At 45.7% G+C, this 144,179-nt stretch overlaps 1 protein-coding gene across 1 annotated transcript; it reads right to left on the reverse strand.

Moving 5' to 3' along the window:
- Nucleotides 1-18,836: 18,836 nt before the first annotated feature.
- INSYN1 (inhibitory synaptic factor 1) lies at nt 18,837-71,282 on the reverse strand. Its single transcript, XM_081964677.1, has 4 exons — nt 70,295-71,282; nt 68,813-69,737; nt 19,650-20,984; nt 18,837-19,600 (listed from the first exon to the last, which is right to left on the reverse strand). The coding sequence occupies exons 2-3, from the start codon at nt 68,972-68,974 to the stop codon at nt 20,295-20,297; spliced, it is 852 nt and encodes a 283-aa protein (XP_081820803.1). The 5' UTR covers nt 68,975-69,737; nt 70,295-71,282; the 3' UTR covers nt 18,837-19,600; nt 19,650-20,294.
- Nucleotides 71,283-144,179: the final 72,897 nt, after the last annotated feature.

Here is a 144,179-nt window from a genome sequence, read left to right on the forward strand (position 1 = left end):
GGAAACTGCCAGGAAAACAGTTCAAGGAAAAGACAAAATTCAATTCGAATGGAGGCTACGGGAGGATGCATAGAAGGAGAGTGAAAATCTTACAGGCTCTCTACTTCCTTCGTATTAGAATTCCGAAGACCATCAACTAGAGCAGTGTTGGTAAACCTTTTCAGCACCGAGTGCTGAAATGGGAGGGCATGCACACATGCCGGAGCTCAGGAAACCGGAAAATCAGTTCCCTGGCATGCATGCATGCGCTGGGAAGCTGAGATTATGGTTTCTGGCCTACACATGCATGCTGGTCACCAGGACTTCTGGTGCACAAGCACATGCGAAGACCAGCTGGCCGGTGTGCATACGTGCCAAGAAGCTGCTCTTCCAGTTTCTGGCACTCCCACATGCGCAAGGACCAGCTGCCCGGCACGCATGTTTGCACTGGAACCCTGAAGAGCAAAGGGCAATGGCTGGCATGCCTGGAGAGATGGCTCTGCGTACCACTTCCGGCACATGTGCCAATAGGTCAGGAGTGGGTTCCTGCCAGTTCTAACCTCTTCTATAGAAGAAGGTTCCACAAATCTACTGTGCCGTTTAGAACCGGTTCCAGCTCCCTCACCCCTCCCGTCCGCACATCATCAAGATGATGAGTGAGAGGAGGAATTCTGGGAGTTGAAGTCCACAAGTCTTAAAGCTGTCAACTTTGAACACCCCTGGGTTTTTTTTTTCTAAAAGGTTAGGGGAGCAAGGGTCTTGTAACTTGACAGCTTTAAGACTTGCACGCTTCAAATGCCAGAGTGTCTGAGCCAACACTTTGTTTGCTAAGCAAGAGCGTTGTTAAGTGAGTTTCACCACATTTTACAAGTTGGCCACGCCCACCCAGTCACATGACTGCCAAGCCACTTCCACTCGGTTACATGGCCGGCAAGTCACTCCCACAAAGCAGGCCACACCTACAGATGAGGGTCTAAAAAAATTTGAAACCCACCACTGCTATAGGTTCACCATCATAGAATTAGAGCCTGGTGGAGAAGCTATAGATTTCAGAATGAATGTTTTCAGCGTGCGGGAATTTCATCTTGAGTTCCTAAGGTCACCAAGTAGAACTATTGCTGTGAATGTTAATAGAGCCAAGAAATTGGGACTTTAACAAACACAAGAGAGGCATGGATGAGAAGAGGATTAAATTCCCTGATTGGCTGAGCTCTTGTCTTCTCTCCTCTCCTCTCTTTTTCCCTTCTTTTCCCTTCCCTTCCCTCCTCTCCTCCTCTCCTCTGCTGTGAACTCTACATAGGCATCAGGAAGGGCATCCAGCCAGTAAATGCTCAACTCCACTTAGTCACCCCAACCCCACTTGGAAGAAAGGGATTGTGCAGGAGTGTAAAAGGGGAAAAAACATTGCTGTGTCACAGAATAAGGAGAAATCCATTTGACCTCCCCCTCTTCCTATGATTCCTGCCAAGAAAGCTTTCCAGGTGTCACATTGTCACACACCTGTACTGTCCTTTGCAAATTCAGATTTGCACTTTTCTCCAACCGAGCTGGTAAAAACCTACCTTCTGGTACATAATGAACGCATCAGTTCTATTTAACAGATAGGAGATCTTCCATGGCTAACAGCTAGAAACATCTTTATCCAGCTTAATTCTGGCGGATTTGTGTAATAGAAGGCACAGCTTTCTCCTGCCTGGTGCCACAGGTGTGCTTTCAGTGATTCTGTTCCACGCTGACATATTGTTCGCCATTCCTATTAAATATGATTTGGAAACAAACCCATCTGACGCTCGCCCGAGTTGCAAGAACATCGAATTGGTCAAGGTTTTCGACAAGCCACCTTGAAATTGCAAGATAATCTCAGTCAGGGTTAAACTTCTGAGATGCCGCTTGCATTCCAATAAATCCCTTGACTTCTCTGCGACTTTTCAAAGCCATCGGAGGGAGCGCGCCGTGGTCTTACCAAATGCTTAGCAAACAGCCGAAGGTAATGCTCCTATGTCAACAGACTAGCAAAGGCAGTTAAGGGGAGGCTTGCATAAAGCATTCGGCTTTGATTGACAAACTGCAGCAGCTGAGTTCGTGCACTCTGGAACGCTGCCAACGAGCAGGGTTTGGCATCTGGCAGAACCGGGCAATCTTTGCCACTGGATGATTCGGTTCTTCCTTTGCTAGGGCAAACACCAAGATTGCTTGAAGTGTTAGTACGCATTATAAGGCCTTAGTACGGGGGCTGGCAACCTGCAGCTCCGGAGCCGCATGTGGCTCTTTCATCCCTCCGCTGTGGCTCCCTGTTGCCAGTCGGCAGAGGAAAAAAGGATGCCGCACTAGGAAGAGACTCTATGGTGGGGGAATTGAACTTCTGGGAGAGAAGGGTATAAGATAGGAGTGGATCAATGGGGCCAACCTGAGGGAGAGAAGGGGATAAGATCGGAGAGGCCTCTGTGGGGCAAGCCTGAGGGAGAGAAGGGGGTAAGATTGGAGAGGCCTCTGTGGGGCAAGCCTGAGGGAGAGAAGGGAATAGGAGAGGATCAATGGGGCAAGCATGAGGGAGAAAAGAGAAGAGGAGAGGCCTCTTTGGGGCCAGCCTGAGGGAGAGAAGGGGATAGGAGAGGATCAATGGGGCAAGCATGAGGGAGAGAAGGGGAGAGAAGAGGAGAGGCTTCTGTGAGACAAGCCTGAGGGAGAGAAAGGGAGAGGAGAGGCCTCTTTGGGGCCAGCCTGAGGGAGAGAAGGGGATAGGAGAGGATCAATGGAGCAAGCATGAGGGAGAGAAGGGGAGAGAAGAGGAGAGGCTTCTGTGAGACAAGCCTGAGGGAGAGAAAGGGAGAGGAGAGGCCTCTGTGGGGCAGGCCTGAGGGAGAGAAGGGGATAGGAGAGGATCAATGGGGCAAGCATGAGGGAGAGAAGGGGAGAGGAGAGGCCTCTTTGGGGCCAGCCTGAGGGAGAGAAGGGGAGAGGGGAGGATCAGTGGGGCAAGCATGAGGGAGAGAAGGGGAGAGAAGAGGAGAGGCTTCTGTGAGACAAGCCTGAGGGAGAGAAGGGGAGAGGAGAGGCCGATGATAACTACTCATTCATTTTCAAGCGGTAAGTGCCAATTTATCAAGCCCGATCACATAGTTTCATAGCAGAGCACGGGAATCCAGCTAGTTGAATTATATAGGGAATGGAAAAGTGCAGGATGCCAAAAGGAAAGCAGATCTGATTTCAAACCCTCATCAGTTCTGCAAGAGCTGTCCGCCTGTGTTGTCCCTTGAGTCCCTCGGTCCCAGAAGGCCACCTTGGTGGAGGGTGGGTTAATGTCCTTGGATCTGCTGTGGCACACTGCCAATCAATAAAAGAAAGCCTCAACTATCATGGGCTTATGCCTTTCATTGTGCAGTCCCATTGATGTTTGTCGAGTCCCTACTGCCATGGCTGTAGCTCATGTTTCTCTTTTGTGTTGCTCCCCTGGGCTTCCTTGAAAAACGAGCTGTTTAATGATGGATTAGGAAGGGAGGGTGGGGTGAGGGCCCCTTCTCTTGGCTTGCCCTAATTATTTGTGTTCCCTTCAAACTAGTCCTTTCCAGATATGCAAATGCCTCCTTTGTGTTCCTTAATTCACATTCTTCGTTCTGCCTTTTTTTTCCAGGAGAAATAGATCAGGAAGGTGGGGAGGAGCTGGAGCAAGTAATGGGAGCTCAACCCATCATGCAGCACCCGGGTCTCGCACGCCGGACTGTTAGCTTTCAGGCTGGCAAGCTCAGCAGCTTTAACTGCTGAGACATCGCACCTCCTGCAACTAGATAAATAGGTATCACTTTTCCCAACCATACCTACAAACTGTTGTGGCCCGCCAGCGGCCAGCAGACCTCGCAGCAGATTCGGACAGTGAGGAGGTTGGGGAGGAACATGGGCTAGTCCTGGAGTCTGGGGGAGGCTCGGACGAGGGCTCTGCATCAGAGGCAGAGAGGGGTCCAAGGCCATCTGGTAGATATTTTCTGCCTCCAGAGCCTCCGGAGTCTGACATCAGCGAGGCAGAAGAACAGTGGGAGCCTGTTCCCAGTGTGCACATGCGCAGAGCTCCAGAAGGCAAGAACAATTAAGAAAACAGGGTTTACTCGGGAGTAAGGCTTGGAGATGATTGGCCCCTCCCATAAGACATAAAAGAGGAGCGAACGGGAGGGGAGCTTTTGCAAGAAGCAATTAATTCATCTGTTCGGTTCAAGCTTTGAAAAGTTCTGTTTAACTTTGGGCTAAGTTTGGTCTTGCTCTGCATTTGGCAGTTAGGTCTCTGGCAGGATTCCCAGGGAGATAGAGGTCGCTGTTTATCAACATTTCCCCAACATTTGTGTGCGTGTGTATTGTCTGTCTGTGTTTATTCAAAAATAAAAACAATTCTTTATAAAAAAAACAATTTCCCTGAAAGACTGCGGCAACTCGAGCAGACATCTGCCGGAATCTTCTCAGATTGTTGGTGAAGCCTTCCGGACTGTCAATAAGCATCATTCACAGCCGTATAAATAAAAGAGGGGTTTTGGGACGAAGATTGTGATTGATGCTTTCTCGGGAAGCCTAGGCCGAGTGCAACCACACGAGTTGCAAGCCAGGGGTGTGAACACCTTAATTGAAAGAGTAGTTCTGCTTATTAGATAGCTACAATTCTGTGAGGAGAGAGATGTGTGTATCAGGGGCAAACCCTGAATGATTTGTTATGATCGCACATTTACGGCTCGGCGGAAGAAGGTTTGTTGAGGCTTATAATCAGGCGGTTGGGATTCTAGCTGGATGAGCTTTCGTCCGTTTTCTGCTTCTGGCCTCAGGCGAGCAAAGAGCTTGCTGCAAAGTAGATTGAATTTCAGAACTATAAATCCCTTCCCTTGGACTGTCTTATCGGCGAAGGTGAGAATGGATGGCCTTTGGTTGTCCCGACTGCCTCATTCTGACCTCTCCACAAAGGTCCTTCCTTGCAGGGAGGAGGAGGAGGAGGAGGCCAGGTTCTTATGCTGGATTTCTACTCCTTCTTCTGCCCCCCAAGACGGAGTGGTGCCTTGAAGGATGAGGTTTTTAATTAAGCAGGACAGTGCCTTGCTCACCTCCTTGCGGAGGCTCGGATGCAATTTGCGGAGTGGATAAACTTACATCGCCGGAGGCCGAGTGCTTTATCACAATGAGGGGAAATTGGATTACGGTGGAGGAAGAGAGTGGCAAACAATATTATCTCTATTAGGGGACAAAGCTATTTGCACTCATCTTCTTAGTTCCCTCCTTCTGCCCGTAGATGCATTCGGGGGAGACAGAAAGCGCCCTGCTGTGGTTATCAGTGAGAAATTGCAGGTCCGATGCCCGGATTTTGCCCGAATCTGGGTTTAGTTGAGCCCAGAAGGGGATTTTTCTTCAGAGGGCAGTCTTGGAAGTAATAGAACCAACATGTCAGAGCAGAGCTGCTGTTACGTTTTGGTACTATTGTCTTTCCTTCCTTCCTTCCTTCCTTCCTTCCTTCCTTCCTTCCTTCCTTCCTTCCTTCCTTCCTTCCTTCCTTCCTTCCTTCCTTCCTTCCTTCCATGCTGCAACCATCATAAATATGAACCCATTGCCAAGCATCTGAATTTTGATGAATTTAGAAGGAAGGAAGGAAACAGAACATCAAACTCTCCGGACTCCATTGCTACTTCTCTGTCCCCTCCCATTCCAAACTTCAGGGTCCTCTCCTGGAAGACTGTTTCTTCCTTTCCACCTTGTTCTGAAAGTGCCTCTCCCTTCTTCCAATCCAGCCATCCTAACAGCACGCAACTCTGGCGACAGCTATCGAAGGGGGTAGGGAGAGAAAAAATTGCCAGCATGCTACATTTCCCTTTCATAATTCATAGGACTTTTAAAATGCAGCTGAGGAACAGCAGCAAAACAGCTGGGGATCCTGGAGGCAATTTTACATTTAAAAAAAAAACACTCAGCCTGAAGATTGTCCTCCCTGCTCATCGTAACAATTTTTCAGGATCCTTCGCAAATCACCAGACAAATAATGTACTGTAAATGTGGATTATGTGGGAACATGCAACTTATTTTATTTCCTTCTGAACCAAGTCAGGAATAAGGTGTCTTTTTTAAAATATATATTTTATTTAGCACCAATTTAATGCTGTTAGTTGACTAGATTCTTGTTGTGGGCATCAGCAATAAATCAGCTTAACTGGCATTTAACCTGTGGCCCTGACATTCTCTTCTATAAAAAGCTTTTTCTATGTCTGTCAGTAATGATATCTTTAGGCAAAGTCTGGCTTAATATTTATTCCGTATTCTTAATATTAACATCTGAGCTGCAGAATTTCCCATGACCACATGATGACAGCACATAGTTAGAAGGGGGGCATATAACTCTCTGCTGCCCACTAGTGATTATTCAATTGTTTTGCAGCTCCATAGGAAAAGTTGGTTGACTATCTATTTTTTACTCCCAATCTCTCCCAAAAGCAGTTTGAAACCATTTGATGCTTCGACTCAACAGAAGTGAAGTTAACTATACACACACAAACACAAACACAGACACACACCATGACAGAGTCTTATTTTCTTTTGACCCCCAAAATAAGCGCTTGGCCTTATTTTCGGGGAGGTCTTATTATTTTTGTGGTGCAGGAGGCGGCGAGCGTGGTCACCTCTTGGCTGCTGCTATGTTGCAATATTTTCAGGGAGGGCTTATTATCCGGGGAGGTCTTATTTTGGGGGAAACAGGTTAGGAGAGAGCGGGAGTAAAAAATAGAGATAGTCCTTTGGGCCTGCAAAACAATTGAATAATCACTAGTTGGCAGCAGAGAGGTATACGCCCCCCTTCTATCTATGCACTGCCATCATTTGGTCACTGGGAATTCTGCAGCTCAGATGTGTTTAGGAATATGGAATAAATATTAACCCAGACTTTGCCTAAAGATATAATTACTGACAGGCATAGAAAAAGCTTTTTATAGAAGAGAATGTCAGGGCCACAGGTTAAATTCCACAAGCTGATTTATTGCCGATGCCTACAGCAAGAATCTAGTCAACTAACAGCACTAAACTGGTTCTGGAGAAGAGTCGAAGGAATTCAAGAGAAGTTGGACTTTGATTGCTTGTGGGAACATAAGAATTCTAAGCTGATTTCTCTCTTCGCTCTGCCTTCAGGTGTTGCCTTTCCTTTTCCTACAGAAAAACAGATAAAGAATAATGATACAATCAAGAACAACAAGCCCAGCAATGAGCGGAGAAAGAAAAAAAATGGGGACTTAGTACCAGTAGAAGATAAGGAACAAATTCCGAAGAAGACCAGTTAGCAATTAGCACTAGAAGGGCATTCTTCTCAATAGTTTTCTTACAATCAAATGAAGTTGAAATCTTGGAGGAAATGAGCTGCAAATGTTGGTTATAATCTAAATGTGGTTATATGGGAAAAACTGTGGGGGGAACTGGTGTTAAATTTATCTTGGGTTACAGTTTAAGACAGATGTCTATTCTCAGTCATCCAGGTCACCGTTGTCCCAGAGGTGTTTATTTAGAAAAGGCAATTTAGACTGTCTTTGTTTCTGCTCGGAAGACATTTCGCTTCTCCTCTGAGAAGCTACTTTGGTTCTTGAACAAGGATATCTCTGGAGAACTGAAGAAGCTTCTTGGAGGAGAAGCGAAGCGCCTTCAGAGAAAGCCCAGTTGCCTTTTGCAAAAAGACCTTTGGGATTTAAGACAGATGTGCAGGCCTTATTCCCCATTCTTCATTAGGCGAGGAATGGCTTGGAAAGATAATATGAGATCTTGAGAAACAACATGCCTAACCAAGCAAAGCTGCAAGACGGTTTCTCTATTATTACATTCATAAATCCAAATAAAACCTGGTTGTATTCCTAGGAGCTTTTTTTTAGAAAAGCTTCTGACCATTTGGCCTGGATGTGTAAAGTTGCCCTCTGTATTAGAATTTTGAATTATTTATTGGGTTTATTTGGGATATGTATATGTACTGAGCTTGTCAATCAGAAAGGTCGGCAGTTCAACGGTTCGAATCCCTAGCGCCGCATAACAGAGTGAGCTCCTGTGGCTTGTCCCAGCTTCTGCCAACCTAGCAGTTCGAAAGCATGTTAAAAATGCGAGTAGAAAAATAGGAACCACCTTTGGTGGGAAGGGAACAGCGTTCTGTGCGCCTTCGGCGTTTAGTCATGCCGGCCACATGACCACGGAGATGTTTTCGGACAGCGCTGGCTCTTCGGCTTTGAAACGGAGATGAGCACCGCCCCCTAGAGTTGGGAACGACTAGCACGTATGTACGAGGGGAATTTTAACACACACACACACACACACACACAGGTTATATATTAGGATTTTGGATTATAAAGGCATTATTTCCCCCCACCTCTATGAATTTTCTTGTAACAGGAAAGAAAAGAGAGAGGGGAAAAATGTGAGTAAATGGGTTTCTTTTCTCTCTTCAAACAAAGCTGCATTTTGCTGATGAAGCAGGGAGGTTGATAAGGAAACACACAGGATAATAAAGCCAGAAAGCTAAAATTATTTAAAGTGGACCGTTATGTAGCGTTTCCACACACCGAGGATTTTTGCTCTTTTCATTTCTTCTTCCTTTAAAAACAAAACAAACCCCCCTCCCCCCAGCTTTTTGCTTTAAATTCCTCTCTTTGTTGGATGTTGAATGTTGGCCCTTTTTTTTTCTTTTTTGGGGAAATAGGTACGGATAACAGCACAGCCTGGGGAATTCAAGGACAAACGTGGCATAAAAGCGAAGGAAGGAGAGGAGAAAAAAAATGCAATAAATATTTAATCAACCCAACTGCTTTTCAAGGGCGGGAAATGGGGAGCCGGCGAGAGTTTGGGAAGAGCTTTTGCCTTTTTAATTTTATAAATACCTTTAAAACAACGGCAGGCACCATGGCAGGAGCGAAAGAAAAGAACATCTGTTGAAGGAGCTGCTATTGGCCACTTGGTGCAGTTTTATATCTCACGGCTGTCGTCGTTGCCAGCCAAATTCGGGCGGCAGGAGAGGAAACAGATGGGATTCAAGCTATAGTTTGGGAGCCAACCCTCTCTTGAAAAAAAAACACATCCTTCGCTGGGTTATTTTAGCACCGGCACAGTCAAGGACAACGTGTCCCTCTTTCATTCCTGGACCGGAGGATGAAATGAAAATAAGACCAAGGAGCTTATAGTGGACTACAGAAGGAATAGATGAGACATCCAGTCCTTGCTTATCAATGGAGACCGAGTGGAGCAAGTGGCCAGTTTTAAGTTCCTGGGTGTTATCATAAAGGAGGACTTGACCTGGGGCAATTCACACTGCAGCCCTGGTCAAATGGGTTATACTAGCTGAGACTTCTTGGGAAACAACAACTGAATGGAAAACTGCTGGCGACCTTCTATCGCTGCACCATGGAGAGTATTTTAACTTACTGCACCCGTGTCTGGTTTGCCAATTGCACCGTGGCAGATAGGACAACGTTCTAGAGGGTCAACGTCATGGCCCAGAGGATCAGTGGTTGCCCTCTCCCCTCTCTGGAAGAGCTTTATAGTTCTTGCTGCCTTAAGAAAGTTCAAAACATCCTTAAAGATCCATCTCATCCTGGGCAGCCTTTTTTTTTGAAATATTGGCCAAACAAGAATGATGTTACCCACTTTGTAGCATCATCACCAGGACAAATATGAAGCAACTGCCAATGGGTTTTGTAAGGTGCAAATGTAAATCATTGCCAGCCATGTATCATTAAAGCTGTGCTGGAGCAGTGGTTAGAATGCAGTATTGTAGACTGACTCTGCCAACTGCCAACAGTTCAATCCTGACCAGCTCAAGATTGACTCATCCTTCCAAAGTTGGTACCCGGATTGTTGGGGACAATATGTTGACTCTGTAAAATGCTTAGACAAAGCTGTAAAGCACTGTGAAGCAGTATATATGTCTAAGTGCTATTGATAGTGTCCTTCCTTCCTTCCTTCCTTCCTTCCTTCCTTCCTTCCTTCCTTCCTTCCTTCCTTCCTTCCTTGTGTGCGGAATGCAGTTTTGCAGGTTAACTCTGCTGGCTGCCAGCTGTTCAATTCTGACTAACTCAAGGTTGGCTCAGCCTTCCATCCTTCCGAAATTGGTAAAATGAGGAGCATTATATAAGTCTAAATTCTATTGATAGTGTCCTTCCTTCCTTCCTCCCTCCCTCCCTCCCTTTCTGTTAGAATTCAGTATAGCAGGTTAACTCTGCCCACTGCCAGCAGTTCGATCCTGACCGACTCAAGGTTGACTCAACCTTCCATCCTTCCGAGGTGGGTAAAAGGAGGGACGCGGATTGTTAGGGGCAAATAGGCTGACTCTGTCAACTGCTTAGAGAGGGCTGTAAAAGCACCGTGAAGCGGGATATAAGTCTTAAGTGTTATTGCTATAAGTCTAAAAGCCAGGATGAGGATTTTGCCCCTTTCCCTTGTTTTTCTTTCCACCTCACCTCTTTTCCCCATCTTCGCCTAAGAAGACACGCCTGTCTAACTCACAGCTCATCTGGCTAGCTTCTCTTTAATGTTAATGGCACTGAGATGTAAGCATTGAAGTAAGTCTATGCCCTCGAGACTTGGAGCCATTATCATCTCTAACTATAGCCATTCTTCACGGTTTTTTTTTTCATTCTTCATAGTTAATGATGCCATAACGTAACAGAATTCCAAAGATGAGCTACGGTGAATAATGTCTCGATATACCCGACTAACGGTCTTTAAAATCACAGATCTGGTTCCGTCTCCCAGACTCCAAAAATCAAAACTGCACCTAATTCAAGGAGAACCTTTGTTTGAAATGAGGGGCCCTTGGTGCTCTCTCAGCTCGGTGGTTTTCTTGCAGATGTTTCATGACACAACTAGGTAACATCATCAGTGCTAGAAGGGAGAAGGGTTTGTGGAGAGGAGGAGGAGGAGGAAGAGGACTGTGGAGTCCTTGGTGCTCTCTGAGCTTGGTTGTTTTCTTGCACATGTTTCATGACCTAACTAGGTAACATCATCAGAAGGGAGTGGGGTTTGTGGAGAGGAGGAGGAGAACCGTGGGCTCCTTGGTAGTCTCTGAGTTTGGTGGCTTTCTTACAGATGTTTCCTTTCCCAATTAGATATCATCAGTAGTAGAAGGGACTGAGATTGGAGGAGGAGGAGGAGGAGGAGGAGGAGGAGGAGGAGGAGGAGGAGGAGGAGGACAATGACTGTAGCATCCTTGGTGCTCTCTGAGCTCGGTGGCTTTTTTGAAGACATTCCATTACCCAACTAGGGAACAACATCAGAGCTAGAAAGGAGTGAGATTTGCAGAGAGGAGGAGGAGGAGGAAAATGGTGGGGTCCTTGGTGCTCTCTTAGCTTGATGGCTTTCTTGAAGACATTTCATTACCCAACTAGGGAACAACATCAGAGCTAGAAGGGAGTCAAGCCAAGTATTCAGATACTTCTGTTCAGCTTCATGCAGAATTCTGGAAAATCTGAATCATATATTACCATGCAGGAAATCTAGAGCTCACCTGGCCAAGTAGAGCAGGCTTGTTGAAGGCTATTAAGGGATCCGAATGGAATGAGGGGTGAAACTCCAGGTAAGGATGCTGTGATTTTCCTGGTACAGCTCACTCAGACAACCATTCAGCTGAAGCCATCCCAGAAGGGCCCTAAGATTTGTACGAAATGTTCCCAGTCCTACCTGCTTCTCCTAAACGGATCGGCATGTTTTCGAGTCTGATTTCCCTGTATTTAAAATTCAGTTGCCAAGCCGTGCAACTCCTGTGTGTACAATTAAAAATACATTGGAATGCAATACAGTACAATGATAGAACACATAAAATACCCGAGAAGACATAATAAAAGCCGAGCTATAACAACTATCAAACTTAGTCTGGCAGAACCATAATGGGCTCTCAAAGGCCAGGAATGCTCTCAGCATACCCAAACACGAGAGCGTGGTGAATCAACTCTTGTTTTACTTCAAGGGCAGGTCATTCAGGAGAAGGGATAACTTAAAAAAAAAACGCACCCAGCCCACCTTCTCTCTCTGGTTGGTGTCAAATGAAGATAGCAATAGCACTTAGACTTATATTCTGCTTCACGGTGCTTTTACAGCCCTCTCTAAGCGGTTTACAGAGTCAGCCTCTTGCCCTCCAACAATCTGGGTCCTTGTTTTACCCACCTCGGAAGGATGGGAGGCTGAGTCAACCTTGAGCCAGTGAGAATCGAGCTCATGGCAGTGGGTAGAGTTAGCCTGCAATACTGCATTCTAACCACAAGGAAGGAAGGAAGGAAGGAAGGAAGGAAGGAAGGAAGGAAGGAGGGAGGGAGGGAGGGAAAGAAGGAAAGTAGCAATAGCACTCAGACTTATATGCCGCTTCACAGTGCTTTCCAGCCCTCTCGAAGAGGTTTACAGAGTCAGCCCCCAACAATCTGGGTCCTCATTTTACCCACCTCGGAAGGACGGAAGGCTGAGTCAACCTCAATCCAGACAAGATCAAACTGCTAGCAGTGAGCTGAATTATCCTGCAATATTGCATTCTAACTACAGACGGACGGACGGACGGACAGACGGAAGGAAGGAAGGAAGGAAGGAAGGAAGGAAAAAAGGAAGAGCATTAGCAGTAGTAATTATATACCGCTTCACAATGCTTTACAGCCCTCTCTAAGCGGTTTACAGAGTCAGCCTCTTTGCCCCCAACAATCTGGGTCCTCATTTTACCCACCTCGGAAGGATGGAAGGCTGAGTCCACCCTGAGCCAGTGGGAATTGAACTCATGGCAGTCGGCAGAGTGAGCCTGCAATACTAGTGTGATGACCTGGGGCGTGGCACAAAGGCAACACAGTGAGAGACGGGCTCGAGCCCCTTTATTAACATCAACTGGGCCCCCCAACGTCCTTTTCACTCTCCCGCCTGGAGAAAAGCTCTGCCACAAACCTGCAACCTAGAACGAAGGAGGAATTTCCTGACAGTGAGAACGGGTTTGGGGGACCAAGATTGTGATTTATGCTTTCTCCGGAAGCCTAGAACAAAACAGGACCTCTTACTATGTTTGATCAAGATAGTGCTTTTCAAAGTTGGCCACTTTAAGATGCGTGGAATTCAACTTCAGTTCTGTGAGTAGAAGTCCACACATCTTAAAGTATCCAACTTAAAAAAAACACCACTGGTGCCTATGGAGATTCTCAATCATCCAAGCCACAGTTCTCCCAAAGAGGCTCTTTTTCTTCCAAAAAGGCAGCTGGATTTTCTTGGGAGGTTTTTTGGGGGGTTTTTTGGCAAACATTTTGCTTCTCATCCAAGTAGCTTCTTCCATTCTGGTCTAGATGTTTTATCCTCCTCTGGATATTCATCGTTCTTTTCATTTTTATATTGTTCCTTGCTGTTTTTAGTGTTATACATTAAGGGCCCGGCAGCTTTACATAAATGGGATAAATAATAAATGAATAATAAAATAAATATGGGTCTGCATGTCTGGGTATCGATGAATGATAGGCCATAAAGGGGAAAAGAAGAGCGAACCAGATGTTCACAGACATCTGTTGGATTTCAACGCCGTGCCTTCCGTAAACATAGCTTAGGAAAAAGTCCTTCAGAACTCGGAGGAAATAAACACGTTAGTTTGGTCGGATAGCACTCAAATTTAGGGGGAATATTTTTTTTAAAAAAAGAAAAAGATAGAGATAGCTATCTAGGATTGTACATTGCTTTGGATGAAAAAGCAGTGGAGGAGCTGATAAAAGTATTGATCTAAACAATGTCACTTAGATTCATTGCTCCGTGCGTGGAAACTGCTCTCGGCTGCAGAAGCGGTCCTTTCTAGGACTGTTCACAGCTTAATTCGGTGTAAAATTTTGGGCTAGGAGATGATATTCTCCCCCTGTTCCTTCCTCGCTCGTCCTTTCGGCTGGCGCAAATGTTTCATTTGCTCTTTCGAGATAAAAGCCATGCAAATTGCAAAGCCAGGCCGATAGATCAGGTTTATTGCCGGGTAGAACAGTAGTTATAAGACCAGATAATGGTTTCATTAATCCCCATAAGCAAATTTTTTTTTTTTAAAAAATGACAGTATGTCTCTGTCACAGATGGATGGATTCATACATCACAGGTAAAGGTGGCCACTGCAGTGTGTGTGAACGTGTTTTCTAGCTGAAGATGTAAGGCAGGTCCCCAATATGTATGTATGTATGTATGTGTGTGTGTGTGTGTGTGTGTGTGTGTGTGTGTGTTTGTGTGTATATAGATGGCAGGTGAGATCTTGCCAAAACGTTGCAAAGACAATCTCAATCTTACACGGGAAAAGATCCGAATACAACAAAACCAGCATATGTATGTATGTATGTATGTATGTATGTATGTATGTATGTATGTATGTATGTATTTATTTGTGTTACAATCCCTGGTATGCCCAAATATGGGAGGGAGCTCACTACTCCCCCTTTCTGTCCTTCGGCTCATTACAGAAAACTATCCAGGCAGAAAACCATATTTTTATTTTTAATGTTGCCTTTTTATATTTGTGTTGTATTTGTGCTGATAAATAAATAAAGGGAGACTAGTATAGATCTATTTCAAGCTCAGGTTCAAATCCCAGTAAGGGTATGGCTAGCTGATGAGAGCTAAATAGCTTGAAATAGATCTATACTAGTCTCCCTTTATTTATTTATCAGCACAAATACAACATAGGCAGTTTACAATATTTAGCAAAGCATGGTTGAATAAAACTACAGCCTAGCATCATGGATCAATGTATTTTGTGCCTTTGGAATGGCAACTGTTGAATGAAAAGACGCTTTTGTGCCAAAGTGAACTTAATTGTTTGGTTGTTATTCTGTTTACATTCCTGCCCCGTAGGAAATCGCTTTTGTTTTGGGACTTTTGCAAGGACTCCAAGTTGGGTCCAGAAGGCCGGACAAGAAACAATGGATGGAAACTTACTAAGGAGAGAAGCAACCTGGAAATGAGGAATTTTCTGACAGTGAGAACCATCAACCCATGGAACAGAAGTTGCCTTCAGAAGTTTTGGGAGCTTCACCCCTGGAGGCTTTCAAGAAGAGGCTGCACTGCCATTTGTCAGAAATGGTGTAGGGTCTCCTGCTTGAGCCAGTGGTTGGACTAGATGACCTCCAAGGTCCCTTCTAACTCTGTTATTCTATGTTCTATACACCACCATATGACCAGTTCCAGGAGTCTTGAAAACTGATTTTAAACACAAGGAGTTCTTTGTTTTTAAAAAACAAACAAACCAGCCAATGGAAAAAAAACAGACCCAGCTGTATCCAAACCATTCATTAAGATTTCATTAATAGCAACAGCAATAGCGGTTGGACTTATATACCACTTCACAGTCCTTTACAGCCCTCTCTAAGCAGTTTTCAGGGTCAGCCTCTTGCTCCCCAACAATCTGGGTCCTCATTTTACCCACCTTGGAAGGATGGGAGGCTGAGTCAACCTTGAGCCAGTCAGGATCAAACTCCAGGCCGTGGGCAGAGTTTACTTGCAATACTGCATTCTAAGCACTGGGAAGGAAAGAAGGAAGGAAAGAAGGAATAGACATAGACTTATATACCTCTCTGAGCTTGGTTGTTTTCTTGCAGACATCTCATCACCCAACTAGGTAACATCATCAATGCTAGAAGGGAGTGGGGTTTGATCTATGTTTAAGTACAAGTGGCTTGTCCCACTCACTTCTAGCACTGTTGATGTTACCTAGTTGGGTGATGAGATGTCTGCAAGAAAACAACCAAGCTCAGAGAGCACCAAGGACCGTTTCAACCCTGAGCTACAAATATTCTTTAAAGAAGGATGTCCTACTTAATTTGTTTTCCGAAGCAGACAAACACCGTTCTCAAAGCTTTTTTTTTCTAAGTGCGGGGAAGAGAAAATTCTCCCAGTTTATTTTTTGCTTTTGACATTCTAGCCTGCTAGAGATGGTGGTTTTGATATGTTGTTTGTTTGTTCTTAAAAAGCTGCAGCTCCATTTTTTCTCCATCGGCCTCTCCTTGTCAACACGGCTTTTATATATTAGATGCTTTTGAAATTCCTTCCAGGCAAAGAAGGATCGAGCCTTATGCGTTTCTTTCCAGATCTGGTGACTGCTTGAAGAGGAGATATTGCCTTGCTGTCAGTAAATAAGTGATTTCTGACCATTTAGATAAGCTGGATAAGAAAAGAAATAAGACTTTTGCAAGAAATCACCAGCCGTCAATAAAAAGTATAACATGTAAGGGATAAAAAGCCTGAGTGGCATTATTATTATTATTTTTTACCTTGAAACACAATATTGCTACTTGGTTAAGAAGGCTAAGGACTTAAAAAATAGGCACAGCAGGAAGTTAGGTTCTTATTAGATGAACATCTTTAAAAATCCATGAATGAGCAGGGTTGACATGGATTTCATCCCAAATACGGATTAAAGCCAGGGCCAGGGAAAATGTGAGAATGTTTGGCTTTAAACATCGAAATGAAAGGTAAGATTTAGGGTTGAGATAATAACCAAGAGATATTCAGTAACCAGAACCACGCTGAACTCACCAAATTCTAAAATATTATCCTTGTAATGCTGCCATCTTGATTACCACTGAAGCAATCAACCCTGGATGTTAGGAACTTCAAAAAATAATAATAATGACCATTTAGAAAAGTTACTTGAAGGATAGGATAGATAGGATAGGACAGGACAGAATGTAGAATAGAAAAGAATTTAGAATAGAATAGAATAGAATGTAGAATAGAATAGAATAGAATAAAATGTAGAATACAATAGAATATGGAAAGAATAGAATAGAATAGAACAGACTAGAATAGAATATGGAAAGTAGAGAATAGAATAGAATATGGAAAGAATAGAATAGAATGGAATTTAGAATAGAATAGAATATGGAAAGAATAATATAATTAATATAATATAATATATTATAGAAAGAATAGAATAGAAAAGAATAGAATAGAATAGAGTAGAATATGGAAAGAATAGAATAGAATAACAGAGTTGGAAGGGACCCTAGAGGTCTTCTAGTCCAACCCCCTGCTCAGGCAGGAAACCTTATACTATTTCAGAGAAATGGTTATTCACGTTTTTCTTTAAAACTTCCAAGAAATAATTACAGGCCTTTAAAAAAAGCTTCTCTTACGGTACACTAAGAGTATAGTAGTCCCCGACATACAGCAGTTCGTTTAGTGACCATTCAAGGTTGTAATGGCACTAAGAAAAGTGACTTATGACCGTCTTTCATGCCTACGACCATCAAGGCATCCCTATGGTCACGTGATCAGACTCTTGGGATTCCTATTTATGACAGTCACAGCATCTCGGGGTCATGTGATCACAACGATGAGACAAATCCATGGGGGAATGCAGCTTCTCTGAACAACCACGTGATGATCTTCACAATCGAAGCAATTCACTTAACAACAGGAGTGAGAAAGGTCATAAAATGGGGCAATGCCCCGAGCAAACATCTCCCTTAGCAATCAAAACGTTGGACTCCATTGCGGTCATAATTCAAGGACTACCTGTTAACAGCACTCTGTGTGTGTGTGTGTGTGTGTGTGTGTGTGTGTGTGTGTGTGTTTGTGTCTCAAAACAGTCAAAATGGCAGCAGAAGGATGTCATTCAGTGGTGGGATTCAATTTTTTTTTACTATCAGTTCTGTGGCTTGGTAGGCGTGGCAGAGGAAGGATACTGCGAAATCTCCATTCCCTCCTCACTCCAGGGGAAGGATATTGCGAAATCTCCATTCCCTCCTCACTCCAGGGGAAGGATACTGCGAAATCTCCATTTCCTCCTCACTCCAGGGGAAAGATACTGCGAAATCTCAATTTCCTCCTCACTCCAGGGGAAGGATACTGCAAAATCTCCATTCCCACCAATCCAGGGGAAGGATACTGCGAAATCTCCATTCCCACCACTCCAGGGGAAGGATACTGCAAAATCTCCATTTCCTCCTCACTCCAGGGGAAGGATACTGCAAAATCTCCATTCCCACCAATCCAGGGGAAGGATACTGCGAAATCTCCATTCCCACCACTCCAGGGGAAGGATACTGCAAAATCTCCATTTCCTCCTCACTCCAGGGGAAGGATACTGCGAAATCTCCATTCCCACCACTCCAGGGGAAGGATACTGCGAAATCTCCATTCCCACCACTCCAGGGGAAGGATACTGCGAAATCTCCATTCCCACTACTCCAGGGGAAGGATACTGTGAAATCTCCATTCTCTCCTCACTCCAGGGGAAGGATACTGCAAAATCCCCATTCCCTCCTCACTCCAGGGGAAGGATACTGCAAAATCTCCATTCCCACCACTCCAGGGGAAGGATACTGTGAAATCTCCATTCCCTCTTGATCATCTGGGACTCGGGAGGCAGAGAATAGATGGGGTGGGGCCAGTCAGAGATGGTATTTACTGGTTCTCCGAACCTGTCAGAACCGGCTGGATACCACCTCTGCATTGCACGAGTGCACGAGCAAAGCGAATGCTCAGCGATCCGGTTGCTCCACCGTTCGAATCCCACCACTGGCTGGGAAGCTGCTTAGAAAGCGGGAAGAAGTAAGAAAGGAGAGTTTTTTGAGGCTGCTGCAGAGGAATTGGATGGAAAGGAAATAAATAATAAACCAGACATCGGGAAATAAGTAATGCTAAGCAGATGCCAGGAGGCATCTCTCTGACTTTGAGGTTCCAGCCTTAAATAAACACAGTTCAGAAGAAAAGCTCTTTGGAGGGTGGAGGCAGCAAATAAGCCCAGGAGGTCTCGGTCGTGACAGTTTATCATTCTAGAATTCCCTTTTTAAATTTTTTTTGTGTGGTTGTGGTGGTCGAAAAAGTTCAAAGGAGGAAAAGTTGTCACTTACCGACCCAATTTGTGGCTTCCCTTTTAATTATCCTCCCTTTGCGTCTCTCAAACACCCCCCCCCCCAAACTTCGTAAGAAGTAAGAAGAACTTCAGAAAAGGAAACCGTTTGGTCCGGCAGAGTGTTGTAAGGAGAATATTTTTTTTTCTGCATTGGGGACTTTATTTCTACATGATCCTAGCCTGCTTTAAGCATCCACTTACTTTTAAAATAGATATGTGCACTGGATGTTCCTTTTCACCCCCATCTTAAAAATAAAGGGCTAGCTAACAAGGGTTTAGGGGGACTGTGACTTTGGATGGTGAATTCTGGGGCTGCAGAAGAGTGGGAAGACTTAGGAAGCCCCCCACCCCAAAAAAATCAAAATAGAAGCTATAATGGTGTGATCTAGGTTCCTTACTCCCTCTTCCTCCCTCTCCATCTGTTTGTCTCCATTCATCTCCATCCATAATCTACCTCTATTCATCTCTCTTTCTCTGTATCCATCCATCCATCTTCATCCGTAATCTACCTCTATCCATCTCTCTCTTTTCATCCATCCATCCATCCAAACATCCATCCATCTTCATTCATAATCTACCTCTATCCATCTCTCTCTCCATCCATCCATTCATCTCCATCCATAATCTATCTCTATTCATCTCTCTTTCTCTGTATCCATCCATCTTTATCCATAATCTACCTTTATCCATCCATCCATAATCTACCTCTATCCATCTCTCTTTCTCTGTATCCATCCATCCATCTTCATCCATAATCTACCTTTATCCATCTCTCCATCCATCCATCCTCCACCTCCATCCATAATCTACCTCTATCCATCTCTCTCTATCCATCCATCCATCTCTATCCATAATGTACCTCTATCCATCTCTCTCTATCCATCCATCCATCTCTATCCATAATGTACCTCTATCCATCTCTTTCTATCTATCTATTCATCCATCCATTCATCTTCATCCATAATTACCTCTATCCATCTCCCCATCCATCCATCCATCCATCCATCCATCCATCCATCTCTATCCATAATCTATCTCTGTCTCTCCCCACCCCATTAGTCAATTCCTCTATCTTAGTCGATATCACACAACCATTAACCAGCGGAGCAGGAGTGGGGGTGGAAAGATAGTTTGTCAAAACATGCTTATTCTGAAAAACCTGGGAGTTGTGGATCTTCCTCATCTTCAAGAGATCCCCACTCTGCTTTGCGACGCGAAACGGCGTCAGGCGTGTTTCCTTTTCTGTATAAATAGGCAATGCATGGACTGGGAGAAACACGACATTCGACAAACAAAGCAGTTTAAATTCCCTGAGTCTTTACATGATGGTTAGGTAGTCAGATGATATCCCGTTTCCACTTTTTTTTCATCATATCATGATTATTTATTGACTTAAATATAGAGAGAAATTTACCTATCTATCTATCGGTTTATAGATCTCTCTCGCTGCAGCTTCTCCTCCTCCTCCTTCTTCCGCCCAGCCCACCCTTCCCTCTGCTGGTCCTCAGTTCTTCTGATCGATTTTCTGCTTGTTCGAAATATAAGGGAGAATAGTCTGGGTGCTTTTGTCCGACACCGTTTGGGTGCTGCTATTGCGTGTCAGCTTCCGCAGTTGGCCGCTACCAAGGTGAGGGGACCGCCGCATTGCCGTCTTGACCACTAATGCCCCCTTCGGAGTTGCCTCGTTGGGCTCTTCCGGAGGGTCGTCCGGAAGGGGCCCGCTGTCCGCCTCCTCATCGTCATCGCAGCACAAAGCATGGTAGAGGACTTTGTCACTAAAACGCACCCGCTCCCTGGTGCCCGGCGTCCTCTGAGGGTGAGGTTTGTGACTTGGTATGGAGCTGAACGCTTCCTCACTGGAAGAGTCTGGGGTTTCAATCCGGGGTCCGTTGTAGAGCAACACCCCACCATTCATCAGCTGGTAGTCGGGTTGATGCCCCGGCGGCTGTTGGGGTTGTGACTGTTGCTGCTCGGAACCGTCTCCCGAATCGGAAGGGGTGGAGGCCTCGAGGAAGGAGCAGAATTCCCAGCTGTCAGAAAGGATGTCTGAGGTCATGAAATCCAGGTGCCCAAGGTCAAAGAGGCCTCCACCTTTCTCGCTGCTGGAGGTGCTGCTCACCGTGGTGGTCGTCCAATCGTCGGGCTCCAGCTCAAACTCGAAGTCTGCGGTCAGCTTGTCAATCTGGCTGACCACCTAGAGAGAGGGCAGAGAGAAAGGGGAGGTGGTTAAAGGCAGAATATCATGGGGTGACTCCATAGACAACGCTTTCACCTGCTCTAAGTCCGTTCCAACGCAGCCTCCATGTAGGGCAGGGGTTGGCAACTCGCGGCTCTGGAGCCGCATGTGGCTGTTTCATCCCTCTGCTGTGGCTCCCTGTCGCCGGTCGGGAAAAGGAAAAAAGTGCGCCATGTTAGGAGGAACTGGACTTCTGGTTGGTAGAGCAAAAAGGACACCATGCTAGGAAGAGACTCTATGGTGGGGGAACTGGACTTCTAGTCAGCAGAGGAAAAAGGACACCATGCTAGGAGGAGACTCTATGGTGGTGGGAACCAGACTTCCGGTTGGTGAAGGAAAAAGAATGACTCACTAGGAAGAGACTCTATGGTGGGGGAACTGGACTTCTGGTCAGCTCCAGAATTAACAGGGGGCTTCCAGCTAGGACCTTTGTGGTTCTTTGAGTGTTGAAGGTTGCCAATCCCTGGCGTAGGGTAACTCAACGGACAGATTCCTCACTGACCTTCTGCAAGGCTGGGACTTCAAATCAATTGAATGTCATCTATTCAATGTAGGGGGCCACATAATTCCAAACAACCACCAGAAACTTTGGACCTCCACTCTTCTTCTGCTCTGCCCAGCATCTGGCGACCACGGGAGATGCGAAGTCATGCAGAGCCGATTGCTTTTTAGAGCAGGAGCTAAGCTTTCGACAATCACTTTGAGCCTACCCAGACCAAATTCATTTTGACCGTGAAGAATTTCTTTTGGGGAAAATCTTGTACGCTTTCAAGAGGAGAGCAGAAAATATGCCTCCAACCTCAACATCGCGGCTTTGCTCTCTTCTTTAACAAAGTGAAAGGGGAAGGGGTGGCACCATGCTGGCACAAAGGAATGGCCATGGCAAAGGTTTTCAGTGAAAGGAGGGGAATAAAAGCAATATATTTTAGGCACCGGCTTATTAGGATGTGATGCTTTAAGAGGCAATGTCTCTTCATCAAGAATAGAATAGAATAAGGAATAGAATAGAATAAGGAATGGAATAGAATAGAATAGGGAATGGAATAGAATAGAATAGAATATGGAATAGAATAGAATAAGGAATAGAATAGAATAGGGAATGGAATGAAATGAAATAGAATAGAATGAGGAATAGAATAGAATAGAATAGGGAATGGAATAGAATAGAATATATTAGAAAAAAGAATAGAATAGAATAGAATAAGGTATAGAGTAGAGTAGAGTAGAATAGAATAGAATAGAATGATGGAAGGGAACTTGGAGGTCTTCTAGTCCAACCCCCTGCTTAGGCAGGAAACCCTACACCACTTCAGAAAAATGGTTATCCAACATCTTCTTAAAAACATTCACAACTTCTGGAGGCAAATCATTCCTCTGATTAATTGTTCTAACTGTCAGGACATTTCTCCTTAGTTCTAAGTTGCTTCTCTCCTTGATTAGTTTCCACCCATTGCTTCTTGTCCTGCCCTCTAGTGCTTTGGAGAATAGCTTGACTCCCTCTTCTTTGGGGCAGCCCCTGAGATACTGGAACACTGCTATCATGTCTCCCCTCGTCCTTCTTTTCATTACACTAGACATACCCAGTTCCTGCAACCGTTCTTCATATGTATTAGCCTTTATTTAGAAGAGAATCTTTTTTTAAAATGAAGGAGGGTGAGGGGGGAGATCAATCTTGATGTTAATAGTTGTCAACACAGAATGCCAAGCTTCCAATAACTGATTCCTTTTCTTCTTTCTATTTGTTTGTCTATTTTTAATAAAAAAGGTGCTGTGGGTTGCTACAAAATGAAAAAAAAAGAGAGAGATGAAAAGAAAAGTCACAGCTTATCACTTTCTGCTCCACCACGGAGAATATAGTTATGCAATTAACTGAACCATCAGAGAGAATTTAAATGATAGCTACACAAGTCAAGACAAGCTACGGGGGCCTAGTACAAAGAGATAGAATGCAGCTCTTCTCTAAGATGGAGCTGAAAGATTTTGTAAAGAGGGGATGACCTAATCATCCTAACCGTTGTTATTGGCAAGGAAACTTCATATAATACCAAAAGAAGAGAATTCTCTTCACATATTCATGCTCATATGTTAAGATAAATCTCAGTCATAACTTCAGGTTCAAATATTAAAGTAAATATGTTGAGATTCTGGAGAAAGTGCAGAGAAGAGCAACAAGGATGATTAGGGGACTGAAGGCTAAAACATAGAAGAACGGTTGCTGGAACAATTAATCAATGGAAAAACAACTTGCCTCCAGAAGTTGTAAGTGCTCCAACACTGGAGGTTTTAAAGAAGTTGTTGGATAACCATTTGTCTGAAATGGTGTGGGGTCTCCTGCCTGAGCAGGGGGTTGGACTAGAAGACCTCCAAGGTGCCTTCCAACTCTTTTATTCTGTTAAATCTGTCCCACAGACAGTCTCTATTTTACCCCACCCAAGTTGTGCTGTCTGTGGTCCTGAAACATAAATATGACTTCAGATTAAATTCTTGTGGATCAGAATAGCAAGTCAAATGTCTCCCTTACCCAACACCCAGAGAGCGGGAAGGTAAAAGAAAACACACACACACACACACATGTATAATTTGCAGCTGGATCTATGAGGTCCGTCAAAATCTAACCATGGACTCAACGGAGTCCTCTTGTGTCTACCCATAGAAATATCTACACCAAAATAAGTGATTAGAGGAGGAAGTCCATAAAAAAGGGCCATATTTCCGAATGTGGCATTCAAAAAGAGGTTTCTCTGGAAGGCCTTGCATTTTAATACCGCATACATTAAAGGAATTTATTTAAAGCAAGAAGTACCTTTTAACACGGCTGTTTAAAGGGAACCTTCTACCATAAGTAGCGGAAGCTAGGAAGTATTGGCTTAAAATAAAGGAATGGTTGGAAGAAATTGCAGAACAAAAGATCGAATTGAAACCGGAATTATTCTTACTGGGCATATTAGGTGGAAATATGTGTAAAAAATTTCAATATATAATACTACATAGACTAACGGCAACCAGAATCGTCTTTGCTTAATATTGGAAACAGAATAATATCCCCTCAGATGCAATGATAATAAGAAAGGTACTTGAGTGTGCAGAAGTGGATAGGTTGACCATCGAACTGAAAGACAGAGAAGAATCGGAGTACTATAAAGTTTGGAGTATATGGTATAAATGGCTAGAGGATAGACCCATGATGGCGAAGCTATGGCATGCATGCCAGAGGTGGCACACAGAGCCCTCTCTGTGGGCACATGCGCCATCGCCAGCTGCTCCTCTGGTTTCTGGAATGCACATGGACGCTGGCCAGCTGGTCTTCGTGAACGCCGGAGCGCCGAAAAATGGCCTGAAAACGTCCCGGAACTGGGCCATTTTCTGGAATGTTTTCAGGGTATTTTTCCAGGGCTCTGGCACCCCCGAAGACAAGCTTGCACCTGAAAAGACCATTACAAAAATGGCCAGGAAACAGGCCGAAAATGACCCAGAAAATGCCCCCCAAAACAGCCAAAAAACAGGCATGTTGCATGCTGGCCAGCAGTCTTCAGGTTTCTGGTGCATTTACATGCAAACACATATGCATGCATATTCCAGTTTGGGTATTCGGGGTTGAAAAGGTTCACTGTCACCGGGATAGATGTAAAACTACTGTATAAGAAGAAGGAGGTAATCTCTACAATAATACGACAATACTGTATCTATTTGTAAATATTATTACAATCTAAATGACTCTAACATGGAAGAGTGAACTACAGAAGTCGAACTTATGTAAATATGAACGATATGAACGATACCGATAGGGAAATGCTTCACCGAGTGGAAATTTGTGTTTTGTTTTTTAAAGTTTAAATACGTTGAATAAAACTTTTTTTGTTTTAAAAAAGAAGAAAGGCTGTTTAAAAGCGGTTCTCACAGGAATGCAGGCTGCCCACCAATAGATGCACTCCAATACGCCGTTCTGTCTATTAAAGAAGGAAGGTCAGAAATGACAGATTATTTTAATGAATCTTAAAAAAAACAATCCCAGGGAGAATTCATTCCGGAAAAGCCATGACCGTCAGCCCAAGTTAGAAGGAAGAAACAACCAGAGAAGCGATTTCAGGAGGGATTCATTCGCACTTCCATGTCAACGCAGGATGATATTCCCTGCACGGGATGGAGAGAGGGGGGGGGGGGGAAGAGAGAGGCTCATAATCTTTTGCTGGAATAAATCTCTTTTTAGTGCCGCAGTCATCTTGGTTTTTTCTGCAGCACTGAAACAGCAGATGGCAGATAAAAATTAACCAAATGTCAGTCTGTGAAAAGTATAGATCAACTCAAAGGCATGAGACAATTCGGCGGAAAAGGGTCTGAATAACAAAGGAAGGTCTTGAACGAAACCCTACAAGGAAATTGAAAATATCGGCAAAGGCAATAGGCTTGTTTTGAAGGCAAGGGTTGCCCATTAAGAATATTAAAAACAAAGAGTTCGGGCTACCTTTACAAAAGGTGACGGACGTCAGAAGGACACCACGTCCAACCCTTGGAGTTTATTCACACAGAACACTGGAGCAGGTCAGCGGAAACCTGGCAGCTTAACAATAGACCAAGCATGGTTACTGTTAATCTTGGGTTTTGTTGGCTGGGCTTTCCGGAACTTTTGGGGTGATCTGACAGTTGTGTACTGCATTTTTCGGAGTATTAAGATGCACTCCCTCCCCTAAAAGAGGGTGAAAATTTGGGTGCGTCTTATACACCGAAAGTAGTCCCACCCACTTGCTGGCCCCCATCTTTGGCCTCTTCCTCCCAGCAATTTGCCTCCTTGCAGCAAACAGCAAACAGCCAGTTTCAGCTTCAGCACAGCCTGATTAGCACAAGCAGCTGATTGTCGGTTGGATCGGCCTCCCAACCACCAGCTGCTTCAGGCTGCCGGGTTGCCATCATCTATTGCCGTCTCCGCAAGCCCTGTTTTCAGCCTCTGTGTGCCCCATTTTCTGCCCATTCTGATCCCCGGCACTTGGAATGGGCAGAAAATGGGGCACGCAGGGCTGAAAACGGGGCATGCGGAGGCTGAAAACGGGACGTGCGGAGGCAGCAATAGGCTATGGCAATCCCTGCAGTCTGAAACAGCTGATCGTTGGGAGGCTGATCCAACCAACAATCAGCTGCTTGTGCTAATCAGGTTGTGCTGAAATTGAAACTGAAACAGCTGTTTGCTGCAAGGAGATGAATTGATGGGAGGCAGAGGCAGTTCCCCCCCCCCCTTGTGCTAATCAGGCTAAACTGAAACTGAAACAGGTTGTTTGTTGGTTGCTACAAGGAGGCAAATTGCTGGGAGGCAGAGATAGATTTTTTAAAATTGTTTTCCTCCCCAAAGCTAGGTGCGTCTTATACTTTGGAGCATTTTATACTCCGAAAAATACAGTAATTCTGTTGAGGAAAGGTATGCAGTAAATGGGTTGATCCCTGGGTTGACAGTAAACGGGAATCCTCCATGTTCCTAAGCACACTACTACTGAATCAGATGTGGGTTTCACAACCTTTTTACCACTGGTTTGCCGCACACTGAAACTGGGAGCGCATGCGTCATAAGCATGCATGCCTCCCACCCATGTGCTTTGCTCATGCGCAGGGTTTGCATGCATGCACGTGACTTAGAAAACGTAGCTAAATAGGGTGGCATAGAGCCAGGGTGCAGGTCACCACTACTGGTTCATTGGAACCGCTTTGAACCGGCTGAATACCACTACTGTACTGAATAATATTTGCAGAGCAGAAAGCATTGCTTTTCTGCTCTGCTTCGTCTTTTGCCTTGACCTGGCAGGATTCTGTCCTCCGTTACTGCTGGCCTTCGCTGCTTTTACCACAAGCCAACTCAGGCCTCCAACCTCTGCCGCTTTTCTCAAAATCAGCCTTTGATCCACCGAACCTTCCGAGTCGTCTACGTATCTCCAAAGTTGTCCAGCTTTCCAACTCAGGTCCCTGAATACAAACACATTTAGCTGCCCTTGTCATGTTGAATAATGAATGCCTACTTATGTCCTTACACATTTGGTTGGGTTAATAAATATTCATGCGTTCCCTGCACGGTACTTCAAGCGTCGGGAGAGAAGGGACTCTTGAACGTTCGCAGGAGAGGAATGGTGGCTTGACCACGGAGCAGAGGGCAGGATCCTGCTTCCGGAAGGGAAATGAAATAGAAGGGGCTTCCCTTAGGAGGCAGAAGGATGTAAAAACTAAATAAAAGGGAATCTGGCTAGGGGGTAGCATCTAGATTGCTTTGCTGGTCTTCTGGAGATTTCCCACTCTCCGATCTCCCACTTTGAGAGATGCTGGCAAAGGAGTTAAACCCTGAAAAATGACTAACGGGGACTACCCAATGTTTTTAACAAGATAGCTTTCAATGGGGAATGTGCAAAAGAGAGAGAGAGGAGAGAGAAAATAGGATGAATTGGCAGCCGCAGGGGCCAGAAAAAAGATGGAAATAAATAAATAAAGGGAGACTAGTATGGATCCATTTCAAGCTATTTAGCTCTCATCAGCTAGCCATACCCTTACTGGGATTTGAACCTGGGATGTGTCACATATTAGGCAGATTTGTTAGCCACTACACCACAGGCTCTCCTCCTTTATCAGCTAAGCCAGGGAAATAGGTATGTATTTGTGTTACAACCCCTGGTATGCCCAAATATGGGAGGGAGCTCACTCCTCCCTCTTTCTGTCCTTCGGCTCATCACAGAAAACACAATATGTAACACAAATACATACATACATACATAATATAGGGGGCAACTTGATTTTTAATGTGGGCAATTTGAACCTTGTTTAAACCGCTTTAAACAATGGAGGGCAAAAGAAGAAGGGGAGGGCAGAGAAGGAGGTGGCTGGATGGAGTCACTGAAGCAGTCGGCGTGAGCTTCAATGGACTCCGGGGGATGGTAGAGGACAGGAAGGTCTGGAGGAACGTGGTCCTTGGGGCCGCGATGGGTTGGACATGACTTCGCAACTAACTACAACAACTACAATTCTCCAGCTTCCTCACTAGGGACCCCCCAAAACCTGGCATTTACATTCAGTGCCCCCTCCCCACCGAGCGTCTGTGGGAAATTCATTGCATCCAAAGGTGGCGTTGAATATTCATTTCTGCTCAAAGGCAAGATGAAACTCATTAGGGGTCTGAAAACAAGCCGGTTGAACTTGGAACTGAAAGAATGATTTCCTCGGGGAAATCGAACACGTTCATCTGCCTGGGGCTGTTTTAAAACTTGCAGTCAGGTGGTCGGTAATATGAAAAATCACCCACAGGACAATTACACATGTTCGACACATTTTTAGCCCTCGCTGATGAGCAGGAATGATGGGGAACCATTTTTGGAAATGCAAGGTAATTATTGATGTAGAGCACGGTGGCGGATTGACTCATGATAATGCCACAAGGATTTCAGAATCCGTGGCTGGAATTCTAGCCATGTAGGAGAAGAAGAGGCAGAGACTGCTGGTGGAGTCAAGAGAGGAATCAGCCTGGAATCATAATGTTCCCACAAGCGACTCAAGTCCAACCCTCTTGAATTCCATTAACTCTTCTCTAGCCCCAATTTAGTGCTGATGTCAACTCTGAAGTTGTCCGAACTGTGGCCATTTTCTTCTTGTAAAGTTAAAGGTTCCCCTTGCACATATGTGCTAGTTGTTCCTGACTCTAGGGGGCTCATCTCCGTTTCTAAGCCGATGAGCCAGTGCTGTCTGAAGACGTCTCCGTGGTCATGTGGCCGGCGTGACTAAATGCCGAAGGTGCACGGAACCCTGTTACCTTCCCACCAAAGGTGGTTCCTATTTTTCTACTTGCATTTTTTTACATGCTTTCGAACTGCTAGGTTGGCTGAAGCTGGGACAAGTAACGGGAGCTCACTCCATTACACGGAGCTAGGGATTCGAACCGCCGAACTGCCAACCTTTCTGATCGACAAGCTCAACATCTTAGCCACTGAGTCACCGCGTCCCGCATTCTTCTTGTAGCTTTCCTCTAAGGAGGTTTCTCTTCTCACTGCTGACACAGTCTGGAGTGAAGGGGCCAGGGAGGGGTGTGTGTAGAGATAGCGGGGGTGTTGTAGCCAAAATACAATTCTTTCCCCAGGGAATCAAGGACATAGGTTCAGGTCAGGGGTAGGTCCCAGCTGCCATTACTACCGGTCCGATAGTAAAACAAAATTGTGCGTGCACGCCCGAGGTACCCTCCACGCAGGTGTGCATTTTTATTTAAAATGATCTGTAAAGGCAGCAGCATTAAGAAACGAATAAAATGTACCTTTTTCAATGAAGATCGTTCTGCGCATGTGCAGAACAGAAAATCAAGATGGCACCACCAATCAGAACTGGTACATTCACGTGTCTGCCGGAGTTACTACCTATTGGGCTAAACCGGACCGAATAGGTAGGAACACACCTTTGGTGCAGGTGTTCGAAAGGTGGAGATTGTGGTCACCTGGCATGGACTGCATGCTGATTGGACCGTGTAACTGGAGACTTTGGGGGGGACGTGGCCAAAGTTTTACTTTTAATTGGGTGAAAAACCGCTGGGAACTTAGAGCTGGTTTCCCACCAAGTCTGTGCCAATTGGATACGTCCCAATAAAATGTTCTTTGAGGAATATGCCTGTCTCGGAGTTCTTATCGAAGGGGATGTATCACTTGGGATCTTGATAGCTGATGGTTGACTAGATTCTTGTGTTATAGGCATGAACATGAATTGAAACTCTTCTCACCTGACAACAGAGGGCTTTAGGGTGGAGACAAACGGGGAATATAAGGGTAGAGTCGTAGCCTTGAATGCAGGCGTTTCCTGCTCTTTCCAAACAGACCTAGGAAAAGCCAGAGGGCTGCTGTGACATAACTTCTTCCTTCTTGTCTTATTTAATTGCCAAACGTTTTGATCTGCTATGTCTGCTCTCCCACTCGGTGAGTGAGTCGCACGGTTTCAAAACCCCGGGTGGGTTTTTCTTCCTGAATTCAGAAAAGTATTTCGGCGGGGGCTTGACCTGACACGGGGGAGGTTTAAGTGGGATGTGCATACATGAATGTTGAGTTCCTTCCAGCTTCCATTTCCTCACTTGAGGGATGGAGAATGTCTCTGTTTGCATCTAAAAATTGCTACCTTGGGTAGGTGCCAGGAGCCAGGATGTCTGGGGGTAACACATTTTAAAAGTTGAACTGACATTGACAGTTTGGAAGCCTTTTGGGCCTTGGTTCCTGCTAATGGGAACGCACCTCCTAAGTTGCGGCCTTTGGAGAGGGATCGTGGCTCAGGAGAGCACCTGCATGGCTCTCCACAGATCCCAGATTCATCCCTGGTGGCTCCAGGGAAACCTGGATGGAGATCTTTGACTGCCTGAGTCTCTAAAGCTGTTCAGAGTAGACTGAAGTTGCAATATTTAATTCTACAGACTTTAATTTTTATTAGTACTTCAAGAGTCAATATCAATAGCACTTAGACTTATTTCGGGCTTCACGGGGCTTTTGCAGCCCTCTCTCAGCGGTTTACAGAGTCAGCCTCTTGCCCCACAACAATCTGGGTCCTCATTTTATTGATCTCAGAAAGGATGGAAGGCTGAGCCAACCTTGAGCCGGTCAGGATCGAACTGCTGGCAGTCAACAGAATTCGTCTGCAATTCAACCATGGTTTCCAACCCCTGCACCACCATTGTGCCAAATTTTAAGCTTGAGCCAGGATTCTCCCCACAACAAGAAAACTCTGTGATGTAGACTGGGCTGAGAGCAAAGGACTTCTCCAAAGTTATCGAGGGAATTCTAAGGTTAAGGATGGAGTTAAAGATGATTAGGGGACTGGAGGCTAAAAGATATGAAGAACAGCTTCAGGAATTGGGTAGGTCTCCTTTAATGAAAAGGACTAAAGTGAGATGATAGCAGTCTTCCAATATTGGAGGGGCTGCCACAAAGAAGAGTGAGTCAAGTTATTCTCCAAAGCACCTGAAGGCAGGACAAGAAGCAATGAATGGAAGCTAATCAAGGAGAGAAGCAACCTAGAATTAAAGGAGAAATTTCCTGCCAGTGAGACCAATTCATCAGTGGAACAACTTGCCTCCAGAAGGTGTGGATAGTCCAAGTGTTGGACTATCCTGGAGGCTTTCAAGAAACTCTTGGACAACTGTTTGTCTGAAATGGTATAAAGTTTCCTGCTTGAGCAAGGGGTTGGACTAGAAGACCTCCAAGGTCCCTTCCAACTCTGCAATTCTGTTAACCTTGGGTCTCTCAAACTCTAATCCAGAAATGTTAATCGCTCTATCACTTCAGCTTCTGTTCACAGGTAGCGTTGGTGCTATGGAGATCACGAAATATAATTCTGGACCAATGTAGAAGGCATCACCTCCAGCTGCCGGAGGCCTTTGGGCGCAGGGGAAATCTGGTTCAAAAATTGGCAGCCAAAGGAAGTTTGCAGCTGTGAGACCAGCTTGTAATTCTGGTTATTGTGTCCCCACACAAAAGGAGGCCCGTCCATTTATGCCATTATTGTAATTGTGTGCAATCTCAAAAATAGGGGAGGTCAGGCTGAAGGGTGGGTGAGTGGGCATGATGGACACCGGTTGGTCCGTGAAAGAAATCTACATACTGCCAGCCTGGGTTTCAGCTGCCAATCAGTTAAGCCGAAAGAGACCAGATCCAAGTCAGTGTCGCGAAATTGGTCTCTTTTGGGCCACTAAATTCTAGCTTGGTCCAATGTTGCAATGAAGGTTATTTTGGCCACAGAGCAGCCGAGAATTAATAACTCTGCCATTACCATATTTCTCAGAGTATAAGACGCACCAAGATGTTGAAATGATACATTTTAAAAAAAAGTTTTTGCACTCTGCACGCCTCCCAAACCCTCTGCACGCTTCGGTTTTTTTTTGTGTGAAAAATGGGGCATGCAGAGAGTTTGAGAGGCCTGCAAAATGCTCCTGGGGGTGGGAGAGGGGGAAATGAGCAAAAAATGGCCCGTTTTATGCGAAAACTGGGCTGTTTTTTCCCCAAAAAACAAGGCATGCATACGCTTTGGGAGTCTTGTAGAGTGTTCCTGGGGGCTGGGTGGGGGGCAAAAATGAGTGAAAAATGACCCATTTTTTACTCGCTTTTGCCCTTTCCAGTCCACAGGAGCACTTTGCAGGCCTCCCAAACCCTCTGCATGTCCATTTTTGCCAAGGGGTGGAGGGTTCAGTAGGCCAAAAATGCTGTATTCAGTGTATAAGACGCACCCAGATTTTCACCCTCTTTTTTTGGGGGGGGGAAAGGTGCGTCTTATACTCCAAAAAATCAGGTACTCTAAAATAGAAATACAAATAAAAGAGGCATCTCCATAGATTAAAAATACAGTAAAGATGAAATTATGAAGGTAAAATTACAGAGGGCAGGAATTAAAGCCGCAAAAGAATCCTATAAATGGAATTTTATAACGAATAACCGTAATGCTATAAATAACTAGCATCCCCCTCCTACTGTTTGGCCGCGTCCAATTATCGGAGGCTGCCTGGATAAGTTCCTGCAGTTTTCTTGGCAAGGGTTGTTCTTTTTTCAGGTGCCTGATGAGGAAGAGGAGGAACAGCTGGGTCCAATGCCTGACGTGGGGATGCGCAGAAGGCAGAGGAGAGGAGAGCAGTGGAAATCTATGGGCCCCACCCTAGCTCTGGGGATAATAGGCAGGGGGCGCTGTGTTTGGGGAGCTGGGTCCGAACACCATCCTTGCTGAAATCCGGCGAAGACGTGTTGGGATGAGGGTTAAAAGTCAACCAGCAAACGATCATCATGACCTAAAGTAGGCCAATCAATCCGACTGGAGTAAAAATCCAATTCCATCGTGGCTTCGAATGTGCGTTGCTTGTAGCCTGGCCAAAGAAGCAATCTTGAAGATAAAAAAGGCGATTGTGCGCACCGCGAAAACTTCTCGGAAAAAGCCTGCGGACATCTATTAAAGGAATGCAGAGGAAATAGAAGCCCTCCACTTCGAGCTGTTTCCATTCCAACTGACACAATAAAATACAAGTTCTTGTTGTGTAGCAGAATTGCATGTAGAGGCAGCCTAGAACTGTGTTGGCTTTTTTTTTGGCAGCTGCTCCACACTGTTCAATTTCATACTGGTTCATTCATGAGAATCTACCCATCCTTTCTGAATATGTGAGGTTTCAGTTTGTGACTCTCTGTGTGTGAAATGCTTGCACAGAATCTCATGTTTCAAATAGAGATTGTGGAACATTTTCGTTCACCCAATATGCATTTTTCCCCAAACGGCATTGATCTGACAGCCTAGGCAGGAATGGTAAATAGCAGAGTGCAGATCAAATTAAATCTGGCTCCAATAGAACGCCTTGTACATATTCATTTGTTGTTCTAGTCTATCACATTTCTTATGAGGCTAGAAGGAAGGAAGGAAGGAAGGAAGGAAGGAAGGAAGGAAGGAAGGAAGGAGGGAGGGAGGGAGGGAGGGAGGGAGGAGAAGGGAAGGAAGGAATGAGAAGGAAGGAGGGAGGGGGAAGGAAGGAGAAGAGAAAGAAGGAAGGAAGGAAGGAAAAGGAAGAAAAGAAGGAGGGAGGAGGGAAGAAGGAGGGAAGAAGGAAGGAAGAAGGGAAGGAAGGAACGAGAAGGAAGGAAGGAATGAGAAGGAAGGAGGGAGGGGGAAGGAAGGAGAAGGAAGGAAGGAAGGAAAAGGAAGGAAAGAAGGAGGGAGGGAGGAGGGAGGAAGGAGGGAGGGAGGAGGGAAGGAAGGAAGGAAGGAGAAGGAAGGAAGGAGGGAAGGAAGATCTGCATGCTTCATCAGAATAAATTCACTATGAAGCTGTTTTAAATACAAGTGGTCCAAATCATGTTTTAAAATTCAACTCTCTTTTATATGCTTATGATTATTTATAATATCCATTTCTTAAAAAGTCCCCCAAATGTTATTCCATATACAACATAGTTATTTTGGGAAATGCTTTTTAAAAAAAAGACACCTCCGTGTAAGAATGTCTTTTTTTTAAAAAAAAAGCTAAGGATGACATACGCTAGCTGTATCCTTGCACCAAAGTGTAACTTGTTATCAAGTATGGTATTCCCTTCCTTTCCTTTCTCCCTTCTGTTCCTGCCTCGGTACCAGCAACAAGCTTGCTTTTCATTCAGAAATAGACACATGAGAGAGAGAGGGGGGAGGGAAGGAGGAAGGGAGGGGGAGAGAGAGAGGGAGGGAGGGAGGAAAAGGGAGGGGGAGAGAGGGAGGGGGAGAAAGGGAGGGAGGGAGGAAGAGGGAAGGAGAGGGGGGAGAGAAGGAGGAAGGGAGGGAGGGGGGGAGAGAGGGAGGGAGGGAGGAAGAGGGAAGGAGAGTGAGAGAGGGAGGGAGTGGGAGAGAGTGAGGGGGAGGCAGGGAGAAAGAGGGAGGAGGAGGAGGGAGGGAAGGAGTGAGAGTGAGAGAGTGAGGGAGAGAGTGAGTGAGGGGGAGAGAGGGAGTGAGAGAGAGAGGGAGAGGGAGTGAGAGAGAGGGAGAGGCAGGGAGGGAGAGAGAAAGAGGGAGGGAGAAAGAAAGAGGAAGGGAGGGAAAGAGAAGGGGAGGGAGAGAGGCAAGGAGGGAGAGAGAGAGACGGAGGGAGGGAGAGAGAGAGGGAGAGAGAAGAGACAGAGAGAGAGAGAAAGAAAGAGAGAGAGAGTGGAGGGGGGGCAGGCAGGCATGTGCTGAGTTTAGCTCGTCCTGATATTTATACATCTGTGTGTTCTGAACAAGCCACAGACCGACCATCCGCCGATTGCCAGGAACTTCCAAGTTCTCTCGATTTTGGCTCCGTCCGCTCCGTGTCCCCTGGACATAATTATTCAACCAGTTTCTTGGGCCCCGGCTGTAGTCAGACATAAATGCCGATTGCCTGACCTTGCTTGCCATATGCCATGCGAAAAGAAAGAGCGGCACCAAGGATCTTCCCCAGCCCCACGCGTGTAAAGCCGGCCAGATGTGGGAGGGTGACCTGAATAGTTCCTGCTGGATTTGGCCACCCCCCACACCCCATCCTAACATCCTTCATGATCCTTCAAAACAGCTGTGGATTAGGAAGTCTTAAGAGGTCTCCCGGATCTGTTTTTTCCAATGGGGAGCCAGACTTTGATATCACAATTTCATAACAACAACAACAACAACCGCTTGCCAACCGGTTCATATTTATGACGGTCGCAGGGTCCCCAGGGTTACGTGATCCCGTTGCGACCTTTGGATAAGCAAAGCCAACGGGGAAGCCGGATTCATTTAACCACCAGGTTACTAACCGAACAATTGCAGTGATTTGCTTAACAACCGTGGCAAGAAAGGTCATAAAATGGCCATAAAAACTGTCTCGGGGAACAACGGAAATTTGGGGTTACTAACTCACCAACTGCAGGGGTTCACTTAACAACTGTGGCAAGGGAGGTAACAAAACTCACTTAGCAACATATTTTTTTCTGGTCGTAAGTCGAGGACTACCTGTATATCATTGCTTCTCTTCCATTTCAGCCTAGAGATACCTTTTAGTCCTCAACTTACAATCATTCACTTACTGACTTATAATGGCACTGAAAAAGTGACTCAGGACTGTTTTTTTTACACTCACAACCACAACTCACATTTATGACCGTCATAGTGTCCCAGGGTCACGTGATCCCCTTTTGCGACCTTCTGATGAGCAAAATCAATGGGGGGGGGGAAGCCAGATTCACTTAACAACCAATGTGTTAACCAATGGAACAATGGCAGTTATTTGGTTAACAACCAGGGCAAGGAAGGTCGTAAAATGGGGCACAGCCCACTACTAAACCACTTCCTCACTTAACAACAGAAATGTTAGGTTCCATTGAGGTCGTAAGTCGAGGACGACCCACATCCCATGCGATTAGCAGCCCGATTTTATTGCAGGACCGATCAAGTCTCGTCCAAAATGTTCTCTCGCCATATTGCATTAGGAAGCAAATGTAGCATAAATAAAAGCTTGCCCTCATCATCATTTAGATCTGGAAATGCCAGCCTCCCTCCTCCCTCCACTCAGTTCATCCCTAACAGCTTTTAATTTGGATGGGAACTGCCAGTCCTAAAGATGGTCCATGGGAGCAGCTTCCCAATCCTGCCGAAAAATTGCTGGGAAAAAAAATAAGGAGGATGAGATGATTAGAATAGAATAGAATCACATAGAATAGAATAAGGAGTAGGGTAGAGTAGGGTAGAGTAGAGTAGAATTTAATTAAATCGAATTGAGTAAGGTATAGAATAAGGAATAGGGTAGGGTAGGGTAGGGTAGAATAGAATAGAATAGAATAGAATAAGGAGTAGGGTAGAGTAGAGTAGAATTGAATTTAATCGAATCGAGTAAGGTATAGAATAAGGAGTAGGGTAGGGTAGGGTAGGGTAGAGTAGAATAGAATAGAATAGAATAGAATAGAATAAGGAGTAGGGTAGTGTAGAGTAGAATTGAATTTAATCAAATCGAGTAAGGTATAGAATAAGGAGTAGGGTAGGGTAGGGTAGGGTAGGGTAGGGTAGGGTAGAGTAGAATAGAATGGAATAGAATAGAATAGAATAGAATAGAATAGAATAAGGAGTAGGGTAGAGTAGAGTAGAATTGAATTTAATCGAATCGAGTAAGGTATAGGATAAGGAGTAGGGTAGGGTAGGGTAGGGTAGGGTAGGGTAGAGTAGAGTAGAGTAGAATAGAATAGAATAAGGAATAGAGTAGAGTAGAGTAGAGTAGAGTAGAGTAGAGTAGAGTAGAGTAGAGTAGAAGAGTTGGAAGGGACCTTTGAGGTTTTCTAGTTGAACCCCCTCCTCAGGCAGGAAACACTACACCATTGCAGACAAATGCTTGTCCAATCTCTTCTTTAAAATCTCCAACAATGGAGCACCTACAACTTCTAGAGGCAAGTGGTCCCACTGATCAATTGTTCCCACTGTCAGGAAATTTCTCCTTAGTTGCTTCTCTCCTTGATGAGTTTCCACCCATTGCTTCTTGTCCTACCCTCGGGTGCTTTGGAGAATAGCTTGACTCCCTCTTCTTTGGGGCAGCCCCTGAGATATGGGAAGACTGCTATCTTGTCTCCCCTGGTCCTTCTCTTCATCAAACTAGAGGATGCTTACGGGGAGAACTTCTTCTCCCCTGAAGCCAGATGTGGAGCTAAGGGCATCTTTTCACTGCAATTCTATGTGCTGTGCCTTTATCACTCCACGCTTTGACCATTGCTATGGACTCTTTTTGGGGGATGGGTGGGTGTTGTCCTTAGATGTCACAGAAGTTGCAATGGCTGCAAGGCACAGCTGCCCATTCCTGAATCGGTGTGAGTTGGTGTACACTTACAGAGCTGCACCAGGGCCATGCATCAGGCTTCCGGATCCTAATCAAAATGCTGGTTGCTACCTACAGAACGCTTTGTGGCCCAGCGTCTCCTTCTCTTCAGCGCCATCTGCTTTAGCTGGAAGCTTCCCATCCCATTTGCATTGGCCAAGAGGGCCCCTTCAGCAGGGCTCCGCTCTCCAAGGGAGACAGAGGACAGCAGCCTAAAAGCTTGGCCTTTCTTTTCCATGCATTTTTGTGCATCCAAAACCCCCAGGTTAGAATTGAGTTTGCTTGTGTGATTGATTGTTTGTTTCATTGGATTTAGGATTAGTTCAGGGTTTTCAACGCGAGAGAATGGTCCCTGCTGTTTAGGAAGGCCGTGAGGGTGCAACATGATTAGGAGCAATTGTTCAGGAGGGAATTATAGAGGGAAGGAGGGAGGGAGGGAGGGGAGGGAGGAGAAAAAAAGGGGGAGGGGGAGGCAGAAAGGCAAGGGAGGGAGAGAGAAAAGGAGGAGGGAAGGAAGGAAAAGATAGAAAGAAAGGCAGGCAGGATGGGAGAGAAAGAAGGTAACAAGGGAAAGAGAGGGACGGAAGAAGGGAGGGAGAAGAAAGAAAGGGGAAGGCAGGAAGGCAAGGCAGAGAGAGGAAAGAAGGAGAGAAGGAAGAAAAAGAGAAAGAAAGGCAGGCATGGTGGGAGGATGGGAGGGAAGGAGGGAATAAGGGGAAAGAGAGGGAGGGAGAGTTGGAGGGAGGGAAGGAGGGAGAGAGGATGGGGAGGGAATGAAGAAAAAGAGAAAGAAAGGTAGGCAGGGAGGGAGGATGGGAGGGAAAGAAGGAATCAGGGGAAAAGAGAGGGAGGGAGGGAGAGTTGAAGGGAGAAAGGGAAGGAGGGAGGATAGAAAGGGAGGAAGGAAAGAAGGAGGGAATGAAGAAAAAGAGAAAGAAAGGCAGGCATGGAGGGAGTATGGGAGGGAAGGAAGGAATCAGGGGAAAGACAGGGAGGGAAGGAAGAAGAGAGGAAGGGAAGCGAGGGAAGGGAGAAGGAGGGAAGGAAGAAAAAACAGAAAGAAAGAAAGCAGGGAGGATGGGAGGTAAAAAAAGGAAGGAAGAAATCAAGGGAAGAGGAGGAAGGAAGGAAGATGGAAAAGACAGAGACAGAAAGGAAAGACAGGGAAGGAAGGAAGGAAAGAAAGAAAGAAAGAAGGAAGGAAGGAAGGAAGGAAGGAAGGAAGGAAGGAAGGAAGGGCGAGGCTTATACTGCAGGGAGGCTGGCAAACAAGCCCACAGGAGCTGGTGAGGTCAGAAGTAATTAGAAAGGATTACAGGATTCCCAGGAGGCCTCGGTCTGATCTGCATTAACAGATGGCAGCAAATCATCTGCCTTGCAGAAATCTCCTTTGAAGAAGGAGTCCAGGCAATTCAGCACCGCCCCCGCTCAGCACCTGCAACAATCCCATCCCAACCAGGCGACGGCCAGAAAAGAACCCGGTCAGCTCCCAATGTTTTCAATGAAGGCTCCATTCAAGCATCCCCAGACTAGTCTCCCCTGTTGGGCCTTGAGCCACCGCCAAGTGCACCATCCTTTTTCCATGCTCTAATCTAACATGATACAATTATGGTTCAAAGCCAAGAGAGGAACCTAGCCAAGCCTGGGAGAGGCGCGATGTAACCAGGAATCTACAAGAGGAGGGCAAGGCAGGAAGGGGGCTGCCCCAAAAGAAGAGGGAGTCAAGCTGTTCTCCAAAGCGGAAGGACAAGAAGCAATGGGTGGAAGCTAATCAAGGAGAGAAGCAACTGAGAACTGAGTTAGAACAATTAATCAATCAAACAACTTGCTTCCAGAAGTAGTACATGCTCCAACATGGAAGTTTTTAAGATGTTGGATAACCATTTGTTTGAAGTGGTGTAGGGTTCGCTGCTGACTAGGGGGTTGGACTAGAAGACCTCCAAGGTCCCTTCCAACTCTGTTATTCTATTCTATTCTATTCTATTCTATTCTATTCTATTCTATTCTATTCTATTCTATTCTACTCTACTCCCTATTCTATTCTATTCTACTCTACTCTACTCTACTCTACTCTACTCTACTCTACTCTATTCCCTATTCTATTCTATTCTATTCTATTCTATTCTATTCTATTCTACTCTACTCTACTCTACTCTACTCTACTCTATTCCCTATTCTATTCTATTCTATTCTATTCTATTCTATTCTATTCTATTCTACTCTACTCTACTCTACTCTACTCTATTCCCTATTCTATTCTATTCTACTCTACTCTACTCTACTCTACTCTATTCTACTCTACTCTACTCTACTCTACTCTACTCTATTCCCTATTCTATTCTATTCTATTCTATTCTATTCTACTCTACTCTACTCTACTCTATTCCCTATTCTATTCTATTCTACTCTACTCTACTCTACTCTACTCTACTCTACTCTACTCTATTGTATATCTATCAGAATGGAGAATGAACGGAGATGTGAGCTGGAATATAACTTATCTTTTGGCGTCTGCCACACTTCAGTTTTGGCGATGTGGTTTTTTTTTAAAAATCACATATGCCTTTGGGGAAGCTGCATTAGAAATTTTGTCTGTTGGAGAATTGCAGGCCAATTGCACAGGCGAGGAGAATTCCTAGGCCCAATATTGATGGCCAACTTGGATCAAAATGGCACGGCTTCTCAGAATGGAGAGAGGCGTCCAACTTCATATTGTCCAGCCCAGAAATGGGGGAAAAATGTCAAATCAAATAGGAAAGAAGCCATGGAGGGATTAGAGCTCCCAGATTCAAATAAATGTGTCTAAATGTTGGCGATCCCCTCCATGCAAGCTTTGATTCCATCAGTGCGATCAATTTACAAAGGAACATGTTAGGCCGATGAAAAGGGAGAACGTCGATAAAATGGTTTCCAGTAAGGGAAAAAAAAGGAGACCAAAAACTATGCAGCTATTTTTAAAAGGCCACATCCGAATAGAAAACCTTGTTGAAACTCAAGGAACAGTGGGGTGGGGGAGAAACTGAAACATTTGCAGCCAGCCCTGTCAAAGAAGATATAAAAAGGAAGAAGAGAAGTGGAGGAGGAGAAGGAGGAGGAGGAGAAAGAGGCATATTTTGCAAAGAGGAAGCTGCAATTTTGCACGAGAAGGAAACAAAGGGATATTGGCACCCTCATTGTAACGCAAAGGGGGAGGATGAGGATTTTGTGGCACAGAGGGACTGGAGCAAAAAACAACAACAACCCCACACACATTAACAAAAGCCTGTGTAGGGGGTGTGAATCACTCATGCTAAGACTTAACACCAGAAAGAAATGCAGCCATGCATGGTGGCCTCACACACCCTTGCTTATTCTTTCTGCTTGGTTCAAATCCGAACACTGGAAGCAGAATTCAGGACCCTGGAGAGCTCCCGACGAACTAATAGCAATAGCCATGGCATGTAGACTTATCTACCGCTTCACAGTCCTTTCCAGACCTCTCTAAGTGGTTTACAGAGTCATCTTATAAACCCCAGCAATCTGGCTCCTCATTTTATCCACTTCAGAAGGATGGAAGGTCAAGTCAACCTTGAGCTGGTCAGGATTGAAGCCCTGGTTGCGGGCAGAGTTTGCCTGCAATACTGCATTCTAACCACTGGGAAGGAAGGAAGGAAGGAAGGAAGGAAGGAAGGAAGGAAGGAAGGAAGGAAGGGAGCGAGCAAGCAAGCAAGCAAGCAGCACTTAAACTTATATGGCGCTTCACAGCAAAAAAAAAAAAAAAATTGCACCGAACTGGCAGTACCCACCCCTGGTACAATCCCAAAATGACCAGAGCATCACTTGACCATCACTGTCATTGACACATTCACCATCAGTCAATTGCAAAAGGCAGCTTGGCTTTCCTCAGCTTACATCCTGCGACAAGACCTGTAACCCCATCAAACATCCACATCTGCCTATCCCTGGTCCTTGGAAAGGACTCGATAGGTAGAGAAGAATGCCAACTCCAATCTGAACATCTGGCCGACTGTGCGACGAACCAAAATAATAGCAATAAAAGAAACCCAGGGGTCTCATAAGGACTCGCAAGGTCTCCAGAGAGACTGTGAAGTGACACCAGATGCCTTCTTGACCTGAGCTGAAGGATCTGTTGAATGAAAGCTTGCTTTACAAAGAGGAACAAGGGAATTCGCTCCCCTTTTTCTGGACTGAGCCAGGTGGTTTTTTAAGATGCAGGAGATTCATCTAAATTTATAAGCGAGAGAAGCAGAGGAAGGAATTTCCTTCATGGGGAAATATAAAAGTGGCTTCCATTCATGTCTGTCTGAATGCAAATAGAAATCTCTATGCAGATTTGCAGATCTCTCTCTCTCTCTCTCTCTCTCTCTCTCTCTCTCTCTCTCTCTCTCTCATAAATTTGGTGTCTTTCAGCTTCCCATGGATTGGTTGTCATTCAGTTAAATCTCTGCATCATTCAGCAATGAAAAAAGAAATAGCAAGAAACATTCCTTCATGTATTTTTGTAGCAAACATATGCAATCGTATGCAATTTCCGAGCCAAAATAACAGTGCACCAATCGCTTGTAATTAATGGCTGTTGGTAGTCATATAAAATCTCTGTCCTGCTCTTCATAAAAAAAATATGGAAAAGCAGTGAGCAATAAAATGTAAAACAAAATTAAAAGCAACACTATATAAAAACCCGACAGAGCAGTCAGAAGGCGCTGAGAGAGAGAGACAGAGAGAGGGGGAGGGAGGGAGGGAGAGGGAGGAAAGAAAAGGAAAGAAAGAAGGAGGGCAGGAAGGAAGGAAAGGATGGAGGGAAGGAAGAAGAGAAAAACAGGAAGGGAGGGAGGGAGGGAGGGTGGGAGGAAGGAAATGAGAAGAAAGGAAAGAAAAGGAGGACGGGAAGAAGGGGAAAAGGAGAGAGGGAAGGAAGGAAGGAGAAAGGAGGGAAAAACAGGAAGGAAGGAAGGGATGGAGGGTAGGAGGAAGGAAATGGGAGGAAAGAGAGGGAGGGAAGGAAGGGAGGAAGGAAGGACAGTGGTAAAAAACTTAAATATCTGTTTTCATCTTTGACACTCAATAGGATGAGAAAAAATCTTTATGAAACCCTTATGAAGAATTGTCACTTTTCAATGCACCTCTACTAGGCCATAGGGACAAAAAGATCAATTTAGTACCAACATGCTTTGTAATAATGGCAATTAGGAACCTGTAAAGAAAAACCTGATTTAATTTCAATCGGATGAAAAAAGAGTAGGGTTTTGAGCATTATTTTCACGAGGAGACCTGCTTAACAACTGCCATAGCTTATGACCGGGCTCAGTTCCAGTTGTAAGTCGAGGACCCCCTGTCATCTTTTCCATCGTGAGTAGGGAGGCTGCAGAATGATAAGAAGAAAAAGTTCCACCAGCAAAGACAAGTGATAACACTGGTGAGATCCAATTTTCTATAGTAGTTTAAGGCATCAGGCTAGAAACCAGGAGCCAGGGAGTTCTAGTCCTGCCTTTAACCCAAAGTCAGCTGTTTGACAATGGCCCAATCACCAGGAGATGGTGAGTTCTAGTTCTGCCTTAGGCATGAAAGCCAGCTGGTTGACTCTGGGCCAATCACCAGGGGATTGGGAGTTCTAGTCCTGCTTTTAGCCCAAAGTCAGCTGTTTGACTTTCACCCAATTGTCAGGAGACTGGGAGTTCTAGTTGTGCCTTAGGCACGAAAGCCAATTGGTTGACTTTGGGCCAATCACCAGGTGACTGGGAGTTCTAGTTCCACCTTAGACATGAAAGCCAGCTGGTTGACTTTGGGCCAATCACCAGGAGACTGGGAGTTCTAGTTCTGCCTTAGGCACCTAGCAAGCTGGGTGACTTTGGGCCAGTCCCTCTCTCTCAACCCTAGGAAGAAATTCATTGTCAGAGAAAATTGCAAGAACTTCTCCAGAAATCAAGAATGACTTGAAGGCAGAAAATCGTAGTAGCATTAATAATGATAATTTTTTTTTAAAAAAATGCAGACATCTATAAATTCTCAAATCCCCCAAGAACAAGGCAAAAAAGAAAGAAAGAAAAATATCCCAGAAGCCTCTTTCTTAGAAAGATATTGATTATTAACCCCTAATGCCCTAGATCAGGGGTGTCCAAACTTGGCAACTCAAGTCTTAAAGTTGCCAAGTTTGGACACCCCTGCCCTAGATAGAGGGACGCGGTGGGCTCAGTAGCTAAGATGCTGAGCTTGTCGATCAGAAAGGTCAGCAGTTCGGTGGTTCGAATCCCTAGCGCCACATAATGGAGTGAGCTCCTGTGACTTGTCCCAGCTTCTGCCAACCTAGCAGTTTGAAAGCACATTAAAAAATGCAAGTAGAAAAATAGGAACCACCTTTGGTGGGAAGGGAACAGCCAGCCACATGACCACGGAGACATCTTCAGACAGCGCTGGCTCTTCAGCTTTGAAACAGAGATGAGCACCGCCCCCTAGAGTCGGGAACGACTAGCACCTATGTGCGAGGGGAACCTTTACCTAATGCCCTAGATAGCATCACATTATTTGCAGCATTGCTTGTCCGTGAGAAAAACCTCTCTTTTTTTAAAATAATTAGTTTGGACAGAGTTGGCACATTCCGGTCTCTTCCATTCATGGTTGTCATGTAGTGGGACTTTAAAAAAATCATTTTTCACGGCATGATGGGCAGCCGAATGTCAAGGCTAAGAGAAGTTATGTATGACAACCGGAGGGCCTTGAATGAAAACAGAAACTGGAGTCAAGCCACGGGGGAAATCTAAACTCGATTAGTACCATTAGACGAAAGAGAGTGTACCCTTCGTCTTGTATCTGGTGAGCTGGGCAAAGCCGGAGCAAGGACAAGAACGCAGTAATACGTAACCCCCGATTGTACGGAAGAGCCACTGTTGGCGAGTGTGTATCGGATGTGTGTTGCTAACGCAGCTTTAAAGCTAATTGCGCCGGGAAATTGTGCTAGAGGCAGCCGAGCGAAGGATTGATGCAAACAGGAGAACGGCGTGTCCAATGCACACATCCCACACACACACACACACACACACTGAGACACCCACAAGCCTAAAGGAGCCAAATCCGTACCAGGTGTAACAACATACAGAGCGGAGGAAACTTCTTGGATGGGAAGCGAAATGTCTTCAAGGAAAAACAAAGGAAGTCCAGTGGCCTCTTGAAAAAGGACCTCTGGGACAACTGAGGACAGAGATTAAGCCTCCAAGTGGCCTCAACGACTCTCCCAAAGGATGCAAATGACCAGCTGTCTGCAAGGAGTATCAATCCTTCCATTCCCCACCCTCCAGTCAGGGTTGAAGAAGCTTCTTGGATGATGAGCTGCCTTATGGGGTTAAGTCCAGGCTGTAGCCCTTAAGAACACCTCTTAAAATGTGAGAGCTAGGAACCAGTTTAGAATTCCTAAGTATAGATAGGACACCCCTGATCTATCCCCTCCTCCTCCTCCTCCCGTTCTTCTCCTTCTCCTTCTCCTTCTCCTTCTCCTTCTCCTTCTTCTTTCTTCTTCTTCTTTCTTCTTCTTCCTCCTCCTCCTTCCCCTCCTCCCCTTCCTCTTCCTCTCCTTCTTCCTCTCCTCCTTCTTCTTTCTCCTCCCCCTCCTCCCCCCTCCACTCACAAACCCAACTCCATTCTAGCACTGATGGTGTTGTCTCGTTGGGTCATGAAATGTCTGCAAGAAAACAAGCAAGCTCAGAGAGCACCAAGGACCCCTCAGTAGTAGTAGTAATAGTAGTAGTAGTTCTTCTACTACTACTACTACTTCTCCACCTCCTCCTCCCTCCCTCCCATATCCCATCAACTCAAGGTAGCCCTCATAATATCCCTTCCTCCTGTTTTCCCCACAACAACAACTGGCTCAGAGTCTCTCAGCTGCCTTCCATGCTGAAGGGAGGCCTACAACTCACCCCCTCCCGGTTTCCAGCCCAGTCCCTTCACCGCTACCATCAGATTGGCTCTAAACAGCTCCACGGACTAAAACAGTGGATTTGGGTCTCCCCCTGAGAGCTCTACTAATCAGAATGGTTCCTCTGGCCAACCTCTGAACTCTACCCCCCCTCCCTGTACGTATCTTGCCCTGTCCTATCCTCAAGGTGGCAATGCTGACAAAAGACTTGGCACCTGGGCAAGTTTTATTTTCTACTGGTTCCCAGGCACCGGAATGCCTTCCAGCCTTCTGCTCACCTGTCACTCAGCACAGCAAAACTGATCCTTCCCTGTGCATTTGGCAGGCTGGTCTTGGCAGGGAGGGGCACAGCTGCTGGGTCACTGATTTCTGAAGGAGGTTTGGGCATAGGGAGCTGGCACTTCCCCACATCCAGGTGCAAATGCAAAGAAGCAGCCATTGCCTCTCTATTTCTCTGTATCTGTATCTCTCTGTCTGTCACTCTCTCTGTCTGTCTGTCTTTCTCCCTGTGTGTGTGTGTGTGTGTGTGTGTCTTTGTCTGTCTGTCTGTCTCTCTCTGTCTCTGTCTCTCTCACTGTCTCTCTGTCTCGGTCTCTGTCTCTATCTCTATCTGTCTCCGTCTGTCTGTCTCTGTCTCTGTCTGACTGTCTCGCTCTCTGTCTCTATCTCTATCTGTCTCTGTCTGTCTGTCTCTGTCTGTCTGACTGTCTGTCTGTCTGTCTGTCTCTGTCTGTCTGTCTCTCTGTCTGTCTCCCCCTCTGTCTCTCCCTCTGTCTCTATCTCTATTTGTCTCTGTCTAATTTCCTTCCTTCCTTTCTTCCCTCCCCTTTCCTATCTCTCTCCCACTTTTCTTTCCTCCCTCCCTCCTTCCTTCCCATCCCATCTCCTCCCATCTCCCTTTCCTATCCCTCCCTCTTTTCCTCCCTCCCTCTCTCCCTTCATTCCTCTCTCCCTCTTTCATTTCCTTTCCCCCCTCCCTCCCTCCCTTCTATCTTCTTTTCTTTTCCCTTCCTTTCTTTTCTCTTCCTTTCTTGGAGGAGCTATTGGAGAGCTTTTCTTGATTTGGGCTCAAGGCCTTCTTATCTGACTGTTGCCTTGGTAACCGCTCTTAATCTTCTCCTTCAAGGCCGCTCCCTATTCCCTCTGGGGTGCTCAAGGTGTCAAGAGAAGAGAAAATACGTGGCTTCAGACGTGAACTGTGGAGTCTTTAGGGCCTCTCTGAGTTTGTTCAGGCAACTCCAAGGACTTCACAATCAAGGCATCTCACTTTTCCTGTGCTAACAAAGAACCAGAGGCATACACCGTGCAGGATACAATCTGCCCAGATCTGATGTCAGCAGAGCAAGGTTCAATATTATTAAACCAATGCAATACAAATCACCAAAATCCAGAAAAGCAGGCAGAAGAAAATGAAAAAGAAAAAACAACCCAGCCGTCATACAGTTGGCAAAGGCTTTCCTGGATCCTGTCAGCTTCACTGGAATTCAGAAACCATAACCACAAGGACACAGTAATATAAAAGGTAAACTCGTATGTGCTAGTCGTTCCCGACTCTAGGGGGCGGTGCTCATCTCCGTTTCAAAGCCGAAGAGCCAGCACTGTCCGAAGACGTCTCCATGGTCATGTGGCTGGCATGACTCAACGCCAAAGGCGCACGGATCGCTGTTCCCTTCCCACCAAAGGGGCTCCCTATTTTTCTACCTGCATTTTTTACGTGCTTTCGAACTGCTAGGTTAACAGAAGCTGGGACAAGTCACGGGGGCTCACTCCGTTAAACGGCGGTAGGGATTCGAACCGCCAAACTGCCAAAATGATTGTAAGTGTGAAAAATGGTCTAGTCATTTTTTTCAGTGCCATCGTAACTTTGGATGGTGACTAAATGAACTGTTTCAAGTCCACTACCTGTAGTGGATTGCATTAAAAGCCTTCAAAACAATACGGAAAAGCAAACGATTCCAGACAATCAAAAGTGGAGTAATACCCATTAACGGAAATGAGATATTTCCCCACATGCCTAGTCCAGAGAAAAAGAAGGACCAGGGGAGACGTGATAGCACTTTTCCAATATCTCAGGGGCTGCCAAAAAGAAGAGGGAGTCAAGCTATTCTCCAGAGCACCTGAGGGCAGGACAAGAAGCAATGGGTGGAAACTAATCAAGGAGGGAAGCAACTTAGAACTAAGGAGAAACTTCCTAACAGTGAGGACAATTAACCAGTGGAACAGCTTGCCACCAGAAGTTGTGAATGCTCCAACACTGAAGGTTTTTAAGAAGAGATTGGATAGCCACTTGTTCTGAAATGGTTTCGGGTCTCCTCCTTGAGCAGGGGGTTGGACTAGAAGACCTCCAAGGTCTCTTCCAGCTCTTTTCTGATTAAATATCTCAGCAGTTGCCACAAAGAAGAGGGAGTCAAACTATTCTCCAGGGCGGGTGAGTGTCGAACAAGAAGCAATGGGCGGAAACTAATCAATGAGAGAAGCAAATTAGAATGGAGGAGAAATTTCCTGACAGTCAGAATAATTAATCAGTGGGACAACTTGCCTCCAGAAGTTGTGAATGCCCCAACACTGGAAGTCTTTAAGGAGATGTTGGATATCCATTTGTCTGAAATGGTATAGGGTTTCCTGCCTAGGCAAGGGGTTGGACTAGAAGACCTCCAAGATCCCTTCCAACTCTGCTATTGTATATAAATGCGACAATCTTGGGTGTGTGACTCCAACTATGGCAAAGTCTAGTTCATTTTTTTCCTCTCCCCCAAAGCTTTGAAACAACATCATTTACTGGGGCCCTCCCATTAAGGCAGCTTTGCCCATATCCCCATACAGTAATGACTGCTTAAAAATAATTAGATAAGCAGTTGGTGTTTAGGGAAGTCGCTGTAATGTGTTAGTTAATAGCCATGGGTATTATTATTATTATCTGTTCACCACCATGTGAAGTCACAGCTGCCAGTTCTTTAACTGCTGTTGGTCTTCCTTGGCACGCCGTTCAGCCCGAGAACTTAGGATGCCACAATGCATAAGCGTAGTACCTTTGCAGATCCAAACTTTTTGCAGCTGGTGGATGGAAATCTCGTCAACATGTTGTGGTTTCTATTTATTGATTGAACTTATAGGCTGCCTGTGAAACTCTGGGGGGCTTAGAGTCTCCTAAAACCCATAAATGAGACTATTTGTAGCTTGGGGTTGAAATGAGGGGCTCTTAGTTGCCCTGGGAGCTTGGTTGTTTTCTTGCATTACCCAAACTAGGTGACATCATTGGGACTAGAAAGTTGGTTCTCTGTTTACATATAAATGGCTTGCAAACCTCACTACTTTCTAGCATTGATGACGTTCCCTAGTTGGGTCATGAAATGTCTTTTTTTTTTAAAACAAGCAAGCTCAAAGAGTACTAAGGACTCCACAGCCTTCCTCCTCTTCCTCAACCACAAATCTCAGTCCCTTCTAGCACCTAATTTGGTCATGAAACATCTGCAAGAAAACTACCAATCTCAGAGAGCAAGAACGACCACACAGTCTTCCTTCCTTCCATTCTTCCTTCTTTCCTTCCTTCCTTCCTCCCTCCCTTCCCTGATGATATTACCTAGTTGAGTCATAAAACATCTGCAAGAAAACCACCAAGCTCAGAGAGTACCAAGGACCGTCTTCCTCCTCCTCCTCCTCCTCTCCACAAACCTCTCTCCCTTCTAGCACTGATGATGTTACCTAGTTGGGTATTGAAACGTCTGCAAGAAACGAAGAGAAGGACTAAGGGTGACATAATAACTGTCTTCCAGTACTTGAGGGGCTCTCATGAAGAAGACTAATTCTCCAAAGCGCCTGAGGGCAAGACAAGAAGCGAAGGGTGGAAAATCCTCAGAGGTAGAGCCAACCTGGAACTAAGGAGGAATTTCCTAACAGTGAGAAGAATTAATACTTGGCTTCCTGAAGTTGTGGGTCATCCATCTCTGAAGGTTTTCAAGAAGAGATTGGACAACCCATTTGTCCAGGATGGTATGAGGACTTGGGTGGGGTTGGACTAGAAGACCTCCAAGGCCCCTTCCAACTCTTGTTATTCAGTTATCCCTTTCCTAGATCAGCATGGCTACAATATCCGTTGGATCTTAGTTGGTCTTTACTATATCCATAAGGCTTACATTATTTACTACACGCGTAAGATTTATTATACTTACTATTTATGCACAATGCTTTTGTATGTCTTTATTACATAAAGTAGATGACTGAATATTTGTTTTGGGGTTCTTAGAGTAATAACCTTGTCTCACAATTGCTCACAGAAATCCAGCTTGTACATCAAACAGCAGGCCAAACGGATCAGCAATTACCTCGACCTTTCAAGAACTCAATTAAATCGGATCTCGTCTTTGCTTATTTGCGTCTGTTTTTAATGTTATTGTCCTTCCGTTTTGGTTCTTCTTTCTTCTCTGGAGCGAGTTGGCCTTAAGCGGATCCTCTTTTTTAAAAAAATAATAATAATATTACGAACAGGTAGATCAGTGTTTCTCAAACTTGGCGACTTTAAGTCCTGTGGACTTCAACTCCCAGAATTCCCCAGCCAGCTATGCTGGCTGGGGGATTCTGGGAGTTGAAGTCCACAGGACTTAAAGTCGCCAAGTTTGAGAAACACTGAGGTAGATTGCTTGTCCCTGTTTTTTTATCCCTCAAATGTTCTTTTTCTTTTGAGCTACGGATAAATTAGTGTTATTTTACCTCAGCCAAACAGCCAGGGAAAGAATAAAGCCTGAAAAACGCAGCAGGGCCTCCCCAATATAAAAAAAAATAAAATCTAATAAAGCTACTGTAATTTTTTGGGAGATGTTGAGGGACCTCCATCTCCCATATTCCTCGCTCAGGATCCATGTTTGAGGTGTGTGTGTGGCTACTGGGGATTATAATTTCGAGAGGCTGAAGGCACCAGGTGCTACTACCTATATCTGACCTATTTAGCAAAACGGAGAAGCAGCCACAGTAACATGGAGACCTGCCAAAACCAGCTTCAGAGAGCAAGAGCAGCTGGTAATTGCAGGCAATCTCATATTAAGTTTGTTCTTCCTCCTGTTAATCTGCCCAATTAAACCCCCTTCAATGGATCCCATCAGCGAGGAGCTGCATCAAGCATCAGAAGGAAAGGCCAAGTTGGCCCCGGATGCATGCTGCAGGTTTCCAAGAATTAACAAGATCGCGGGTCGGGTCAGGAGTCCACAAATTGCCCATTTTTGCAGCTGGCATTTGTCAAAGGACAGATGTTAATTCTACATTTAGTTCTGCATTGAGGCAAGGAAAACCAAATGCACAGGTATGGTATATGTGGTACCTGCCTCAATAGTAGTAACTGTGAGAGGGATCTTGGAGTCCTAGTGGACAACCATTTAAATAGGAGCCAGCCGTGGGCAGCAGCTGCCAAAAAAGCCAAGACAGTTCTAGGCTGCATCAACAGAGGGATAGAATCAAGATCACGTGAATTGTTAATACCACTTTATAATGCCTTGGTAAGGCCACACTTGGAATACTGCATTCAGTTTTGGTTGCCACGATGTAAAAAAGATGTGGAGACTCTAGAAAGAGTGCAGAGAAGAGCAACAAAGATGATTAAGGGACTGGAGACTAAAACATATGAAGAACGGTATGTCTAGTTTAATGAAAAGAAGGACTAGGTGAGACATGATAGCAGTCTTCCAATATCTCAGGGGTTGCCACTAAGAAGAGGGAGTCAAGCTATTCTCCAAGGCACCTGAGGGTAGAACAAGAAGCAATGGGTGGAAACTAATCAAGGAGGGAAGCAACTTAGAACTAAGCAGAAATTTCCTGACAGTGAGAACAATCAGTGGAACAACTTGCTTCCAGAAATTGTGAATGCTCCAACACTGGAAGTTTTTAAGAAGATGTTGGATATCCATTTGTCTGAAGTAGTGTAGGGTTTCCTCGCGGTTGGACTACGAGACTTCCAAGGTCCCTCCCAACTCTGATTTTTCCAACCAAAAATCAAAATTTCCTGTCAACCATCGCAAGCACCAAACCCAGAAGCAATTTTCCAGATGAAACCAGATTGTGGACACGTCCTTTCCTAGCTGCCTTTCCTCCATAAACTGCGAAGGAATTTTAATCTTCCGTCCTCCGGAAGAGGCTCCCCCCATTCTCATAACTGATCATTTGCATCTCTGCTCGGGCCTCTTTATCCTTTCTTGGAAGGCTCGTCGCTGTTTACTGCACCATCTCTTTGGCATCCCGGTTCACTCCCCCCAAGAGACGTCCGTCTTTTGGATCCGGTGGGAGACATCAGCTGCCGTGCCACGTTTGAAGGGGCTTAGCTGCTCATCCTGTTGGCTTCTGCACTTGGGAGGGAAGGAAGACGGCAATTTCCTTTCCCTTCTTGATGCAAAAGTCCCCAGATCACCCTTAACAAAAAAGCTCATTTCCCCAGAATCAGAGTTTCCCAACAGGGCAATTTCCCAAGACAGCTTGGTAGTGATGATGGTGGTGGAATGATGTCCTTAAGGTATAGCTGCTTCAAGAGTCTCTCTCTAACTTGAATGAATGGGTTTCTAAAAGCAGGGACATTTTCCCCCCATGTAGCTAGCATTTCCTAGTAACAAATATCTAAAGGTGAGACTCCACCTTCATTTCACTGGCTCCAAATGTATCTTGAAGCATGGGCGAGAGGCAGGAAAGAGCCATCATTTCAAGAAATTTTGCAACGTTCTTAGACTCATCCTAAGAACCAACGAGAGGATCAAAATAACAGAATAACAGAGTTGGAAGGGACTTTGGAGGTCTTCTAATCCAGCGCTCGAGCAGGAGATCATATACCATGTCCAATCTCTTGAAAACCGCCAGTGTTGGAGACCTACAACTTCTGGAGGCAAGTCGTTCCACTAATTGTTCTAATTGTCAGGAAATTTCTCCCAGGTCGAATGTCTCCTTGATTAGTCTCCATCCATTGCTTTTTGTCCTGCCTTCAGGTTCTTTGGAGAATAGGTTGATCCCCTCACCTTAGGATCATCCAAGATACTCTGATTTCATTTATCTACTGGGGGTCTGGGAGGAAGCCCAGCTTCATCCGTCTTCCGCAAGAACTTAGTTAGCTACAAGAGAAGAGAAGAGCAGCATAACACAGTTGGGGAGCCCTTCATGAGTCATTCAAATGAGAGACATGTAAAATATTTTCCTAGTTTGGAGTTGCATTTCACTCAAAGGAGCTGTGCTTTCAACGAAAACTGGGATTATTTTGGATCAGTAGAGACCGTGAAATTCCCCTAATACCTACCTACCTACCTACCTTCCTTCCTTCCTTCCTTCCTTCCTTCCTCCCTCCCTCCCTCCCTCCCTCCCTTCCTTCCTTCCTCCCTGTCTTTCTGTCTTTCTGTCTTTCTGTCTTCCTTCCTATCTTCCTTCCTTCCTTCCTTATTTTCCTTCCTCTTTCCCTTCCTTCCTTCCTTCCTTCCTTCCTTCCTTCCTTCCTTCCTTCCTTCCTTCCTGTCTTCCTGTTTCTGCCTTTCTGCCTTTCTGCCTTTCTGTCTTTCTGTCTTCCTTCCTTCCTTCCTTCCTTCCTTCCTTCCTTCCTTCCTTCCTTCCTTCCTTCCTTCCTTCCTTCCTTTTTTGGTAGACTGGCATCACTTTTGCTAGCCCACAGCAGACAAAAATAGACAGCAAAGATGAGGGTGCATTTATTCAACACATTTTAAACAGGTGGGAAATAGGTTAATTTCCCGCCTTCGTTTCCCGCACAAACTTGGCAGGGTGGGGGGGTTGGCTTTGGAGTTGGGAGCAAACACTGAGCCTTCATTGTTGGAGATCAGTGGGCTCCCCTACACACAGCTCTACAGCACAATCCTTGAAACGTAGCTCGCACGGCGAGTTCCCTCTAACCTAATTATATACACAGAAGCACAGGCAGCCGAGGCGAAGAAGGCGGCTGCAGGGAAATCAGGAAGAACCTGGGGGAAAATTCCGCCAAGAATAAAAGAGGAAGTGATGAAAGAGCTTGGTTGGAAAGGGGGAAACATGTTGACCTTGGCTGGTTGGGATCCGAGAGGTAGGGCCTGTCCTTCAAGATCAATGAGAAGAAAAGAGGCCCAAAGAAACAGGACAGCCGCCTATCTAAAGGAGGGGTCTCCAACCTTGGCAACTTTAAGTCTGGAGGACTTCAACTCCCAGAATTCCCTAGCCATCTGGGAGCAATTCCACGTTAATCAATGGAACAACTCGCCTCCAGGCATTGTGGGTACTCTATCACGGGAGGTTTTAAAGAAGAGATTGGATAACCATTTGTCTGAAATGGTCTAGGGTCTCCTGCTTGAGCAGGGGGTTGGACTAGAAGACCTCCAAGGTCCCTTCCAACTCTCTAGCCCCTTGTGAAAGAGGAAGCTGAAAACCCACAGCGAGAGAAACGTGAAAGGTATTCTCAACCTCTCTGAGCATGAGGTAGAAAAACAGAAGCCTAATTCCCAGGGAAGCTGCCCTCTTGAGAAATTCAGCCGCCGATGTTGGCACGACATGATCTAAAATGCCAGCTGAGCCACCAAGACCATTAGTGGCCACGATTCCACCCCTTGGCGGTGAGTCACATTGTGCTTCTATTTATAAGGAGTAGCAACAGAGTTAATACACATCTATCCACAAAACAACACACACGGGTGTAATAAATTAGTCACTTCTTTCATTGTCAGCTTCAGGGCAATACTTAAAGGCCCCAATCGGATCCCTTTTCATAAAGGGGAAGAATTTCCCAGATTGGCACTTTATAACAAGAGGGATGGCACAGACTCCCTCTGCGTTGGGCATCTGCCGTGCACCCTATTTAGAATAAACCGAATTTGACGGCAAAACAGCATCTTTCATGCTCTGCTTTTGGGGGAAGGGAGGGGCATAAAAGAAGGGAGGAAGGAAAGAACGAGAAATAGGGGAGGGAGGAAAGAGGCGAGGAGGAAGAGAGGGAAGGAAGGAAAGAGAAATACAAGAAAGGAGGGGGGGAAAGGAAGGAAAAAAGGAAGAAGAGGAGAAAAGAGGAAAGGAAGGGAGGGAGGGAAGGAAAGAAATGGGAGGGAGAGAAGAAGGGAGGGAGGGAGGAGAAATAGGTGGGAATGGAGGGAGAGAGGGAGGAAAGAGGGAAGGAAGAGTGAAGGAAAGAGACATACAAGGAAGTAGGGAGGGAGGGAAGGAAGGAAGAAGGGGAGGAAAGAGGGAAGGGGGGGAAGGAAGGGAATTAGGGAGGAAGGGGGAAGGACAGGAAGGAAGGAGAAATGGGTGGGAATGGAGGGATGGAGGCAGGGAGGGAAGAAAGAGGGAAGGAAGGAAGGAGGAAGGGAGGGAAGGGAGGAAGGAAGAAGGGGAGGAAAGAGGGAAGGAAGGAAAAATAGGTGGGAATGGAGGGAGGGAGGGAGAAATAGAGGGAGGAAAGGGAGGGAGGGAGGCGCTTACCAGAATTCAAACACAGAAACCTTTGCCAAATTGGAAGCTTGATGTCTTTTTTTTAATTAATCTGACTTGACTTCAGAGGAAAGAGTCAATTAAGATCCTGTATTTAACACATCTGAGAAATACGGGGAATATAAATCATATGGTGGGGAAGAACGGATGTTTGCTTTAGGCTCCACGCCATGGTCACTGCAATCACTATGGCAACAGCTGGGAGAGAGGCCTGTCACCAAAGCAATGTCGGGGAGGGGGAAAGCGGCTGGGGGGGGGAACAGAGGGAGTGTAGGGGGACACACACACGAAGAGGCGGAGGGGGGGGGCAGAACTGGTACGCTTCCCACCGCCTCCAGCAGCGGGCGTGATGCTCCCTGGGAAGATCAAAGGGAGAACTGCTGGAGGGGACAGTTCAGAGCAAACCCTTGCCCTCTTCTTCTTTGCTTCACGCCGTCCCTCCCTTCTGCCGTCGTGGTTCCTTTAATGTCACTGCCTTTTTGCTGGGGACCTCCAGGCCTGAAGCCCCCAGGAGGGTGCAGGCAGCTTGGCAGAGGGATGATCTCGATCCGGGCACACAATGTTCCCTTTCCCTGGAGCATATTACTCAAGCAGGATGCTTCCATGGAGAACACCAAGGCACCAGGGCCAGGGGATGGGGGATGGGGGAGGAAGATAGGCCTTTGGGGTCCCTGGGCGTCTAAGCCAGAGAGGGGGAGGAAAGGAGGGGGGGCAGCTCTCTTGCGTTCGGGGGGACGGACGGAACGGGACACCCATCTCCCTTTCTGAAATTGGTCTTGCGTTCTGCAGCTAAATGCTTGGAAACAGATGGGTGTTGAAATCAGATAGCCTGCTTATGTTCTTATTGGCATTCTTGAGTGACCTATTTTTAGGAAGGGAGGGAGGAAGGAAGGAAGGAGCAGGGAGAGAGGGCAGAAGAGAAGGAAGGAAGGGAGAGAGGGCAGAAGAGAAGGAAGGAAGGAAGGGAGAGAGGGCAGAAGAGAGGGAGGAGAGAGAGCAGGACATTTGTAGGCTGGAGAGCTGCAAACAACTCTATACATTTTTTCCCCCACCAAGGTCCCTTCTGTTATTCTATATTCTATATGTCAATGAGGAATCCAGCCACCACCTGATGTTGCACTTAATGACTGCACACGATTCCTTAAACAACCACGACCGGAACTGTCATTGCACACTGAAGATCGCACTTAATTTCGTTGTGCAAGGTGCAATGACAATAAAAAGTAAACCACTCTAAACGCTTGCACTGTTCTCCAGCCATCCCGGGGACGATCGGCCAAGGGAAGAATGCGCTCTTCTTCTCTTTTCTTTTTTTGGTCTTCTCTTAATGACCCACATCTTTGACAGCTTGGCTGCAGGAGAATCGTCAGGCCAAAGAGCTGACAAATATTTTTTGAAATGTGGGGCATAAATTGCGACTCTCTCTCTCTCTCTCTCTCTCTCTTTTTCCCAGGTATGTCTGCTGTGATCAGCTTGTCACAATTTCTTCCCGGGTTTGCCAGGAGTTACTTTGGTTTCCTGAAAGAAGACATTTGTCAAAAGAGAGAGAGAGAGAGACATCCCCTTAGTTGTGTCAAAGAAAAATATACATCACACGGGGAAAAAGGCGGCTTGGGCTGTCATAAAATGTGAGATGTCCGCTGTGGATCTCCTGACTGGATAATTGTGACCACAGAAAGAGGACAAAAGGATGTAAACTCTTGCTCAATCACAACGACACCCAAAACAGAACTGGGTTCCTACTGCTTTGGACCAGTTTGGATGAGTAGGTAGTAACTCGTCCTGCCATGTCCCTGAACTGGTTCCATTGTCAGTGGTGCCATCTTGATTTTTGATTCTGCACATGCGCAGGATAATCTTCATTGACCAAATTTAAATTTCCCCCCCTTTTCTAATGTTCTGCGCATGCACAGACCTTTTGAGCTGGAAATGCGCATGGAGCACCAAACCGACGGTAAAGTCAGTAGCAACCCATCCCTGGGGGGAAAAGGATTTAGAAGAAGCTAGGATCTACTCAATGTTGTGACATGTTTATAGATATAGATATAACGGTGTTCCAATATCTCAGGGGCTGCCCCAAAGAAGAGGAAGGTCAACTTATTCTCCAAAGCACCTGAAGGCAGGACAAGAAGCAATGGGTGGAAACTAATCAAGGAGAGAAGCCACCTAGAACTAAGGAGAAATTTTTTGACAGTGAGAACAATTAATCAGTGGAACAGCTTGCCTCCAGAAGTTGTGAATGCCCCAACACTGGAAGTCTTTAAGACGATGTTGGACAACTATTTGTATGGAATGATACAGGGTCTCCTGCCTGAGCAGGGGGTTGGACTAGAAGACCTCTAAGGTCCCTTCCAACTCTGTTATTCTGTTTAAACCATATGATCTTTTTAAGACACACACAGATGGTAACCATCTTTTTTTTTAAAAAAAAAAAGTGTGTTGCTAGAATTGTTCAATACACCAAAATTATAAAAATTCAAGAAGAAAAGAAAATAAGGAAAAAAACAACCCAAAACATAGAATCACAACTTCCGCTCTTCATTCTATTCCCCAATTGTCATCTTGTTCTTTCCCCTTTCTCTTTTGCTCTTTTAAATCCCCAAATCAATTCTAACTTCCCTGCTTTCAATGAATAATCCATATACATTTTCTAGTCTTTTTTTTTAAAAAAAATGTTTTTATCGTTTTTTCCCCCCTCTGATAAAACTGGTCACCTCTGCCATTTCTGCGAGCTCCATCAATTTTATAATCCCATCTTTTGTGGCGGGTATTTCATTATCCTTCCATCTTGGTATGTATAATAACAATTTTGCCTCAAGAAGGTAACCATGTGTTACGGAGTTTATAATTTATTTACTTAGCGGGTGGCATAGGAGCCAGGGCCTAGCAATCTATATTAACGTTTTGCCTAGATTAGCAATAAAATAGAAGTGTTAAAAAGATCCAGGGTCTAAGCCATCTAACCACTGAAGTGCAGCCTCATTTATATTTTTTTAAAAAAATCAGAAACTGGACCTCAACTTACAGGCCAGTTACTGATAATGAAGAAGTTATTAAACATCTGAACTCATTGATAGCCTCACAATGCAACGAACAAGGACATACATTCAATTTTGCAGCTACTAAGATTGTCGGACGAGCAGGTTCAAAAACAGCCAGGGAAGGGATTGAAGCCTGGGAAACGGACCCCTCGGCCTCTCGTCAGTCAACAGGACTTCTGATTTACCACCAGCCTATCAAGTACGTAGGAGGCAAAGAGCTTGGCAGCACAAGGAAGCAACAGCCAGTAACTTAACAGCCAGTCATCAACACCCCAATCAACAACTAAAAAGCTATACACAGCTAAACACTATATAAATACCACACACAGAGTAACGCAAAGAGGAACGGTGCGGTGGCCTAGAAGTGGAGCTATTGCCTCACAATCAGGAGGCCGTGAGTTCGATCCTAGGTAGAGGCCAGTAGTGGGGTCCGGATCCAGCTGCTCGGCAGAGCGTCGCGCAGGTGCTGTACTCTCCGTGCATGCGCGAAAGCCCAGATCGGCTCAAATACAGGTAAGGAGGATGGGCAGGCAGGTGGGCCCTCCAGAGCACCATACCGGAACGGTATCTGGTGCTCCTAGCAAGCACAGGTACGCCCGTACTGGGGTGTACCGGTCATATCCCACCACTGGTAGAGGCCGATATTTCTCTCTCTCTGGGCACAATGAGAAAATGTATCATCTGAACAAAACTCCGCATTGGCGACAGGAAAGGCATCTGGCCAGTAGAATGCTCTGCTAGCTCCATTCACTTGCCCAGACTCCACCACGCAAGGGATTATGGGGTCGTTAAACGACAATGACGACACCGAGTAACCCAAAGCATGCACTCTGCTAGAGTGAAGCTCCCTGAAGATGGGCTCCAGCACAAGTAAGAGCTCTCGGAAGACTAAGCCTCTAGTCCCTGGTGACTGACCCAGATTGGATCCTGCAACATTATCCAGGGACACCTTCATTTATTCTTAGAAACCTGTTTGGGTGATTCCATCCTCTTTGAATGGTGTTGACTGGATGTTTATTAACCATGCTTTGGGCTGGGAAGATGATTTGGGTGGGGGAGATCATGTTTTTGGTGTTTTATTCTCCTAACAAGTATTTAGGAGCATAATAACACCCTGGTTAGGTGTACCTCTCGGTCAATAATCCATCTCCAGCTTCGTTGTTCGGCTGGCTTTTATCTCAACTGCCATAAAGTGATGAGGATGTGATAGAAGTTGTTTAGAAGTTATTAAGCGATGGAGACAAAGCTCTATCCTAATAAGTACAGAGGCTTTCTAAAATAGAAATTGATGGGGAGAGGGAAAGGGAGGGGGGGGAAACCCAGGCAAGGGCAGGAAATGGATCCTGGTGGCAAAGAGGATAAATTAATCACCAGAGGAACACAAGATTAATATTAATGAGCTTTCCGTTCTAAAGCTGAATGTCAGTATTGAAAGTGACCCTGTGCTAGAGGAGAATTGAAGGAGAAGAAGGGATAAGAAGAGATTAGATTGCAGACAGAAGCCCTTCGTAATGCAGGAAAAGCTGGGCTAGGGATGAAAAGCTATGGGGATGCTACAGTCCTTCCTCAAAGGGGCTGCCCCAATGAAGAGGAGACCAACTGATATGCCAAATTACCTGAAGTCTGGACAAGAAGCCATGGATGGAAGCTCATCAAGGAGAGAAACAACCTAAAACTAAGGGGAAATTTGCAATTGGGTATGTCTATAATGAAAAGAAGGAGTAGGGGAGACATGACAGCAGTGTTCCAATATCTCAGGGGCTGCCCCAAAGAAGAGGGAGTCAAGCTATTCTCCAAAGCACCTGAGGGCAGGAGAAGAAGCCATGGGTGGAAACTAATCAAGGAGAGAAGCAACCTAGAACTAAGGAGAAATTTCTTGATGGTGAGAACAATTAATCTGTGGAACAACTTGCCTCCAGAAGTTGGGAATGCTCCAACACTGGAGGTTTTTAAGAAGAGATTGGACAACCATTTGCCTGAAAGGGTACAGGGTTTCCTGCTTGAGCTTGAGGGTTGGACTAGAAGGCCTCCAAGGTCCCTTCCAACTTATTCTATTCTATTTTCCAAAGTACCTGAAGGTAGGATAAGAAGCAACATATGAAAACTAACCAAGGAGAGAAGCAATTTAACTAGGGAGAAATTTCCTGGCAGTCAGAACAATAAACCAGTGGAATGATTTGCCTCCAGAAGCTGGGAATGCCCCAACACTGGAGGTTTTTAAGAAGAGATTGGACAACCATTTGACTGGTTTCCTGCTTGAGCTTGAGGGTTGGACTAGAAGGCCTCCAAGGTCCCTTCCAACCCTGTTATTCTGAGTTCCAAGTAGAGATCCATGGGCTTTGGTTCCCATGAACTCGTATCTTGATCTTTCAGTTGAATCCAACCAAGTGGTTGTCTATCCATCTCAACAAAGATTTTTGCAGAAGAGCTACATATGTTAGTCTTTGGTATTCCAGACTCTGAAGGAATATGGCAACACCTCCAAAGAAAAAAATCTAATATTTTTCCTTTTCCATACAATGTGTTGCTCTGAAAAGGTGCTCTTGGACTCCCTCCATCCTCCTGAATCCAGGGTAGGAGGACAACTGCCCTTCTCCTCTGTTACACCCAGGATCCGAATTCCAAAATACATCGCATCTGAATCTGGAGACTTCGTTTATTTTCCCATGCTGCCATTGTTTCTCCTCCAAGCCCTTTGGCTGAAGGCAGGGGGCGGTTGCAGTGGTGGGTTGCAGATTGGTACTTCCTGGTATCCGCACACCGGTGCCTGCCAGAAGTGGCAGCCACCGTACCGGAATGGTGCTTTGGAGGGCCCCCCCGCCCTCCTTCCTTACCTATATTTGAAGGAAACGGATCATCTGGGCGGTTGCCTTCTCTTCTGTTGATGTGAATTGCTGAGAATAAGAAGCGAAAATTGCTGCCTCAAGCCAAGGCAGGTTTTGCAGCAGCAAAAATCCCCTTACTTTCACGCCGTAAAAAAATAATAATAAGTGGAATGTTAACAAAGCCAAGAGGAAAACAACAATAACAACAACAACAGCCCAGTGGACAGATGCTTTCCACAGCACTGTCTATTGCTGAAGGGAAGGAGGAAACTAACAATAGCTTTTTCAGTTTAACACCTGTTCCATTTCTCTGGGAGACTAAGAGGCAGCTGCAAAACCAGACAGTTAGCCCTTCCCGTACAGGGCCCGAAGGCTCGGAGGAGTTGGGAAAAGCATCTACGGCACCCTAAAAGGAAACCTAGTTTTGGAGATGTTTATGGAGAGGGACACAACGGCTCCGTGAATAAGATGCTTGTCGATCAGAAAGGTAAGCAGTTCGGCGGTTTGAATCCCTAAGGAAGTCCAGTGGCCTCTTGAAAAAGCACCTCTGGGACCAGCTAATCACAGGAGAAGCATCATAAACTAGTTCCTGACTCAGGGGAATGGCACCTCTGTTTTAAACTGGGACAGGTAATATGTGTTACGGGTTCCCCAGTTTCTACAGAGGTGAGCCAGGTGTGGCCCTCCTGTTTTGACTGCTCAGGATGGCCAGCATGTGGAGAACCTTGGCGTTATCGCCTGTCCCCTTGGAGAACTAAATTGTCCATCCCGTTCTGGATCGCCCACCGGAGGAGCTGTGGATCGTGTACTTCACAAGGCAGCCAAGATTCACGACTTCTTAATGGATAGTGAGTTTGCCCCTTGCTCTAAACTCTCTTCCGAGTTTGCATTTACACTCGGAGGCCAATGAACAAGCTGTCAGCAACCCCGGGAGGTAATTTACGAGCTGGGGTTGATCCTTACAGGCCCCATGGCCCCAGAGCGGCATAGTTGGGAATAAATATTGCAGCTCATTCCCACTTCCTTGCTGATACGTTTCACTCCGTTTCCTCCCAAGGAGACAGCGAGTGTCCTTTAATATCCTTCGGGTGGACATCTGTGTCCCATTTCCTTGGGGAACGGTTGAAAACCCCATAAGAAACCACGAGGGGGGGGGAAATGCATTTTTCCTTTCAAGGCCACCATCCCTTTGCAAGAAATGTACCGAGCTAGCTCTCCACACGGTGGCTCAGTAGCTAAGACGCTGAGTTTGCCGATCAGAAAGGTCGGCAGTTTGGTGGTTCGAATCCCTGGAGCCGTGTAACGGAGTGAGCTCCTGTGACTTGTCCTAGCTTCTGCCAACCTAGAAGTTTGAAAGCAAATAAAAAATGCAAGTAGAAAAATAGGGACCACCTTTGGTGGGAAGGGAACAGCGCTCCATGCGCCTTTGGCATTGAGTCATGGTGGCCACATGACCACGGAGACGTCTTCGGACAGCGCTGGCTCTTCGGCTTTGAAACGGAGATGAGCACTGCCCCCCTAGAGTCGGGAACGGGGAGCCTTTACCTTTAGCACAACCACAATTAAGCCCAGCATTTCTGTGGCTAAATGAGACAGCTCTTAAGTGACTTTCTCCCGTTTCACAACCTTTCTTGCCGCAGTGAATCCCTGCAGTTCTTAAGTGAGTCACAGGGTTGTTAAGCGAATCTGATGTCCCTGTTGACCCTTGCTGAAATTGGGGATCATGTGACTCCGGGACATTGCAACCGTCATAAAAAGAAGTCAGTTGACAAGTGTCTGAATTTTGATCTCGTGACCATGGGGAGGCTGCAATGGTCATAACCGCTTGTTAAATTATTTGAATCTCACCACTGCAGTGATCTCAACTAGGCCCCCAAAGCCGAACATCTACAGGGGAGCGAGAGAACGACTCCAAGGGAGATACGACCTGAGCAATACCTCAACCCGTTGCTCAAATTTAGCAGCAATTTTAGAGAAGGCACCTGGAATGCTCTAAATCCTTGCCAGAGGGGTTTACCACATGCTAGCTGCACAACTCTGCCTTCGATGAATAATTCGTGGGTTTAAGGGGAATATACGGGAACGGCAGCAACTTGATGTGGTGGGAATTCAGCTGGTCTGTTGATTATTCTTAAAGGGGTTCGAAAAGTGATTTTTAAATGCCTTTTAATGTACAGCAGGTGGAGGGAGGATAGCAGCCAATGGATGTAACGCAGAGCATCTGCAGAGGGAGACCTAAATATCCAGATGTTGGCTGCAATTGCGTGATCCTTGCAAGCAAATAAAAAGGGGGCCTGAGCTTCACTTGCACAGCTGAAGCCATCAACATGACATCCCTGCTTGCCATGTTTTCATTAACACGCGCATAATCAGCAAAGGGATCACAGAACGAGTCTTCGTTTTGGTGTGTGAGACTTCTGGAAAGCATCAGTTACATACACGGACTAACTGCTGTAGGATCGGTTCCTTTCCCCCTGAACTGGCAAGCCCGAAGCAGCAGCTACAAAGAGATCAGAAGCTCACATTGTGAAGATGCAAACCAGCTTCCTGAGCCAAAGTGCTGGATGGGTTGTCTCCTGCACAACAAGGTTTGAGTGAACCATGGTTTCTTGACAGAGGAGCCTGATTTCAGTCAGCTTGAGGATCAACCCCGACTTTGGAAGATTCATTGAAGACTGCACCCCAAAAGCAGGCAGTAAGGTAAAGGTAAAGGTTCCCCTCGCACATATGTGCTAGTCGTTCCCGACTTTAGGGGGCGGTGCTCATCTCCGTTTCAAAGCCGAAGAGCCAGTGCTGTCCGAAGACGTCTCCGTGGTCATGTGGCCAGCATGACTCAACGCCAAAGGCGCACGGAACTCTGTTCCCTTCCCACCAAAGGTGGTCCCTATTTTCCTACTTGCATTTTTTACGTGCTTTCGAACTGCCAGGTTGGCAGAAGCTGGGACAAGTAACGGGAGCTCACTCCGTTACGCGGCGCTAGGGATTCGAACCGCCGAACTGCCAACCTTTAAGCCTTCTAAAATCCCAGAATTCCCCAGCTATGATGGCTGGCTGAAGAATTCTGACCATTGAAGTCCACAAGTCTTCAAAATTGTGGTCCTAAAGTTGCCAAGGTTGGACACCCCTCGCATTAAACTGCCTCCGGGGCAAACAGGACCACCCTTTCTACCCTGTGAAGATGACGGTTGAGATCCTGGCAAGTTGAACCTGCGCGAGCCCAATTTCCGTAGAGCCCAGACATGAATTCTCAGCAAGGAAAGGATTTTCTCGTGTAACCAGGCAACCAACCCAACCAAACATCGATGCTGTCTACCTGCTTTTAACTTGTTGCTGCAGGAAGTCCTGGAAGAATTTTAATTGCTGAATCACCGGGAAGCTAAACTCAGCTTGTTTTGCTCGAGGCCTTCCCTCCTGTCACACTAGCGGCTTTTGGTGGCCAACAGAAGTAGCGAGAGGCCCGCTGTTCCTTTTGCAGGCTGGGATTGAAATGGTAAGATGGCTAAAGCCATTTCTCCCAACCCTTGTGAACTTGAAGACGTATGGACTCCAACTCCCAGAATTCCCCCGCCAGCCATGGAGTTGAAGACCACACATCCTCAAGTTCACAAGGTGGAGTAAAATTGCTCTAGCTGGTTACTCCTCTCATGCTAGCAATGTTCCAATACTCGAGGGGCTGCCACAATAGAAGGGGGGGGGGTTCAACCTATTCTCCAAAGTCCCTGAAGTCAGAACAAGGAGCAATGGATGGAAACTACCATATTTTTGGAGTATAAGACGCTCCAAAGTATAAGATGCACCTAGCTTTTGAGGATGAAAACAAGGGGGGGGAAATCTGCCTCTGTCTCCCAGCAATTTGCCTCCTTGCAGCAAATAGCAAACAGTACAGACAATATACACTGTTTGTAGCGTTACATTTCAGACTATACTTGTACAGATGCTGCTAAAATTGATGTGGGTTTCTGGAAGTATATAGGTTATTCTCTACTATTTAAAAGAATCCCTGCAGTTGGTAAGTTAGTCACCCGGTTGTTAAGTGAATCTGGCTTCCCCCTTAACTTGCTTGTCAGAAGGTCACAAAACATGACCTTGGGACACAGCAACGGTCATAAATAGGGAACAGTTGTCGAGCATCTGTATTTCGGTCACTATGGGTTAGGGTGTGTGTGTGTTGCAACTGTCGTAACTGTGAAAAGCGATCCAGAATCACATTTTTCAGTGTCGTCGTAACTTGGAATGGTCCCGAAATGAACTGCTGTAAGTCGAGAACTGCCTTTACCCCTGAACGACAGCAGTTCGTCTTAGGTAGTGCCATCTTTCAGTTTTGAGTTGCTTCTTCCGTCTTAATTCTGGCTGAAGTTCTTATGACCAGCCCTCCAGTGAATATTGTTCCTCTTAACAGTCGGATCTCCTATTGATTTTTTAAGTGTGTTGTAAAGTGATCTATACCCTGTCAGTTGGCAGGCAGTGGGGGACTTTGGCAGAAGGAGGACACGGAGGAGGAGGAGGAGGAGGAGGAGGAGGAGGAGGAGGAGGAGGAGAGGAGGAGAAAGAGTTGGACCTTGCCCGTACTTGCTACCAGTAGTACTAGTACTCACTTTGTGCAGTGGAACGGCTTGCCTCCAGAAGTTGTGAATGCCCCAACACTGGAAGTCTTTAAGAAGAGGTTGGATAGCCATTTGTCTGAACCGGTATAGGGTTTCCTGCCTAGGCAGGGGTTTGGACTAGAAGACCTCCAAGGTCCCTTCCAACTCTGCTATTGTATTGTATTATGTATACATCCCAACTAGACTGTGTTGTCCTATAATATATGTGGCAGTGGTGACATTCAAATTTCTTTACTACCGGTTCTGTTGGCGTGGCTTGGTGGACACGGCAGGGGAAGGATACTGTAAAATCCCCATTCTTTCCCCACTCCATGGGAAGGATATTGCAAAATCTCCACTCCCTCCCCACTCCATGGGAAGGATACTGCAAATTCTCCATTCCCTCCCCATTCCTGGGGGAAGGATATTGCAAAATACCCATTCCCACCCCACTCCATGGGAAGGATACTGTAAAATCTCCATTCCCTTGTGGGCCAGCCACAAGTGGTATTTGCTGGTTCTCCGAACTACTCAAAATTTCCGCTACTGATTCTTCAGAACCTGTCAGAACCTGTTGAATTTCACCCCTGATATGTGGGTATATGGATAATGTGGACTCCAGAGGATGGTAGAGGACAGGAAGGCCTGGAGGAATGTTACCCATGGGGTCACGATGGGTCAGACAGGACTTCGCAACTAACAACAACAATGCATAATTTTTGGGGGGTCATGTTTATGTGGGGTATAGTGGGGTGATGACCCTTTGAGAGCTAAAAGGCAACGGAATTTCATTTTAATGTATGCCGATTAGTGTACATTTAAAATGACTATAAAGTGACCCTTCCAGGAGACCCTATCGCCTAAAAACTAGGCGGAGAAGCTGAAAAGAGAAAGTCCCACTGGAGAAAGCAGCTGAGAATCCACTTTTAGGTTGTTGCTAGGAAAACAATATATTTTGGGAGTCATCTGAGATCAGATCTGACCCCAAGAAGTCTATGGTTTTGCTCTGAAAGGCGGGCCAGAAATCTATTTTATAGTGGTAACAAATGCAATATTAACTTGTACTGATTTGTATTTTAAAAAAAGATAAACCATGAGAAATAAGGAAAGAAGAAGGTGGGAAAATTCAGTAAGGAAGTGGTCGCATATTTTACAACTCGAAGGACCCAAATTAGAAAAAGAAAAGGGAAAATGTTTATCTGGAGCTAGAGACCATAGATAGATGAAGACTCTAGAAACTCATGTGGGCCCTAAGGGTAAAGGTAAAGCTTCCCCTCGCACACATGTGCTAGTCGTTCCCGACTCTAGGGGGCGGTGCTCATCTCCGTTTCAAAGCCAAAGAGCCAGCGCTGTCTGAAGACGTCTCCGTGGTCATATGACTGGCATGACTCAATGCCAAAGGCACACAGAACGCTGTTCCCTTCCCCCCAAAGGTGGTTCATATTTTTCTACTTGCATTTTTAACGTGCTTTCGAACTGCTAGGTTGGCAGAAGCTGGGACAAGTAATGGGAGCTCACTCTGTTATGCGGCGCTGGGGATTCGAACCGTCGAAACTGCCAGCCTTTCTGATTGACAAGCTCAGTGTCTTAGCCACTGAGCCACTGCATCCCTATGGGCCCTAAGAAGGACATTTATGTGACTCTCCAAAACCTGCTTCCAATTGAGATGTTTAACGTGAAAGAAGGAGAAATCCTGAGGTACAGAGGGAAAACATGAGGTCTCTGAACCATCAATCTACTTCTGGATTGGATGGGGGGAAAAAAACCATGGATCCAGTTTGATTCAATTCAGTTTGACCATCAAACTGGTTTAGGATCACATGATTTGCTAGGAGCCCGCCATTGAATTTAGTAGAGAAATTGAATTTTGTAGGTCAATGGAATCACCTTGCAATCAAATCTCCCAGCCCAAGATTCGCATAACCCTTGCCATTATAATCCATGACATCCATCAAATTATGATTTTGGGTTGGGTTGGTCCTGGCCTTGGCTCATTCCAGATGTTTATCCTCCCGGCCTCTCCTACTTTGAGGATTGCAATGCCAGGACACCAACTCAAAGAGTTAGAGTGACTTTTGAAGGGTTGTCAATCTCTGTACTATAAGGGAAGTATTCCTGGATTCTGACCTAAGCAATTTCTTCCATAAGATGTATAGAAACTTACTGTGAAATCATATTGATAACTACACATATATACTCTCTCTCTCTCTCTCTCTCCCTCCCTCCATCCCCCCCTCTCTCTTTCTCCCCCTCCTCTCTCTCTTCCACCCTTTGTCCCAAAGAGGACAAACAGACCACAATATGCCCCTCAATTCCTTCTAATAGTGAACTCCTATTGGAGTGAGTGGGAGGGAGAATAGGATGGAAATTTAAAAAATAAATAAATTAACCAGTCAGATATTAGCTGAGGCTGAAGGGGGTCTATGACAACTCACCATGGCCAACTTGACTCAGGACAAGTCTTCGTGGGACAAGAGTTACACTAACATTGAAGAAATAGTGGAATAGAATCATTAAAGAAACAATGCCAAAGGAGGCACAACATGAAATGAGAATGACCAGAATTATAATAATTTTTAAAATGATTTTAAATAATTGCATGGAATTATTGAGTTGATCTGCAGGGAGTTGGCCATGGCGAGTTGGCCATGTTGACTTGACCATGGCAAGTTGGCTACAGCAAGCAAAGGTCCTCTGTTGCTTTAGGGGCTGTAGAGGTGCTTTTGTATGTTTTGTTTTTATGACCTGGAGTCATAACTGATGAAATTCACATTAAACCCCCATCCGGTTTCAAGCAAGTTCTTCAAGAGACCCAATGCAGTTTGAAACTGGAAGGACTTTAGTTGGAGGCTACCCAATTGAGACAAGGTTAGAAGTTGAGCTGGTAGGGCATCTGCAAGGCCCATCAACCGATTAGCAGTTTGGGGACTGGATCTCTTTGGTTTGCTTCTTCCTGCGTAACGTATACTTTCTATCTCCAGAAAACAAGCTAAGGGAAAGAACTTATCTAGGACAATGGACATGTTGATCCCAGAGGGAAAAGCCAGAGAACATTTCTCAGGAGAAAGAGAATCCAATCATGTTGGGCAAGATGCCCAATCAACTTGGAACCTTCACGTATTGCCTTCTAGCCAAGATTTAAAAACCAACGTTTTTCTGATAAAGGATTTCACAAAAAGACTATATTCCAACCACGGTCAGTGTGACCATTTCTGGATACCACTCTACAAACACAGAAGGCCCACGACTGACCCTCATCTCACTCCCATCCATTCACAGGATATTGCCAATGGAACCAACAGTTACATTCTCTGTCTGGTCTATTTTTAAGCTAAACCATCTCTCGGCGTGCACAATGTTCAATGCACCCAAGAATCATCTCCAGAACTTCACATTTGGCCAAGAAACATTTTCACAACTTGAAGAACATGCCGACTATTACCCAGAACCACCAAAAGTGCATCAGGAAAACATTTCAGCGACTTTGGAAAGGACCACAACCATGAGGCATGGAACTTACATGCTCCCAAACAACCAAATCAGGGTGAAGAGCAAGATGGCGCTCAGCACAACTTTTCTTCTGGCATATTTCTGCCCAACCCACTTCCTGCAACTTCTCTGCCCCCCTAATCCTCTTTTCCCCACAACCATTTGACAAAAAAGCACCACCAGAGCCTCGTCCCCATTCATTTGGCACCACCCTAACTTTGGACGCGCATCAAGATCCACACTTACATCTCGAAGCTCCTTCGCCACCTCCTTGAGTTCTTGCAGAATGCCTTCCAGCTGCCCAATCACCATTTTCATGCGCCCTCGGATGCGCTCCTTCTCACCGGTGTTGGGGCCGTCGGTTGTGCTGTTAGTGGGCTTCCTATCCTGCGAATCCCGGTTGTTCATTCTTCACAGGGTGCCAGGGAGCTGGGGCAGAGTTGCGTTGCACATTCTGCTGTTGCCCGACCAGATTGTGCCTCCACAGAGCCTCTCTTGGTTGGGGAGATCTCCACATCTTAACGCTCCCCCCTGCCCAGAAAGTCCCAGGAGCGCATTCACTTCCTATCCTTTGTTCTCTCTAGGGTAACTGGAAGGGGCCAACAAAGCCAGAGAGAAGGGGATGGGATCAAGGGAATGATGAATCTAACACACATGATCTCCTCCAACTTGGCCACCAGCCCATCTAGGTAGCCAAAGTTTGGAATCACCATCAGTCCACCAACCGGTTTAGGGAGAGAATGCCACAGACCGCGAGCTTAGAAAATGTTAAGGTGTGTTATTTGTGCTCTGCTCTCCAGAGAGAAGCCAGTGATCCTTGCCAGTCTCTATGCCACGTTCTCCTTCCCGACAGAGAGCGCATCGCCTCCAGCTAGTTCATCACGGCTCTTGGGGAGAATCCCTGGGAGATCTCGGGTCTCGATTCCTTTCTCAGGGTCTTCTCCACCTCTGCTGCCCAGGAGTCTTCGGCATGGGTAGCTCGGTTCGACTGCCATCCGTACAGCTTGGGCAGGCTAAGAGGATCATGCAGCAATTCCAGCCCAGCCAGGCTTTGGAGGTGTCTCGTTGAGATCTTAGGAAGCTCCTTAAAAATGAGGAACATGGGGAGGTTTAGACTTCAGAGGGAGCATCGGGGAGTTGCTGGAAGCACGGAAGTATTGCACACCATTTCCTGCAGTGTGAGAGAAAGAGAGAGAGAGTAGGGAGGAAGGAAGGGGAAATTAGCATGATGAGGAACGGATATTGGGAGAACACCACCAGCCTTCCAAGTCACTGAACTTCAACTCAATTGGGTGTTCCCATGGTGACTCCTGGTTCTTCTTCCCAGAAGAATTACCTTCTGCTCACCCAAAAAAGCCACCCATGGGGAGGGGGAGGGCTTCAGCCCTGTGCTTTAAGGCAGAAAGACTCCTGCGTTGTGGGGGTCTCCTTCTTCGGGTCCTCCCTCCTGCAGGAAGTCCTCTTCCCTAAGAGCCTTCTCAAGGTGATCCACCTGGAATGGGAAACTCTGAGCTGCACGTGTGACAATCAGCCACCCCCAACCTGTGAGCGTGCCGATTTCTACACATCTTCCAACTGAAACTTTTAGACAACCCCCACATCTGTTCCCTTGGCCCCCCCCCCCGACCCAGCAGAGGTCCCGTGGAGCCAACCAATTTTTTTTTGAAGTCCAAGAAACAACCAGCTCGCCTTTTCCTCCACTAAGACAACTAAAAAGCGGCAACTTACAACCACAGCAGCTGGTGGGGAACGCACTTTCATACGACATGGATTTCTTGCTCGTCCTTCCAGCAGCACTTTGGGAGGCCAACTAGGTTCTCGGGTCCCATTCCTGTTCTCCAAGACCAAGCGACCGACTGTGGGCATTGGCGGTGAGGCATCCGATACATCCGATGAAACAAAACATTAGAAGATTTAAAGAAAAAAGAGAGAGCACACCACAACCCTCACCCACACAGTTTCCTCAGGTTAACCCTTTGGCTCTTGAAGACACCTCTGGATTATTGCTTTCTGATTTCCTTTAAGCCAGGAGGGGAGAGGTGAAGAAATCCACCCTGCCTCTTGCAACCAGCCGGAAAGAGTAAATCGAATCCCATTCAGAAACTCTTGCCATCTGCAGAGCAGAAGGGTGCGATGCCATCCTTTCAGCGGCCCCAGGCCTGGAGTCCACAGGTGACCATGGTTCCCAGCTTGGGGGCAGAGGGTCTCGGAGCCCGTTATGGTGTCCTTAAACGCATCGGATGCCAAGGGTCAGCCACCGGAAGCAACTTGGAAGGGCCGAGCGAGGGATGGAGGAACGGAGGAGACGGATGCTTCTGCTGGAGACCTCAATGGATGCTCTTGGAGACCACAGCTGGCGTCATGGTAAGAAGGAGAAGAAGGAGGGCTTTGGGCAAAGCTTTAGAGAGAGGCAGAGAGGGGGGCAGAGAAAGAGAGAGGGAGAGAAGGAGAGAGAGAGAGGGAACACACGTCTTCTTTAAAGCTCCCAGACTTTGAGTGACAGCAGGCAAGTCCCAGTGTCCAGGCTCCGATGCTCGGAGGGCCAGCTAGAAGGCAAAGAAGCAGACGCCGACCACTTTCGCCCCGGTCCTCTTCCCACTGGGGTCTCCTGAGATCCGCTGGAGCCTCTTGCATCGGCCGCAGCTGTCCGACACCCCTCCTCCTCCTCCTCCTCTTCCTCTTCCTCCTCCTCCTCCTCCTCTCCTGCTAGCGAGCAGTGGAAAAAACTGCACTGGAGGCTTCCCCCTCCCTCCTGACATCCTCACCGTCTGCCAGCTTGGAAGCGATTGCTCAGCTCCCAAATGCTAAGCTGGTGCTGTGTCAGAAAAAAAGAGGCAGGCCTTTGGTAGTACAGAGGGGGATTTAAAGGGCCAGAGAGCCTCCTGCATCCCAGCTGTTAGCTGCAAGCAGAGGAAACCTCCCCCCCTTTCCTTCCCCCAACCTTCCCTATTTTTTTTTAATTTAAAAGCCAATTACAAATGTAGCTAATAAAGGTACAGCTGGAATAGATCTCTGGCTAACGGTATGCATGCTAGTAGCATTGTAGAACTGCAGAAGCCAAGGGTAGGGAGGAGGGTCTTGGAGAGCATCTAGTCCAGCCCCCCTGCTCGGGGCCGGAGTCCACTTCTTGTAGCTTCTTCCTTAGAGCAGGGGTCCCCAACTGTTCACAATTATTGGCCTTTTTACACACACACACACACACACACACACACACCCTAAGAACTGTAGCCACACAGATAAACCATGAATAGGTGTTGGAAGAAATGTCCTTCTGGGAGGGAAGAAAAAGAAAGAAAGAAAGAAAGAAAGAAAGAAAGAAAGAAAGAAAGAAAGAAAGAAATGTCCTTCTGGGTTCAGTTTCCAAGTGGGTGGAAAGACACTGGAAACATGGAGGCTGCTTGGAAAGATGGTTTAATGGTGGACAGGACCACATGGCTTGAGCTCCTGAACAGAAAAGGGGGAATCCCATGCTTCCAGATGTTGGGTGAAGAAGAAAAAAGAGATACAGAGATGCTGAAAGTCCCTGGTTTTATACTCTCTGTTCGGCCCCACCTCTCTGTTTTCTGTTCCTGTGTAAGCAATGTATTCTGATTGGTTGTCAGACTCCCAGGGGCAGGGAGGGGGGGGGGGCTTAGCTAACTTTGTAGGTTGTGTGTCTTTTGAGTCCCAAGCTTGGTTGAGCCTTGCTTCTTCCCGGGGGCCCTGTAGTGAGATGGGTAAAGGGCTATAATACTATCATGCCTTCATCCCATCAACCTGGAGCTGAAAGGGGGATCTTTGTTATGTAGAATAGACCGGCTTGGGCATTTTAATGGCCCTTTAGAAAAGTGGGGGCTATTACGAGTGAGTCTGTTTCCTTCCTAACGACATGTTTCTCCATTTCTGAGCCAGGGAAATATGATATTCTGCCTTTTCCACAGCTAGGACCTTTGCCCCATCCATGTCACGTGATCAAAGTCCAGATGTCCGGCAACTGGTTCGTATTTACGATGGGTACAATGTTCCCCAGGTGACCTTCCGACCGGCAAAGTCAATATGGAAGCCAGATTCTCTTAGCGACTGGTTACTATCTTATCAACTGCAGTGATTCACTTAGCAACTGTGGCAAGAAAGGCCATAACATGGGCTCACTTGTGTTGGCAGGTCAAGGACTACCTGTGTAAAATTGCAGACTGCAAGGGTGGGGGTGGGGGAGGGACTTGGAGAGCATCTAGTCCAACCCCCTGCTCAGGGCAGAAATCCACTTTTTGGTAACTTCTTCCTTAGAGGACCATTCAGCTTCTTTGAAAACATCTCCAGCATCATTGAGTCCCCTTGTTCCACTGTCTTGTTCCTGTTCTTCAACCAAGACCAAAGTCCTTGCAAATTCAACCTCTTGCTTTTGCCTATTTTCTACGGGGGGTGGGGGGGTGGGGGGTTTCAAGTAGTTATTCAGTCTCCAGGAAGTCTTCTCTTCTCTTCTCTTCTCTTCTCTTCTCTTCTCTTCTCTTCTCTTCTCTTCTCTTCTCTTCTCTTCTCTTCTACTCTACTCTACTCTACTCTACTCTACTCTACTCTACTCTATATTCCATTCCATTCTATATGTCTTCTCTTCTCTTCTACTCTACTCCACTAGGAAGCTTGGAAGGCCTCACTTGAAGTCCCACCCCATCCCAGGTCCATCACGGTGGCTTGGTAAATGTCACATCAGAAGATTCAATCCCGAGTTCCGGTTCCGGCGGCAGCGGCGACGGGCAGCTCTTTGCCCGCTCCGGCTCTCCGGTGGGCTTCCCCACTCCTTGGGGGGCACAGGACACCCCTCAGAGGGGTCCTGCCGGAGGGGCGGCATCGCGGGGAGCTCCTGCATCGGCGGCGGCCGGCGGGAGGTCTCTCGCGCGCCCAAGGCACCGGGGAGCTAGATCGGAGGGCGCCTCGCGTTTCTGCGCTTCGCGCCTCGCTAAAGCCGTCGGGAGAATGAAGCAAGTGAAGGAAGCAGCTGCGGTGCGGTGAGGCTGCTTCTCTCTTCATGCCCTATTTTGCACAAAGAACTAGTTAGCTTTCTTTAAATAACTTTCGGAGTATTCTGGAGGCGCGGCTGGAGGGAGGGGGGTTTCCCCCCCCCTTGGATAAGCGGCGAGGAATAATCTTGCTCTCAGCCCCCGGGGAAGGAGGAGGGGGGAGAGCCAACGAATGAAGCCTCACCCAGGTTGGATGATTTTCTTTGCAATTTAATTTCACTATTTACTGAGATTTGAGGACCTTTGGAACTTTTTAAAACTTTGATATGCCTCTGTGCCCAAAACTGGCAGGGCAAGATGGCACACTTCCGTTGTCTTTATGAACTGTGAAACCTGACTCCACCTTTAAAATTCAGGCTTCCGGTCTTTGTCTCCGTGTCTCCCAGAGGAATCTCTTGTGGATTGGTCTTTTTGAACTTTCTAGGGGAAACCTTTCATCTATTGCCAGACTTATTAGAGAGATTCTCTTCTGCCTGGTTCTTCTGCTCCCGGACCTCACCTGGCTACCCTTCTTTTCTAACTGTTTATCTTATATATGGACTGAACTTCTAATGTTATAAAGGATGGCATCCAAAAGACCACCTCCTGGGAAATCTGGCTTTGCCACATCTGCTCCAACATCTGTAACATCCAGTCCAGCCACACAGTCCAAGATAACAGAACTGATGCAACCTAAGACTATAGAGATGGACTTTCAACAAATGCTTCAACAAATTTTACAGGGCCAGGAGGAAATCAAGAAACAGTTAAGGGAAATGAAAGATGAAATTAAAGAAAATCAAGCCCAAATTTATAAGAACTCACAGAGACTGGATCTTGTGGAAGGGGGGGTGGAGGAGGTGAGGGGGGGGGTGGAAGCTGTGCAGAAAGGGAACAAAGATCTTGACATCCAACAGATGAAATTAGAATTTGAGAGAATGTCCTATTATCTTAGATTTCAAAATGTTATAGAAGAAGATGGGGAAAATATAAGGGACATCATGACAAACATTCTGGCTGACTACACACACAAAGAAAAACAACAGATGGGGTGGGATATAGATCTGGTTTATAGAGTGAATTCAGCTTACGCTAGAACACACAATGTACCCAGGGAGGTTCATATTAAATTTCTTAGAAAAAGCACAAGAGATGAAATTCTGGGTGTACAAAGGGGGCAAGCATTGATATATCATGATATGGAGATAACCATTCTGAAGCAGATCCCTAAGAAGATTAGAGAAAAAAGAAAAAATTATTCGCAATTAGCGAATAAATTATACCAGAAAGGGGTGTGGTTTAGATGGTTGATGCCTGAAGGTATGCTGATATTCTGGGAGGAGACAAGAATTAGAATTAATTCACCCATAGAGGCGCAGGCCTTTATGGAAAAAAATAAAACATTCCTAGAGAAACCACCAGATACCACAACGGACACGCAGGACACGGGAGGGGCCAGAGCTCTGCCAGTGGAGGGAGATGGGGCAATAGCAAGAAGACTCAGATCACAAAAATAAACAAGAAAATCATATTATTATAAACTGACCGAAAGTGAAAATGGAATTATATTTGGATTTTATACTGTAATGTTTAATTTGATTGAATTTAATAATAGAACTAATATGCTGACTGTAATCAATTATATACTAATGCATTATATTAAATGTATACTATGGGTATGGAGGGAGGGGGGCCTCACACACTTTGCAACTGCCAAAATTTGTATACCTGTCCATTTACCCTTTTCCCTATAAATCTTGAAAAACCAATAAAATTTTATTATAAAAAAAAAAAAAAAAAAAAAAAAAAAAAAAAAAAAGAAGATTCAATCCCTACTTCTGAGCTTTCCTCTAGATCAGGGGTGTCAAACTCAGTTTCATTGAGGGATGCATCAGCGTTGTGTTTGACCTCGAGGGTGTGGCGTGGCCAGCTCGACCTCACTCTTGTCAGGGGCCCCTGTGGTGGCTCAAGTGCTCTGGCAGCGACAATGGGCTCCTGAGCTCCGTTTTCGGTTGCCACCGTTTCCTGCAACCCTTTGCCAGTGGAAACAGAGCTCGGGAGGGCCCTCCTGAGCTTCGTTTCCACTGCCAGAGAGTTGCAGGAGGCAGTGGCAGCCAAAAACGGAGCTTCGAAGCCAGTTTTCGCTGGCAGAAGCACCATGGGCCGGCCCTTCACTGTTTCCAGGCCGGCCCGCGGGCCTGATCTAAGTACCCCGTGGGCCAAATCTGGCCCCTGGGCCTTGTACTATTTACAATGTAACTGGAATCGAGCCATCATAATGTTGGGGCTGCAGAGAGTATAAGATATAAGAGCACATTTCAGTAATGCATGTTTAATGCTGATACGGGTGTCACAATATCTCTATTGCTCTTCTGTTCGGTGTCAGCATGACTATTTCATGTTCAGAGACTCGGCGTACTGGATGGAGAGCTTGTTAGAGGACTTTTTCAGAATCCTCACCCCGCGTCTCTGCTAAATGGAGTGGTAGATTAGATGGTTTTGTGTGGTCAATTTCACCGACTCTTCAATGCCCTTTTGTTTCTAAATGGCTGTGATCTTTATATTTTGTCTAATAAATAAACATCCATGCCAGAGCGGGGATGTTTTTAAATGTCAGTTTCTGGGCTTAGTTACCAAATTTGCGAAAGTTTGCGAAAGACTTAGATGGGGGGGGGGGGAAGGACGGAAGGAGAAAGGAAAGAAGAAAGGAAGGATGAAAGGAAGGAAGGAAGGGGGAGAGGAAGAATGAAGGAAGGAAGGAAGGAGAGAGGAAGGACTGTAAACTGCCTTTCGTTCCATTTCCATAACGAAAAATTTTGAGCAGCAAAAATTTCCAAAACGGAACATAAATCATCTCTGGGGGGGGGTGTTTGGATCAAAGCTGTTTGTTTAATTATCGCATTGTCGTTCGCAAAGGGGAGGACTCTTACGCCGCTCGTAATTCAAACGCATTGTTGCCGGAGAGCCGTTCTTGAGTTTCACCAGTTATAAAAAGGAAGTTGGCAATTAGCCCCCCTGAAACCTCAGTTAGTGTCCTTATTCTGTTGCTATTTATGGAGCCCCGGTGATGTTTTGATCACTGGGATACTATTAGCAAATGACTTTGCTTCAAAAATACAGAACAATTTGTAGCATTAATTGCAATAGCATTAATGCTCGCCTTCCTGCCTGAGTATGCATCTGTGTACATATATAGAAGTCAAGTAACACTATTCCAAATTTGTCCTGTCTAAGCATGCTAAAGAGCATGAATTTTGGATGGCTCGCATGGCCTGGTTCCCCTCTTCTCCCCCCACAGCTGGGCTGCCAAGCCGCAAAGGTTTATTTTATTTATTTGTTTGTTTATTTAGTTTGTCGCTCAACTACAAGATAACAGGGATAAGAATAAACATGAATAAGAACACAGGAAATGGATGCAAATAAATGGGGCCAGTAGGACAGGGGTGTTAGGCATGCTGGTGCGCTTATGCACGCCCCCTTTACGGACCTCTTAGGAATGGGGTGAGGTCCACGTTAGGCAGTTTAAGGCTAAAGTTAAGGGGGTTTGAGGATGTAACAACAGAGTCAGGTAGTGCATTCCAGGCGTTGACCACTCATAAGACCACAGGTGGATGATGAATGTCCCCTCCCAGAGGAAATAAAAGAGTAGCGAAAGGGGAGTGGAGTTTGCAGGAGACCATTAGTTCACTTCATTGGTTCGTGACTCTCAGAGACTCCTTGCCAAGTTTTGCAGAGATCGGCCTGTCAGCTCTCCAAGCCAGAGAAGGTCTGTGACTGTAAATCCTCCCTCGAAAGACTTTGCTGGAAGTGAATGAGCAGAATTCACAGGAAATTAACAAAAGGGTTTTTCGTTGGGACAAGGAGTTTGCTGCATGCTTTTGGGAAGCCTCGGTCAGAACAATGGGAGCTGGGTAACCACTGGAGAAGACAAACTAAAACACTCCTGAGGTCCCATTAAGCACCCCACAGTTGGTTGCTCCGTTGGTTGATGAGACATTGATTTAAACCAGTGAATTTGGCAACATGGCTGGCTGAGGAATTCTGGGAGCTGAAGTCCATAAGTCTTAAAGTTGCCAGGTTTGGAGACCCCTGATTTAGACCTTAGATCTCCAGCCATCAGAGGACACCAATTCAAAAGATCAGAAGGAATCCTCCTGATCTCCACAACAAAGAGTAAGAAATATATAGACACTTGAAGCTAGCAGTATCTCTAAGATGGATACTGGTGTACTTTTCCTCCTTCACAGCTGTCATTCCCTTTTCGTGGTGCTTGATGCATCACAGCGTAATCTTGTGCATATTCTTTTGCCACCTGTCACTAGAGTAGGCATGATTTCTAATTAAACACAATTATTTGTTGAGTGATATATTTCTTTGCTCTCTTTCTCTCTCCCTTTCGTCTTTTATATTTCAATGCCAGTCACTCTGTCATGAATTTGTCAAGTCTCCAGTCCCAGAAGATTATCTTTGAAAAAATGTGGAAGCGTAGACATACCTACTTCCATTTCAGCTTCGGGAGCACAACAGATTCCTGCAGCTGTGCTCTGAACATCTTAATTCCATGTGAATCCTGAGACGAATGGGCTTGTTCAGCAGTTCCTACATTGATGCAACAATCCCACACTTAGTGGTGTCTTTGGGTTGCTGGGTCAGAATGCAGTTCTACTTTATGGGACTGAGAAGCTTGCCATGGTACTGCCTTTTCCCATTGGCTGAATTCTCTTTTGAAGTTCTCCCATCCCAGAATTTATTAAAGTTCATTTTGGCAAAAATGCTTTTCAAATTCCATATGGAATGGAGGGAGCGAGGGAGGGAGGGAGGGTGCGAGAAAGGGGCGCAGTGACTCCGTGGCTAAGATGCTGAGCTTGTCGATCCGAAAGGTTGTGTGGGAGAAAGAGAATTAAGTTTGTGTGGAAAAAGAGGGTTACAACAGCTCCTGCCTTACAGTTCCCAGAGTCTATGCATAAAAGGAGTCTGCTCTAGCTTGGCAAGATTCTGTCTACAGTTGAGGAACAATAAAGAAATTGCTTAGAATTATCTCCACGTACCTTTTTTAGAGGGGACGCAGTGACTAAGATGCTGAGCTTGTCGATCAGAAAGGTCGGCAGTTCGAATCCCTAGCACTGCGTAATGGAGTGAGCTCCCGTTACTTGCCCCAGTTTCTGCCAACCTAGCAGTTCAAAAGCATGTAAAAAATGCAAGTAGAAAAATAGGAACCACCTTTGGTGGGAAGGGAACAGCGTTCTGTGCGCCTTGGGCATTTAATCATGCCGGCCACATGACCACAGAGATGTCTTTGGACAGCGCTGGCTCTTCAGCTTAGAATCTGAGATGACCCCGTAGAGTCGGGAACGACTAGTGCATATGTGAGAGGGGAACCTTTACCTTTACAGCTGCATGACTCTTCGCCCAAATTCTGGGAATGCTAATTTTACAAAATGCAAAAGGGAAGATATCCAAAATCAACACCCCTTTTTCTCCCACTTATTAATTCTTCACCGAGGGAAAAACACATAGAATTTGCATTGAACTATGAAATGAAGTGTGCAGGGAGGAAAGAGAGCAAATATTAAAAGCTCTTAATGGCCTTTTGTTTTAGCAAGAAGCTCTATTAATCACCCTGCTGCGTGAAGCTCAAATTCTCGCCAGAGATCTTGTTCAATGGAGTTTTGGTCAGTGCAAACTCTGAGCAGGGAGGGAAAAAAACAACAACAGGGATAACTGGGCCAACACCAGTTAGTTCCTAGCCGGAAGGCAATTTGAATTAAAATAAATAAATCAAACCCAATTTACATATCACTTTCAACCTCTGGGTCAGGCTGGCTTCACAATTTTATTTCTTGAAAGAAAATTCCCAGCTTCTCCATGGGAATCTTTTCATTTTTAAGTGAAACCAGACAACCAACAGCACATCGGGTCATCTCTTGTCAATATTTACTTACCTAAAGAGATAAACTGGAAAAAAAAACTCAGACACATCACTAGAAGCTAAAAGCATAAGGCTACGTCTGATTTACTTTGGCCGCGTCCTGCGTGTAAATTCACTGGAGAAGGCAACGGGAACTAGGAATGTCTATGGAGATTCTCAGTCATCCAAGGTCATGGTTGTCCCAAAGGTGCTTTCTTCCAGAAGGCACTGGACTTTCTTTGGTTTTTCCTTGAAGACGTTTCTCTTCTCCTCCAGGAAGCTTCTTCGGTTCACTTTTCTTCAGTCCAGCTTCTTGGATGAGAAGCGAAACGTCTTCAAGGAAAACCAAAGTCAAGTTGTGTTGGAAGAAATGTCCTTCTGGGTTCAGTTCCTTGGTTCACTTGGTTTGAGGTCCTGGGGAAAAGGGGGGATCACCTGCCTTGAAGATCTTGAAGAAAGAAAAGGAGAGAGATGCTGAGAGTCAGAATGTATTATGTGCATTGCGCAGGCGTAGGAGAAGGGGGGCCCACGGGTGGGTTTAAATGGTTTACATGGTGGAGGGAAATACAAAATTGCAGGCTTGACTTTATTTCACTCGTGTTTTGCATTGTGGGTTGGTTGGAAGCACCGGACAGGCTTATAAAGATTATACTCATGACAAACTGCCTGCTTAGTTATCTTGTCTGTTTTCTTTACCTGAATGGAACCTGACACCTGGATTTTATGCCCTCTCTTGGGCTTTGCCTTAGAGTTTCCTGTTCCTGTACAAGAAATGTGTCCCATTGGCTCTCAGATTCCTGGGGGGCGGGGGTCTTAGCTAATTTTTTAGGCTCTCTGTGTCCCAGACTTGGCTGACCATGAATGAGGGGTGGGGGAAACAGAAGAAGAGGATTTCCAACTTCCTGCTGACTTCCCTATTGACTTTGCTTGTGGGAAGTTGGCAAGGGGAGTTGGACATTTATAATGCCTTGGTAAGGCCACACTTGGAATACTGCATTCAGTTTTGGTCGACACGATGTACAAAAGATGTGGAGACTCTAGAAAGAGTGCAGAGAAGAGCAACCAAGATGATTAGGGGACGGGAGGTTAAAACATATGCAGGAACTGGGTAGGTCTAGTTTAATGACAAGAAGGACTAGGGGTGACATGATAGCAGTGTTCCAATATCTCAGGGCCTGCCCCAAAGAAAAGGGAGTCAAGCTATTCTCCAAAGCACCTGAGGGTAGGACAAGAAGCAATGGATGAAAACTAATCAAAGAGAGAAGCAATTTAGAACTAAGGAGAAATTTCCTGAAAGTGAGAACAAGTAATCAGTGGAACAGCTTGCCTCCAGAAGTTGTGAATGCCCCAACACTGGAAGTCTTTAAGAAGATGTTGGATAGCCATCTGCCTGAAATGGTATAGGGTTTCCTGCCTAGGCAGGGGGTTGGACTAGAAGACCTCCAAGGTCCCTTCCAACTCTGCTATTGTATTGAAATCATGACCGTGCAACCATGGTTAACCAAAGTGGTTTGGTGGCACTGCAGCGGTCATCCCTTTCCCTATAAAACTGGCCTGAAAAATCCTTGAAATTTCAATTCCACAGGAGCAATGGGCGCCGGAGCTTGTACACGTTCTTTAAATTAGACCACTTGAAGTCGCTTGATCCAAAAATTATTGTCCTGTGTGATGCTTCGTTTCAGCTAATTAAAGGTGACAAACAGACAGGAGCAGTTTTTTTTTTAACGGCATGTAAAAGCCAGATAGGCGGCAGAGGAAACCGATTTTCCTCGCCAGCTGCTGTGGAGGGCTGATGGCCGTGGAGGGGCCTGAACCTTCCCACGGCAGTTGGGCAAGGCTAGGAGTAATCCTACGACCTGCCGTTTGGATACGTTTCCAACGTCATTAAAATGAAAGATGGACAACGCGGGCAGCCGGAAGCTGGGCGGAGAGTCCTTTGGCCGCTTCTGCCTGGCTAAAAAATGTAGCGACTCTTGCGCGACTGAGAAGGGGATTTCTTGGGGCAGTTGCAAGCCTGGTTGGCCTTTCAGATAGTACAGGACACGCTGTCTACGCTCAAGAAAATCCCACATTGGCCTGCATGCAGAGGAGTGAATTGAGGTGTCTGAGCAGAGCAATCAGAAGTCAGTCTGGATAAAACCGTTTCTGGCCTCCCAGAGGCTCGAGGAAAGCTTCTGGAGCCTGGGGAGGGTGAAAACATCCCCTCCCGCCATAGTGCAGAAGAACGAGGAGGCCATGCCCTCCATGGCCAGTCCCACCCAGCCACCAATCAGAGAACCAGTTGCTAACGTTTTTCAATCCCACCCCTGCTTATAGGGCTCCCTGCCCCTTTTTTCCCCACTGTCCGCAAGGACAGCCAAAGACACGAGCAGAAGTTCAATTCAAGGACCATGCCGGTTAAACCTTAGATGCGGAAGGAAGAAGTCAATAACTTGTCTTTTGTAACAGGACCGGCATCTTGGTGCTCAACCTTGGCCTTCTCCTGCAGAAAGCTGGGCTGTTCCAACGTAAGGGAAGGGTGAAGGTATCCCGTTTAAAATAACCCTATTCACATTTAAATGGAAGGAAATCAAATTTAGATTCTCAGCTGTCCATACATTATTATTATTATTATTATTATTATTATTATTATTATTATTATTATTATTATTATTATTATGTGTGTGTGTGTTATGGTTGGTCTGGAGCACAGCCTCGATTCAAAGTCCATGAGTGGCTGTTGGCCTAGAAAATGTTGGCTTAAAATTAACTGCCTGGGATAGATGGGGAGGACGAATTTTAGCGGACACATCGGGTTACGATCCAGTAGGGTGTAGAGGTTGAACATGTTGGACCACGACCGAGGAGAACCAGTTTCAAGTCCACCTTCAGCCATGGAAGTTCACAGGGTGATTTGGGGCCAGGAAATGGTTGTCTCTGCAGGGTGGGGCGCTCCCTGCACCGCATTTTGGCTCCCCGGAGGCTTCAGGAAGGCTTGCTAGGCCCAAACCGGTCAGAACCAGCTTTAATACCACCTCTGCTTAGACATTCTGCGTAGAGAATCTGTCTTAACTCCCATCAGCCTTCCTCTGAGCGGTTTCCCCCAGGTTTTGCTGGTTCATTTTTTTTTTTTAAAAAAAACAAGTGTCTGGTATGATCTTTTCCTCCCCCACTACCTCTGTCCACTGGTGCCTAACATATTTATCATCATCATTCCCTCATTAGCTGGAACACATCAATAAACTCCAGCTCACGCTTGCTAATCACAGCTTTGCCCAGCCTTTGGTAGTGTGGGAGCTGTTTTGTCACAGTCGGAAGGCAGAGATAGTTGGTGCAAAGCAAGAGAGATACAGCCGACCCTTTGCGCATTATGCAGCGCAGGGATGGGGAAGGGCAGCAGAGAGTTGGCTTTGGGGCAGCATCCCTACATCGGCCAGTTTTTGAGGACAGGAGAAGACAATGTGGTCATCTCTACGTCATTCAACAGAATGTCATAGTAGCAGGGTAGGGGTGTTGTTGTCAGACACAAACAACTAAACCCACGGTCAACGTTCCGACTGATGGACCCAACCAAAGCAAGCATGGCCGAGACGATCCAATCTCTGAAACTTTTTTGAGTACATCCTTTTGGCATTGATGACAGCAAAACCAGATCTAGCTAATTCCTGCACAAATCCACATAATTGAAGTGTAGGATTCTCCCTCCTCCTATTAAAGCAGGTCATGTTGTCCAATTGAGCCTCATTGTATTGTTATGAGAAAAAGGCTTTGGCAAACACCTGCTGAAATGTCCTTGGCTCCCATGACTGTCTTACTGATGTCTGGAGTCTACATTCCATCTCTTCCTTCTCTCCCCACCCCCTGGTTCATTGGCAAGCTGAGAAGCGATAATGATTGCAACAGCTTAAGCATGCTTCGAATTTGATGCCCACAGGTCTAGAGTTTAGACTAGCTACTTCATTGTTTTATGCCAATTTCACAGGAATCTTCCCAGATTGGAAGATTTGCTTGGGAAAGACTAGATAAGACTCAAAAGAATTCAGAGGGAGTCAGGCCTTACCCAGTTAAGTTTACATAATGAGTCCATGCTAATTTCCTATTTAATCCCTCCACCTGATTGGGACAGTTGATCTCCAACAGTTGGTCATTAATATTACTGAAGATAACCTTATTTCTAGATTTATACCTGTCTGGTTGCATTTCAGGAAATACATACCCTGTTTTCCCGAAAATAAGACCTCCCCAGATAAGCCCTCCCCAAATATATTACAACACAGCAGCAGCCATGAGGTGACCACACTCGCTGCCTCCTGCACCTCAAAAATAATAAGACCTTCCCCAAAATAAGACCAAGTGCTTATTTTGGGAATCAAAAGAAGCTAAGACTGCCATATTTTGGGGAAAACATGGTAGATCTGGGAACAGAATCAATCATGATCACCTTGACGTGATCTCCTTCAGACAGGGGTCTTCAGTCAAAGGCTGGATGGTCATCTCTCAGAGAGGATTGGTTGGTCCTGCAAGTACAAGATTGAAGTAGATCCATGTTTCTCAACCTTGACAATTAAGAGAATTCTCAGAGTTGAAGTCCACATTTCTTAAAATTGAGAAGCAGAATAATGGAAGGGACCTTGGAGGTCTTCTCATTTAACCTATTGCTCAAGTAAAAGACCCTATACCATTTCAGACAAATGACTATTGTCAGGTACTGAGGATTCAATAGCTGCCAGCTGATGTAAGGTTGTAAGATGTAATCTATAAGCTGATGCAATGAGGGTGATGCAAAGAGGTGTATGTATACATATTTGGCCATACCAGGGGTTGTAACACAAATACATACATACATACATACATACATACATACATACATATGTGTGTGTGTGTGCGCGCGCACATGCGCGTGTGTGCCCATTAGATGGTGTCTTCTTCTCTCTTGTTGTGTATCACATTTCTCTCCTTGTGTCTGTGGCTGAGTGGTAAGGGATTTATCTACCATGTGTATATCTGTATATATAAACCACTATTAATTGTCTAAAGGCTCTGTGTGCTGTATGTTGTGTTTTGCACCTGGGTTTATCTCATAATATTAGTCACGCTGCCATAACTCTGATAATTGGCCAGTCTCTTCTTAAAAACCATCAATATTGGAGCACCCATAACTTCTGGAAACAAGCTGTTCCACTGGTTGATTGTTCTCACTGTCAGGAGATGCCTCTTAGTTCTAGGTTGTTTCTCTCCTTAATAAGCTTCCATCCGTTGCTTCTTGTCTTCAGGTGCTGTGGAGATGTTCTCTCCTCCTCCTGCATTTGTCTTCCAACTTGATAATACCATGATTCTCTTCTGCAGGAGGAAAGGGTCTCTATTAATCATGCTCGACGCTTCTGATGCCTCTGATATCTTTCAGCTGTTCAGTCAAAGCTGGAGACTTTATATTCTCCGCACAATGCTTGCTATAGTACATGGACACACTGTACAAATAATATCCCCGCAAAAGAAAGTTAAATTTAATTTAAATTTAATTACATTTCAGCTGCAGGCCTTTTTCCAGATTATCCCAGGAGTATGCATTAGCTGCCACAGTGGAAGCAGATTTTTGGATCACAGAAGCCATGAAAAATTATAGACGTGGCAAGTGAATCAAGAATAGCCCCAGACTATTCGTCTCCTCCTACCCCGTGCAAATGTTGAAAAATATCTTCTAAACAACGTCAAGCTAAATTTGGTGAGTTTTCAAAGCCATGACTATATCTGGGATCTACCCTGCCTCCCTGAAAATAAGACCTCCCTAGATAATAAGCCCAATTGGTGTCAGGCCTGCAAGCCCTGGCGAGGGAAACAGCTGAGGCGTAGCAATTTGCTCTGTCGCACCTATCAGCTGGGCTTCAAACAAAGGAAATATAGGTCAGTATAGCGCAGGGATGGGCCTACCTGATAGTCAGAGCAAACCGGTTCGCTCTCAGCTGGTTGTCGGGGCTACCGATTCGCCCGAACCGGTCACAACTAGTAGAATCCCACCCCTAGTTGTCCCCAAAGTGTCTTTTTTCCAAAGGCAACTGGACTTTGATTTTTTTTCCCCCTTGAAGACATTTTGCTTCTCATCCAAGGAGTTTCTTCAGTTCTGAAGAACTGCCTTTCCCTAGAACTGAAGAAGCTTCTGGGATGAGAAGCGAAACGTCTTCAAGGGGGAAAAAACAAAGTCCAGTTGCCTTTGGGGAAAAATATACTTTGGGGATCACAGCCACGAGCTGTGAAAAAGAGGTGGGCCCAAGGTCATGGATCCCCCAAATCATCTCTAGTTGGCGATTGGAATTTATATCATCTGTGTTTTAGTCTAGTGACTCACCCTGATTTTTGAAGAGGGCGATTCCTCTCTCTAATGGGAAGATTTCACAGTTACTTAGTTAGGAAAATGTCTCACGCAGACTTTAAATCTGGTGGGGCCTGTAATCGCCCTCTTGTTGAACATGGGCATCTTCAAGGATGATTTAAGCCCCTGGATATCAAATCCAGGATAATCACCTTTCTAAATGTAGAATATAGGTTGTCTGAAGTTTTTTTTTTTGAACATTTCTTTTTCTTTTCTTTCTTTCTTTCTTTTTTTTTGCCCTGCAAATCTTTCGTTTTATACGTATCAAGGTTGAAGGTAGGGGGGGGGGAAGGAATTTAAATGCCGATGTAAAATTTAGTAGTTGCTTTTTGGAGATAGAGGCAGTTTTGCATAAAATATTTTGCAGATGAATATGTTAGACAGGCTTGAGTAGGCTCTTAATGGGTTTTTTCACAGCCGCTGAAATTTAGGATAGTTTCCAAACTCCATGTTTGCGCTTTGAAGCTAGAGACCCACAGGCTAGAAGAAGTTGAGAAGATATTTCTAAGTCACAGCTTCTTTTGTAGTTCTCAACTTGGTTCCCCCTTGGGGGGGCGGTGTTTGTGTATCTAGAAGTGTGGTCTAAAAGAGCTTCTTTGTGACGGTGAACAATGGCTCCCGTTGGATTTCCTGATAAAGGTGGAATAGCAACAGCAATGCCATTTAGACTTACATATCACCCCCCTCTTATAGTCAAGGCAATGGTTTTCCCAGTTGCAATGTATGGCTGTGAAAGTTGGACCATAAGAAAGGCTGAGCGCCAAAGAATGGAGGCCTTTGAACTCTGGTGCTGGAGAAGACTCCTGTGAGTCCCTTGGACTGCAAGGTGATCAAACCGGTCAGTCCTAGAGAAGATCAACCGTGATTGCTCTTTAGAAGGCCAGATCCTGAAGAGGAAACTCAAAGACTTTGGCCACCTAATGAGAAGGAAGGACTCTCTGGAGAAGAGCCTCATGCTGGGAAAGATGGAGGGCAAAAGAAGAAGGAGAGGGCAGAGAATGAGGTGGCTGGATGGAGTTACTGAAGCAGTCGCCATGAGCTTAAATGGACTCCAGAGTTGGAAGGGACTTTGGAGTTGGAAGGGACCTTGGATGTCTTCTAGTGCAACCCCCTGCTTAGGCAGGAAACCCTACACCACTTCAGACAAATGGCTATCCAACATCTTCTTAAAGACTTCCAGTGTTGGAACATTCACAACTTCTGGAGGCAAGTTGTTCCACTGATTAATTGTTCTCACTGTCAGGAAATTTATCCTCAGTTCTAGGTTGCTTCTCTCCTTGATTAGTTTCCATCCTTTGCTTCTTGTTCTACACTCGGGTGCTTTGGAGAATAGCTTGACTCCCTCTTCTTTGTGGCAGCCCCTGAGAGATTGAAAGACTGCTATCATGTCTCCCCTAGTCCTTCTTTCTCTTAAGCTAAACATACCCAGTTCCTGCAACCGTTCTTCATATGTTTGAGCCTCCAGTCCCCTAATCCTCTTCGTTGCTCTTCTCTGTACTCTTTCTAGAGTCTCCACATCTTTTTGGACTCTGCAACTTCACACCCAATTTTGAGGGAGACCTGGGGACAACCCCAAGTGTAAGTGGGTTCTCTTCTGGCTGCAACCTCTGTGTGAGATCTTCCATGGTGATCCTCCTTGTCGTTCCCCTTAGTGCCCATGCCAACTGGGGTGTGAGGATGCTTAGTTATCAGCTGTCAAGGAGTGCAAAGTCAGGGGATATGAATTGTCTTGTTGTCCGGCAGCCAGAACAGTTTTTGTTCCAGGGACACTGGGAGGATGCCAGGTTTTTTTTTAAGTGACACGCAGACTGTCCCCCCCCCCATTCCAGCTTCCTCCAAAATAGACATATTTGAGTGAGACAAGGGTTTCTTGCGTGGAGCTTCGACCAGTTGACCCTTCCTTAGTCCACATTATCCATGTTTTTTTTTAAAAAATGATTCCTTTAAAACAGGGATCCTCCAACTTTTTAAACGGGGCCAATTCACACTTCCGCAGACTGTGTGTGTGTGTGGGGGCAGACCGTCTGGGTGGGTGTGGCTAAGTGGTCATGTGACTGGGTGGGCGTGGCTAATATAGTAGTCTATTAAACAATAGACACAAATTAAACTTTAATTTGTTATGCTCTTGGGGGTGGGAAGCAGATTAGTGAAGGGATGTGGCTTCTCTCTCTCTCTCTCTCTCCCTCCCTCCATCCCTTTCTCTTTCCCTCCCTCCATATCTCTCTCCCTCCCTCTCTCTCCTTCTCTCTCTCCCTCCCCCTCTCACTCTCCCCTCCTTCACTCCATATCTCTCTCCCTCTCTCCCTTTCTCCTTCTCTCCCTTCCTCCTTCTCCCTCCCTTCCTTCATTTCTCTCTCTCTGGAGGCTAGGGAGGCAAAAACAGGTGTGTTTTTGGCCTCCTGATGCCTTTGCACATCCTGTTTTTGGCCTCTTCGGCAGGTAGGTGGGGCATTGTGGGTGGGGCAGCCTTGTGGTCCCGCGTGGGCCGGATTAATGACTTCGCTGGGCCGTATCCAGCCCCCAGGTCTTAGTTTGAAGACTCCTGCTTTAAAAGAACCCCAATGAATTCTTGAATTTTTCCAAGGCTCGATTCCGATCCAAAGAAAACCAAAAGGGCATGAAAGGTCCCTTGGGAATATTATGCCAGCCTAGGCAAAAAACAAAACAAAAAAAAACAGAAATTGCTTCTAAAAATAGTCCTGGGTTTTGGAAAGCCAGGTGACCTGAAATGAATTGGGCTCTTCTTTGACAGATGCAGAAAGCGAGCAAAACTTTCCCCTTCTTGTGGCTCAGGGGAGGAGTCTTTTCTCAAGCAGGTCCTCTTCTTTTTCCCAACCAAGAGAAAGGGAGCTTCAGTCTACGTTCACTTGGAGGGACGCCGGGGAAGATTGCCTACTTAGGCCGTGCTTTGAAACATGACATGTGAATTAACTTCGGCTAAGTGTCCATAGATCGGTTCTTACCCCACTTCAACGACTTCCATAAAAAAGAAATAGGAGCATTTCCATTTTCCTTGCTGTTTGAGCATTTCTTTAGCTTTACTCGATTTCTCCACGTTGCCCCCCCCCACCGCCTCCCAAAAAGCTGGGGAATATTCCAAGCCATTTGCTGCACACCGTAATTATGGTATCATTTAACCTTCTCCATGATAAGTTTAAATCACAATATATTGGGCTTCGGGAGTTTCTTGCCGGCAAGAAACTGTTTTTTTTTTTCCTCCTCCAGGCTGTAGTTCAAAGTGTGTAAAACATGAAAAGCAGAATTGCTGGGTGGGTTTGTGAGGAGGGCTGAGAGGAATTTGAAAGCGGCATGAAGGCTTTGAGACCACGAAAGCAGGTGTAGAAAATGGCTTGTGAAATGACAAGAATCAGCTTCCCGGGTCAAGTAAGAGAGGGGGAGGGGAAAAATGAATGTCAATCAGGGTTTATAGCGCAGATCGCAAATATTTTAGCTTTTTTAAAAAAAGAAAAATGGGAAAGGAAGATTTGAGGGGTCCTTGGTGCTCTCTGAGTTTGGTTGTTTTCTTGGAGACGTTTCATGACCCAGCTAGGTAACCTCATCAGTGCTGGTCCTCACTCTAATCTAGCATAGTCATTAGCACTGATGAGGTTACCTAGTTTGGGTTATGAAACGTCTGCAAGAAAACAACCAAGCTCAGAGAGCACCAATGACCCCGCAGTCCTCCTCCTCCCGCTCTCCACAAACCCCACTCCCTACTAGCACTGATGATGTTTCCTAAATGGGTCATGAAACGTCTGCAAGAAATCAACCCAGCTCACAGGACACCAAGGGCCCCGCAGTCGTCCTGTCAACCCAGAGCTACAAATATTCTCCTTTAAAGGATGACTTGATGGGTAAAGCAACTGCAACCAATTCCTGACAACTGGTCCTTCCCCTTAACCCTTGTTGCAGCGTTCTCACATTCACGCCATCAAAACTTGGCTGCTAGACATGCCTGTACTTATGACCGCGGAATGGGGAAGGCAGATTCACTTAGCCACCGTGTTACTAACTCGAGAGCTGCAACGATTCGTTTAACGGCAGCGGCGAGAAAAAGGCCGTATACTGGACAATGCTCGCTTAACCAAGGTCCCCACTCAGCGACAGAAATGCTGGGCTCAATTATGGTTGTATGTTGAGGACTACCCGTCGTCAGAGTCCCTGCTCAACCTCAGCCAAATTTGCCGCATTGAGTTGTGATTCTCCAGGGACCAAACTCTCGCCTTGCACCGGCTCCGTTGTAATGCAAGAGAGAGACGTCGCGTCTGACTTTTCCAAAAGATCATTGCCAAGCTGGTCACATCCCTGGATCGGATCGATACTCTCCTCCGTTGCCCATCCGAGCCAAGGAAGGGGAAGACTGCAAGGCGCATTACTGATCTTCCAGGCCCCATTAAGCCCTCCATTTTCGTAGGGAAAATTGGCCACAATGCTGCTTCCCACCCCCGTAACTCAACACTGCATTCATGCCAGATTGTGCATCCTTAAGCAGTTTGCAGAGATTCACTATCCGCAATCAAAATCAGGGCTTTCAACTCGGGACTTGAAGGCAAGGAGAGAAGAAGAGGAAACTCTTGGGACACACATACACACACACACACACACACACACACCACACACACACACACAGCAGCCGGGAAGCACCGCTGCTGATTCACAAAAGCCTCTACCGGCATCACTCTTGGCATATCAATTTCAAACTCTGAGTAAGCAAACTTTCCGGGAAGGCCAAAGACATTTTGGGAAGGAAAGCACATTCCTGCATGGGCGTGAATGAAAAGCTCAGCTATTTGGGGCCCTTTGCACTCAAAGGGAGCTGCTCCTGGTTTTTCTCTTTCTGGGAATTCACTGGTACGTTTTGAAGGACTTCAACTCACAATGAACTTCTCTACCACCATGCCACCGAAGGAAGTCCGTATTTCGGCTCCCCAAGGAGAGTTCAGAAGGGCAGGTTGATGTTTATACCAATTCTTGAACTCTGTCCAAGCTCCAGGCTCTATCTGTGATTCTCTGGAGTAACTCTGAACATGGAACTCAACAATTCTTGGACGAGCGTCAGGATTCTCTTCACCCAGAAGTGTCACATTGCTTTCTTTTCAGTTTATAAAGGAGTCCCCCACCCCTCTTGCTACTAAGAGCTGTCATTTCCAACTGGCTAGTGTGAAATGGATGCCATCCCCAAGAAAATGAGAGGGAGCCTGCTTTGATTATTCCTCCCATTCTCCCAATTGATCCTCGACATCGGTAGCAAAGCGAAAGCATCATTATCATCTCATTCCCTTGGCTGAACAAAACAGGTCAATCAATCACCCAGGATTTCAAGGAGATGATATCATCGCTAGTGTTGAAGGAAGTGCCAATCTCTCTCTCCCTCTCCCTCTCCCTCTCCCCCTCTCTCTCTCTCTCCTTTAAGAGACTAAGAGCGAGGGAAAGAAACAAAAAGAACATTGTCCTGGAATACATTGGCGGCGCTCCAAAAACACGCTCAACGTGATCTGTTAAAGACCCAGAGCTTTTTCCCCCCCGCCACCTGTGAAACGGCAGGCAGCCCTCGGGGGAGGACTGAAATGCATCTTGCTAAGTGAAACATTTGTTAAGTGAGTCTGCTCCAGGGGTGAAATGCTTCCAGTTTGGGCTGGTTGGCCTGAACCAGTAATAAAAAATGCTACTGGTTTGCAGAACCGGTAGTAAAAAAATATTAAAAGGGGGCGGGGATCCAACCTGGTCAGTCCTAGAGGAGATCAACCCTGACTGCTCTTTAGAAGGCCAGATCCTGAAGAGGAAACTCAAAGACTTTGGCCACCTAAGGAGAAGGAAAAAGGACTCCCTGGAGAAGAGCCTCATGCTGGGAACGATGGAGGGCAAAAGCAGAAGGGGATGGCAGAGAAGGAGGTGGCTGGATGGAGTTACTGAAGCAGTCAACGTGAGCTTAAATGGACTCTGTGGGATGGTAGAGGACAGGAAGGCCTGGAGGAACGTTGTCCATGGGGTCACGGTGGGTCGGACACGACTTCGCAACTAACAACAAAAACCATTTTAGCAAGATAAAGAAGTAAGGCTTGAAGGCCTCTGAATTCAGCTGAGAACAGCCTGAAGGTATGTGACTCATAACAAGAGACCACCTAGTTGAGAATTCGGGTTATATTTGAATGCAAAGCAGGTTGTAGGAGATGATTAAATCATGTTCTGGGTAGATGGTGCTCTCCTCCTACTATTGAAATCTTTCCTTCTTTCCTCCTCTTCCTCCTCCTCCTCTAATTTTATAATTTTATTTTGAAATCACACTGTAATGCCCGAGAAGCTATAAATACTACAGTCAGTTGGATGAGTGTTTTCTGGCTAGATGAGAGATGCATTTTTTGGTCGGTGGTTTTCATTAATTCATGTGAGCAGAGCTGACAATTCACAGGGGCAGAAGGACCCCGATGAGCTTTGGGTATTGGCTGTTTGATAAACAGCAGGTTGCTTGGATTATCACGAGGATTATCACAAGGATTACCACAAGGATGTAGACAAAGCAGAAGTCAACTGAGGATCAAATCAGAATAACAGGGTTGGGAAGGACCTTGAAGGTCTTCTAATCCAAATCCCTTCTTAGGCAGGAAATCCTATACCATTTCAGACAAATGGTTGCCCAATCTCTTCTTACAAACTTCCAATGTTGGAGCATTCACAACCTCTGGAGGCAAGTCGTTCCACTGGTTAAATTGTTCTCACTGTCAGGAAATTTCTCCTTAATTCTAGCTTGCTTCTCTCCTTGGTTAATTTCCATCCATTGATTCTTCTCCTGCCTTCAGGTGCTTTGGAGACTAGGTTGACCTCCTCTTCTTTGGGGCAACCCCTTAGATATTGGAAGATTGCTCTCATGTCACCCCTAGACCAGGGGTTGACAACCTTCAACACTCAAAGAGCCACAAAGGTCCTAACCGGGAGCCCCCCATTCAATTCTGGAGCCAATCGGAAGTCCAGTTCCCCCACCATAGAGTCTCCTCCTAGCATGGCGTCCTTTTTCCTCTTCCTCACCTAACCGAAAGCCCTATCAATTGTGGAGCTGACTGGAAAACCTGTGCCTTGCCATAGAGTCTCCGCCTGGGGTGCCCTGCTTCTCCCCTCCCCCCAAACCGGAAGCTCCTCTCAAAATTGTGGCACCGACCGGCAAGAGGGAGCCGCAGCAGAGGGCTGAAAGAGCCACATGCAGCTCCAGAGCCTCAGGTTCCTGACTCCTGCCCCAGATCTTCTTTTCAACTAGTTCTATTGATTGTTGGGCCTGAGTGTATAGACATGAAGAGTTTGATTGACAAGACGGAACCGATGGGTACTGTAAACACCAAAGAGGAACCAAAGAGCTTCTGAGGACAGTTGACCCATTGGTGGTTGCATGGGCACAGGTTCATATGTGGGACATGTGTCCTGTCCTCAGGTCCTCCTGTCCTTCTTCTTCGTGGCAGCTCCTCAAATATTGGAACAGTGCCCTCCGGTCACCGCTAGTCCTTTTTCTTTGGTTTAATTTTCGAGAGGAACGGTACAAACAAACAAACAAACAAAAAGAAATCCAGGAACTAAAAGAATAAAGCAGAAATGAGTAAACAAGTGATTTTGAAAAAAAGAACCTCAAGGACATTCTGACATATCATTAGTAAATCATGAATGACTGAATGTGCCACTTTAAACGAGAAAAAAAAAAAAACCCCACTCTTGAGCTTTAAGCAAAGATAAACATCAAGAGCGACGATCAACACAATATAAATCACCACATAACACTCCAGAATTTCCGAGGATTGAATCAAAGCTCAAAATCTGCTGTTTTCAAGACTATACAATCAAGGGGGAGGCATACAGAGCAGAGGTGGGTTCCTACCAGTTCGGACCAGTTCAAACCAGTAGTGGTTTGGTGGCCTGGGTCGCTGGAACCGGCATCGACCCAGGCTCGCCACGCCCCCGAACCGGTTCTCCTCCAGGGCCGCCATCTTGATTTTCGGTTCTGCGCATGCGTAAAACAATTATACTTGCACAAATTTATATTTTTTTCCTTTTTTAATGTTTTGCACATGCGCAGACCTATTTGTGGGTAAATGAGCATCTGGTGTGCATGCAAGTGAGGCGTGCGTGTGCACAGAAAACCAGCAGTAATGCCAGGAGCAAACCCACCCCCCTGAAACAGAGGGATGCAATCAAGATCAAGGGAGGTACTAATAATTCCACTCTATAAGGCCTTAGTAAGGCCACCCCTAGAATACTGCATCCAGTTTTGGTCACCACATTATAAAAAAGATGTTGAGACTCCAGAAAGAGTGCAGAGACGAGCAACCAGGACGATGAGGGGACTGGAGCCTAAAACATAATACAATACAATACAATAGCAGAGTTGGAAGGGACCTTGGAGGTCTTCCAGTCCAACCCCCTGCCTAGGCAGGAAACCCTATACCGTTTCAGACAAATGGCTATCCAACATCTTCTTAAAGACTTCCAGTGGACATACGATGAATGGTTGCAGGAACTGAGCCTGGCTAGTCTAGTGAAGAGAAGGACCAGGGGAGACATGAGACAGGCTTCCAATATTGGAGGGGCTGCCAGAGAGGAGCGGGATCAAGCTATTTTCCAAGGCACCCGAAGGCCAGACAAGGAATAATGGATGGAAACTGATCAAGGAGAGATTCAATCTGGAAATAAGGAGGAATTTTCTGACAGGGAGAACAATCAACCCATGGAACAGAAGTTGCCTTTGGGAGTTGTGGGAGCTTCATCCCTGGAGGCTTTCAAGAAGAGATTGGACTGCCATCTGTCAGAAACGGTGCAGGCTCTCCTGCTTGAGTGGGGGGTTGGACTAGATGACCTATAAGGTCCCTTCCCACTGTATTAATCTGAAGGATGGATGGACTCCATGCATGAAAAAAAACCCTCAAATTGTAGATTAGGTATATAAATCAATGTACTGAAATATAATCTAGAGACGGTTTCCCCTTTGAATTAAATTTCACGTGAGATTTACTTTGAAGGTATGCAAAGAAAGCTATGTCTCTTTTCACAGCCCACCTCCCTTGGATGCTATTCCACTACAGGTACGTCTTCCAAATTCCGGGCAGAGTTTGGGAGTAACTTTCCCCATTTTAGAGCAGTAGAAAAACTCTCTGGAGCCTCCTAAAACAAGCTTTTGCTTTAAGTGACAATAAACTGTTTTATGTACGGTCGAAATGGATTCTACATTACCATGAATGACTCCTGAGTATTTGAGCAGCAAGGGGCACATTACGGCTCGGTCCAAACTCTCACCACCTGTTATAACTGGAGGGGGTCACCAGAATCAGTCACTGACCCTGGGAAAAACCTGGAAAGCTGGAACTGCAATTTCTGAATATATATACTAAGTGTTTCTGAACCCTGGAAATTGTCAGGATTCAGAAATGGTTATATCTTTCACAGGAACAGAGAGCTGATGTCAGGTTCCAAAGACTTAGAAAGGAAAAAATAAAGGTTCCCCTCGCACATATGTGCTAGTCGTTCCCAACTCTAGGGGGCAGTGCTCATCTCCATTTCAAAACCGAAGAGCCAGCTCTGTCCGAAGACGTCTCCGTGGTCATGTGGCCGGCATGACTAAATGCCGAAGGCGCACGGAACGCTGTTACCTTCCCACCAAAAGTGATTCCTATTTCTCTACCTGCATTTTTTACATGCTTTCGAACTGCTAGGTTGGCACAAGCTGGGACAAGTCACGGGAGCTCACTCCGTTATGCGGTGCTAGGGATTCGAACCTATCTGGCAGCTCTCCAAACGAGATAAGGTTCGTGTGGATAAACATTCCTCGGAAAGACTGTTTGCCAAGCCTGGCTGACTGTGAATGAAAGGAATTCACAGCTGTGTAAATCAAAGGAGTTTTGCCGGGACCAAGACTCTGCTTCATGCTTGTTAAGGAAGTCTGATTCAGAACAACACCAAACAAAAATGTATTATATAACCACATACTAGTCACTAGTCTTGAATAGAGTCCAGGGTGTTTGGGGAATCCTGCCTGGGAGACCCAACACGTTGGCTAATGGACTTGTATTCCGTACAGCGCGGTTCATCTTACATTGTTATGTCCTTCCTTCCGCCGAATGTGATTGAAGAGAAGAGCAGGGAGCCACATAATAAATGTATATGTTCGTTGTCGTCGGAATAGATTTATTTGATTCCCTACCGCCGCCTTGGGAAGGAGAGAGCTTCCTTTGCACGAGGATTCAATAAAAAAAAAAAACCAGTTGAACTGCCCTGGCTGGCTGTGCCAGATGCTTCTTCTGATATTGGATGAAAGAGATCGCTTGATCTGACGATTATTAATTTTCTGTGTACCATTTCAAAGTCAATTAAACGGGGTAATTGAGCATATTTGGAGCATTCTGTAAATCCATTTTTCTCTCTGAGGGGGGGAGGCAGTAGCAACTGCCATTTCGTCATATCCACCTTCGATAGATTCGGCGGCATATTTATCACTTAATTATCATCTATGCTGGGCATCTCTGACCACTGATCTAAAGGCTAGCAAAACTGTGAACTTCGGAGCTGGCCGAACTCCGGTTCCCTTCATCCCTGGCCTTGAGGCCAGAGTCAGACAGCTTAGTGGGATGTCGAGGATCTCCATCAGTGACCTACAAGAAGGACTGGGCTAATAAGGACACATAAAGTTTGGTTTTTTTAAAATAACTTTTGTGAGGGGGGGAGGGCAGCTTGCTTGGCTTAATAAAGCACATACACTTGCTGTAACGGACAGAATTCCTTACAGTTATCCATCGGGGATTTTCTGTAGAAAACAGATCAACCCTTTCTGTAGATCAACCATTTAAATGTGAGCCAATCGTGTGCAGCGAAAAAAGCCAACACAGTTCTAGGCTGCATAAACCGAGGGATAGAATCAAGATCACGTGAAGGGTTAATGCCACTTTATAAGGCCTTGGTAAGGCCACGCTTGGAATACTGTGTCCAATTTTGGTCACCGTGATGTAAAAACGATGTGGAGACTCTAGAAAGAGTGCAGAGAAGAGCAAGAAAGAGGATTAGGGGACTGGAGGCTAAAACATATAAAGAATGGTAGGTCTAGTTTGATGAAAAGAAGAACCAGGGGAGGCATGACAGCAGTGCTCCAATATCTCAGGGGTTGCCACAAAGAAGAGGGAGTCAAGCTATTCTCCAAAGCACCCGAGGGCAGGACAAGAAGCAATGGGTGGAAACTAATCAAGGAGAGAAGGAACTTAGAACTGAGGAGAAATTTCCTGACAGTTAGAACAATTAATCAGCGTAACAACTTGCCTCCAGAAGCTGTGAATGTTCCAACAATGGAAGTTTTTAAGAAGAGAACCATTTGTGTGAAATGATATAGAGTTTCCTGCCTAAGCAGGGGGTTGGACTAGAAGACCTCCAAAGTCCCTTCCAACTCTGTTATTTTGCTAAATCATCACCACGCCCGCCACCACCATGTCCCCAAGCCTGGGAGGGAGGGGGGATGTCCAGGGAAATGGTCATTCTTAGATGTCTCCATTGTAGCAAATCTTTTACTCCTTCTGGAGCTTTGCATATTTTAAAATGTTCACAGTGATTTTTTTCCCCATTTTTAATCATGACTTTATATCTTTTGGTTAACGATCGTTTGCGTATCTTTGTCAGTTTCATTGATGGCTCTACGCTGCCCAGAGTCGCTTCTGTGAGACGGGCGGCCGTATAAATGTGATTAATAAATAAATAAGTTAATAAGCCCAGCTGCAATGCAAGCACGGGTGATAAATATAAGAATACGACTCTCCTCGCGTGGACATTTCAACATTTCTCCTCGTTTCACGAGCAAACTCTCTCTGTGAGCTCCCGTTACTTGTCCCAGCTTCTGCCGACCCAGCAGTTAGAAAGCACGTAAAAAATGCCAGTAGAAAAATAGGGGCCACCTTACCCAAGCATCTTGCTCTCTTCAACTGCACATCTCCATCCCCTCCCCCCTCCTCTTTTCTGCCCCCCTAATCGCTTTGTCCTGAACCCCCCAACCGCCTTTGCCATTCTCCTTCCAGTTGGTCTGATGACTGGCACAACTCCTGGGTGGGCAATAAATGATTGATTGTCTCTACCAGCATGGATTCTCCCCGGAACGGTATATTTTTAGTGCTCAATATTGTTTTAATAATAACTACATGCACCGTTTGGCAAAGCTTTATTTGGGGAGTTGCACTAACAGCACTCCTGCTCCCCGAGATAAATCAGATGCCAAGCTAATTGCTTTGTGGGGTTGGTGGTGGGGAGGGGGCAGGTAAGTCCTCTTCTGCATAGAACTGCTGATGTTCACCGTGTGCAAAGAACGGCCCTTTTATTCATTTCTCATCTCGGAGCCCAACCTTAAGTGTTTGGCCTGCTGTAGAAGGGTGCCTTGCTTCTTACCTTCTACACCGGTAGTCCTAGACTTGCAGCCGTTCATTTAGTGACGGTTCAATGTTACAATGGCACTGAAGGAAGTGACTTAGCACCTTTTTTTTCCACAATTAGGGCCTTTGTAGCCTCTCCATGTGACAAAGCATGGGGACGCAGTGGCTCAGCAGCTGAGACGCTGAGCTTGTTGATCAGAAAGGTCGGCGGTTCGAATCCCTAGCGCCGCCTAACGGAGTGAGCTCCCGTGACTTGTCCCAGTTTCTGCCAACCTAGCAGTTCGAAAGCATGTCCAAAAAAAACGCAAGTAGAAAAATAGGGACCACCTTTGGTGGGAAGGGAACATGTCATTTGCCATAACATGTCCTACCATTGGACAAAATAAGGCAATTGCCTCAGGAAAGTGGTACTAGGGGGAAGGTAAGTTGTAATGAAGTCCACCCATCTTAAAGTCACCAAGATTGAGAAGCACGGATCTAGAATGAGGTGCCAAGCATTTACTTTTGAGCCTGTGTGACATCACCTTGGTCTCAGGTTGTGTAAGGGAAGAGCAAATAGAGCTGGGGTGGTGGTGGACTTAAGTAAGTCAACAGCCTAGAGTCATTTCGCTCCCACCAGCAGTCTAAGTCCAGCTTCTCTCGAATTCTCTCGATCCTTATCTGGCACCAATTTAGTATTGGGTGCGAGTCGGTTAGATTCTTATGTATCGGTTTGAGGAATAAATCTTAGCTGCGACGTAACGTACGGCCCTGATTACTTGTGCCTGACAAATTGGCAGTTTTGGATTTGACAAAGGATCCTTCCCCAAAACCCCTTCATTGAGTTTTGAAAAAGCTTTTCAACTTTTAGTGGGTATCAGGGGAGGGTTCCGACAGCCGCTACTACTGGTTCGTTCATGGTCTGTGCGGGATTCCTACGGCCCAAACGGAATTTTCTAGCTAACCGAGAGAACCAACTTGCTATGGGAATAAAAATTGTTCTGCACATGTGTAGAAGCAAAAAACAAGATGGCGCCACCTACGGTGCTACCTGGAGAACTGGTTCGGGCGGGGGGGGGGCGCGTGGCAGTCCTGGGTCGATGCCGGAAACATACACTGGGGGGTATGTTTTCATCAGAGCTCTGGAATTTGCTAGAATATTCTAGCTGCCTTCGACAGCCTGTTGAGTTTATTTATCTTGGACTGTATTCTAGGAACTGGATTTCCTTGAACCGATATGAATAACAGCGCTATTCCAATGAATATTTCCTCTCCCCCCCCCTCAAATACTTCAAATTTGTAATTGCTGCTATTCCCATAGCAACTTGGTTCTCTCGGTTAGCTAGAAAATTCCGTTTGGGCCGCAGGAATCCCGCACAGACCCGAGAGAAAGGAAATGGGTTTGAAATGGCAAAGATTGCTAACAAGCATCTGTCTTGTAAAGCAGAGGTGTAAAATCAGAGGCAGGGCAAATGGCAAGCATCGAAATAATAATAATGATAATAACAACAACAAAGGAGATATTATAAAGGTGGAGGCAGGGTATGTTCTAGACTGCATGTCTATCTTTAGGTGTCAAAGTAAATCATAACATTTAGATTGTTAGATTAGATTAGATTAACAGAGTTGGAAGGGACCTTATAGGTCATCTAGTTCAACCCCCCACTCAAGCAGGAGACCCTACACCCTTTCTGACAGATGGGAGTCCAATCTTTTCTTGAAAGCCTCCAGGGATGAAGCTCTCACAACTTCTGAAGGCAACTTCTGTTCCATTGTTTGATTGCTCTCAATCAGAACATTTCTCCTTATTTCCAGGTGGAATCTCTCCTTGTTCAGTTTCCATCCATTATTCCTTGTCTGGCCTTCAGGTGCTTTGGAAAATAGCTTGACCCCCCCCTTCTCTGTGGCAGCCCCTCAAATATTGGAAGACTGCTGTCATGTCTCCCCTGGTCCTTCTCTTCCCTAGACTAGCCATGTTCCTGTTACCGTTCATGGTATGTTTTAGTCTCCAGCCTCCTAATCATGAAAGGCATAGTTCTGACTTAGCAAATTGAATAAACCCAATTAGTCTCTGGCTGTGAAGGCAGAAAGGATCAGGAGTATTTGCAAAGTTGTAATATATGTAAGATTTACACACAAGATTTATACGCCTATACACAGGAATTCTGGTGTTCAACACTAAAATGGCGCCAGATAAGGATCAACATATAAGGATCGCGTCCTGCCCCATACATCCCTGCGACCCGTCCGCTCACACAGAGAGGGACTACTCCGGGTGCCGTCCTCCAGAGAGTGCCAGAGGGCAGCGCCCAGGAGTAGGGCCTTCTCTGTAGTGGGCCCCACCCTTTGGAATGACCTCCCCCCAGACATCAGGGCAACAACCGACCTTCGCTCCTTCCGTATGAAGCTGAAAACCTACCTGTTTCGACTAGCTGACCTGGCATAATACTACAACCTCTCCAGCCCAGGGCATTTTTAATTGGTAATTTTAGTTTTAAGGGTTAATTTCACTGGGGTTTTAACTTTTTTAGGTATTGTAACTTATTTATTTATTTTTACCTGTACGCTATACAATACTTTTGTACGTCGCCCCGAGTCCCTGTGGGGAGAGGGGGCGACTAATAAGTTCAAGTAACAAATAAATAAATAAATAAATAAATAAATAAATAAATAAATAAATAAATAAATAAATAAACAAACAGAATTCAAGGGGGGAGGGGTTGGACTTGGAGCGCTTGGGTGAAACACAATGACTCTAAGCTAATGACACATTTAACTCCACCTTCCAGCTCGGCCAGCTAACTAACTAACTAACTAACTAACTAACTAAATAATGTTTTTTTAAAAGGGAAACTTCACAAAATGCACTGCAAGGTCAGCCTTTATGTACCGAAGTCAACTTCATTAAAAGTGGACTGCGCGGGCATGAAAAATGAATGCTGAAACAATTTTGTCAGTCTTGAAAGAGCCACAAAAAAAGCTCTGTGTTGCAAGCAGAACAAGCTGTCCCCCTGGGGACACATCTAAACCATGTTATTATGCCTTTCTTTTTTTTAAAGGGGGAAAAAGAGGAAATGAAAAGTGTTTCAGAAAAGGAGATTGGTGTGTGAACACATGAATGTAAAACTTGCATGGCTTAGAACTTAGATGTCGGAGAATCGGCAAATACCACCTCTGGAGAACTGGTAGTGGAAATTTTGAGTAGTTCGGAGAACCGGCAAATTACCACCTCTGGCTGGCCCCACCCCCATCTATTCTCTGCCTCCCGAGTCCCAGCTGATTGGGAGGGAATGGGGATTTTGCAGTAGCCTTCCCCTGCCACGCCCACCAAGCCACGCCCACAGAAGTGGTAGTAAAAAAGTTTTGAATTTCACCAGTGCTCCGGAGGCTTTTCTCAAACCTCTGGGAGGGTGAAAACTGCTTCCCCTGGGCTCCGGAGCTCTCCGGAAGCCAGGAACATCCTATTTCAGGACATCTTGAACTTCAGGAAGGCCCATTTTTTTGCCCTCCCTGAGCCTCCATGCAGGCCCTGCACTTATCTGGCATGGTGAATGGACTGCATAGAGACTCCTGGGAGGGGCGGGGAAGGATGGGAGGGGGGCACAGGTGGCATTTGGGGGTTCGCCGAACTACTCAAAATCCTAGCTAGAGAATTGCCCAAACCTGTGCAAACCCCCAGCAGCTCATCCCTGCATTCAGTAGATTTCTACTTCCAAAGAAATTATGAACTTTGGTTTTGGACAGGAAACTAAAGCAAACTTTAAAAAAGAAAAGCACACACACCCTCCCCCCCAAAAAAGCAGAAAAAAAAGAGATTTGTGGACAGAATAAAACCTCTTGTTGCAAATGACATTTCCATCTGCCTTCATGGCACTTCATCACCAAGTGCGTCCTTCATTTTCTTTCCTTGTCCCTGCTTCCTTGCAGTGGCGCCAACTTTTTATAGGCCTCGTAGTTCAAACTGGGGGGCTTGGGTAAAAACAGCCATGTTGACGATTCTGTCATCAATTGACAGCACAAGTGCGAAGCCAGAGAACTGACACTGAATCCCAGACGGTGCAGCCCTGCACAGCCAGGAGTCTTTTGGGGGCGATATGAAAAGAATGAAATCATGTTCTGGGAAGATGTGATGGGCCTCTTCTTGGTCAGAAACTTATGGGGTCCTCTTCTCCCCTTCCTTCAGGGAATTGAAGAAGCCCCCCGAGGATTAAAAGTGGTCATGTTTTGGAGAGCACACCTTTTTTTCACATGGAGCTGGGATCATGCAACATGGGAATTGGGTCAATCTTGACAGTGTTGTCCTTGGCTTATCACTTAGGATGCTTTGTTCACTGTTTAATTTCTGTTTGGGTATCTTGAAGAAACCCCAAACTTGGTGAACTGAGGAAGAGTTATTCTGCTACTCCTTCAGTGTGAGAAAATTCTGAAATTCAGCAAAACATGCCCCAAGGAGACTCTTCCAATCTTTTACTTTTTATGCATGTACTGGGAAAGAAGGGAGGAGGGAAAGGAAGGAAGGAAGGAAACAGGGAGGGAGGAAGGAAGGAAACAGGGTCGGAAAGATGGAGGATGGAAGGAAGGGAGTAAGGAAGAAAGGAAACAGGGAGGAAGAAGGAAGGAAGGAAACAGGGAGGAGGAAGGAAGGAAGGAAGCCAAATTTGATCACTTGACAGTGGGAAAGCTGTCACAGTTATAAGTGGGGGGGACCAGTTGTAAGTCACTTTTTTCAGTGCTATTGTAACTCCAGACAATCACTAAATGAATGGTTGCAGATCAAGGTCTGTCTGTAGTATTCACTACTACTGACTGTAGTGAAACAATAAACATTAACTAAACCATGAAAAGAAATATGTTAAGTAACATATTTTTCAGAATATAAGCCACTCCGAAGTATAAGACGCACCTAGATTTTGGGGAGGAAAACAAGGGGAAAATATCTGCCTCTGCCTCCCAGCAATTTGCCTCCTTGCAACAAACAGCAAACAGTACAGACAATATGCACTGTTTGTAGTGTTATATTTCAGGCTATATTTGTACAGATGCTGTTAAAATTGACGTGCTTTCTGGAAGTATACTTATTCTCTGCTATTTAAAAGAATAGCACTTTTTAAAACAATAGCACAATTGTTTTAGTTGTCTAAATTAAGTTGTCTAAAATAATAATAAAGCAGTCTTTTAAAAAAAAGCCTAATAATTTGAACATTCTAGACATTTATAGTTGTTGACTAACCTCCTTGCAGCAAACAGCCTGATTAGTACAAGAAAAAAAACCTGCCTTGTGGAGCAATTTACCACGTGGAGCAAACGGCAAGTTTCACTTTCAATTTCTCCCGATCATCAGCTGTTTCAGGCTGCAGGGATTGCTATAGCTTATTGAAGCCTCTGCAAGCCCCATTTGCTGCAAAGAGGTAAATTGCTGGGAGGCAGAGGCCTAAGGGTTGGGGCCGGTGGGTGGGTGGGGCTACATTCAGTGTATAAGACGCCCCCAAATTTTCACTCTCTTTTAGGGGGGGAAAGTGTGTCTTATACTCTGAAAAATACGGTAAGTAAGTAAGCAAAGAAGGAGAAAGAGAAAGTGGGGGGAGGAGGAAGGAAGGAGAAGAAATTGGTGCAACTGCATCCTAAATTGCATCCTAAATCCCACTCAGTGGTGATCTCCTAAGACCAAATCAAAGGATCTGTAGTACGGTTTCTAGCAGTTGTTGGAACAATGCATTCTCCTCCTCAGCTTCCTTCAAACCTTCTGAGATTTAAAGAGAGCGACTTACTGGAGTGATTGTTTTGGTGACCACCAGCCTCTCATTCAACCCTCCCTCAAAATTAAGCTTTACACGTAGATGCTGGGTAGCTACTCCAAGCGCGAACAAAATCAACACCCCACTCTTTGTTTCATGGGTCGCTACAGATACCCTTTCAAGCCAGTACAGAATTGTATCACTCATATCGCTCCTCTGCCAAGCTAAAACTGCCCAGCTTCTCACACCCATTCAAAGATATTATTAAGGCTTGATTGGCAGGTTTGTATCCAACCCAAGTTTATTTTTAGCAACTCCAGCAAGCCGACTCAATCTCTCTCTCTCTTTCTGTCTGGGGTCCATCTTCACAAAGAGACTCATTTCCTTCTGTTTGTCAAGCTGCATTGTGTTTCTCAGTTTCCCCCATACTGTGGCCTCGCCTTTTTATGAAACGTCGCATTCTGCTGTGAGGAGAGGAAGAGAAGGGGGGAAAAAAGGAAAAGAAACCAGGAGAAGGTAGATGAACAGATGCTGCTAGAAAAAGCACAAAAATCCAAAATTGAGAAGGAGATCAAGAGAGAAAACTAGAACCATCAGGGAACTCAGGGTTTGAAGCTTTCTTAAAAAACAACAATGATTGGATGTTTCTTTATTTGTCTGGGATGGTCTAAGGCAGGGGTGTCCAAACTTGGGAACTTTTAAGACTTGTGGACTTCAACTCCCAGAATTCCCCAGCCAGCAGAGCTTTGTGTAGTTGAAATGATTTGACTTCAGTCAAGGTGAAGCCTTTAGATTGGAGTCCTTGGATGATAGCAGTGGAAACCTGTCAGATTGTGAATCAAATCTGAAAGACGAATAACATCTAAGCTCCTCCTACATATGCCCCAAAGAGAAATAACTGTGTCGTTTTCTAAATTGAACTAAAATGAGCTTCTATTCTAGGAGCTCGGAATCCAATCAGTCAACCGATAAATGTCTTCCAAACAACATATGAATTCAATCTGGATTCCAATGCATAATAAAATTAGCCAATTTGTTTGCTAAGGGATGCTTTGTGTATTTCTTTGAGTATTTCTTCTAGGAATATGATATGATACCCATCCAATTTCTGAACTATTGTAACATCTCGACAAGCATGAGTAAAACTGACCGAATTGAGGAATATCTTTGCTATCTAACATGGACACTGGAAGTAAAAATAAAAAAAGGAATACATATTGATAATCGATATGTTTTTCCTATTGTCATCTAGGAAAAGGTAAAGATTCCCCTCGCACATCTGTGCTAGTCATTCCTGACTCTAGGGGGCGGCGCTAATCTCCGTTTCAAAGCCGAAGAGCCAGCGCTGTCCGAAGATGTCTCTGTGGTCATGTGGCCGGCGTGACTCAACACCGAAGGTGCACGGAAGGCTGTTCCCTTCCCACCAAAGGTGGTTCCTATTTTTCTACTTGCATTTTTTATGTGCTTTCGAACAGCTAGGTTGGCAGAAGCTGGGACAAGACACAGGAGCTCACTCTGTTACCTGGCGCAAGGGATTCGAACCGCCGAATTGCCTACCTTTCTGATCGACCAGCTCAGCGTCCTAGCCACTGAGCCACCTTTTTATTGTTATCTAGGGATTCTAAAACTAAGGTGACCAACCGTCCTCCTTTAGGGAGGATAGTCCTTCTTTTGTAAGTTCTGTCCTCCCTTGAAAAGTGTCCTCCTACATGTCCCCCTTTTCGATATTTGAAGGCTAATCTGTTGCGCGTTATGTGATGTATTTTATTAAACAGTTTTTAATGGTGTTTTTTTTACTTCATTGCAAGTATATTGAACAGATATTGAATCTTGTGTTGAATTTTTATCTAAAGAAATGCTAGACATTAAAATAGACGACAATTGTCTCTTTGAAGAAATTAGAAGACTGAATGTATATTTAAATTCTGAAAAATTAATACAATGGGAAAATCAACATGTTGAAATTGATAAAAGATGGGTGGATATTTTCAGCCATTTCAAAAATGAACATATTCCATGTGAACATTTATTTATACTTGTTCAATTTACGTTGTGCTGCCCTGGAACTAATGCAGCAGTTGAAAGAGTTTTTTTCAATTGCCAATGATTTTTCGACAAGTGAGAAATCGAGATTGAATGTTGATACTCTAGCTGCAGCACTTGCTGTAAAATTCAATATGAAGGATATTTCTTGTTCAGATATTTCCAATATATTGTTAGAAGATGATACATTGACAAAAAATATTAATTCAATGGAAAAGTACTCATTTAAATAATAATTAACAGGCATGTAAGCATAATTACAATATAAAACGTTGCAAATGTTTTCATTATGCATATATCATATTTTAGTGTATTATTGTTGCAATGAATAAAATATTTCTTTTATTTACGATATATTTTTCCCAATTTATCTGTCCTCCTTTTCATTGTAAAACAGTTGGTCACCTTAGCATTTTGGACAATAGAACGTGTTTTGTCCTCCTTTTCATTGTAAAAAAGTTGGTCACCTTACTAAAACTAAAAACAGTTCTAAGAAAAAAGGGGTTTCTACCACTTGTAGCATTGCATTTATGATTCCGGCGTAATACTTGTGTGCTGATTGTTTCTCTGCACGTGGAAAAGATTTACCCCCGTGGAACGCCACCTTCCCAATTTTTAAAGCACAAATATTCACCGGTGACAAGTCTCATTAGGAAAGTATTTTGTATTGCAAACTAAGAAACATAGGAAGTCGGGTTTTAATAAAGGTAAAAATGTTTAATTGGCCTCCCTGTGGCGTAATTATGACTCAGCCTCTTCCCAAATTCTCTTTAAACATGTACTATAAATTTCAGTTTTACACAAAAACTATATAGCATATTGTAATTCACTGCCAAGGGATCCTTAGAACCGCGATTCAGCTTGGAGTCCACTGGGGGAGTTCGAAATGTGTAGATTTTCGATGTGCTTCTCCCCCCCCCCCCCACTAATTCAAGAAATGTGAATGTAAATCATCAGGGTTTAAAATCCAGAATTTACTGCTTTAATTCAGGTCGGTTGGCCAAGTCACAAAGCAATGCAAAGCGGACATTATCCCATCTACCATGGTCACCCTGATCCAGGGGTACGCAGCTACAGGTTTGCCTGGGTTTGGGAGAACCCGTAGCTAACGTTAGGTAGATGATAGATAGATAGATAGATAGATAGATAGATAGATAGATAGGTAGGTAGGTAGGTAGGTAGGTAGGTAGGTAGGTAGGTAGGTAGGTAGATAGATAGATAGATAGATAGATAGATAGATAGATAGATAGATAGATAGATAGATAGATAGATAGATAGCTTCTGTGACTCCATCCAGCCACCTCATTCTCTTTCTTCCCCTTCTTTTGCTCTCAATCCTTCCCAGCATGAGGCTCTTCTCCAGGGAGTACTCATTAGATGGCCAAAGTATTTGAGTTTCAGAAGATGATAGATACATAGATAGATAGATACTATAGATACAATAGATAGATAGATAGATAGATAGATAGATAGATAGATAGATAGATAGATAGATAGATGATAGATAGATAGATGATAGATAGATGATAGATAGATGATAGATAGATGATAGATAGATGATAGATAGATAGATGATAGATAGATAGATGATAGATAGATAGATGATAGATAGATAGATGATAGATAGATAGATAGATAGATAGAGCACACGCTTCAGGGACTCCATCCAGCCAACTCCTTTTCTGCCGTCCCCTTCTTCTTTTGCCCTCCATCGTTCCCAAGATGAGGCTCTTCTCCAGGGAGTCCTTCTTCCTTCTCATTAGGTGGCCAAAGGATTTGAGTTTCCTCTTCAGGATCTGGCCTTCTAAAGAGCAGCCAGGGTGGATCTCCTCTAGGATCGCTTGCAATCCAAGGGACTTGCAGGATTAGTGCTTTTTAAAAAGACACACACACACACACACACACACACACACACACACACACACACACACACACACTGAAATGAGGTGTGGGAATGAGACTGCTAGTTCGTCTCTGTCAGTTCAAGGAGAACCTCCAACTCATCAAAGACACAATCCCTGCAGCTAATTTGGGATTATTGTTCCCAACTTTTTTTCTTAAAAAAAAAAAACCTCACGCTTTTGTGCCTGATGTTATTAAGGCAGGCCTACTATGCTGCAGCCATTCTTCCTGCTAATGCCATAGAATCTCGAGTGAATCATGTTGCACTCCAATGCTACACGTGCTTTGTGTTAGAGCCCAATGAAAGGGAGTTTTTGTGCAAATGCCACGCATTCCAGGCGCGTCTTCTCCCTTTAGGGTCATTCATCCAGAAGAGAGGAAAGGCTCTTTAAAATAATAATAATAACGCGAGAAAAGAAGAATCTATTGTCTTTGAAATCCCATTATTTGCGTTTGGCACAGCGATAGTTTCCTGCAAGCCTTCTTCGAGAATGATCCGATGGTAGTGCTCTCTGAACTTGGCTGTCTTCTTGCAGATATGTCATGACCCAACTAGATGACATAATCAGTCCTAGAGGGAGGGGGGTTTGTGGAGGGGAGGAGGAGGAGAAGGAGGAGGATTATTATGGAAACCAGGGTTGTTACTGAGCTTGGTTTTTTTCTTGCAGATATTTAATGACCCAAATAGGTGACATAATCAGTACTAGAGGGAGGGGAGGAGGGGGAGGGGGAGAACTGTGGGCACCTTGGTTTTCTTGCAGATGTTTCAATCACCCAACTAGGTAACATCATCAGGGCTGGAAACGAGTGAGATTTGCTCTCTGTTTATATACTCCAGCCTTTCAATCTGGGGTAAAAAAAAAAAGGAAGCAGATCAAGAGAGTGCATCGGTTTGAAAAAACAGATGCATCAATGGAAACCCAATCCAAGCAAAGACCTCTTTTGAAGCTTCACAGACCTCTTCTTTCATATATATATAAACCCCCTCTTTTAAGTCTGACCCTGATACACAAGATAAAAAGAATGTGTCAGCCCTTGGAGAGAAAGTGGATAGGAACAATCTCGGGGGTGGGGGTTGGGGGTTGGAAACCAGCTCAGGATTGTGGGCAATTCTTTCAAAAGGAGAAGACCAAGCAGAATTGCAAACAACTGCCTGTAGGGAGAACTCAACCCAGCTCTGCAAAAACACAAATGCAATGAAAACTTGAAAATAATATACGGGAGGGGGGGGAGAGAAGGTTAACCCGCCCCGTGTAAGTACATCCGAATAACTTGGATTTGTAGAGACGGTGTTGAGAAAGGAAAGGTCAGGATGAGCTAAGTTTAGAGATGAATGCTAAGAACAACAAAACCTTGTTTTCAGAGCGGTGCAGAATAACAAGCGGAGGAAAGAAAGAGTATGCCAGCTGCTCCTGAGAAATGCCAAAAGGCTAACAGGTAACAAAAGAAAAAGCCATAGATATTCAAGTTCTAATTTGGCTCGAGCTTTTTCTAAGAAGAGAATAAGACTTCGGTCGGACTGTTGCGTTGAGTTTGTGGAAGGCGGAGGAAGGCAGTCTTGATCGGGACACAACCCAAGAGAGGTGAGCTTCCCTCCTTTTCCAATTCCAACTTTAGACCTGGCATCTATAAGAAACAAAGGCGGTAAGAAACTGCACTGGCAATGCCAGTTCTTCAAGTCAAGACATCGCTACCATCACTCTACATGGACCTCAGTCCAACCCCAGGTTCTTCCAGCAGATCTTTGGATGCCTTCCATGTTCAACCAACTCAAGTAGGACTTCTATGATCTTTCTCCACCTATAAATTCCTCCTGTTAGAGTCTCCACTCACATACCTGTGTCAGGCCTGGAAGCCATCTTTTACATTGGGCCTTCAGGCTTGCCACATTTTTTACCTTGGGAACATGGGAGGGGGGATTATATGGAGTATGGGTGAGATATAGTCAAAATAACACTCTTTTCTCAGAGAGTCAAGGACACCTTGCCCTGCAGCTGCGATGGTGTGACTGGGATGCATCTCCTGTTTTGGACGGTGCCTGATTGGGCCATGCGATGGACATGTGGGTGCTGGGCAGGGACTTGGACTTTCGTTTGGGTGAAGAAAACCTGGGAGCTTTCAGATTCAGGTTTTCCCAGATGTGCCAATAGGACATCTCTAATAAAATGGAACTTTGGGGACACTCAAGCATCGGTGTCTTCTTTCGTTGGGGGGTCTTACTTGGAACCCTGACAACTTGATTGTCTCAAGCAGAATGGTCAACCACTGTCAACTCATAAAGTTGCCATGGTGAGGAAAGGGAGGGATCTTGAATAAGAGTCACTAGCGAGATGTAGCTGTTAAAAAAAGGAGGATGCAATGTTGGGCTTCATCAATAGAAATAGAGCTTCTGGTTTGTGAGAAATCCCCAGGAAGAGCAGTTCAGCAGTGACCAAGACGGTGCACTTATCTTCATGAGATGTATTCAATCAGTGGGTGGACACTGCATTGCTGCTTTAATGAGGACTTCCCCAGACAGGATCCATTCTGATCGGTCACCAGGACTAGAGGTTTGGTCTTCTGAACTTTCGGACTCATGCACGAATCCGTCCTCAGGGAACTTCTCTCTGGCAGTGTGTGCACGTCGGGCTATCCTGTGTGTGGTATTTATACAGTGCCTGTTGTGTGTGGCTTTTTAGTTGTTGATTAGGGTGTGGCTGGCTGGCTACTAAGTTGTTGGTTGTTGTTTCCTTGTGATGCCAAGCCCTCACCTCCTAAGTACGTGATAAGCTGGTGGTAAATCAGAAATCCTGTTGACTGATGAGAGGCCTGTTTCCCAGGCTCCAATCCCTTCCCTGGCTGTTTTTGTACCTGCTCATCCGGCAATCTTAGTAACTGCAAAATTGAATGTATGTCCTTGTTTCACATTGCAGTGTGAGGCTACCAATGAGTTTGGGTCCCCTCGTCAGACCTCTCACTTGTGTTCTTGCAATCTGGTGGCTAGCTTCCTCTCCACCTGTCCTACATAGTCACGGGGCAACAATTCACTTCTCCAGGGACCTGGGAGATTAGACAGATGTCCTTAGTAGCCCCTCTCGGTTCTGTATTTAGACAGTGTATCCTCTCTCCCTCCATCCCTTATTTTCAAAATCAACAGGGGTCTAGCAGACCTTTCCCCAGGCAGTTACGATCTGGATTCCTAGCTGTGGAACATCTCTGCTTAAACCTCCCTTAGATTTATTTCTTTCCCTTTGTAAAGGCAAAATGGGATATGATTTATGACTTGGCCTTCACAGGGAAGTGTTTATTCCATCAACATGTTAATCAAGGGGATATTTTTTCATAATACTTCCACTGTTCTGTGGAATTCTTGAGAGATTTGTCTGCTGGTGAATTTTCTTGCCATCTTCACTGCTGAGTTTTCTCTCCCCCTACACACACACACACACACACACACACACACACACACACCATGATTTTCTGCTTCCAGTCCTTCCCAACTGTAGAAATCTGGGTTATTCATCCCACCCCAGCAAACACTATTTTCCTGCCGAGTCACAATATACACCAATAACAATGGATTTAGTATTTAATATTGATTTAAAGGTAAAGGTAAAGGTTCCCCTCGCACCTATCTGCAAGTCATTCCCGACCCTAGGGGGCGGTGCTCATCTCTGTTTCAAAGCCGAAGAGCCAGCGCTGTCCGAAGACGTCTCTGTGGTCATGTTGCCGGCATGACTCAATGCCCAAGGCGCACGGGACACTGTTACCTTCCCACCAAAGGCGATCCCTATTCTTCTTGCATTTTTAACGTGTTTTCGAACTGCTCAATTGGCGGACGTTGGACAAGTCATGGGAGCTCACTCCGTTACGCAACGCTAGGGATTCGAACCACCGAACTGCCGGCTTTTCTGATCGACAAGCTCAGCATCTTTGCCACTGAGCGTGCCTCTGAGCTTGAAGAGGGATGATGGTTAAAGAGAATTTGGCTTCCCTCCTGGATTTTGCTTGGCTGAAGCTAGCTGGAAGGTTGCAAATGGTGACCACATGGCCCCACCTTCCTCTCCAGTTCCCTCCTTGCAGGCGTTTGATCCCACCCCATCCTAGAAGAAAAAGCATCCGTGAATCCGAAGGCTGTCTTCCCGACGATTGACATCAAGATCTGTTATTTCTGTGTTCCTGCTCTTTCTTATCCCTCTGGGTCCTCCCAACCAATTGTAGGTAGAGGCTGGCTTCAAAAGAAACAGGAACACAAGGACAACGGTTGTGTAATCAGCACTCCTTCTCCAAAAAGAGGGAGAGAATCACTGAGCATGCCAACCTCAAGGGTCCCCAAGCAGAGTTTCTCCAGCTCAGGCATGTGAGGGCAATAGCAGAGGAAGGAAGGAAGGAAGGAAGGAGGAGGAGGAGCAGAGTGACAGAAACAGAGTTTGCAAACAAGAACAAATCCTTCTTTTCAACCCCGTTTTCTAGCTTCCTGGTGTAGGTAGTTCAAACCCAACCCTCTCCTGGAAAAATGAAAATGTGTAAACTTCATGAAGCTTCAAATTCGTCAGGGTCTTCGAATGATACTGTTGGCACAGTATGTATGTTGACTCTTTCCTTCTTTTGAACGCCCTGTTCTTGGAACATAAATACAAGCCAAGCATGACCTGCACATGATGTTCTCAATTATAGCCCTGGGTTGGTTAAAGAACAAGCCGGAGATACATTTTTATTGATCGCATTAGAGGTAGATCCCATCTTTCCTCTGAGGAGTTTAAACAATAGGCAACTCTTCTCTCTCTCCCTACTCATGCTTCTTAGAGCCTTCACCCCACACCTGGGAGATAGGTAGTAAAAACATGGCTGTAGAAGATCCTGGGAGAGGGTAGGCACCTTTCATCGTTTTCTCCATGCATTTAAAGCTACACAGAAGCAATACTCAAGAAGTGGTGTTCCCAACATGGAGTACAGGGATGTGAGTGGAAAATCAGAGGCTTCCTCTGGAGCAGCAACTAAGATTCCTGCCAATTATTCATAGACAAGGACCAGAAGACAGTGGTGGGGATAGATAGTGCCAAACGACAGCATCAGGAAGAAGGGGGATGAGAAGATGGAGAAGGATCAGAGCTGGAAGGAGGCACAGCAGAGGTTATCAAATATTAATTCACAGATTAACAGAGTTGGAAGGGACCTTCTAGGTCATCTAGTCCAACCCCCTGCCCAAGCAGGAGACCTTACACCATTTCTGATAGATAGCAGTCCAGTCTCTTCTTGAAAGCCTCCAGGGATGAAGCTGCCACAACTTCTGAAGGCAACGTCTGTTCCATGGGTTGATTGTTCTCACTGTCAGAAAATTCCTCCTTATTTCCAGGTTGAATCTCTCCTTGGTCAGTTTCCATCCATTATTCCTTGTCTGGTCTTCGGGTGCTTTGGAAAACAGCTTGACTCCCTTCTTCTCTGTGGTAGCCCCTCAAATATAGGAAGACTGCTATCATGTCTCCCCTGGTCTTTCTCTTCACTAGTTGTGGTTGCGGAAAGTCAAGGGTAAAGTCATTGTAGTGGTGGTAGAACTCAAGGCTGTGATTCCTAAGTGGATAGAGTAACTCCAATAGATCCAAGAAGCAACACCGGAGCTCTCTGTATGGAAGAATTTAATGTTAGGAACATCTGATCCTACTCAGAACCTTCAAACTCCCAGGCTTCCAATAGAAGACCTGAGATTAAGGAAGACACAGACCCACTCATAAGGGTGAGAAGGGAATGTATATGTACTGGAAACCACATTTGACATTGATAGCCATCAGCTAACAATAGGCAAGGATCCCAGGATTGTTTTAGACTTTACAGAGAGGGCGATATTATTTCCTGTTGAGCGACTCTACTTCCATGGCTCTCATAGTCTAGATCAGTGATGGTGAAGCTTTTCGGCAAAAGGTTCATTTTTGGCGTGCCAAAAAGGGAGCGCATGTCAACTTCTAAAGTGTTGCCATGACTATTATCAGGCTGGCATGGGGTGGGGGGGGAGAGGGGGGAAATTCTATGCATGCCTTCGGCCGGAGGAGTCGGATCTCATGTCTACAGCCTAGTTGGAGAATATGAGTTATGAAGCAGGACAGAAGGGAGGGGATTACAGGGGTAAAGTTCAAACGCAATTAAGCGAAAGCAGTTTTGGCTCCACGGGAGTCCACGCCAGAATGTCGATCCTAATAAATGATTGGATTTCTTTTGAACTTTGTCTCGAGGCTCGTAAATTAATTAGGTCGTCCTCTGGGAACTTCACAGTGCATCAGAGGTGGGTTGATAATCTTTTTCCTGCCGGTTCGGCCACATGCACAGAAGTGACCGGGTGGCTGGGCGGCGCATCCAGGGGGTGTGGGCTGGGCGGAGCCTCCCGCCACCGCTACTACCAGTTCAGCCGATCCAGGCCAAACCGGCAGCAACCCATCTCTGGAGCACATGTGCGTGCTTGTCTGGGACACAACCCAGAAGAGGAACTGCCAAGGGGGGCATGCGGTTGCCGGAAAATGCACTTCCGGTTTCCGGCGGGTGCGGGCATGCCGTCCAGCTAGACTTCCAGTTACTGGAGTGCATGCATGCAGGACAATCAGCTAGCCAGCACATGCTCATACCGGAAAATGGGAGACCAGCTCTTCCAGTTTCCAGTACTGCTGCATGCACAAAGACCAGCTCATCGTTGTGCGTGCATGCCCGCCAGAAACCCAGAAGAGAACGGGCGAAGCTGAATGTGCCGGGCAATATGGCTACGCGTGCACTTGCCAGGAAGTCCGGATCGTAACAGCCTCCGAATCTCTTCCTATCATTATCGGAGAATAATGGAATGCATTGATAGTGTCTAACTTGCTTAGCTCGGCCCGTTTCCTCGCCGCTTTTTTTATCTTCTTCAAAAGGTCTACCATGTTCCGGGGCCTCTGCGCAATCAACCCAAGCAGTTATACCATAAATATATTTTTTATGGCTGTTGACAGATCAGCTCTTTCTTTTTCTGCTTTTTAACAAGCTGATTGCTGAGTAATGGCCCACAATGGTCAGCTGATGTTTCATCAATGGGAACTAATGGACAGAGATGGTCTTTTGATAGCCTGAGATTATTTTCAAGGCCTCCAGAATAAGATGCCCATCAGACCTTGAAGAAAATAATAGTGCTGAAGGAAGGAGGTGTGTGTGTGTGTGTGTGTGTGTGTGTGGATAGAGAAATGGCAGAATAAACAGTCCGGGTGGTCCAAGAGAGGGAGTGGGAAGGAGGTAGCTTAATTGGAAGGATTCTGAGGGGATTTTTTTTGGGGAGAGATGCCATATACTGGACAACAGCTGAATTTCTCCTAGGATGATTACTGATTAATCAATAGCTCTAAAGATATTGTAGGTGTCCAAAATAGGTTCCTCAAAAGAGAAGGGAGGGATTGCTTTTCTTCTGTTTACCCTCCATGTTTCCCCCTGTGTGCAAACTGTAATATTGTTCCTTTGCTTTCTTGGTGTCAGAAGACCTATCCATCTGAGTTCAGGAAAGAAGAAAGGAAGGAAGGAAGGAAGGAAGGAAGGAAGGAAGGAAGGAAGGAAGGAAGGAGGGAGGAAATAAGGGAGGGAGGGAGGAAGAAGGAAGGGAGGGAGGGGGGAAGGAAGAAGGAAGGAGGGAGAAAATAAGGAAGGGAAGGAGCGAAGGAGGGAGGGAGGAAATAAGGAAGGGAGGGAGGAAGAAGGGAGGGAGGGAGGGAGACAGGAAGAGAGGGAGGGAGAAAATAAGGAAGGGAGGGAGGAAATAAAGAAGGAAGGGAAGAAATAAGGAAGGGGTGGAAGGAGAGAGGGAGGGAGGAAGGAAGGAAGGAAGAAAGGAAAGAAGGCTATCCAGATAAAAAGAGCTTCCGAACATAATTCATTTTAAATGTTAGAAAGCCAGGTGGGAATGTGTGTCTGTGTGTCTCTGTGTGTGTGTGTGTGTGTGTGTGTTTTACACACACACACACACACACACACACACGCACACACACACTCTGAAAGAAATGGAAGTGGAAAGGAAATAACCAGCACAACAATAACAACAAAAAACATCCTTAACATCATCTTGGCTAAGAAAGAAGGGATGGCTTGATGGGAGGAAAGCAAGGGGCAGCTCTCACCCTACAGGAGGGAAAAAAAAAACCCCGTACTTTGAATATTCCAGCCTTGTTCTCTTGCTTCCCTTGTCAATTCCGGAGATCAGAAGCTGGTATTAAGCATTCGGCGATATCCTTCGCTGCCCTTGATGCCTGCACAAGCTGTGCTATTGTTTCCCAGCGAAATGCCATTCATCAAGCTGCGATTGCGTTGAATGGGCACCTTGGTTTGCATCCAGTTGCAGCGATTACCTGCCGTGGCCACAAATCAAAGAGGACACCCTGGTTGGCGAGGCTCGCAGGGTGGGGCCGAGCAGCAGGCACGGCACCCAAGGGTGGACTTTAGGATCAGTCCTCAAGTCCAGCTGAAGGCTTCGTGAGCCCTGCGCGTGTAATAGAGAAAGGAGTAAGAATGAAAGGGGGAAAAATGGAGCCCAAATGAAGGAAGTTGTGAAAGAAGAGCTAGGGAGTGGAGCACCATCTAGGCCAGGGATCAGCTAGGTTGGCAGAAGCTGGGACAAGTAACGGGAGCTCACTCCGTTATGCGGCGCTGGGGATTCGAACTGCCAAACTGCCCACCTTTCTGATCTACAAGCTCAGCGCCTTAGCCACTGAGCCACCGCCCCCTCTTAGACTAGACATACGCAATTCCAAATTTCTCCTTAGTTCTAGGTTTCTTCTCTCCTGGGTGAGTTTCCCTCCATGGCTTCTTGTCCAGCCTTCAGGTACTTCAGAGAATAGCTTGACTCCCTCTTCTTTGTGGCCACCTCTCAAATACGGATACAATGCTACCCTATCATGCCTAGGCCTTCTTTTCATTAAATTAGACGTACTGAATTCCACACAGCTGGATGAGCTGAAGAAAGGAAGATGAGCATTGCACGATTTCAATGGGTTATGGCTTTTGTTTGTCTCGGAGTAAATAGCTTTTGAACTTGCAACTGGAATTTCCCAGCCTCGTTGCTGGCAAATTCTTTAAAGTAGAGTTTCTTTAAAGGAGTTGAAATCGCTTCTCCCCAGATTACTTACTACCCAGGGGTGATTCCTGTTTGTGAGAATAACTCCCACCAGACTTCCTTTTAATCTTGTGATTATACAAGTCTCCTCTTCCCTTCCCAGCCCCTTAATTCCTCACACCAAGGACCTCCAACTCTGTCAAATCCTTTCTCTTCTCCTACATAAGGGCTCTGCAACTTTAAGCACTCAAAGAGCCATTTGGGCCTGTTTCCCACAGAAAAGAAAACACAGGGGGGGGGGGGCAAAGGTCGTAACTGGATGAAAGAAGTGATGAAAGAAGAGCTAGTGAGTAGAGCACCATCTGGAGCAGGGACCGGCAACCTTGAACCCTCAAAGAGCTACAAAGATCCTAATCGGAAGCCCCCCTTTCAATTCTGCAGCCCACCAGAAATCTGATTCCCCCACCATAGAGTCTCCTACTAGCATGGCGTCCTTTTTCCTCTCTCAACCAGAAATCCAGTCCCCCCACCATAGAGTCTCCTACTAGCATGGCATCCTTTTTCTTCTCTCAACCAGAAATCCGGTTCCCCCACCATAGAGTCTCCTACTAGCATGGCGTCCTTTTTCCTCTACCTGTCCTATCCGAAAGCCTTATCCATTGTGGAGCTGACCTGGAAATCCTGCCATAGAGCCTCCTCCTGGCACGCCATGCTTCCCTCTCCCCCAACCGGGAGGTCCTCTCAAAATTGTGGTGCTGACCGGTGACAGGGAGCTGCAACAGACGGAGGAAAGAACCACATGCAGCTCCAGAGCTGTGGTTTGCTGACCCCGGACAGGAGAGGACAGGACAGGACAGGAAAGGAAAGGAGAATGATAAGAGAAAGGGAAGGGAAGGATACGACAGGACAAGACAGGAAAGGAAAGGAAAGGAGAATGATAACAGAAAGGGAAGGAACAGGAAAGGAAAGGAAAGGAAAGAGAAAGGAAAGGAAAGGAAAGGGAAAGGAAAGGAAAGGAGAATGATAACAGAAAGGGAAAGGAAAGGAAGGGAAGGGAAAGGAAAGGAAAGAAAAGGAGAATGATCCAGCCACTTTCCTTCCTGCACCTTCTCTACTTTTGCAGACTTTGTTGGGTGTGCAGAAGCATTACAATAAGGGAAAGAGAAAGAGAAAAATGGTTCTGCAGATAAATATGCAGATAATATCTGACAGGACCTCATCTTTCTCTGTGGCACCAAAAGCTGTGGTTATCTCCCTGAAACTGAATCGGGGAAGGAAGTTACGTCTTTTGCAACCTTTAGTCCAAAGAACTTCTTAGCTTTCGGGGTGCATTTATCATCGGCTGTATTCCTCCTGCGTGGGCTCCTCGCAACAGGCTAAACTGCAAAGAAACAAAAACACACCAGAAAGCCCAACCAAGGCTGTCGCTAAATAAGTTGACTCAGACCCATCTTCTGCAGAGGTGGCATTCAGCACATTCTGATCAGTTCTGGAGAACTGGTAGAAGGAATTTTGAGTACTTCGGAGAACCGGTAAATACCACCTCTGGCTGGCCATGCCATCATCTATTCTCTGCCTCCTGGAGATCCCAGCTGATCGAGAGGGAATGGAGATTTTGCACTAACCTTCCCCTGGAGTGGGGATTTTACAGTATCCTTCCCCTGCCACTCCCAGCAAGCCACGCCCACCCAGCCACACCACGCCCAGCAAGCCACGCCCACACAGAACCAGTAGTAAAAAAAAAATTGAATCCCACCACTGATCTTCTGCAGAATCTGAGCAGCGGTGGCGGAGGCTGTTTTGCAAGCTGCGAGCCGGAGTGTGCAACCTCCCCCCCCCCTCTCTCTCCCTCCTCCTTCCTCTCCGGTGCAATGTGCCACTGAACTGGGATTTAGCAAAAAAAAAAAAAGATATTTGGAAACCAGCAAGATGTGACAAACAGCTTGAGGGAGAAAGGGAAGAAGCGGAGTGAAACGCTTCGAGCAGCAGTGTTAATGCCTGTTATGGTTGCCGGAGGAGGAGGAATGAAAAGGGGGGAGGAAGAGGAGGAGAATTTATGTCCCAAACTCAGAAGGGATTCTCTCTCTGGATAGGGAGGGTGGTGGTGGTGGTGGAAGGAGTAATGCAATGACCTTTGGAATAAATCAAGTGCTATCAGCACTGCGGTTCTTGCTCCCCGCAATAAACCCTACATCTACGTCCCCTCTCTTTTTCACTCACCCACCCCTCCTTCCTTGATGTGACATAATTAACAAGGATGAATTGTTATTACATGAAAATAGATGATGTTGCTGCAAGTTTACATAATAAAACCGGAGCATCACATCTTCCTCCCGATGAGCTGGGCAACAGCCAGGGTGTAAAATAGAAGGGCTGAGCAGGTAAGGAGCCTCCGTTTCTTGGGAGCGAAAATAGCCTGGGAACAGATTTGGTGGTGGGCTTTAACTTGGAGGCTGTGGGTCTCTGCCTCTACGCAACAGCTAAGATGGCCTATTTGTCTCTTCAGAGGGGGTTGATTCCTGAGGATTCATGCAAACAGCATGGTCATGACCGTCACTGTCAGACCTGTCCTATTCTGGGTGTTTAGGAAAGAAAGACCCTCGACTCCATTAATAGTGACAGCAAAAGGTATACTTCTACTAAAGCCAAGTGGTTACAGCATAAGAAAAGCCAGATCTGAATATTTCCACGTGATTCCGGGAGAAAGAGGATAATGCATTGCTAGCAATCATGTGTATTACCTAGTTGGGTAATGAAACATCTTCAAGAAAAGCCAGATCTGGATATTCCTGCGCAAAACTGATAGTTTTCCTTTCTTTCCAGAAATGCCGCCCCTCCTTGGTTATCTTCCTAGTGTCCAATAAAGTTCAAATTTATTGTTTTGGTAAAACTTCTAAGTTTGGTGCCTTTTTGGTGGGTGTTCTCATTCCATTCCCATGCCTATGTCCTTGAATCTTTCAGTTGTAATCTCTGGTTGGCACATCCCGTTCTTGTCATCCCTCCCTCCTTCCCACATCCTCTTTTTTCCCCTCCCCACATTTATGGCAGGCTGCCATCAAAGCAAAGCGTAGCCAAAGTCTCATCCTCTCCAATATCAGCAACTTAGGAAAACTAGTGTTGTGGCCGGCCAGTGGCCAGCAGAACTGGCAGCAGATTCGGACAGTGAGGAGGTTGGGGAGGAAGATGGGCCAGCCCTGGACTCTAGGGAAGGCTCTGATGAGGGTTCTGTGTCAGAGGCAGGGAGCGGGCCACAGCCGTATGCCAATTATCAGCTGCCTTCAGAGTCAGACATCAGTGAGGCAGCTGGAGCCTGTTCCCAATGTGCGCATGCGCAGAGTTGCCAGGCGAAGGGAACAGCTAAAGAACAGGGGTCGACTTGGGAGGAAGGCCACAGGTGGATGATGAATGGCCCCTCCCAGAGGAAATAAAAGAGGAGCGAAAGGGGAGTGGAGTTTGCAGGAGACAATTACTTCGCTTAATTGGTTCATGGCTCTCCGAGACTCCTTGCCTAGTTTTGCAGATATCGGCCTGGCAGCTCTCCAAGCCAGATAAGGTCTGTGACTATAAATCCTCCCTTGAAAGACTTTGCTGAATGGGAATGAGCAGAATTCACAGTCAATTAATAAAAGGGGTTTTTGTCGGGACAAGGAGTTTGTTTCAGGCTCTCGGGAAGCCTCGGTCAGAACAACTAATTGGAATGGACAAGCTGCTCTCCAGTCCCATCTGCAGTTAATAAAGATTGACCTCAGCCACATCTGTTTTGCCAGAATTGTGGTTCTTTCCACATCTCTGCCCTTTTCAGCTTCCCAAATCTCAGCATGAACAGCTTTGTAGATCCTTTGTAGTGGGCCACCCAACGAAGCAACTACCATTTGATGGTATCCATATATCTCTCTACAATGTGACATTTAGTTCTTGAGCACAATGGCTTCACTTTGTGACTTTCAACACCTCCCTCCTGACCTTTTCATTGTCACACCAAGAGCGGCCAAAGTCCCCAGGGTGTACCTGGACACCATTCCTCAACAGTCCCTCTCGTCCTGCATTATTTAATCGCCGCTCTTGCTGCAGACAGGTAAAAGGAAGTATTGCTTTTAATAACAACCTGTACCCCAATGGCTCAGTCTCACGGAGCGAAGTGGGAGCCATAGCAGCAGACAGGTTCTTTAAAGCGATTGCCTGGAATGATTCTGAGAAGTAATTCCAGCCAGTAAATGTCAGTGACTTAGCTCCATTCTGCATGAACACAACTGACCTCTGCTTTCCTTGCTCTTTGAAGAACGAACACAAGGAAGGGTTAGGTCAGGGATGTCAAACTTGATTTCATTGAGGGCCACATCAGGGTTGTGTTTCACCTCAGAGTGTGTGTGTGTTTGTGTGTGTGTATGTGTGGCCAGAGGCATGGCCATCTCGACGTCACTCATTGAGGCTCTGTTTTCGGCTGCAACAGCCTCCTGCAGCCCTCTGCCAGCAAAAACAAAGTTCAGGGAAGCCACGCACGGCTCCGCTTTTGGCCACGATGGCCTCCGCAGTCCTCTGCCAGCGAAAACGGACTTGAGGGAGCTCCGTTTTCATTGACAGAGGGCTGCAGGAGGCCATCGCAACCAAAAACGGAGCCCATTTTCACTGGCAGAGGCATCACGGATCAGTCCTTCATTGTTTCCAGGGTGGCCCCTGTGGACCAGATCTAAGCACCCTGCAGGCCGGATCCAGCCCAAGGGGCCTTGAGTTTGACACCCCTGGGTTAGGTGCTTCAGGAGATTGCTTCACAGCTGATTGTTGCACAGCTGATCATTGGAACTTGTTTAAAAGTTTAAATGCTTTTAAAAAGTTTTTTAAAAGTTCCAACAATCAGCTGTGGAACAATCAGCTGTGCCACACGATTCATATTCAGGAGAAAGCGGGAAATCCTGCTAAATCACGTGGCACAGCTGTTCCCTCCCCCTTAGTGTTCTACTTACCTTTGCATACTCAGAAAAGGCTTCTTAGTGTCTGTGGTGCACATGTGCGCGAAGCTCACATTTAGCGCGCATGCACACGAAGCAAACCGGTAGAAGACTTCAGAGCATTTCACCCCTGTGCTTAGCCAACAGAGGTCTGCCCCTGAACTGTCTGGAGCTGTGATCAACCCAGAGGTTTTCTTATCCTGTCAGACGCCTTCTCCCCAGCTTCCATTTCAGGCCATGCTTGAGGAGGAACTTTGGAAAATGGAAGGGGGGATTATACGGAGTTGGACGATATGTAGCCATAACAAAATTATTTCTAGAAAGCCAAGATCATCTTTTGTCTCTGCACCTGGCCAGAACTGGATGGTGGACCTGCCAGCATAGCAGTGGAAGATTGGACCATGCGATGGACTTGTGGATGTGGAGGAAAGATCTTGAACTTTCAACTGGGTGGGGAAAACCAGGAAGCTTTCAGATTCGGTCTTTCCCAGATGTGCCAACACGACTCTCTTAATAAATTAAAACTTTGAGGAATCCTTCGCCTTGGATTCTGATTTAATTTTGGATGCTATTTGGAACCCTGACACCCCACCTGGCTCATTAGCTGGGAAAATAGCACTGTGTTTCCAAACAGAACAATTTATCCACATAGAGAAGCCCTGGAGACTTCTACTAAACTTCTTTGGAGACGTCTAGTCTCTTCCCTCTGCTCAGATGCTCAAAGAATGCAAAATAACCTAAGGATGGGGAAATAACAGGAAATGAGCATCTTCATTCTTCATTCTGTTCTTTGCATCTATCCTCCAAAACCGATCTCTCTAAATCCTCCTATGCTTTATAAGTAGCCTTCTATTGGGAGCTGACCAGAAAGCAAGCAAAAGGAAGAACAAGATAAGAAAGCCGAACAATACTGACTAAAATATCAACTGGCATCATTCAGAGAAGCTAAACAGAAACAAATGGAAGGAAACATATATCTATTTGTCCAGAAAGCAAGCCTTGAGAGACAGAGAGAGCCAATGAAGGAGAGTGGTGAAAGGCACCAGGCTGGAAACCAGGAGACTATAAGTTCTAGTTTTGTCTTGGGCATGAAGCCAATTGGGTGACCTTGGGCCATTCACTATCTTTGAGCCATAGGAAGGAGTCAGTTGCACACCGCTTCCAAAATCTTGCTGAGAAAACTGTAGGGACTTCTGGCAGTCACCAGGAGTTGACGCTAATGAGGGGAGGGGAGGGGAGAGGAGAAGTGAAGAGAGAAGGGAGAGGAGAGGAAAGAAGAGAAGGGAGGTGAGAGAAGAGAGAGGTGAGGAGAGGAGAGGAGAGGAGAGAAGAGGGAGGAGAGGAGAGAAGGGAGAGAAGAGGTGAAGAGAGGAGAGGAGAGGAGAGAAGGGAGAGGAAAAAAGAGAAGGGAGAGGAGAGGAGAGGAGAGAAGGGGAGTAGAGGAGAGGAGAGAAGGGAGAGGAGAGATGAGGAGAGGAGAGTTCTTCAGAAGGTACTCAGAATGAGAAGGAAAGGAATATGGCCAGAACCATGGATGAATTCTGGTAAGAACCATCATGAATACCATTCCCCTGCTTAGCAACATAAATTCTGGTCCCAACTGCGGTTGTAAGATGAGGACTACCCATATAGCTTTCTCCCATCTGTTGTCCTCCAAGTATGTTGGACTTCCGCTCCCATAATCCTCCAGCTGTTGACGTTCTAGCCAGGATTATGGGAACTGAAGTTTAACAGCTCCATAAGAACAAGTTGGGCAGAAGCTAAGAAGAGAAGTTATTATCTCGTGGAGCCTACAGTCTAAAACAAGGGGTGTCAAATTTTGGAAACCTTAAGGCTTATGAACTTCAACTCCCAGAATTTCCCAGTCAATGTTGGTTGACTGGAGAATTCTGGGAGTTAAAGTCCACAGAACTTAAAAGGTGCCAAGTTTGGACACCCTTGGTGTAATAGGAGATCCAACCAGGAAGAAGCGAGGGGGAGGGGAGGCTATGCATTTATTAGGCTTGGTTGGTGCTTAAAATTACAACACACACAGTCACACACAGTCACACACACACACACACACACACACACACACACACACACACACACACTCCAGAATGGTAAATGAAGGTTCTGCAAAGAAAGACAGTTCCCATGCTACACAGCACCAGCCTTCTCCGCAATTATCTTAGCACCTCATTCCATGCATCACTTACCGTCAGACGGCAGAAAGTTTTCACCAAGTTTCCCCGTCTAATTAAGAGACTCGCAGATGTTGGATAATCAATCCCTCCTGCTTTCTTAATTAAAGCAATGGACGCAATTTTCAAACTCGGTTTGAGGATTAATTTTCACCGAAAGTCGGTTTCGCAAGAAAAGGTCTGAGATGGGTTTGCTTAAGAAGCAGGAAGCATACGATGCTGCAGGGGGGAAAAAATTGGGATTGGTTAATGTGGTCGTATTACGGATATCTTAGCTGAGTCGCGACACCCGAACAATCGCTCAACGACTCAAAAAAAAAGAAAAAGACCTGAGTTTTCATATTTCTGGAATCTCAATAGTCATCCACATATTTGGAATCAAAGATGATAGCAATAGTTGCGTAGAAAGTTTATGAGCTTCTGTCAAATGTACACCCTCACAGGAGGATCCTGTTTGAATGCTGATATTAGCAATTAAAGCATTTCACATATCACTTAATTATAATGTAAGCTTGCGATGAAGTGTATGACTCAGTTCCCCGGGGACATTAAGTATGTCATAAAGATGTCCAGAGAAGAATAAAACAAATCTTAGAGGATGTTCTGATCGAGGCTTCCCAGGTGCATGAAGCAAACTCCTGGTCTCGACAAAAACCCCTTTTATTAATTGACTGTGAATTCTGCTCATTCCTATCCAGCAAAGTCTTTCAAGGGAGGATTTATAGTCACAGACCTTCTCTGGCTTGGAGAGCTGCCAAGCCAATCTCTGCAGAACTTGGCAAGGAGTCTCAGAGAGTCACAAACCAATTAAGCGAACTAATGATCTCCTGCAAACACCACTCCCCTTTGGCTCCTCTTTTATTTCTTCTGGGAGGGGCCATTCATTGTCCACCTGCGGCCTTATTCCCAAGTCGACCCCTGTTCTTTAGCTGTTCTCTTCGTCTGGCAACTCTGCGCATGCGCACATTGGGAATAGGCTCCCCCTGTTCCTCTGCCCCACTGATGTCTGACTCTGAAGACACCTGATAACTGGCATACGGCCCTGGCCCCCTCTCTGCCTCCGACACAGAGCCCTCATCACAGCCTTCCCCAGACTCCGGGACTGGCCCATGTTCCTCCCCAACCTCCTCACTGTCCGAATCTGCTGCCAGCTCTGCTGATCGCTGGCAGGCCACAACAGGGGGTCTGGACATTCACATACACACACACAGACACATACACACACACACACACTGCAGATAGTTCCTAGGTTTGATCAAGAGTGTGCAAGTCGCTCAAGATCTAAATGGAATCATCCATTTGATTGGATGAACCCGGCTTGATTCAGGTTATTGATTGAGGTCAATGGGTTTGAGAACTTCGATTTGAACTGTCAATCCATTTTGGGGTGGGGGAAGAAGCATCTATGGATTAGAGCAAGGACTATGATGATAAATACGCCAACATCTCTTAGCAAAAAAAAAAAGACAACGTTGATTAGCGAAAGGACATTATCGATGAGAGGAAAGACAAGATCTACGTTTATTGCTGATTGGAAACCCTTGGTGGGCTTTTTTATTTTTATTTTAACGGGAGATTCTTTCTGGCCTTGTTTGAAGTCAAACAGTTTCTCGGTTCCTCCTAGTCCTTTTCTCTATATCCCATCAGCTTTGTTCCAACCTGCCAGTGGCATTTGAGTAAATCACATTTTACACCTTGTCATAAAATCCTTCTCACTCTCGGCTTCCTCCTAAAACTTGCTGCCTCTGTTAGAACTGTAAGGTCACCGATCAGATAATGCAAGCAAACCAGCAGCCATGGAATTTTCATTGTGATTCACTGACGGTGGTAAATATCAAACAACATTTCAACGGAGGTGCCACGGGGATCCACCAAGCCCATTTTCAGAGGAGGTTTCATCCGCTTAAACTAGGTTAACTCTTTCCTTCTCAGCTTGAGACTATACACAGGCAATTATATGATATTCTATTTTCACATCAGCTTAAAAAGAACAGTTTCTCTTCCCCGAGTAGCTGAATTCCTAGTACCGTAATGGCAAACCTATGGCACATGTGGCCAAAATGGCACACGGAACCATGTCATCCTGGCACATGCGGAATTGCCCCTTCCTCTACCAGGTTTCTGGCACGCATATGCACATGACAATCAGCTGGCCTTTGCGCATGTGGCATTGCCGGAAAGTAGAAGAGCTGATCTTCCATTTTCTGGCACGAGCATGTGTAAAGGCCAGTTGATCACCGTATGCACATGTACGGCAGTAACCGGAAGACTTGCTGGACAGTGGGGCATGCATGCGCCAGATACCGGAAGCTCATTTTCTAGCATGTGCATGCCCCCTAGGCAATTCCTCAGCCTGGTTGTGGCCTTGATGAGCACACGGGCAGGTGAAGTGCCGAAAAAGGTTCGCCATCACTCCCCTTGTAGATCAGTCAGATCTAGGAAGATCTTGAAAGACCTTGCTTATACCCAAGCACAATTGTCTCTAAGGGCAATTTCTCAAGATGTTTGAATTGGTGGTATTCAGTCAGTTCGGACCAGTTCGGGAAAACTTGACCGAACTGAGGAATATCTTTACTATCTCTAACATGAACAATGGAAGTTTTTTAAAAAAAGGAATACACATTGGCAATCAATATGTTTTCCCTATTGTTCTCTAGGTAAAAGTAAAGGTTCCCCTTGCACATATGTGCTGGTCATTCTCAACTCTAGGGGGCGGTGCTCATCTCCGTTTCAAAGCCAAAGAGCCAGCGCTGTCCAAAGACATCTCTGTGGTCATGTGACTAAATGCCGAAGGCACATGGAATTCTGTTCCCTTCCCACCAAAGGTGGTTCCTATTTTTCTACTTGCATTTTTACGTGCTTTCAAACTGTTAGGTTGGCAGAAGCTGGGACAAGTCACGGGAGCTCACTCCGTTACGCGGCGCTATGGATTCGAACCGCCAAACTGCCGACCTTCCTGAGCAACAAGCTCAGCATCTTAGCCACGGACCCACTGCATCCCTTACTCTGCAGATACTCACAGTTTAAATGATTTACTCCTCTCCAGCTGTGAATGCAATCATGAAACAAGTCCCTGCTTGTTCTTCATCCCTAGAGCTTTTTCATCATTTGTTACACTCATTTGCCCCCATAATTAACTCAGAAATATTGCATTTTGGGGGGAGGGAGGAAGAGTGAAATTTCCGAATAAATCTTTGTATTGAAAATGAAGCCCATTTACCTATTCCAAGCTATTAACTCCCAAATGCCACCTTAAAGTTTAAGGCAAATTGTATTCGGCTCCTTGGTTTTGCTGATGGAGATGCCCGCTTTTTATATATTCCATTTTTTTTAAAAAAATGCATCTTTTTACCCTCTAAACCATATTACAGAAAGCGTACTTGTGGAAACAGGCAAGGTATTGTATTATAGAAAGAAATTGGCTGAAGGAACATCGCACTGTATTTTTTATGTTTCTCTCATGTCTCATTTTTCCCCACTCCCAGTTTAGGTAGAAATTTTAATAAGGAAAGCCGGAACATAAAGGAATCCGTGATTTAATTGGAATTGATCGAAAGCACAATGTTATCGCAACTTGTCATCACCGTGTGGGACCAGGAGGGATGTTAGGCAGCCTGCGTGATTAAACGCTCCGTTATGTTGTGTTTATTAACACGATTCAACGGAACACAAAGGCAAATGTTAAACAAATGCCCGCACACTTGCTCCATCATGCTTAGAAGAAAACAGAGCATCTTTCTTTCCAGAATCCATCTGGGCAGTTAGTAGGATTCAATGAAATGTGCAGGTTTAAACTGTACGCAATCCAGCAAAGGAAATCTCAAGCCCTGCTAGTTTGCATTGCAAATTTGGTGCGATCAACGTCCTGGCAGATGTGAGGCCCTTGGTGCTCTCGGCAGCTTGGTTTGTTTTCTTGCAGATGTTCCATCCCCCAACTGAGTGACTGTGAGCCAGCCGTGCGCAGCAGCTGCTAAAAAAGCCAACACAGTTCTAGGCTGCATCAACAGAGGGATGGAATCAAGATCATGTGAAGGGTTAATGCCACTTCATAAGGCCTTGGTAAGGCCACACTTGGAATACGGCATCCAGTTTTGGTCACCACGCTGTAAAAAAGATGTGGAGACTCTAGAAAGAGTGCAGAGAAGAACAACCAAGATGATGAGGGGACTGGAGGCTCAAACATATATGAAGAACGGTTGCAGGAACTGTGTAGGTATAGTTTGATGAAAAGAAGGACCAGGGGTGACATGATAGCAGTCTTCCAATATCTCAGGGGCTGCCACAAAGAAGAGGAAGGTCAAGTTATTCCCAGAAGCACCTGAAGGCAGGACAGGAAACAATGGGTGGAAACTCATCAAGGAGAGAAGCAACTTAGAACTAAGGAGGAATTTCCTGACAGTTAGAACAATAAATCTGTGGGACAACTTGCCTCCAGAAACTGTGGATCCTCCATCAGTGGAGGTTTTTAAGAAGAGATTGGCCAACCATTTGCCTGAAGTGGTGTAGGGTTCCCTGCCTAGGCAGGGGGTTGGACTAGAAGATCTCCAAGGTCCCTCCCATCTCTGTTATTCTATTCATAAATCTTTCTACTCGTTTGAACTGCCTGAATCTCCTGCCACGGCTACTAGGTATCCCCAAAAAGTCACAGTAGGGTGACAAGGTGCTATCGCTCTCCTCCCTGCCCCCCCCCCCCATTAAAGATATTCATTTTCCTTGAAAAGACTTCTTCTTTGGAAGAGTTCCAGAAGAGTGTCAACCAATTTCATAACCTGAAAAATCCACCCAATTAATTCCTTCTTTCAGCCTCCTTCCTCCCTGTGTAGAAACCTTTTGGTATGCTAAATAAGAGAGCAAAAAAAAAAAAATTAAATAAAAAAATCCTTAACTCTCCTCCAAGGAACCATTGTACGAAGCTGATCCTGTTTCATCATAAATGTGATGTAAAAAAAGACTCCCGAAAGCTTATCAGATAATAACATCCAGGATGAAATTCCTCACGCTTCTCTTTTTTTTTCTGGGTCACCTTATCAGTGGTTTCTTCGCGACTGACCTCATGGGAATATGATTCTTTCTCAGATGCAGCTCTAACGTGCTTAAGAAACGTGACTGGTTTTTTTGTATTCCTCCAGCAAGACCAGAAAAAGGTAAAGGTAGAAGTTCCCCTCGCACATGCGTGCTAGTCGTTCCTGACTCTAGCGGGCGGTGCTCATCTCTGTTTCAAAGCCGAAGAGCCGGTGCTGTCCGAAGACGTCTCCGTGGTCATGTGGCCAGTATGACTCAATGCAGAAGGTGCACAGAATGCAGTTAACTTCCCATCAAAGGTGGTTCCTATCTTTTCTACTTGCATTTTTTACCTGCTTTCAAACTGCTAGGTTGGCAGAAGCTGGGACAAGTCACGGGGGCTCACTCCGTTATGCGGCACTAGGGATTCGAACCGCCGAACTGCTGACCTTTCTGATCGACAAGCTTATTGTCTAGCCACTGAGCCACCGCATCCCTCGAGATCAAAAAACTCACCGGCTAATCTACAGATTCACAAGACCACAAAGGCCCCTCCGGTTCTACAACATCGCACTCAAAATCAACATCCACCTTTGCTGATCTAAATAACGTTTATTAACTTGTGGGGTGGGGGGATCCAGTTATTTTTTGTTTTGCTCCCGGCCTGCTAGAGATTGACATTTTTCATCAAAGGGAGACGATAGATTGACTAACTTCAGGTTGTTCAACATTCAGCCATTCCATTTTAGATGCCACGGCTTAGGGGAGGGGTGTCTAACTTTTGCAACTTTAAGACCTGCGGCCTTCAACTCTCAGAATTCCCAAAGTAGTCATGCTGGCTGGGAATTCTGGGAGTTGAAGTCCGCAAGTTGGGGAATTCTGGGAGTTGAAGTCCACAGGTCTTAAAGTTGGGGACCCCTGCCTTAGGGTATAATTTGGAACATCAATGTATCTTGTAGATCAGGGATCGGCAACCTTAAACACCCCAAAAACCATTTGGACCCATTTCCTACAGAAAAGAAAACACCGGGATCCACAAAACTCTTCCCAGGCCTGACTATTTCCTGAGCGGCTACAAAACTAGCATATATGTAGTTGAATTAAATGCTCCATTTTCTTCTGAAACTTTTCCTTTCTTGGATTTATCCATGGTTGGCATTGCCGGGGGTCAAAAAGCTCAATAAATCGCATGCCAGCGAGTGTTGCACATTGACTGTTTTGACCAGAGGTGGTATACAACCAGCCAGTTCTGACAAGTTTTGGAGAACTGGTAGTGAAAATTTTGAGTAGTTCGGAGAACAGGCAAATAGGCTGGCCACGCCCCTGATGCCTCCCTGCCTCCCAGCTGATCTTTTGTGGCCCTCAACAGGAGAAGGGAGCTGGAAAGCAGGTTAGTGGGGTAGGGAAGGAATGGGGATTTCGCAGTTTCCTTCCCCTGCCACGCCCTTAAAGCCATGCCACGCCCACAAAGCCACACCCACAGAACCGGTAGTCAAACAATTTGTATCCCACCACTGGTTGTGACATATATTTTGAGTGACAGGGAGCCGCAGCACTGGGAAGAAAGAGCCACATGTGGCTCCAGAGCCGCAGGTGGCTCCAGAGCCGCAGGTGGCTCCAGAGCCGCAGGTGGCTGACCCCAGTAGATGGTAGATCTTCCATCAAGTGTCCCACAGATTTCACAACCCATCGTCCTTCACTTAGAGCGCTTGACGGACATGCCGATGGAGAAAGAGGGGTCTGGAAGTCCTGCACGATCGAAGGCCACCCTCGGCAAACCCAAACCCATTGAAATCTGCTCCTTTCATGCTACCGCGACTCCAAGGCCCTAGCAAACACTTCTCCGACTTCTGGATTTCTACTCTCTCCGTCTTTCTTTTTGAGCCAGTGACACCGACAACCAGATTCCTGCACTCTCCAGAGTCTGCTGAAAATATTGCGCGTGTTTCATTGCTCCACATAAAAAAAGTGAGCCTGATGGTACGGAGAGAAAAATCCGCCCCAGGTGAATTGGAACTAGCCGAGCATACGCAATGGGTAGCTCTCTCTGCGGCGAAGAAAATGTGCTCGCTCTGAGAAGATGGCCTGGATTATTCCCACCACACAGGGCGGCATTCAGCCGCCTCTCCCCCCCCACCCGCCAAATGCAGCGAGTTAAAAAATTTCCGCCGAGAAGGAGGTGCAGAGCTGCAGCTCTCGGTTCCCAGCCCCCATGAGACCTCTCGCCCTTTGTCTCCCTCTTCTGCTCGCATCCATTTAATAAAGGGCTTTATTGCACAGGTGGCTAATTAAATGCTGGCTTATTAGAAAACATGTTTTGTTTGAGGTTTAACAGCTCCGTCAGGTGCAGCCGCTACCACGGCTGCTGCAGTGGTACTAAATATAAATAGGTCTACCGTTGCGGCACTGAAGACGGAGACTTAAAGGGCCAGCAGTGGTCTGTCCCGCGGCAAGGAGGGGAAGGGGACAAAGATAGGCAGAGAGCCTAGAACGGTTGTGTGGTACAATATAAAGGGAGGCGTTCTCCTTTTCTGGGATTCTGACATGATCGGTGATGAGCTGTTCCTTATTCACCATGGGATCAAAAGTAACTGCCCACCCATCGGCCTTGATCAGCCAGATCTTTTGATGGGGATTCGTTTAGTCTATTAGCTGATCACAGAAAGAAAACTCTTATATAGCTGACTTGCAGAAGAGAACTTCTTCAGGCTTTGTGTCTAGTTGAGATTGGGTCTTCCCAGGGCTATCAGGAGTGTGGATGAAGAGGGGTGGATGGGTAAGAGCCCCCCCTGGGATGACACTTGATTGAACTACCAAAGGAGTCCTTCCTTCCTTCCTTCCTTCCCCTCCCACCCATACCAGTTTTCTTTCTTCCTTCTTCCACTGTTTCTTCCCTCCATCCTTCCTCTCTCTCCACCCATACCGGTTTTCTTTCTTCCTTCTTCTACTCTTCCTTCCTTCCTCTCTCTCCACCCATACTGGTTTTCTTTGTTCCTTCTTCCACTGTTCCTTCCTTTCATCCTTCTACTCTCTCCACCCATACCAGGTTTTTTTCTTCCTTCTTCCTTTCTTCCTCCCTCTCCACCCATACCAGTTTTCTTTCTCCCTTTTTCCACTGTTCCTTCCTTCCTCTCTCTGCACTCATACCAGTTTTCTTTCTTCTTCCACTGTTCCTTCCTTTCATCCTTCCCCTCTCTCCACTGATACTGGTTTTCTTTCTTCCTCCTTCCTTCCTTCCTCTCTCTCCACCCATACTGGTTTTCTTTCTTTCTTCTTCCACCCTTCCTTCATTCCTTCCTTCCTCTCTCTCCACCCATACCGGTTTTCTTTCTTCCTCCTTCCTTCCTTCCTTCCTCTCTCTCCACCCATACTGGTTTTCTTTCTTCCTTCTTCCACCCTTCCTTCATTCATTCCTTCCTTCCTCTCTCTCCACCCATACCAGTTTTCTTTCTTCCTTCTTCAACTGTAACTTCCTTCCTTCCTTCCTTCCTTCCTTCCTTCCTTCCTTCCTTCCTTCCTTCCTTCCTTCCTCCCTTCCTTCCTATTCTCTCTGTCTCTCTCCATCTTCTATGCTGCCTGGGGAATTCTGGAAGCTGAAGTCCACACCATTCTTAAAGTTCTCAAGAAAGAGAAACGGTGAGAAACCATGTTCTAAGTACATGTCCAATCCCTTATTTCTGGGTCATAGTTGTCTGTTTTCTTCTTCTTTTGAGATGCTTCCTTACAGCCCAGAGAAGAACATCTAACTCTTCCTCTATCTCCTCTTCCCCCCTTTTTTTCCTTTTAACTTTGGATCACAATCTCTGTTCCGGCTGCTCCTCATCTGATGATCAGATGCTATTTACGCATCCCCTTAGTCTGTTTGCTATGATTCCTACCATATGTTTGCTGCTCGGTTGAGTTTATTTAATAATGCAAATATTGTAGAGGGGAGGAAACAGCAGAGATGGCTATTAAGAGAGAAAGAGAGAGAAAAACATTTTTTTTTCTTCTAACCAGGCCATCACTCAACTCCACAAGGGAAAGTCAAAATATCGCACTTTGAATTGCTCATGCAGACCCAAAGGAATGGAGTAAATCATGGTCTAATCTCAGGTAAGCTTAAAATGAATCTTTTAGTTAGGTTATGGGAGGAAGCATTTTCATTACAGTTAGTTCTCAATTTGCAACAATTCATTTAGTGACTGCACGAAGAGCACCGGATTAGGCAGCAGGTGACATCCTAAACAGTCTTCAGAAGTCAATGCATTTCTGTGATTCCCCCCAAAATTAATTAATAATAAGTATATATAATTAATAATATATACTAAGTATTATTAATAGATTGGGAAAATAAAATTTCCACCCACCTGAAGTTTCTGAAAAAACTTCAGCTGAGCTCTCTGTGTGTGTGTGTGTGTGTGTGTGTGTGTCTGTCTCTGTATGTCTCACTGTCTCTCTTATTCTCTTTGTCTCTCTCATTCTCTCTCTCTCTCTCTGTGTCTGTCTTTCTGTCTCTCTCTATGTCTGTCTTTCTGTCTCTCTATTTCTCTCTCTGTCTGTGTTTCTCTCATTCTCTCTCTCTCATTCTTTCTCTTTCTCTCTTTCTGTTTCTCTGTCTCTGTATGTCTCTCTGTCTCTCTTATTCTCTGTCTCTCATTCTCTCTCTCTCTCTCTCTGTCTTTCTGTCTCTTTCTCTGTGTGTCTTTCTGTCTCTGTATTTCTCTCTGTCTCTTTTTCTCTCTGTCTCTCTCATACATTCTCTCTCTGTCTTTCTGTCTCTTTCTCTGTGTGTCTTTCTGTGTCTGTATTTCTCTCTCTCTCTCTCTCTCTCTGTCTCTCTCTCTCTCTCTCATTCTCTCTCTCTCGTTCTCTCGTTATCTCTCTCTCTCTCTCTCTCTGTTTCATTGCTGCTGACAAAGATGTCATCCGCATGGAGTAATTATCCAAACAAGTGGACATTGTGTTGCCAAAGGAAAGGAAAAAGAAGGCAGCTGGAAGATCGAGGGAGGATGTGGCACGGGAAGCCAGCTTCACAGAAACTTCTGTCAAATTCACTAAAGATGTAAGTGGGTCTGACAAGACCAGTGCTAATTGGTGACTCACTCTTTGGATATTCCTGTCACGCCACCGAACGGACTCTGGCTGATTCCTATTCCTATTCTATTCTATTTTATTCCTATTCCCATCCCGTCTCATCCCATCCCATCCCATCCCATCCCAACCAATCCCTATTTCTATTTCTATTCCTATTCTACCCTACCCTATCCTATCCTATCCTATCCTATTCCTATTCCCATCCCGTCCCATCCTATCCCATCCCATCCCTATTCCTATTCCTATTCTATTCTATTCTATTCCATCCCATCCCATCCCAACCAATCCCTATTTCTATTCCTATTCTTTTCCTATCCCTATCCCATCCCATCCCTATTTCTATTTCTACTGTATTCCTATTCCTATTCCTATTCCTATTCCTATTCCTATTCCTATTCTATTCTATTCTACTCTACTCTACTCTACTCTACTCTACTCTACTCTATTCCATCCCATCCCATCCCATCCCAACCAATCCCTATTTCTATTCCTATTCTATTCCTATTCCTATTCCTATCCCATCCCATCCCTATTCCTATTCCTATTCTATTCTATTCTATTCCATCCCATCCCATCCCAACCAATCCCTATTTCTATTCCTATTCTTTTCCTATCCCTATCCCATCCCATCCCTATTTCTATTTCTACTGTATTCCTATTCCTATTCCTATTCCTATTCCTATTCTATTCTATTCTATTCTACTCTACTCTACTCTACTCTACTCTACTCTACTCTATTCCATCCCATCCCATCCCATCCCAACCAATCCCTATTTCTATTCCTATTCTATTCCTATTCCTATTCCTATTCCTATCCCATCCCATCCCTATTCCTATTCCTATTCTATTCTATTCTATTCCATCCCATCCCATCCCAACCAATCCCTATTTCTATTCCTATTCTTTTCCTATCCCTATCCCATCCCATCCCTATTTCTATTTCTACTGTATTCCTATTCCTATTCCTATTCCTATTCCTATTCTATTCTATTCTATTCTACTCTACTCTACTCTACTCTACTCTACTCTACTCTACTCTATTCCATCCCATCCCATCCCAACCAATCCCTATTTCTATTCCTATTCTTTTCCTATCCCTATCCCATCCCATCCCTATTTCTATTTCTACTGTATTCCTATTCCTATTCCTATTCCTATTCCTATTCCTATTCTATTCTATTCTACTCTACTCTACTCTACTCTACTCTACTCTACTCTACTCTACTCTACTCTATTCCATCCCATCCCATCCCATCCCAACCAATCCCTATTTCTATTCCTATTCTATTCCTATTCCTATTCCTATCCCATCCCATCCCTATTTCTATTTCTATTCCATTCCATTCCATTCCAGCGCAAAGAGCCATAAATGGAATGAAGAGGATTGAATGTGAGCAGGAAGGTTAAAAAGGGTGTTTTTTGTTCAATCTTTCAGTTTCTCTCAATAGAAACGCCCTTCTAAAAATTGCTAATGCAAGGCCCCCTCCAGGGGTGGGTTGCTGCTGCTGGATTTAGCCCTCCGGAGCCCTCAGGGGAGCTCCTGAAGCCTCCGGAGGGACACCTGGGAGGGAGAGGGGGAGGGCAAAAAAAGCACACCCAAAATGGGGAGAGCACTAGTCGTGCGCCAGGAGCCCTGGGGTCATGCGCATAGGATTATGGGTGTGGCACGCCCACGCATGACCCCCCCACGCTCCCCACGCTTTTGGCATGCGAGCCACAAAAGGTTCTCCATCACTGAACTAGGCAATGTATATGGATAAAGTTAGATGAACGCACCAAAGAGTAGCTACCACAGCCTCTCTTGCTATTAAACCTCACGAGAAGACACCGCAAGATCTTTCCTCCCATCAGACCTCTTCCACTTGAATGCTGTGCTCAAGGGCAGCCTTGCCTGGGAGAAATAGTTAACAGGATGTTTTTTTCCAGAGAGCTTCTGCAAAATTCGGCAAAGCTCTTTGTCTCCAAGTCTTCTCTTTGGAATCTTTGGTGAAAGATCTGGAGCAGGTGAGAGCTTGACCATGTTTCTAACCAATAACAACCCAGGTTGAGAGCTCTTCTTGCCTTATGCCCTTGCTTCACCGCACCAGAAGAGGAGGAGGGGGGAAATTAGGAGCACAGGCACTTCGAGTAAGAGATTGTCATTCGCATGAGGAGAAGAGGCTCAGGGGGTTGACTACAGACAGCCTGGGGGGAAAAAAGGAGAACGCCGAAGAAGGCCTGATCAAAGTCTGTGCTTCAAATGCCTCCAAGGGAACAGCAAACTTGAAAGGAGGAGATTATCTGGTATGTCGAAAGATGGCAGGCTGTGGAATGATGGCTTAGAGCAAGATAGAGAAAAGTTGAAGTATTGGAAAGGGGAAAAAAGGGAGAAGATTCTTACAGAAGAATTACAAAAGGAAGGAAGATTTTTCCCTAGAAGAAGGAGTGCACTGGATTAGACAGCAGGTGATATCCTAAGCAACCCCGTTAGTAGTCAATGTTAGAGATGTGTTTCTCTGATGCCACAATAAAGGTTCCTAGATATGAAAGGATAAGACCTGTGGAGCTTCCAAACCAACTCAACAAAGGCTAAAAGGGGACATAATGATCCTAAACATCACTTTGCCTTGTTGTGTTGTTTTGTGACAATGTTGTGGCCCGCCGGCAGAGCTGGAAGCAGATTTGGAGAGTGAGGTGGTTGGGGAGGAACTTGGGCCAGTCCTGGAGTCTGGGGAAGGCTCTGATGAGGGTTCTGTGTCAGAGGCAGAGAGGGGGCCAGAGCCCTTTGACAGTTATTGGCTGCCTTCAGAGTCAGACAGCAGTGAGGCAGAAGAACAGCTGGAGCCTGTTCCCAGTGTGCGCATGCGCAGAGTGGCCAGACGAAGGGAACAGCTAAAGAACAGGGGTCGACTTGGGAGTAAGGCCACAGGTGGATGATGAATGGCCCCTCCCAGAGGGAATAAAAGAGGAGCGAAAGGGGAGGGGAGTTTGCAGGAGACACAATTAGTTCGCTTAATTGGTTTGTGGCTCTCTGAGACTCCTGGCCAAGTTTTGCAGAGATTGGCTGGCAGCTCTCCAAGCCAGATAAGGTCTGTGACTGTAAATCCTCCCTTGAAAGACTTTGCTGGATGTGAATGAGCAGAATTCACAGTCAATTAATCAAAGGGGATTTTGTCAGGACAAGGAGTTTGCTTCATGCTCTGGGGAAACCTTGGTCAGAACAGACAATGCCTTGCCACCAGCAAACAAATGGATGGCAAGGCATTGTCTTCTCTAAATCTGCCCTCAAAAAGTACGAGGCAAGTAAACACAGAAAGGCACGCTTGACAAAAACAGGGAGCTCCCATCTTCATAGAAATATGAAAGTCAAAACGATCCACTTCTTTGTCAAAGGATGGAAATCAACTAAGCAACTTGCTTTGTTCTTGGGGACGTGATTGATGCAAAGATGTCCAGCTGCAGGGATGAAGCATTCCTCAACTCTCCAGGAGACTAAAAAAAAAAAGGTCTCTTCCCCCAATCCCTAGGAAAGGATGGTTGCTATCAGGTGAAGACAATTGTTCAGATGTAGTCTAACCTCATAGCAGGAGAGGAGAAGGAGGAGGAGAAAAAGAAGGGAAAGGAGGAGGTTGAGGAGAAGGGGGAGGGAAGAGGAGAAGGAAAAAAGAGGGAGAGAAAGGAGGAGGTTGTGGGGGAGGAGGAGGGAGGAGGAAAAGAAGGAGATGGAGGAAGAGAAAAGGAGAGAAAGGAGGAAGTTTAGGAGGGAGAGGAGGAAGAGGAGGAGGAGAAAAGGAGAGAAAGGAGGAGAAGGAGAAAAGGAGGGAAAGGAGGGAAAGGAGGAGGCTGAGGAGGGGGGGAGGAAGAGAAGGAAAAGGAGAAAAGAAGGAGATAAAGGAGGAGGAGGTTGAGGAGGAGGAGGGAAGGGGAGGAAGAGAAGGAGAAGGGGAAGAAAAGGAGAGAAAGGAGGAGTTTGAGGAAGAAGAGGAAGAAGAGAAGGAGAAAAGAAGGAGAGAGAGGAGGAGGAGGAGAAGAAAAGGAGAGAAAGGAGGAGTTTGAGGAGGAAGAGGAAGAAGAGAAGGAAAAAGAGAAGGAGAAAAGAAGGAGAGAGAGGAGGAGGAGGAGGAGGAGGAGGAGGAGAGAAACACTATTTCAAAAGTTTTGCCCAAGCTCTTCAGAGACTGCATGGAGAGGTTATTGAAATCTCACGAATTTTAGCAAACATAATAACACAGATAATTTAGGGTGATTTAGAGATAATTTAGGTCCTTTGTGTGACAACCACCTCAAAGGCTACTAGCCCCTATTCTTACACTTAATTGTAGACCGTGTGTTCCTCTTCCACACCCTAGTAGTTCTTGGTAGGCTCAGTAAAGACCCTGGTAAAACAAACAGTTTTACAATCAGGAATCTGGAATGCAAATTCTTTAGCTTCACTGGCTCAGAATTACTGGGTTTGAAACAGACCCAGCTTCCATGAGCAGGAGGGGGGGAAAAAACATTCAAGAGTTTTAAATTACCTGCCACCACCCTTTTCTTCTCTTTTCTTTTTTAAAATCTAGGATAGAAAGGCTCTTTTGCTTGGCTCTTCATTGAAAATTCGGAGTATTTAAAAAATAACAAGAAGGAGGAGGAGGAGGAGGAGGAGGAGGAGGAGGAGGAGGAGGAGGAGGTAGAAAAGGAGCAGGGGTAAAAGGGCAGCAGCTTGTGAATGAAGTCTGTCTGGCTTGGGGAATTCAGCCTGACACTTCCGGTTAGGAGGAAATCTCGATTTATTTCAGCAGGAAAGTTATGTAAGCCGCACTTTAGGAAAAGAGGCAATAGGTACAACACCCAGGTTCCCCATGGGCCACAGGTGAGAGATTTGGAAGAATTCGAAGCCTGGGGGCAGAGTCAAAAGAGGAACTAGGCTGGAATCTCTTGGTTCCCACAAGTGGCCTAAGGCCAAACCCCTCTTGAGCTCCATTAACTCTTAATTCATGCCAAAATAATGCTAACCGTTAGTTGGGTAGATTCCTCAGCTATCAATCAGTTTCATTGAAACTTAACATGTGGCTCTACTCTATTTAGGTTTAATGGTTTTCTATATTAGCAGTTATAGTTTCAGCTATCTAGAGAGATTATTGGAAACACCTTTCGGTTCTTTCTTTCTCTCCCTCAGTTCATTTCCTTCTCTCCCTCCTTCTTTATCCATTTCCTTCCTTCCCTCCCTCTTTCTATTTCCTTTCCTCCCTCCTTCCTTCCCATTTCCTTCCCCCTTCCCTCCCCTCCCTCCCTTCCTTGGCCTGGAGGGGCCACAGGCCAAGGCTGCTCCCAGTGACTGAAACAAACTCTTCCCGACTGCTCAGCTCTTTGTCTCCGCAAGCGCAAAGAGGCTGAGATTTTTCCATTGAGTTACCTGCAGTCCTCAAAAATCAATGATTCTGATTAGAGGGAACACTGGGGGAATAGAAATCAGGAAGCGGGAGAGGAATAAATTACAACTGTTTCCCTCGGCCCCTTATCATCCCTAGCCAATCTCAAAGGGATCCTGCACTAAGCATAACGAATGGGCTGCTCAGGGAAACAGACTCAGAGCACAGAGCAGAGGGGAAATTTACCTCCCTTGGAGGGAGGAAAGAAGGAAAGAAGTGTAGGAAGTTAGCACCATTTCTTATCCAGGGAAATACAACATTCTGCCTTTTCAATATTTTCCAGGATACTTCATTTTTCTAGGAGAGGAGTGGATGCTGACTTCCTGCAGAAGGAAAGGAGGAAAGAAGGAAAAAAGAAGAAAAGAAGAAAAGAAGTAGGAAGGGAGGGGGAGGGAGGGAGGGAGGAAGGAAGGAGAAGGATGGAGGGAGGAAAAGAAGGAAGGAGGAGGGAGGAAAGAAGGAAGGAGGGAGGGGGAGGGAGGGAGGAAGGAGGAATGGAGGGAGGGGAGTGAACAAGGAAAGAAGTGAGGGAGGGAGGAATGAGAAAGGATGGATGGATGGAAGGAAGGAAGGAGGGAAGGAAGTAGAGAAACATTGACAGTAGAAAAGAAGGGAGAGAAACAGTTTTCCTCTCCAGGACATAAAAAGACATTCTTCACCATCCAAGTCATGTTTTGGGCACTGCTATCAGCTCCAGGAGATGTCAAGGTTTGGGCACATAACAATTGAATTTTTCCAGCCCAAGGAGAGAGGCCTGTTGATTGATAACTCCATCGCAAGCTGCCATCTCGGAATGTTCCTCAGATGTTGCATTGAAATTCAAATTGCACTTCCTCGTCTGCCACTTCTTTAAATGACTAATTGTCAACTTTAAAAAAAACTACACAGAGAAAGAACAAACCGCTTGGGGCTGGCAACTTGGAAGGGTGGGGGGTGAGGCAGCACTCCCCCACCCAAACACACACACACACACACACACACACACACTTTTAATAACAGGTCACACACAACTCTTGGGAGAAGGAACAGTTTCCATACAACAGATGTTGGCTTCACTTTTTTAGCACAATGAGCTGCACACTCAATGATTTATGACATGCTTACACTGAGGTTGGCACAATTCATATTATAGTTATTTCTGAATGATGCAATTCCAGCTGGGGGAGGGAGGGAAGGGAGGAGATGAGAGGGAGAAGTGGAGAGGGGAAAGGAGGGAGGAAGGAAGGGAAGGAGGGAGGGAGGAGGGAGGAAAGAGGGAGGGAGGGAGGAAAGAGAGGTAGATGAGGAAGGAAGGAGGGAGGGGAGAAGAGGAGAGGGAGACAGGAAGGGAAGGAGGGAGGAAAGAGAGGTAGATGAGTAGGGAGGGAGAGGGAGAGGAGGAGAGGATGAGACAGAAAGGGAGGAGAGGGAGAAGTGGAGAGGGGGCGAGGGGGGAGAGGAGAGGGAGGGGGGGAGGAAGAAAGGAGGGAAGGAGGAAAGAGAGGTAGATAAGTAGGGAGGGAGGAGAGGAGAGGATGAGACAAGAAGGGAGGGAGGGAGGAAAGAGGGGTAGACAGGAGGCAGACAGGGAGGGAGGGAGAAAGGAAAGAAAGAAAGAAAGAAAGAAAGAAAGAAAGAAAGAAAGAAAGAAAGAAAGAAAGAAAAAAAGAGAGAGACCTGGCCAACCTTGAAAGACGTGAAAAAAAATCAAAGGTCATCTATGATCCCATGACTGAAGGCCAACTACTTCACATTCATTATGGTAGTTTATGGTAATTTGTAGATCAGGATGGAGCTTTGATTTCAGGGTTCAGGGCAACAACTCGACTTTTTTTTGACAAACCCTGAAGCCCCCGCTGCTTGAAGTCAGGGTAGAGGAAGAGTGCGGGCCTGTTTGGTTCCTTCACCCAAGACTTTCAACCCAATTCGAGAAGGAGTCCATTTCCTGAGTTTGCGCCGGGAGTGAGTCCAGTGACGGATCCAACAAGCTCTCCCACATGCTCAGCCACCAGAAACCTAACCCAGGTTAAAACTAATGAAGTTTACCATGTGCTACTCATACCTCTGTTAGGTCTTTGCCTGACCTGGTTCTCTTTGTTGTCGGAACAAACAGCCATGTGCGCATTTCGAAGAGACGGTTATTTTTATTTCCATAACAGCTTGGTTTGATTTATTTTCTTGCCTCTCTCAGCAGTAACTCCTCCTAGTCAAGTGCCAGCTGGGCTGTTTACGACAGCCGTAAAAGTCAAAGGCAAACATAAAGCTGCACCTGTCATAATTGGGCTTGATATATATATATATATACCCACACAGACACAAACACACACACCCCAGACAGATGGGAAGGCAGAGCGGATCAATCCAAGGGAGAACACTCAGAAGGAAACCTACTTGGCTGGATCAGAAGAAGGCCTGTCGCCTTCAGCACAGTCTCATCTTATTCAACAGCTAAGGTAGCAATAGCAATAAGATATACCATGTATACCATATACCTGTGGTGGTGAACCTATGGCACGTGTGCCACAGGTGGCATGCAAAGCCATATTTGCCAGCATGCGAGCCATCAGCTCTGGGGTCCGTGCGCCTGCCAGCCACCTGATTTTCGTCTTTCCAGAGGGCTGGGAGAGGCCATTTTTGCCCTCCCCAGGATTCAGCAAAGCCTCCGGAGCCTGGGGAAGGCAAAAAACAGGCCCAATGGGCCAAGCGGAAGTCCGTTCCTTCGGCCGATCCAGGCCGATCCGGGAGCAACCCACCTCTGGTTTGTGATGCTGGGTAAGAACATTTTCCCTAGCAGAGTGTGTAGCTGTGTAGCTAGAGAGAAGTTCCCCTGAGTATGGGGCGATGAACGCGATGTCTGACCCAGATGGGATCCTGCAAACATTATCCTCGGACACGTACCATTCGCCTTCATTCGTGACTATCAATACCCCACAAACTTCCCCTATACCCATGTAAGCCATTCAACTATTACTCTTGTAGTAATCCCATTTTTCATTTGCACGGTAGCTGCGTTCACAGCTGTCATCAACGGAAAGGAAAATAGAGATAAATTCGTCTGAGTTTGGCGGCCCTCCTTCCGTGCAATTTCAATCGGTGAGACGCCCTATGCTGGGGTGGGGAGGGGCGAATCCAGCCTGCTTCAAATAACACCTTTAGCTTTTAATTAGAAAATGTGGCAGATCTTGCCAAGAAATGTTGCCATTTAAAGCGGTTGATAAGAAAGAGGCATACTGTCCCCCATGAGAGCACATCAATCTTCGGTCTCCGCCCTATTATTATTTCTCATTCTTTAAGCATCTCATCCGCTGGTGCTTTAAGCAAATGATGTGATCACGAGAGGGGGAAAAAAACTCGACAACCAACATCACACTTCATTCCTTCTCCATTTCACCATTCCAGTTCAGTGAACCTCCGACTATCTGATGGCTTCCAGATCAGATGGCTTTCCCCTAATGCCAAAATGCCAAGATCGTTAGGAAATGAAGTCCGATCCATCTTGAAAATATGTGACGATTGAAATCTGATTGAGGATAATCGCCAGCTGCATTAGAAGAATCATGAGCCACGGTGACACAGTGGTTAGAGTGCAGTACTGCAGGCAATTTCTGCTGACTGCCGGCTGCCTGCAATTTGGCAGTTCAAATCTCACCAGGCTCAAGGATTGACTCAGCCTTCCGTCTTTCCGAGGGGAGTAAAATGAGGACCCAGATTGTTGGGGGGAAATATGCTGACTCTGTAAACCGCTTAGAGAGGGCTGTAAAGCTCTGTGAAGTGGTGTATAAGTCTAAGTGCTGGTCCTACTTTCCTTCCTTCCTTCCTTCCTTCCTTTCCTTCCTCCCTCCCTCCCTCCTTCCTTCCTTCCTTCCTTCCTTCCTTCCTTCCTTCCTTCCTTCCCAGTGGTTACAATGCAGCATTGCAGACTAACTTTTCCTACTGCCAGCAGTTCGAACTTGACTGGCTTAAGGTTGACTTGGCCTTCCATCCTTCCGAGATGGGTAAAATAAGGACCCAGATTGTTGGGGGCAAGAGGCTGACTCTGTAAACCGCTTAGAGAAGGCTGTAAAGCACCGTGAAGTGGTATATAAGTCAAAGTGCTATCACTATTACTTTTGCTATCAAAATGGAGATATTCGTGTTCTAAGATATTAGACCTACCAGCTTGTTTAGCAGTCTAGCAAATATTCTACTTATGTAGACTTCATGGGTGGGGAAATGGCCAGCTGAATTGTCTTCCATTTAAAACAAACATAACCCTCCCCTCCCATATTTACAAAAGGAGAAAGTCAAGAATGTGATTTGGCCAGAAGCTTTTATTCCTCTCAGCTGTTTTTTTTTGGGGGGGGAGGATTTTTTTTAAAGGGTGGGTATGATAAAGCCTTTGGCCAGTGTGTGGGAAATGATTGTCAGGTTAGAGCTGATCGTTACAGATCAGTTTCTCTCTAGCGGAATAGACGTTTGTCGGTAATAAAATTATCTCAGATTACTGCAGCCGGCTTGGGAGGGGTGCACCTCCTAGGGGAATGTGATTTATGACACAGACTGAGGGGAGGGGAGGAACAGGGGTAAAGTTCAGCTATAAATCAAACAAAGCTTAGACTTGACTGCAAAAAGATCTTGCCTATGGCGCTCCTAATAAATGACTAGTTTTGTATTGAAACTTGGCTTGATACTCATGAATCAATTAGGGCATTTTTAGGAAACCTTACAGAGGTATATGTCTACTGTAAGTGCTATTGCTATCTTC

This window comes from Natrix helvetica (genome assembly GCF_964273705.1).
Source record: "Natrix helvetica genome assembly, chromosome: 12".
NCBI lineage: Eukaryota > Metazoa > Chordata > Lepidosauria > Squamata > Natricidae > Natrix > Natrix helvetica.

What these genes read in the sequence shown, in the direction of transcription:
- INSYN1 (XM_081964677.1), bottom strand. Translation starts at nt 68,974, where the DNA reads ATGAACAACCGGGATTCGCAGGATAGGAAGCCCACTAACAGCACAACC. An exon ending in TGGCGAAGGAGCTTCGAGAT is followed by an intron (nt 20,985 to 68,812) that starts GTAAGTGTGGAT and finishes CCCTCTCTCTAG; the next exon opens with GTGGTCAGCCAGATTGACAA.